The sequence below is a fragment of the Eretmochelys imbricata genome, chromosome 3, assembly GCF_965152235.1.
Source record: "Eretmochelys imbricata isolate rEreImb1 chromosome 3, rEreImb1.hap1, whole genome shotgun sequence".
In the NCBI taxonomy this organism is placed as follows: domain Eukaryota; kingdom Metazoa; phylum Chordata; order Testudines; family Cheloniidae; genus Eretmochelys; species Eretmochelys imbricata.
This window is the reverse complement of record NC_135574.1, coordinates 211,105,292-211,249,470: the sequence shown is the minus strand read 5'-3', so window position 1 is coordinate 211,249,470 and position 144,179 is coordinate 211,105,292. Positions and strand designations below refer to the sequence as shown.

The following is a 144,179-nucleotide window of genomic DNA, read 5'->3' as shown; positions in this document are numbered from 1 at the left end:
GGGCTGGACCCTGCATCTCCCGCCTCCCAAGTGGGTGCCCTGGGCTACGGAGTCAGTGTCACTCTCTTGCCGGCCCCAGGGACTGTTCACGTATTTACGCACCGTGGAACAGTCATTGGGGCAGGGAGAGAGAGGATGACTCTGAGTGCTGTAATCATTGGGTGAGTTATAAGGCAGGTGGCTGCAGGCCCGACTCCTCCTCGGCTTCTCTCTAAAAGGGGATAGGTGCCTGACCCCAAAGAGGGCTCCCAGCTGAAAGCCAATTAATTGGTTAGTCTCTAAGGTGCCACAAGTCCTCCTTTTCTTTTTGCGAATACAGACTAACACGGCTGCTACTCTGAAACCAATCAAAATCCTGGAAATCCTGGCTGGTTAACACCATTTCAGTTCCACCTGCTTTGCCACAGTCCTAAGGCAGTGGATGCTGCCTGGGGGCTGGTCTACACTACAAAGTTAGGTCGGCCTAACTACGGTGCTCAGGGCTGTGAAAATGTCACGCCCCGGGCAGTGTAGTGAAGCCGACCGAAGCCCCAGTGTGGACACTGCTAGGTCAGCGGAAGAATTCTTCCATCAACCTAGCTACCGCCCAGAGGTGACGTGGCGGGGGAGGCGTGCGTGGCCACATCCCCACCCCAGATTTGCTGCGTGGCTTGTACTGAGCATGCTCAGTAACGCTGCTGAAGCCGACTGCCTCACCCTGCCCCCCTCCCGCCCCGCGATTGGCCGGCACAGGTCGTCTCTGCTACTGGATCGACGACAGGGCGGAGGAGCCCTTCCGAGGCCGTAGTAGGTGTGCCCCCGCGGAGCTGCAGCTGTGCCTCGGTCATGTCTCTAGTGCAGACGCAGCCGAAGCTCTCCCTCGACTGCTGGCAGAGCTGGAGCCAGCATGGGATGAGCGTCAATGGTGCAGATGGCTTAGGAGAACGGTGCTTTAAATTTCAGCTTTGGATGATCCCTACGTGTACCTCCGAGGCCCCCAAGTTCTGCTTGCTTTCCTACCCAAACGAGGTGAACCCACCACCTTCCCAGTGGCTTCCCCCGGCAATAACAAATCTCCCGGTTAACTCCACCGCAGCCCAGGTTCACCCGGTGACTGTTCTGGGGAAGCTCTGGATTTTGTTTATGCCAGGTTCCCTTACAAACCTTTCCAGCAGCGTGCATGCCGTGGTTCGTTCCCACAAGATATAGAGGGTTATTTCTTTGCATGAGAATTCGCTTTGCTCCTTTATCCAATTGTCTGAGTGGATCTACTTCAGTCCTGCCATACTCGGCACAAAAAGTTACTCCTGGCCGAGCAGCTTATGTTAAACTACCGCATCTGCCTGTGTCGGTGCCCTGCGGGATGGGAGTGCGTGCACAGAAGCCTGGTCTTTTCATGGCCTTGGAGATGCAAGCCCCAGAGCTAGGGGCCTTGGCTCCCTCTATCGGAGAAAAGGGGAGAAGGAAAAGGTTCTTTGATCCAGACTGGTGTCAGCTGCCTAAGTGTTAATGCAGTCACATGAATGGTTTTTTAGCTGTATTTGGATTTGTTCTAGGTGTCATTTGTGGGAGGCATGTTAAACTGGACTGGTAGGGAAATACATGAAAGGGGGGAATACAGAGAGACACCCTGGGGCAAGCTGGACCCTGATCTAAATACACAGTGAGCTCAGATGCGGTATTCAAGCCCAAAGTGATCGTGGGGGTCAGGAGCTTGCAGTGTCTTGTTCTAGGCACCCAATGCAGAGAGCAGAGGGTCCTGGATAGAGTCTTGCACTACACCGGAGAAAGAGTTTGGAGCACCCAGTCAAGAGCTGACAAGCAGCCCTGAGCGGGAGGGAGCAGAGACAGAAGCCACCTGCCTGAGCATTGTGCAGCCGACAACACCAGATATTTCACAGCAAGCCTGGGGGGTCTGCTAGCTTCCTTGCTACTGCTGAACCAAGCTAAGGTTCAGGAGAGGTGGCTTGGCTCCATTCTGATTGTTTGTTGGGGTCAGGAAAGGAGGGTTGATCTAGCAGGAGTTCCTGTGCTCCAAGGGCCCCCTCAATCGAACACTGACAGCGAATGCAGATGAGAATGGTGTTCTGCATCCACAGTGACTGGCCAGGACTCCTGCATCTTCCACTTCATTTCCTGAGCTAGCCTGCTGCTTTGCTCTTTCTCTGTGCAGGGACACGTGTGTTACCAGCTCCTGGGCGCTGTCTGAGTGCGGCAGGGACACCCCCGCTCCCGACTCACAAACCTGCCAGTGTGCGACACATAGAATTCATGCTGTGTGACAAAGGACCTGGAAATCTTCTTCACAAACAAGTTGATACATTTTGGACAATACGCTGAAAATCTTTATTGTTAAAAGACAAAATATCAGCGCACTCGCCAATGAATGAAATACTGACTCGTCGCCCTGTTCTTGTACTGGCATCAGCAGATGGCAACATCCAAACAAAAGCCCTTGCCGTTTTCCAGAGCTGGATACTGATCTGGGTCCTGGCCCTGAACCGTGGGGTGGGAGGGTGGGTCTCCATGGATGTTAATGGCGTTCTGCACAGACCCACCTCCCATTGCAGAATCAGCGGCTTGGGAGCTGGGCTGACACCTGCCTGAGGCAGCTAGTGCAGCATTGCCAGGCAGCTGTTACATGAATTTCCTTGGATTCTGCAAACTGACTAATTGCACTGGAAGCATTTAGACACACCTTTGTGGAGCCGTTGGATCGTCTCATAGGCACCCAGACAGAGGGGCTGCAGGACACTGTAATGTGTTTCTGATCCATGCCACCCTGCAGTACACGCCCACAAGGACTTTGCTTGGGGGTGCCCGCTCACCCCACGAATTCTCTTGAGTCTGTGTCTTCCACTGCTGAACATGGCTCTGCCTGCACAAGGACGGGAGGAGAGCAATTAGGTAGTTAAGTAGTGGAAAAGAAAACCCATTATACTTCATTTGGAGCACAGCGGGTCAGCGTTAACCAGCAGGGCTGCATGCAAAATCAGACCCTGCTATTTTAGAACCAAAGAGTGTAAAAGCCAGACTGAGAATATAAAACCCCAGTGAGTGTGAGTGAGAGGTGCAAAGGTGCATCGTGTACTAGTCCAACTCTGGCAGGAAAGTGTGGGGAGGAGGAACCTCCCCCAACCCCCACGCTACATGAGAGTTTTGTGGGTAGCGAATGGATGGACCCTGTAACAGAAACTGAGATGAACACCCTGAGGGCAAGATGGGGCAGAGGCCAAGGAGAGCTCTGGGGAAGAAACACCTTTCCCTTGAGAAAGGAGGGAACCGTGCTGAGGGCTAGCAGTTGAGCCTGCACTTGGGTCGCTAGGACCTGTTTGGTTCCCCTGGAGAAGGCCTAATTGGAGGCGTACCTGATTGCCAGGCTAGGGCCAGTGAGCCCCGTAAGAGGGAAGGTGTACAAAAGAGCACAGGAAGGAGTGTTGCTGGGATGAGAGGGAGAGACACAGAAGGCTAGGAGAGCCTGGCAGAGGGGGTCCTCTGACTAGATACCTTACTCCCCTGACTGCCATTTGGAGAAGGGGCTAGAAAGTTGAGATACAGAGGAAAGGGCTGGTGACGCTGCCGTGCATTGGTAGAGGGGTTCAGACGCTGTCCATGAACTACACAGCGGTGTTTGAGCAGTCTGTCTTTGGGGGGAGGGGGGTTGTCAGAACGCCACCCCGTCACGCACACTTTACACAAACCAAGAGCCTGATCTTTGATTCTGATTACAGACTTAAACAAGCATAAAAGAAAAGGGAGTGAGGACTGAATCCTGCGTTCGGCACTCAGGCAAATCTCCCACTGAGGTCTGAGGGAAGTCCAAGGGAGTCAGGAGAGCAGGATCAGCCCTTTAACAGAAACTCCTAATGTGATCACTGCATGGTGCATTTAACTGTGATCTAGTGGAACGCTTAATCCCTATGGTATGCTGTTCTGCTTGTAGTTTAATTCTACTCAAGGGTGGCTCCAAAGCAAAGCTCTGCTGGGCCAGAGGACAGGACTTGTTGTATTCCATGATGAATTCCTACTGTGCTATGGAAGCAAAGTTTTTATGTAAGAGTCTTGTATCCTAACGAGAAGGATGAATTTTAAGTTTTGCAAAACTTCTTCCATCAGTGCTGAGTTACAGGAGCACCGTTTCCTCACACTGGTGCTCGTGCAAGTCCCTGTTCTCCCCCTTGACAATCGTTCAGACTACGTGGGCAGTGCGTCACTTCCTGTGCTCCAGACAGCTCTCCTCATCTACGCGTTATTTCACTGCATGACAACTTTCACCAGAATATGCTCAGTACTGAGTGTGCCAGCAGGCTGTGGAAAATTGATTGTGGAAGAGGTGTTTAGCTTATTCATGACCAGGGCCAGGCAGTGACACAATTACAGGCATGATCTGCTGCAGTATGCAGGAAGAAAAGCATGCAGTGGTGATCATTTACATTTTTATCAGCATTTTGCTGTAGGTCACATTGCACACCATTGCATGATAGTTAGATGATGTAGCTAATCTGCAGCAGAAGTGAACAGGAAAATCTCACAAACTGATTCATGTACTGTATTGTTCATGAATTATCTGTTCACACATTAGAAGTGGTTGGGAATTTTCCATCAAAATCTGTGTTTTTTGGGGATGGAAAATGTAGTTTCCTTAAATTTGAAATTTTTCTGCAGAAAACTTCATTGTTGCACAAAAATTTCAAAACTGAAATGATATTTTAGTTTGGGATGTGTCAGCATTAATCTCTGTCTGTCCTGGCGCAGTGCTTCATGGGAGCTGTAGTCCAGTCTCCCATCTGATTGAACCAGCACAGTGCACCCTTGAAGTCCCATGTTTGTGGTGCATTGTGGGAGATCCAGTCCAGCCAGTCCTGTGGGGAAAATAGCATGTGGTCAGGTAATTAAAGACCATCTCATAATGCACAAGGGGTAGGAGTGGAGGGCGAGTTAAGGTTGCACAATCAACCTTAATTCTGGCATTTCCTAATTTTTGAGCGCCTGGCTTTGCAACCTGAATATTATTTTAATGTACCTCTTCCGTAGATGTGATGGGGTGTGTAAACCCCACCCTGAAGCGGCCACATAGGGTTTAATGAACAGTTACTTCCCCAGCAATGACTGAGTAGTTGACTAGCAACAGCCAGGATAAAGGCTGCAGCTCCGGCAGAGCAGGGCAGCTGCTAGAGACTAGCCCAAGCAGGTTCCTTGGCGGTAACCTGGCAAGAAGCCATCGAAGGACAGAGCCAGAGGTCTGCCAAGGGCAAAGGGGATAAGACTACTGGTTAATAGACAGAGGGATGTTTCTTTCCCTACTACCTTATGAAGGTGGGAGAGGGGGCCAGGCTTCTGGAGGCCTGTGTTGTCAGGCCTCGGAGAGGCTATTATAGGGTGAAGGAGTATCTGGCAGAGACCAGGAAACTGGTCCCTGGAGGAATTCTGCCTAGAAAACTTATGCAAACTAAGGTCTCTGCAGCTGTACTTCCCCTGTTCACCAACAGATGGGAGAAGAAAGCTGCTCACCTAGAGCATCCGTCGACAGGGGTTACAGTTAGAAGGAATGAGAGAGGCTCCGGCCACTGGCTGGCCTGCCTCTCTGGGGAAAGAGAGAGGATTGCAGACAGTCTGAACTGGGGTCTGGGTGAAGAAGATGCACAGCAAAGAAAAAAAGGAGAGAATTCTGTTTCAGTGGATTTGTGACCTGTATTTACAATCCCCTGGTTCTGGGATATAAGTGGATGCCTTTGTTATGGAGAAACCCTGCATTCTTCCATCTGACTGCAGCATTTCCCATGTCAAGTCGGTTTCCTGGGCCCTGTATCTCTCAGTACGAAGCACTCGGCTCGGACTTAAGCACTCAGCTACTTAAACTGTTAGTCTCTAAGGTGCCACAAGTATTCCTTTTCTTTTTGCGAATGCAGACTAACGCGGCTGCTACTCTGAAACCTACTTAAACTTTGTCACTCTCAATTGCGCGTGTGTCTGTTTCTACTCAAAAGCAGACACAACTTCCATTATATTTAATCTGCCTTTAACCTGCAAGGCAGACGTACCATCACTCTGCATTAACCTAGTGCCTTGCACAGGCACAAGGGCCTGAATTCTAATGGCAAGTTGAAAGACATGGCTGCAGTAAGGAGGATGTCTGGATTACCGACTGAAGACAGGGGTGGCTTGCTGGTAGATTAGACAATCACGCAGGTGATCCCAAAACAGCAGTCACTTCACTCCTGCATGGATGTTTAAAACAAAAATTAAATAGTGGATCAGCTATCCATGTGCAGTAAAGAAGAACTCGGTCTAGGCATGGTGTGGATGATAAAGCTTACAGCCACCCTATGACCTCTGTTCTGTGGCACAAAATCGCCTAGTCTCCTATAGACTACAATACTCTGTGGTGTTGGGTTGGATGTGCAGACGCTGGGTGGTGTGGGTGGCTTGTGATATACAAGAGGTCAAACGAGATGATCTGATGGTTCCTTCTGACCTTAAACTCTAGGACTCTAGGCTGTAAAAGCACCGTAATAAAAACGGTGTTACTGCTAAGGTGTAATCAGAATGGAGCTCCGCTAGAATAAACGCTAATTCATTCATGTCTGTAAAGTTCTCTGGAGATTCCCTCAGGGCAGGGGTAGCTGCTGCTGCTGATTATTGCTATCATACAGCAGTGATGGGGCATCCCCCTCCGTCCCCCCCCGGCCACTCTAGCCCTGGAGGGGTTAATACGGGCAAGAGAGGCTAGTCAGCCATAGGCTGTCCCCGGAGGGGAGCGAGGAGGCTGAATGGGGGATGAAGCTCACCTGGGCAGGCACAGAGGGTGTGTCTGTAAAGCTGGGAGCTGGCAGCAGGGAAGGGGGCCCGCAGTGAGGAAGCTGCAACACTCCCTGGTACAAGCGGGGAGAGTGGGAGCCTGTCCCAGGAGTGTGGGGAGCAGTCCAGGGAAGGAGCAGTTAAGGGCCGGGAGAGGGTCCCTGGATTGGAGTCCGGTGTAGAGAGCAGGCCCACGTGTTTCCCCTACAAGCCACTGCAAGAGCAGGGCAGCCTGTCGGTGCGGGTGCCAGGGATGGTTTGGAAGGAGACTCTGATAATACCCTGGCGGGGGGGACTCGAGTGTGACTTGGGCAGAGGGCTAAGCCCCGAAGAGGAAAGCGCTGCAGCTCCGGGAGCACAGGAGCGGGCACAGGGTGAGCGAGTTGGACAACGGGCTGAGTAACTGCAGCAAGGGGCGTCAGACTGTGTGGGGAGCTAAGCCCCAGATGGGCCCTGTTACAACACCTTTATCGGGTTTGTATATGTATGGGGGGCTCCTCGGGGGAGGTGTCTGTCTGAATGAAAAGAGAGCAGGGTATGGGCTCGGAGAACAGATGATTACGCCCAAGAGATGACTTTCACACTGCAAATTTCATTTGGATTCAGTAGAACCTGGTGCAACAGATGATTTATAAAGGACAGACCTTGTGTTACAAGGTTGACCTGGATCCAGTCTCTCTGTCCTGAGCATTCAACTTCAGAAATGTCATTGCCTCTCTCCCATGGTGCCAACGTTGCATTGAGCGCCAGTGCGTATAACAAGCAAAGATCCAGCGAGACCCTCTCTCTGCAGCAATTTCCAGAGCAGGGCCAATGAGGGACTGGAGTAGCTGAACACACTGTCCTATGTCAGCCAACTCTCACAGTGACTGAAACAGGAACCCCCCCCCCCCCCCGCCCTCCCAGAACAAGCACCACAGCTCAGCGTATACGCCATTGGCCATGGCCATACGACGGTCTAAATAAAAACGTGATATGCTGAGCAGCAAAAGATAAGAGTTGATCTGTGAGTTCCTCAGGGTATGGGCCATTCCTTCCTGTGAGTCTGGAAGTGCCCAGCACGCTGGGTGGGGGCCTGCCATCAATACACAAATAACAATCATTGGAACATGGCCACCGGTGACCTGTCCAACGGGCCGCGTGCAGTGATTTCAATGGCAGTATCCTGATTTATGCCAGTGAAGGATCTTGTCCAGGGTGTCATCCTAAAGCTAAGCAATCACTGGACAATCAGCAGCCTCCATTTCCAAGATTTAAAAAACAGCTTGTAACATCAAAGGCTGATGCTTTGCCCAATCGGGTGATAAAGGCAGGACGACCACCCCATTTGAACCAGGATGTGAAGCAGCTAGTGATGGTCACCATCAGCACAGCAATAACTCATTCCACCATATAGCCCCGAGATAAGGTGGGTTCCTGTGGGATGCATGGACAGGTGAGCTGTATGCCAGAGGAGCTTCCATCCCGATCCTGGATTTTCCCAAGAGCTTGCGGTGGCCCCAAAGCCTGGATAGGTCCTCTAGTCCAGTCCCTTGCACTCAGGGCAGGACTAAGTAATAACTACACTGTTCCCCACAGGTGTTTGTCCAACCTGCTCTTAACAAGATCCAGTGATGGAGATTCCACATCTCCCTGGGCAATTGAAACACTAGAACAACCACCCTGACAGCAAGGGATGTTTTCCTAATGTCCAAACTAAACTGAAATTTTGCTGCAATTTAAGCCCATTGCTTCTTGTCCTAGCCTCAGAGGTTAAGGAGGAAAATTTTTCACCCTCCTCCTTGTAACAACCTTTTATGTACTTAAAAACGGTTATGTCCATACAAGGTTGCTACTTCCACTTCACCTTGCCAGGGAGGTGTAAAGGGACCTTAGTGTAAATGAGAACCAGCCCCTAGTTTCCAAGAGAGTCCGTAAATATTTGGAGGACTGTGTCCTGTGGGATATAACCACTAACTCGAGGAAGGGCTGGTTCTCAGTGGAAATTGGCAATGCCCCCTGACTCATGCCTTGGAACAGAGTGTGCATTCCCAGGTTCTCTTCCGTGGTGGATGGAAGAAGTCCAGATGGAGACAGGTCACCTGAATGTAAACACTGATAAAACAGCATAAAGGGAAAATATTTGACAACCGTAGAAGGGCGTCCATCCGTAGATGCACACTCTGTGCCTTCCTCAAGCAGCTCAGAGTGTGTGTTCTGAGTCACAGGCTAGGGCACAGCTGGGTATATTTCATTAACTGCAGCACTGACTGGGAGATTTACTTAACTGCTGTTGTGGCAAAGAGAGATGGATGTATCCTAGAGAACAGTTAAGGGTTGATTTAAAGATTTCCTTTTCCAAGCAATCACTCTCATGGTGTGGGACACAGCGCACCGCGATGGATAACACTGGGTGCTGAAATCTTTCACAGACAAAAGAGAAGAGCTTCAGGTGCGCTTGCTGGGATCAGACGTGCTCTTTGGTAGCCCAAGACGACCTTCAAAATCGCAGACAAGCCAATGGTTCAATGCAAACACAGGGTGATGTGTTAGCTAGAGTGAACAGTGAGCTTGAAAGATGAGCTAGGACAACAAGGAGTGAATGGAACTACGCAGATTTACACCAGCTGAGGATCTGTCCTTAAAGCTAATTATAAAGCCATGTTCCTGGTCATTATAAAGTACTTGACAGGCAGACTGGATTGTAAAGAGCACCACACGCTGTGTGCCTTTTGTGTAACAGAACAATCAGCTTTGCAGAAATGGCCATAGAAACATAGCAGAACACAAGGCTGCAAGGGACCTCTGGGGTCAGGGAGTCCACTCCCTACTTGTCAGGCTGCCTGACCGTGAGTGCCAATCTCAGGGCAGACTGTCAGAAAGAGGGCTGACACCCCAAACTGGTGGTGTGTCCTATAATTAGATTTCACCAAGCCAGTAACAAAGTGAACTCCTGGATCACAATAGCAGTGTTACCCTGGAGTCAGACAGTCTCCTTAGACTCTCCAGTCTGTCTTGCCACCCAGGCAAACTGGACTTAGTGATAAATGGTCACACCAAAAATCACACCACATTCAGATTGTTTTCAGTCCCAAGAGACCAGTCAGTCACTTACCCCAGATCAGTTGGTACTCTAGATCTTACACCAAAGACGAGCCTATAGCCAATCCTGTAATAAACTAGCCAAGGTTTATTAACTAGGAAGAAGGAAAAAGAGTTAGGCCTTGTCTACATTGGCACTTTACAGCGCTGCAACTTTCTCACTCAGGGGTGTGAAACCCCCCCCCCCCCAGCCAGCGTAGGCTCCAGCCCTGAGAGCTATTCCCCTCGTGGGGGTGGGGGTTGTTTTTTTACAGGCCTGGGAGACGACGCAGCCATTCTTCTTTACAGGTGAAAGCCAGCAAACGTACACGCCCCAATGCGTTCCCATCTCAATCCTGAGTGCCAGACCTGTGGTGATCTGTCCACGCAAAGTGTCTTTCAGGGCAGCCCCAGGAGGCAGCCCCTGGGGATCTCTGGCTTCACTTTAGAGTCTCTGGCCCTTCAGAGTTCAAACAGCCAACAAGACAAAAAAATCTTCACATCAATTATTTTTATTCTCCTCTTCCAGCATTCAGAGTGATGGAACGAGGCCTTCTGCACGCTCCCGGGGGTGCCAGAGGGCCGTTAACCAACCCTTTACGTTGCAATGATCCTTGATGGCCCATCTGCTGTCGATGATCCTTCTGGACAGGCAGGGGGAGCATCCCTATGCCTGGGCTCACAAGTTCAGCGCAAACGTTTCCGAGCTATAAAGCCAAATGTGCATTTTCCCTACCGCCGGGAACAGCGACATTACACGTGAGATTAGTGCCGGCAGGAACTTACCAGCATTTCAGAGTCTGAACACTAAATACAGTCTTCTACAGGTAGCATCCAGGGGACGCACTCTGGCCTCCACCTGCGAGGGTGTCAGTTCTCAGCTAATGCCTGCAGCCTGGGCTAGAGCTGGCATCTGGCATCTAGAGCTAGACATGGCTGCCTCCCCCACCATCTTCTGCAATCCGCTGGAACACCTTCCTTGTCCTGATACCGGGAGATCTTGCTACCAGCCTGGGCTAGAGCTGGCATCTGGCATCTAGAGCTAGATATGGCTGCCTCCCCCACCATCTTCTGCAATCCGCTGGAACACCTTCCTTGTCCTGATACCGGGAGACCTTGCTACCAGCCTGGGCTAGAGCTGGCATCTGGCATCTAGAGCTAGACATGGCTGCCTCCCCCACCGTCTTCTGCAATCCGCTGGAACACCTTCCTTGTCCTGATACCGGGAGACCTTGCTACCAGCCTGGGCTAGAGCTGGCTTCTGGCCTGCGAGTGTCATGCTACTATCACAAGCCGCCCCGGCCTATGGTCCCATTCATAAACTTAGCAAGCTCCATCTTAAAGCTAGTTATGCTGTTCCCCCCTCCTGTTGGGGACTGCTCCAGACCCTCACTCCTCTGATGGCTGGAACCCTCCTTTTAATTTCCAGCCTTAGTTTACCCAGGCCAGTTGGTACGCATTCGTTCTTGTGCCAACACCGTCTTTCCACTTCAATAGCCCTTCACCCTCCCTGGCGCTTCTCCCTGCCTCCCCCCATCTATTTACAGAGAGCGTCCGATCCCCTCTCTGCCTTCCAGTGCCTGCGCAATGGCATTAACGCTTCCCTCTCTCTGCTGGAAATGCCTCGCCTGACGCATCCCAGGCTTGCGTTCGCCTTTCTCACAGCCGCAGCCCGCTGGTGGCTCATAGCCCTCCTGTGACTGACTCATACACCCAGCCCCCTTGGCTGCGTCTTCGCTGCGTGCGGCCCTTGTTCTGGGCTGCGGCGGCGGGGATGGCTAGCGAGCCAGCCGCATGGCTCCCTACCCGCAGCCGTGTACCCAGGGCGCAAGGTCCCTGCCTGCGCTGCTCAGCCTCTGCCTCCTTGCAGTGAGCTAGGGGTCTGCTCCCGCTTGAATCTCCTCCAGGGTCCTGCTCTGTAAAGATGGGCTGCCCTCATTTTAACTCAGGCCACAAAGAGACGTCAAATCAGGGACAGGCTCCGCTTGTTCCGGGGGCAGAGAAAACAACCCAGCCGGCATTCTGGGGGCAGGGAGCTAGGAGCCTTGTGCCGATCTCGGGAATGGCCTGCCCCCGCTGTGCCGGCACCATGAGGCTGTTCTCAGGCGGGAGCCCAGCTGGTGCCAATCCAGACTCTGCTGGTGGCAGATGCAGTGAGAGCGGGCGCTCTGGTGGGGCGGTTTCTGTTCTGAGTGCGACACTTAGCGCCTCGCCCCGGCTCAGCACACGCAGGGCCAGGGCTGGGCCGGGAGGAGGGCTGTCCTGGACGATCAGCCTCCTGTGAAACCACACGCAGATCTGCCCTTGGGTCTTGGCAGGTCAGTAAAGTGGGAAATGGCTTTGAAGTAGCTTGGGTTTAGTATGTATTGATTTTGTACATTTCAGTGCCATGAATATCAGATCTTAACGACTTGGTTTCCTAAACAGTATCTTAAATGTGGATAAAGGATTTTAATAGTAAAGCCCGGATAGTTTACATTGCCGCGAATAGAGTCTGTCCTGTTGTTAATGGTGCAACTTAGCATTGCCTGGTTAGCGTGGAGTGGGCATTTCCAATAGCCGTAATACCCTTCCATTGCCGCCAGCTGGTTCTAGGGAGCAGGTCGCCCACGTCTTGTCAGCAGTGATGTCCTGCAGCCCGCTGCCACTTAGACTGATTGATTGCAATGAGAGATTATCTCAAGCACTGAGATCTTACCCTGAACATTTAACAAAACGCGTTTCTTGTCCTTTCCCTCTCTGGCTATGCGGGCAGATCAGCTAACTGTTTACAGGAAGAATAATTACCCCAGCATGGTCCTGACCTAATGTTATTCTAGCCTTGCCAAGTTTTCCACTTCCCTAGATCATGCCTTTTCCCTTGAAAAATGATCAGATATCACTAAAACCACCAGTAAAGAAAAAACCCATAAATAGCGCAGGTGCGTTCGGCATGAATGAATTACAGCCTTAACACCATCATGGCTGCCGTCCTCATCACCTGGTGCTCTATCGACTCTGCACTGTTGACTTGCTGGCAGTGAGCTGTGCTGCAATTCAGGGACCAGCCAGCTTTAACCTCAGCTTTATTTTGCTGTTTTTTATCTCTGGTCCTTCTGAAGCAGTTTCTCCTGGCCTTTAGCAGGATCCTGAGTCCTCCTGCCATTGTTATCAGTGGCATGTTCAAAACACCCTGGGTACAATGCAATGCAACGCAAAGATACATCTCCGAAACAAGTCCATTGAGCAAATATTCCCAAGCGCTGACTCGGGTTTCCGCTGTCCCTTTCTAACCCTAATTATGAACAGGGACCGGGGGGAGAATTTCAAAGGCACGTGGGGGAGCTGGGAGGCCAGTGCCTGTGGGAGCTGGCCTCCTGACTGCCCTTTCTGTCTTTGACACTCTTCCCCATTAGAGCCCTTCAGAGACCATTCAGTGAAACAAAGCAAACCTGCCAGGCCGCATCTACGCTACCGGCTTGGGGTGTGATTCCCCTGCTTGTGCACACCCCGGTGGAGAGCTAGCGCGAGTCACAGGGTGGCTGCAGGGCAGGGCTAGCCGCAGCGGGGGCAGAGCTGAGCCGGGCCCAGGATTTACTCGCCAGAAACCGGTGAGTGAGTGCGTGGCACGACTCGGCCGTGTCTCCGCAGCCGCCACTCGTGCTGCTGCAGCCAGACGGCTCCTCATCCTCAGGGTATCTCGCTGAGAGCCAGCACCAGCGTGTGTGCGTGAGCAGGGGAACCGCACCCTTTGCTGGCCTTGCCCCAGGCTCAGGGTCCACTGCTGATCTCACGCTGTTCCCTCCATCTGCCTTCTCTCGCTCCCTCCAACGCTCCACTGGGGCGAGAGCCTTCTGCACTTGGGAAGAGGCCGTTTAGAGTCAAGTTACAGTAGGTAGATTTACTGGTGACCTTCATTCTTCTGGTTCTCTGACAGGAGCTATAAGGCAGATGGCCAAATGTCTGCACTGAGCCAAAGGATATGATTATATATATATATAGCATGTCAGCTCTTTGGAGCAGGGAGCATGTGTTTGTACAGCGCCTAGCGCAGTGGAGTCCTGGGCCATGACGGGGACTCCTAGTCACTACCACAATAAACATAAAACACATTAAATACCCAACACAGTACGTGCCAGGTGTTATTGCTTTCCTAACTCAAAATAATTATAACCATTTCATAGGGAAAACACAGTTTTAAATTATCGAAACATATCTATTTTTAAGTTCTTATATTTTTTCCACTTTTTAAGGAATACGGAAAGTCCCACAGATTCTGAGGATCATTCCATGAGTCTTGTCCTTCGAGAGTCTCGGCCTGCAGCCCTAGCATGTATAAGTACTCCTTATTCATGCAAATAATCCCGTTGGGGTGAGTAAACGCTGCTAGTCACTTAAGTAAGGGGTTGCCATGTCAGGCGTATCCTCAGCTACTGACTGTCAGCTCCTGTTTCAAACAATGAACCAGGGAGAACAAATTACATGAAAGTTTTAAACCATCAGCACTTTAACATTGGTTATAGTTTTACTGACTCTGCATCCGTTTGCCCTGGAAAGCATAACTCGAGACAGTCATCAGCTGAGAGTCAGAAGCTGGTTATTAATTTAAGATGCTGCGTGCTTGTAGACATGAAAGTATCATTCTCCAAAAGGTCCCTAAGGTCTGGACTATAGAGAAAAAGAAGAAAATGTAGCCTGGAAAGCCCTGTTAAATCCTTTTGGTTGTTCCCTTTTCAAAGAGCTTAAAGGACAGAATCTTTTATTAAAGGTTCTTAAAGATGCCCCTTATGACTAAACCCGCTACCTCTCTTGGAGCCTTTCCTGTTGGGTGAATGAATTTAAAAGTGATTTTCAGGCATGCATTATTTATTTAAAAAATTAACATTTCATGTCACTGCATTAGATAGGATGGGCCGGCGTAACCAAGATACAGATGGGCATGGCTGAAAACTGTACACAAGTTTCAAGAATTCATATATTATTCATTTAAAGGGTTAGAAAATTAGCAGTAACCAGCATTGGGACTTTACTCTTAGTTTTATACACAACTACTCACGAAGAGCTAGAGCTAGTCAAAATGTTTCCAATGGAAAGGCTGATGTCAAAATCGAAATGTTCCATGGGAATGTGGCAATTCTGATAAAATTTTGTTTAAAAAAACCCCCAGAACGAAGCCCTTTGATACGGTTGATTAAAACCTTACCAGAGCAGAATGTTTCAATTTTTCATTTCAATCATATATTTTTACTTTTGTATTTTATATTAGTATTTTGTAAAGGATCCAAAATACAATTTTAAAATATCTAATACGGTAAATTTACAAATAAAACAATGTCAAAATCAAAACAAAACCAAAAGACTGATCCTGATTGCCTAACGGTCAGATGAGCTGCAATTTTCCTTTCTATTTGTCTGTACTGTAACCCTACAGCCTCAAGGGAGGAGAGGACTGACCCAAGAGAACTCAAATCCCTTTAACCATATGGAACACGGTCTGATGGATAGTTCACTTGTCTCGAGGGTTATGTATCACTCTGTGCAAACAGATACTGGGAGAAGTTCAAGCCATTATTTTTCAGGCCCTTCCTATTTACAGAGGGATCATGATGGCCACGGCTAAGGCAAGGTAGAAGCAGAGTGTATTGTTTTTGCAGGAAGTATGAGATTTGTTGACAGTGGACCTGCCTCATCAGCTTGAGAGGTTTCATACCAGATTAAAATCAAATGATTGTTTATTGGGTTTGAAGATGAATGTTAAAGTCATTTACTGTAATATGTACTAAAGCCCCAGGGTATAATGGCTGGCATGCTCCTCGATACATGACAATATGCTTTTCAGTGAGATGAATAACTAGGCTACAGTATTTATTACCCTCAGTGGCAGGGTCACCAAAGTACATTAATTAAATGAGCTTCCAGCTAAAACTTCTCTGCTTCAAAACCTGCCTCATTATCCACTAAGAGATTTTTCAAATTCCTCCTATCGGAAATGAATCTGCCAAAAATTCCACTGTGCAGGGATCAATATATTTGTAATGGAAATGACCTTGATATCCCTGCAGGATAACAGCAATCGCGTGCACACATTCACACACTTCCTTGCAGCGAAAAATCGCTTTTCAGTTGTCTCTGCAGCACACAACTAAAGGATTTAATTCAAACTGCCTGCAGGGCATGGCTGGAGGTGCTCTTACATAATTCAAAGCATACCAAATTAGGTCCCAATCCTGCCGACAGCTATGTGCCTGCCTATCTTCATGTGTGAATAGTCCCAGTGAAGTCAGTGCAAGCACGATTCAAGGTCAGGGAAACATGCCTTGCAATGAGAGACTAGAACAGCTCTGTGTATTTAGATTCGTGAAGAGAAGGTTAAAAGAAGAGGCAGCTTGATCAGAGTCTGTAATTACCTACGCCGGAAGAAAATTGCTGACAGTGCAGGGCTATTTATCTGGCACCCAAAGATATAACAGGATCCAGTACGTTCGTCATCCCTTGGCATGTTCATCGGCCTTCCCCACTGCAGCGGCATGGACCAAAGACATGTACGCTCGGACCACTTTCTGCATGCAGTGATATACCTCCACCTCCCACCCCCATCCTCACCCTCCCCTCCGCCTCTCTCAGGCCACCGCTCCCAGCCCCCACTGATCCCCCGCTGTGTTGCTCTGCTCTCTTGGGGGGGTACCCGGCCCACCTGCTCAATGCCTTCCCTGCCGCCAGACCCACGTTTGACAGGTAGATTAGCAAAGGGACTCACCCGCAAGTGGCCAGTGAGCAGGGCGCATCCAGGTGAGGGGGAGCCAGGAGCTGAGCAGCTATGTGAGACAAAAGCCTCTGGAGCTAAGGCGATTGAGTAGGCCGCAGAGCCCCCCAGTCTTGGGCCCAAAATGTCCTGCACCAGCAGCCGAACACGAGCACTGGGTAACAGCTGCCTTGTGGCCGGGCTGTATGAGGCGGGTGAATGGGGCTGTTTAAAACGTTGAGCTTGAGTCATTTCCAGCAAACAAGGGGGTTGTTCCATGACAGGTGCGTACGCTGAGGGTTTTCACGTTAGGTTGCCCCGTCTGTCCCATTCGCACGGCATTGTCTGGCCAAAGGGATTTCTTCAAAGCAGACAAGACACAAATCACTGTGGCAGATCAATCAGGCAGCATCATCTGTAGTGTCTGGGAACAGCAGGGCAGACAGAGAATGACACAGTATGTTTTCTTCACTGAAGAATGAGCAACAGGGATAGATAAACATGCAAGATCTATATGCACAGCTGTCTCTGTCCCTGTGGTTAGAGACCCATGGATGTCTCATGGAAAATGTTGAAAGACTCTTCACTTGTATTGCCTATTGACTGCAATTTGCTAACCCCTCCTTTTGTTACGATGATATTTGCACGAACACAGCTTCTTTATTTTGGAGAGTACATCGGATCCTTTTGCTTATAGGCCTCTGTGATGCCGACATCTCACATGGCAGAGGGCGACTTGCAGCTCAGGGTACACAGCAGGAGCAGGGGAACTCAAACAAGCATTGAGACTTCACGTTTCCCGCCTGCGCTGGTTGCAGAGTGGAATTTGGAGGGGACAGACGTCTCTGGGGGAGCTCAGGCCAGTAGCATTCCCTGAGGTACTGGGTGTGCTGGGGGGGCCTTGTCCCACAACCTCCCCTTGGAGCCATGCCCCTCTGGGATGGCGAAGGCAGCAGGGAAGTGCTGGGATCGCTGCTGATGGAGATTGTCCCTGCTTCCCGTAGATAGAGTGGGCATCAGCATCGCCCAAGGGAGCAGTTGTGTGGTGGTTGCTCAAGGTGGCAGCACGTGCGGCTGGGGGCCTGGCTAACTGTCACCCAGAATCCGCCCTCGGTTCCTGGCTCAGCCTGTACAGAGAGTGCTCACGGCAGAGTACCCAGAGGCCCAAGCTGGCCTGGGCCCGCCAGGCTGGCTCCAGTGCTGGGCATGGCACAGGGGTGCTAGGGGAGGATCTCTGGGTGACGGATGGAGGCCAGATCTCCCTGCTGATGCTGTCAGGCCCCTCAGCAGCGCTGGGCATGAGGCGCTGGTGAGTTGCCCACAGCTGGCGTGGGACGGGCTGCTCGTTGCTGGTGCTGCTTTGCCCCCGAGAGGGGAGGCAGTGGGCAGGTCGCTCCTCCTCCCTCGGGTGCTGGCATGCGGGGTTCTGTGGGACCCGGCCTCTCTCCCCTTCTGGACACCGGGTACCTAGGCAGCTCGGAGGCATGGGCTGCCAGGGAGCTGATGTCGCTCCGCTTTGCACCCCGTCGCCCATGCCCCAGCCAGCGGCGATGCAGGAATGCCTGGCCACAGCTGCAGTGTGCCTGGGGCATGGATTCGGGCGCGCGGGCTGATGCTCAGTCCGGGCGTGGCGGAGGTGATGCTGGCCAGAAGAGATGGGCATGCCGAGGTTTCTCTTTCCAGCCATTTGTCACTCACGTTGGTACGCGGGGGTTGTGCTGCATCTCCACGCTGCTGTTCAGCAATCACAGAGCAGCAGCATCACCCATCTGCACCAGACGAGGCAACTGGGACCATTTCCTTCGGTTCATGGCCATGCAAGATTTCTAGCAGCGAGACAGAGCTGGCCCTTGGCGCTGGCCCGGGGCCACTCAGAAGGACACTATAACGCCCTGAGGCCCTTCAATGCCTCTGCTCAGCCATGGGGGTGCTGTTGATGGTTGACCCACCTATTTGTTCTGGGGGCAGGGGAATATCATCTCTCCGGCCCACGGGACAAGCAGGAAGCCACTGGCCTGTGCATGCTCCATGGTAACCAGAACATTGCAAAAATACAGAATAAAGTACAGTGCAATGCGAGAAATGAGATCCTGGCAATGTACGCGGACACCTGACTCTGAAACACCAGGGCTTCTTTCTGGCCTGAGGGCAGGGGACGGGACCCACTGAACACCAAACCACATCCATATGTCGGCTGAGAGCATTCAGGGTCCCAGGGACTCTCGCCATGTGCCCTGCAAAGAGCCATGCCAACAGCAGCTGTGCGAAAGCAGCAGTCCAGCTGCGGGAAGGGGCTTTGGGAGACCCTGGAGGCCTTTGGCCGTGGCAGCTTTGTCCCCAGCTTCCAGGATTCAGCTGGGCGAGGGCTCCACCACTGGTAACCAGCAAAACAGCCCTGGCTGTCCTGGCAGCATAAGAGTGACATGGCTGGTCCTGCTTCAGTCATCTCCCTAGAGCATTCAGGGAAGATTGTCGCCACTGCAATCCTGCCGTGGCAGGGCAGTGGGTTGGGCTATACTTTTAAAGGTGCCTCAATCAGTGTTTCCATGTTTTCCCCTCTGTTTTGGGTGATCCATCCTCTACTTTCCCATCTGGAGGCTGTTTGCCAAAATCTGTCCCAGCTGCTCTCTTGCAACCTCTTGCATAGCTCTAGTCATGATGATGTTGAATACTAATAAAGGCCTCCAGGTAGCTTAAAACCCTGGGGGCTGCCAGGGCACCATGATCAATTATTATTATCGTTATCCTTGGACTCCGAAGAAACCCAGTTATTTGGCAGCTGAGACCCAGGAGAGGTTTTTAATCATTTTATAAAAAGATCAGCATATTTTCTGACTGTGGAGATTCAACAACGGCCGTGTGTTACCAATATAATCAGAAGCATATTCCACCTCGCTTACTGAGCATCTAATCTGTCTGACTGATACTCAGTCTGTCTGGTATCTTGTGACTCATTCAGAATAGCATGCAAATGCTCTGCATATAAAGTCTGAATGTATCGTTCTATTTTCTGCTCAATAAATGCACTTGATTTTTTCAAAGTTCCTTGTTGGAGCTCTGTGTAAATGTCGTTTTCTTTTTCATTTCTCAAGTGAACTTTACCAACACCAACAAACATAAAATCGTAGCAATGCAGGGCTGGAAGGGACCTCAAGAGGTCACCTACACTACACCATCCCCCTGTGCTGAGTGCGTTCTGTGTGCACACTGATCTCTGTGGCACACCACCTTCCTCTGTTGTACGTGGGGAAAACAGTTCCTCCGGCAGAATTATTTTTGAAAAGAACTAACATGCCCCATGTCTTCAGACACAGCTTTCTTACCCTCATCATGAAGAGAGCTTGAGTTGAATTGTTCAGCAGCGATGGACAAGCCTCCAAGACCTAGTGCATTTGTAAATTCATCAAACATTTTTGTAGCAAGGAAATTCTGCTTTATGGTCCTCTGGCCAAGCTGCTATAGCTCAATGTGGCTAAAAGCAATGAATGCTGATGTTGCAACCCAACATCTGACTTTACTGTCGGAATAATTCCTCTTCCCCCAGTAGTCCTGGCATCAGAATTATCACCTGCTCAAACCCTCCCCCCGCCCTTATTAGCTCCAGATAGTGATGAGAAAACTGGTTTAGCAATTCCCATCCAGGACAGGGGTGTTAGTGGCGCTCCTTGCTCGTCCCCTCCTCACCACCCCCCATACCTTTCCTATCACCCTCTCGCTGCATTCAGATTCCATGACTGGCCTCAAAGCAGAGCACAAGTCTCTTTTCAGAATCCGCCCACTGCCAAAATATCCCGGCTCTCCTTGTGTCACTTCTCTCACCCCAGGTTTCAGGGTAGCAGCCGTGTTAGTCTGTATCCATAAAAAGAAAAGGAGGACTTGTGGCACCTTAGAGACTAACCAATTTATTTGAGCATAAGCTTTCGTGAGCTACAGCTCACTTCATCGGATGCACCGATGAAGTGAGCTGTAGCTCCCGAAAGCTCATGCTCAAATAAATTGGTTAGTTTCTAAGGTGCCACAAGTCCTCCTTTTCTTTCTCTCACCCCAGAGGGACAAGGCGGGGGCGGGGAGGTGATATCCCTTGTTGGACCAACTTCTGCTGGTGAGAGAGACGAGCTTTTGAGCTTACGCAGAGCTCTTCCAGGAAAGGAGCTCGCAGCGTCACAGCTAAATGCCAGGTGGAAGGGATTGTGTAGCATGAGTAGTTAGTACATGTTCTACGGGACCATTCCAGGAGGAGTGGCCCATTAACACCACTGCAGTTATGGGACAAAAGGGGGGGTTAGTGGGTTACAGGTCATTGTAATACTCCATAAATCCGGGGTCTCTGTTCAGTCCATGATTTTTAGCATCTAGCAGAGTAATAAATTTAAGCTCCCAGGCTTGTCTTTTGAAAGTGCTGCGCGGATGAGCCTGTCGTATCCGGCGAGGTCCTGCAGGGGTCAGTCCTGGGTCGGGTACTAGTCAATATTTTCACTAATTACGTGGATGATTGGTTGGAGAGTATGCTTATAACATTTTGGGATGACACCAAGCTGGGAGAGGTTGCAAGCACTGTGGAGGACAGGATTAGAGGGTTGGTGGATTAGTCTGATGTCAACAAGATGGAATTCAACAGAGACAAGTACAAAGCACTGCTCGCAGGAGGGACACATCAAATGCACAAATACAAAATGGGGACGAAGTGGCTTGACAGTCGTACTCCTTAAAGGGTCTGGGTTCCTGGAGCACGCCAACGGGCTCCTGGGTCTTCCACCTCCCAAATGAGTGCCCCGGGCACCAGCCTGCAGAGTCCTTTGCACCCGGTCTCTGCCCAGTGACTCCTGAAGTGGTTCTGCTGTGAATCAATAGCTGGCAGGCCAGAGGGCGTCCCACATCAGAGTAGCCCCTAGGCCTCAGGCAGAGGCAGGTATTGAGGGTGGGTGTCCTACATCCCAGGCAAGTGCCCGAACCACTGGGCTAGAAATTATAAGGTGGTCCATCCCTCTCCCACCTCCTCCTCTGGCTGTTTTCTGTGGAGCGAGGCAGGCACCGAAGCCGCCTGGCCCCAGGAGAGAGCTCCCCGCCTCTTGGATCATGGGCAGAGATGGGCACCTCCTGGCAGCCTGGATTTGGAGCCCTGCTCCGTCAGAGGAGCAGGATTGAGGACACTGCCCTCTCGTCGGCATCTCCTATTGACTAGCATGAGCAGCTTCCCTCGAGCACGCTGACTTTTGTGGATCACACCTGTAGGCACCTATTTCCCCCAGTCACTGTACGGGAGCCCAGGCCCTGAGCCCAGGCTCTGTGGATCACAGCAGTGTTCCTGTGACTTTTTAGGCAGCTAACAGGCATTGAACCCCTATGTCCCTTTGTGGAGCTGGGCCACAGCCTCCAGTGAGATCAGTGGGAGCTGTGGGGCTATATCCCCTCGTAGGGTTGAGCACCTCTGCCTCCAAGGATTTTTAAGTCGACATGTAGGGCCGTGGACCCAGCATCTCAAAGGCATTTAGGCGCCTTACTCTGAGGAGCTGGGCCGTGCTGGAGTATTTAGGTCCCAGTGCACAGGCGTGGCAGGGAGCATGGCCCAGCAAACACTACCTAGGTCTGGGAGTCGGGACACCTGGGTTCTATCCCCCACTCTGTCCTGGTTTGCTGTGAGGTTGGGCTAAGCTGGGTCTCGGTTTCCTCACTTGTAGGTGGGTCTCTGTGTGCAGTGGGAGCTAGTTTGGCTTCTCTCGGTCGGGCGCAAGCAGAGCAGCTGGTGTACAGGGGTGCGATGCCATGGGCCGGTGGCAGCATCCTGCTGGGGCTCCGAGGAGAGCAGGAGAAACGGGAGCTTTGTCAGAGCATATGTTTGTGCTCTCCGGAAGACTGCCTGACTTGTTCGTAGGATGCCCACACCAGCCTCTGCAGTTCTGAATCCCTCCTGAGGTCTCTCTGCGCCTCCCAGGGGGACAGATCCTGCGCTAGGCCTGGCCCTCCAGGAGCCCCTCCACACCCTCCCCTGGGCCTGTGTGCTGGGGAGGCAGGCTGAGGTATTGCCCCTCGTTTCCACAGGGGGCGGGGGAGGACAAGGGCTTTATTCTCCATCAGGCTCCCTGCGTGGAGTTCCAGGCACCCTTGGGATCTGAGACTGCAGATGGGAATATAGACATTGCCCATGCATCTTCCTAGGAGCAGCTTTCTCTGCAGCTAGCAAAGCTGGGTTCGCAGTGCGCCCTGGAGGCTGCACACCAGTGATGAGAATAAATAGCTGAACAATTCACATTAATGAAACTGACTCTGGGAGCCTTAAAGAGAATGGCCACCGTGGTGTCCGTCAGAACGTTTTAGGAGCCAAAAGACCCATTTCCCCAGCAGCAATTGCCCTGAACTAGACCAGTGATATTATTAAAGTTTGCCCAGAGAATATTTTAGCAGCTCATTAAACATAGCTGTATATTGTATGCAGCATTAAAGCAATCCACTTAGTAATTAACCAAATGTGTGATAAGCCTTTTCGACTAACGTTGCTTATAGTGTGTCTGCCATTAATCATGCATCTCAATCTCACATTGTTACACACTCAGCGTAGAGATGGAGGGATTTCCCCAGCACCTGTTAGCCCACGGGGTAAATCTACTAGCCGTGATGAAAGTAGTTGTGATGTCACTCCCCACAGAGTCGGGGCCCTGACGTATGGAGGAGCTGCCCTCCTTAACTCCAGCACCCGCAAGCAGCTGCCGCACATGCAGCTGGCCGGACGCTGCGCTTGATCCCCTCCCTTCTTCTCCCCTCTTCTCCTCTCCCTCAAACACAAATCATGGGGCTTTCCGGCTTGTGTCTTCTCTCCCCCGCTGCCCACTTAGAACCTCCCCACTTCCTTCCCAGCGCTGTGTTCCGTTCCCTGCCTTCTCCCTCCCTCTCCTCCCACTTCCCCCTAAAGATCTGGCTCTCTCTGCCCCTCGCTCATTTTTAGTGCATCCTCCCCCTTGTGTACACACCAATGCTGGGCACCTGCCACTCGCAGGCACCCGCCAATTGCCCCGTGCACCCCTTGCTCTCACACCCAGACTCAGGTTCAGCCTGGCACGGCGCTCTCTGGGATTCTCCTGCACCCTCCACAGGGTCCCTGCTCCTCTTCCCCTCCCATGATGGTACCCTGGCTGCTCTGCTGCCAGATTCCCCCTTCCTGCCTCTGAAAGGGCCCCTGGCCCTTGGGCTGCTCTGCTCCCAGGTTGTTCCCTCCCCTTGCTACTGAACCTGTCTCAGACCCACGGGGTGGGACAGGCGTCCCCGGCTCTTCCACAGCTGCCCCATCACAGCCAGAGGCGTTGCTGGCACCCGGAGACGAGCAGACATGGCGTAAGCGCGACCCCAGCGACTGCTGCATGTGTCTGTCGAAGCCCAGAGACGGAGGGACTTGGCCCAGCTCCAGCCTCATCTGCAGGATAACAGCTCTTCTCCCGCTATCCCTGTCCCTCTTTTACTGTCCTGTTTTGTGTTTCTACCTCCTTGACACATGTTCTTTCAGTGCTTTTCCCCTTTGCCTCCCTCATTCCCCTTCTTTCTTTCCCTGCCTGTCTCAGCTGCTGTGGGAAGGTAGGAGAGGGAGACGAGGTTACACACCAGGAATCTTTGAGCAGTGACCAGGCAGACCCCTTGCGCAGGGAGATTTTTCAGGAGCACAGACAGCAGGTCAGGAGCAGAGCGGTTCAATGGCCCCTTTTCTAATTTCTCAGATAATCCTACTCATCTCCAACTGCTGGCATGGGCTTTAGTTTCTAAGCTATCTGTCCTAGCTAACATGGATTTATTGAACATTCATTAATGCACCGAGCTTTCCCTCCAAGCTCCAGGTCACCTCAGTAACTCTGACATCTGAGGTTTGTGGTTCATCCTCTTCAGGCTCTGTTTTCTTGGCTATATCAGTGATGAAGTTTTTGCATTGAATCACACCTGCCCCATTCTCAGACTGCAGCATCTCCGAGTGCTGAAGAGGAAAACTAGAGTCAGTACCAGAAGAGATTATCAATATCCAGGCCCAGAATGTGGCTGGAAGATGCTCTCTTTAGACATCTTGCTGTTTAATAGCCCAATGATGGAGACATTTCTAGGGTTTGTGGTCCCACATAGATGACTTTTAAAGGCATTCCTCAGTTTCTTCCCCGCATGGTGTCACTCACAGGTCAGAATTAAGGTGCCTTAACAGCGGCAATTGCCCGTACACTGTCTGTAGCCTGTAGATTCATAACCATTAGAAAAAAATTCACACTTAGCTGAACTAAGTTGAGTTCTTCAAATGTAGCCTAGGCATAAGATTTCAATCAATTTTAACTATATTGAAACTGTCTTAATTCATTACTGAGACCTGACACAGATGCTAATTTCTTAAAGGACCCATTTTTAAATTAATTTTCACTCAGAGGCTAATCAATGGATTTACTTGTAAACTCTTAGACAGTTCATTCCGTCCTCAGAGAGTCAGTGCTATACATTTGGGAGGGACCTGCTTTTATTGTTTGTACATTACAGAGAGATGAATCCTTGCACCTAGATATGGAGCCTCCATAATAAAGAGAAGTTCTTGCTCTTTAATGTCATTTTTATTGTTCATAAATTATCCTCCATTGGTTTAATTCATTCTAAACAGCTGTGTGATCCAGGGGTTACCATTTCAAAAATGGAATATTATATTGTACCACAATATCCACCTTTCCTGCAGTATTGCTGGTATTCCCTGTACTTACATTGGAAAACCCGCAAGGCACCGTGCTGAACATACCCATGTGGGTAGTAATACCCACCTGTGCTGGCTCCCATTGTGTGCTGTTCAATGTTAATAGCGGAGCGTAGCTGATACACAAGATTCTACGCTCTGGTTATTAGGGCTGAGCAGAGAAGTTTTTTTTCCACCCCTCAGGAAAATGTTCAAGATTTTGAAGAATGTTCCCAACCAGAATCAGGACAAAAAGTTGAAATCTCAAATATTTTCATGACCCAACAAACTGAAGGGAAAAACAATCAGTTTGGGCCACATTTCATTTTTGTAATTTCAAACTGTCGTGTTACAACGTGGACCTTTCTTTGTCTCTTTCTCTTTTTTTTTAAACTTAATTTATATTTTAAAAAAGTTAAAATTCAAAACAAAAAGTCACTTTTCAGTTAGGCAGTGTCAAAACACCCTGGTCTGACAGTCTGAAACCTATTTTCCAACATTTTTCCAGCTGGGAAATCTGTTGAAGTCAACCCCCCGGGTTTGGAAAACGTCGACATTCTTCAGCAAAAAGACATTTTGACAGACAATTCCTAGCCAGCTCTGAGGGCTGCACTACTGTGAATCCAAGGTAGCCCCACTGGATTTAATGCAGTTTTAGGGCCCCCTTTCACTCTTTCCCAGCACCTTGTACAATCATTTACACCACGGTAAAGTGTGTGGAAACAGTCCCAGAGCAGAATGGTAGCATTGTACACTCACTTTATGATGATGCAAATGCCTACACAAGGTGAAGGTGAAGGGCAAGGCTGACTCAAAGACCCGCAGATTGATGTCACTGTATCAGAGGTCAGAATCTGAACTGGTACTTCACAGTTTTGTTGCGCCTAAGTTCCCATAATATACTTGGTAGTTTAGCAATTATTGTTTTAGGCCGCTGGCATGTGTTTTTCCTGTAATGAAGACATTCTACAAAGTTCAGAATTTAGTAAATACAGTAACAGAGCAAGACTCAGAGCTCTTTATGACAAAAGTCTTAAGTGTTTAATACCATTTGGTTGCTAGCCTTTAGCTTTCTTCTGTTTGATTCATGGAAAGGCATTTTGCATGGTAATGATAAGTGGTACTATCCACTAAGAAGCACTTAGATGCGGATAAGTCATTACTTATATGGGTTAATGTTCTGTTGGGTATTAAGCTATGAAAATGGCGCCCTATTAACTTTCCAGGCGCTGACAGCACCATATTACCAGTGAACTGTTGTCGAGCCATTTTTTAAAGACTCTGAGTCAAGATCCAACATGCAAACATGAAGATTCTAGGAAGTGTCATTCTAAGAATCATCATTAGCAGCCCTCATTTACTAACCAGTTGATGAAATGTCACTATATTTGATTGTGAGTGGGCAAACTGGATTGTATGAATATTAATAACGATCATTTATTCCAGCTCATCCCAAGGTTTGATTTTTCTCTCTTGTTAAATGTACGAAATGTAATGTGTAACTATGGAAACCTTCAAACCACTGATTGCAAGTTCCTGGGGAAGAGAAAAGGATGGAATTATACCGGCCTGCAGATTCCTCACAGCTCACAAATGCTGGGACAACTTTCCAGGGAAGACCGTTTTACTGGTGACTTCTATTCATTTTTAAATTGACATGAAGTGTCTGCCCATGCCTGAACCCTGCTTCCGTTCAAAGCGTAGGCTGGTGACTACAAATGAATCATGACAGGTCAAACCCTGCCTCCTCTCCTGCGTAAGAACCTCCATTGGAGCACGCCACGTGCTCTTTTATGGAGACACTTCGTTTTACTCTGTGCACTTCACCAGCAACTTGTATATAGTCAGTTTCACTATCTTCTTCTTAGGAATTATTTGTATTACAGCAATGCCTAGAGGTCCTAACGGAGATCAAGGGCGCTTTGTGCTAGGTGCTGTACATACACGTAGTAACAGGCAACCCCTGCCCTATAGAGCTTAGGGCCGGATCCATAACGGGATGTCGGATGCTGAGCATTGTGCTGCCTGACTTTTAGGCACCTAGAAAGTCCCAGGAACAACACTGGGATCCACAAAGCCTGAGCTGGGCACCTGGGCTCCCTATACAATGAATGGGGAGAGAGAGGTGCCTGAGGCTGTAATTCACAAAGATGGGGAGCCACTGGGAGCTACTGATGAGAGGGGTGAGATGGAGATAGGGGGTTCCCTGCAGCCTGCCCTCAGGTGCCTATCTCTGGTAGCAATTCACAACCCGGGGGAAGATAGGAGCTCCTCCAGCCAGGGCATGGGCAGGGCCCAATCTGCTAGGTGAACTCAGAGGCTGCCTAGCTCCATATAAAACAGCCAGGAGAGAGGGGAAGGAAGGGCTCTCCCTTATAGCCCAATGGCAAGGTAGTCACCTGGGAGATCCCCATACCACTCCCCGCTCTGCCTGAGGGGAAGAAGGGATTTGAACAGGGATCTGCCACCTCTCAGGTGTGTGCCCCAGCCACTGGGCTGCACAGTCACTCTCCTGCTGTCTGGCCCAATTCATGTGCCATTCGTCAATTAAAATGAAACAAGTTCAGCAGGAGAGACTGAGGCAGCCCCAAACCAACCTGTTCCCATAGCCCTTGTGAAATCCCTTCTCCTCCTCAGGGAGCAGGGGATTTGAACTAGGGTCTTCCCTAGCCCAGGTGGTACCATAACCCCTGGGCTATAAGGGAGTGCGCCCACCCCTCATTTTGGCTGTTTTGTGTAGCGCTAGATGGCCTCGGCCATGCCAACTGCATCAGGGCCTCCCAGCCCCTGTCATCCCCTGGTTCTTGGATCACTCTTGGCCTTAGGCAGAAGATAGGACTCCAGGCTCCTAGAGGGAGGCAGCAGTGTGCACGCTCAGAGGGAGAAACGCAGACAGGGAGGAGACTTGTCCTGAAAACCCTTAGTTGCCGAGTGAGGTTAGGTGCCCACAGGGTGAGGTGGCAGCCGAATGGAAGTTTTGTGGATTACAGTGGTGCCTAAAAATGAGACATAGGCACCTAAAGCTAAGTAACGTTCTGGAGCCAGTCCCTACAGGCTAATGAGACAGCCAGAAAAAGGTGAATTAGGGAATGAATAGAAGTGATCTCGCAGAGTGGCTGGCCCTTTAAAGGAAGCAGGCCCAGTGACTTGGGCCAGGACAGGTGCTCACAGTTTGGCCAATGAAGAGGGCAGGGCTGGCAGCACCTGGTGCTATACAGGATCAGGGAGCCTGAGCAAGGAGGAGGCCCCTGGGGAAGGCAGAAGGTAAGTGAGGGGTTTGTGGGGTGACCTCCCTAAGCTGGAGGGCCAGGGTTGGGCTGAGTTGAAAGCAGCAGAGAGAGTTGCCTGCTGGCTTCCAAGCCAGAGAGGGCTAAATGCAGGAGTGACTTATTGCTGGCCTGTCCACACTGGAGAGCTGGAGTGGGCTGAGGGGTAGGGTCCGCTGGACTGAGCTGAGAGGCACAGCAGGAGTGAGGGGTGCTCCTTGTCTGAGGAAGAACTGCCAGCAGAGCAGCTGGGGGGTTCCTGCTGGGAAGGGCAGGGATGTGCTCCAGGTGGAGGGGCTGGGCTGGGTGTCCTGATAAAAGGCTAGGAGAGGATTGGAGAAGAGCTGGGGGGTTGAAGATGCTGGAGTGTGATATATGCCATGGCAGAGGCTCTCAAACTGTGGTCTGCGAGCTCCATTCAGGTGGTCTGTGGATAGTTCTCTCTAAGCTGCACATCTGGGTGGCCACACATGAGAGAATAAAGGGCCACCCACCTAATCAGTGGAGCCACGCAGGCATGGCTCTGTTAATTAGGTGCCTGGACCCTGGAGAAGATGGACATGTGAGGTGGGGTGGTGGCCTTGGGGAGAATCTGAGGTAGGTGGGAGGGGTCAGTGGAGTGAGAATAGGGGTTGGGGGGGAATTTGGGACGTGCAGGGCTGTGGCGGCCAGAGGAAAAAGGTGACTTTCCCCAACTCCAGGGCTGTGGCTGCTGGGGAGAGACACCCCCCCACCCCCTTTCCCAGCCCTAGCTCAGGGGCTGTTGCAGTGGGGGAGAGAGGGCACATCCATCACATTAGAAAGGCAGGACTACTGATATTAAAATATGAGTTGTGTGCTTTTATTTGTAGAATAAAAAAAGTTAATTAGTATTTAGGTTTTTTTTATATAGCGCTTTTATCCAAGGAGCTTTACAATAGTTAGCTAATGGTACAAACAACATTTGAAAAGATCACTAAGTGTTCCACTGAGACCCTCAGCAATTTTCAAGTGGTCCGTGGAAGAAAAGTTTGAGCACCATGGTGCTCTGGTGACAGACTGCACGCTGAAGGTTATATGCGCTGGGTGTGATAGATGGACAGGATGTTTTGAGGCTCTTGCTGTGGACTCTTTGCACTAGGTTTTGATACAAATTATCCCCAAGCAAGGGTTTTATTATGTCAACGGAACTTGTCATGGCGTCCTTAGGGGCCTGAGTGGGAAGTGGGGTGGTAATCCTGGTGTTAGGGTGCCTAGCTACAAGGGGTGCTTGGGAGGAATTGTTGACAAGCACAGAGATGGGTGATGTGCCAAGCAAGTCAGTTGCAGAAGCCAGAAGCTGAACCCAGGTCTCCTGACTCCCAGCTCAGTGTGCTATCTATGGGATCATGCTGTGTCTCTGCTGACAGCATATCAGACAGGAAATGCAATTGGCTGCCATGGTCACCTTGCGCTCTCACATGTCCTTGGTGGGGTGCTCTCATGCATGCTCTTTCCACCTGCAAGAGACTGCAGCATAAAGCTGAAGCTGAGCAAGCCATCACAAGGCTGTGGGACACTTTCCTGATGGAAAATGCAGCAGGTACTACGATGCTCAGTGTGGTAGGATTACCTGGATTGAAAATAGGACCTAGTGACTTCGTTCTTTTATAGTTTGGCTCCCTTTCTTTGAATCGGAAAAAGCACCTGTTACATAATCTTCTAAAGGAGCAGAGGAGTACCAGAGTTTTATTAACTGTTAAATACACTTCTCAATTGCTACACAAAGGAGGGTGGGCTTATGCTGCTTCCTCCTTAGTCTTCTTCCAGTGACACTGTACTGTCTCCTTAAGGATGTCTGCCTGATATTTGCTTTTTGGTGGTGTCTGGGTTTCCATGGAGATCATATTTTGCTTTCTCATGAGAAGCTCTTGCTGGGTGACAGTGGGAAGCCTGGCTAGGGTATCTGCAAAATCGCTCTGCATCTATTTTCCTTCTTTAATGGGTTTAAGTCTGGCTTGGATCCCTGCAGGGAGGGAGGTAATGCAGCTCTGCTAATGCACACCTGAAAGGGAAAGAGCCAGTGTGGTTCAAAGCTGCTTCTGGAGCTGAGAGAAATTTTCTTTCCTGTCTATGCTGCTTCCCCAGTGGCTGGGGAACTGCTTGGAATTGTTTATTTCCTTCACTCTGAAAAGTTTGTGTTTTCACTGTACCCTGAGTAACAGGAGATCCCATCTGTGCTATGCCAAAGAGCTGGAGTTAGTCTGACTTTCTGAGGGAGGGATCTCTGTAGCTTAGTTGCTTACACCCAAATCCTCTTCTTTGAAGGCAGGCTCGTACCCAGGCTATTCTCAGGACTTCCTCCTCCCTGAGCTGCAGGCCATACCTCCCGACTCCCCATCTGGAAGTTGGTGGGGAGCCCCCCCACTATGGCTGACTAGTGAGAATGTTAAAGAACAGACGGCACAGAAAGCGACTCTGCAATAAACTGCTCCAGGCTTAGAACCCTGCTATAGGGTGGGGGAATGTGAACCCCCGGAAAGCTGCAGCTCCCTTGTTCTGCAAGCTGCTCAGAGTAGCCTCAAAGCCCATCCCATGTGGTGCTGAGACCAACTCTGGCAGCCCTGGACCAGGAACTCAAGTAGTTCCTCAAGATCTGAAAAAGAACCTCCCCTGGGTTCCTTCCCCAGGAAGGGACGCTGTAGGGGGAAAGTGCAGGGGCCCTGGCACCAAGAGTCCTGCACTGTCAAATGGCTTTCCTTCGCGTGGTAAGTCCTAGGGATCTTCATTACTGGAGGGCTGGAGCCACCCTTGGAAACCAGAAAGCTGGAACAGAGACAACCCTGGTGGTTCCTCCTCCTCTGCCACAGCACTGAGCGCCTCGGCATGGAGAGAGACTCGGAGCGCCCTGTCCTCTTACCGCTGCGCTCCAGGGAAGGGCCGTGAGGAATCAAGGATTCTGCAAAGGCTGGGCCTGGCTGAGACCTAGCAAGTGCACTGATATTAACGCACAGGGTATTACACCTCCCCCCCGCCCCCCAACCACCTGCGGAGAAACAGAATATACAGACAGGGCTTCTTCCTTTTCTGGGGGAAACACAGGAAAGCAAATACAAACCCTTCCAGGGTGTTGGATACAAATCTCTGAGTTTCCCCCGTGTTTATGGCATGCAGTGCTGATTGCACGGCCGTCAGAATGACAAAACACTGACTTCTTCATCTACCCAAATGCTTCCCCATCTGTAAAAACCAAAATCCTGAAACCAACCCAAAAACAAAACAACCCCACCCAACAAGAGGTTCTACACTGAACGCACAGAAGCGCCAGAGCCTCCATGAAGTCCACTAGGGACTTCCCTGTTGCTTTCGAGTTTATATGGAAGGCACTCAGACGCTCTCAGGGCAGGCAGCAGTATAAATCTTAAGACAGAATGATGTCATGTGCATGACGGATGTCAATGTCTTTAAAAATTGTGACCTGAAAGACCTGTTTACTAATCACTTCTTAGCATTCCCTGAAGTGTATGTATCCGCAACAGATAGAAAACCTGTCTGAGCTGAAATCATTTTGTTGTCAGGGTGGGTACGGGGGGGACCTTTTGGTCGGGCTGGATCCAGGGCCACAAAGTAGGATGTTAATCAGCTCTGACCACCTTCTTATACTACTTTCATTGTAGGTGTCAGAATGACGTTGAGTGACACTTACACAGCCCTTCCGCCGACCCCCACCCCCCAAGCTCTCTGGCACTGTTGGCTCAGGCAGAGTCCCAGGGGAAGTAAGAGATAACAGTATAAAATTCAGATTTGGCACAGGCATGTGTCTGGCTTGGTGGACGCTTTTGTAGGACCGGGGCTTTACCGATTTACAGGGCTTGCCATCTAAACGTACAGGAGTCCATTCACCCACCAGTGAAGTGCATCCACCTCTGAGTGGGAAGGTGGCATCTATTTAGGGGGAGACAGCAACCCTACGCAGCCGTTCCAAACGGAATGTGAAAAATACCATATTTAACAGAATATGGGGGGAATGCTGTGTAGGTCAGTAGAACATAATCAGCCCTCTGGAATTTTTGCCAGAAAAAAACCCTGGTGTTTTTTTTTGTTTGTTTGTTTGCCTAAAAACCTTGAAATTCTAAATAGCTGCAAAGAATTACACAAGTTTCATGTCTCAGCATCACCAGCAATACAGTGCTCGTTAGTACCGTGGCTGTAACCAAGGTCCTGGTAACCCGTGGCCACTAAAATGCTGTTAGTTCTTGCAGGAAATCCACCGTTGGCTGCAGTATCTTGATACCAGTCCAGTTCAGTGGCCATACTGTGCCACTGCTTATTCCCCCCAACAGAACTCCCCACTGAGATCTATGTGGGATTTCTGCTTAAAAATTGATGGTGCCACATGGGTTGCCAGAGCTCCAGGACTGCCCTGGTCTCCAGAAATTAAAAATTAATCTTTAATTAAAGATTGTCATGTGATGAAACCTCCAGGAATACGTCCCACCAAAACTGGCAACCCTAGTGCCACATGGTCCCAGTAACTACATTATATCTACTAAAAATGTCCCTGTCACTTTGATTAGATTTTTTAGGAAAGTATTGAAGAACAATTTATCAGCAGTGCTGCTGGAGCAGAGGTAGCTGAGTTTCAGTCATTGGAGGGTCACCAGCTCACGCTGACAGATGGAACCTTCTTCCAAACCCACAACAATGCTCTAAACGGAATGCTCAGCATAGGTAAGCATGGAATCTGCCTCCTTCCCTTGCCTTTGCCTTGATGTTGAGAGCAATGCTTAGGTGTTACAAGACCCCTAAATTTCTTTCCTAGATGGTAACCCTAAGGTTTACCTATTGAGCCATTCTATAAGCCTTTATGGCAATGAAAGAGAGTCAAGAAAAACTGATGTGGAAACAAAAACCAACAAACTTTCAAAGCATTCCTGCTTGATCCGGCAACTTTCCCTAAGAAGAAAGAAATAGAACCTTCCCTCATCCCCATCTAAAGTCCTAAGCGCCTGATCCAAAGCCTGTTGGCTTCAATGGGAGTAGATGTTAGCCCAAGCCCTAGTTTAGAGATAACACATTCCTTCTTGCACATCTTAAATTGCTATTAAGGAAAAACAAAGGCAGCATAATGCATCTAGTTTGCAATACAATTATTATAACAGAAAAGTGTTCTTCAGGAAATAGCTTTAAAACAACATACAGATTTACAGACAATATACAATACAAATGAGCATTAATGTTAGCAGCTGTCAAAAAAGTTACCATATTGCCAGAACAAAGAGCAGAGAGAGAAACATTTGAGTTAAGAAATACAAAAACCTAATCCAAATTACACTGAATATTGTGTGTGCTGGCATTACAAATTCCACTCTTCATCCTTCAATGGAAAAGACAGGCTGTCTTTGAATGTTTTTCTAACTCCATTATCACACTCTGTTGTGAGGAATACAATTCACACATCAATCATTAATACTATTTTAAATTGGCATAGCACTTCGATTTTCATGCTAAAAAAAATTAGATCAAACTAAACTGCAAAAGTTATTTGCCCAGACAACAACCCTACTGTAACTGATTTAGTTTTTCATACTGTCGGGTCATCAACTGTAATTGAATTTCCATCTATCAGGCTACTGAAAATAAATAGCTGATAACATAATTGTGCTAACACTGTTTCAATATTCACCAGACAAAAAAATGGAGATAGGGTTGGTGCCAAACATCCCCAGCTTCTCTCTTTGTGCCTTACAGGTGTCTCTGCATATCAGAGAGCTCTGACTGCAAATCTGCCCTCTCCTTCCACAGCCCCACCTTTTGATGTTTGGAGGTGGCTCTCTCATCCAGTCAAACAGAAAGTTAATCAGCCCCATTAGACCAGTAAAAAGCTGACATTCTTGAAGCCAGGAGACAAGTATTTGGGGGGGGGACAATAATTGGGTGGTCATGGATGAGAGAGTGCAGGCATATTGAGCTTTTCTGACTTCCCCATAATAATCACAAGTTCCCCATGTTGGAGATTCTGTTCTTATAATGGGGATTGAATGCTTCTCAGGGCCCCCCCCACCGCCCTGCCCTGACAGCATCAGAGTGTTCAGCAGACCTCCCCAGGGATAGGAGCTATACTTCTACGCTTGTCCATTTATATGGACATGAAATGGAACCAATTGTACTGCTCCCCATCCCCCAGGTGTAGTTCTGCAGCATTAGCCAGATGAACCTAACCTTTCCCCTAGGCCAGTGGTTCCCAAACTTTAACAACCTGTGAACCCCTTTCACTGAAATGTCAAGTCTCGCAAACCCCCTCCTAAAAATGAATATTTCCAGGTATTTTCTCCTTTACCTGAGTATAAATTATAAAAGCAGTGATCTTGGAAATATAAAACTTGTTTTTATGACATGCTTATTACACACTATTTATTATTAATTATTACAGTATTTTTATTTATGAAAATGGCAACACACTTCCAAGATCTCACTTTCGTAGCTTGTATCACTTTGAATAAGCCTGTTATAAGACAAAGCTCCTAGGTTTCATCAAAGAGTATCAGATGTGAAACAGCATGAAGGTGTTTAAGAAGCCAACTCAAAGAGTTCCTCCTACATAAGCATTCAGGTCTTGAGCAGTCCAGGCAAACAACACACGTTACAAGGAAGCTTAAACTTGTTCTTAATAATTTTACAAACAATACTAGCTGCCTAGTTAATTTTAAAAACAGCAAAAAATATCCACCTCCATTTCTTATAAGGAGTCTTGAAGTTTAAATCTCCTCAGTGTGAGAGAGAGAGATGCTTGCTTTGATCTGCTTAGCTCTTGGAAGCCCGGGGCTCCATGCTGCTGGCCCCATGCTGCCTGGGGTCCCTAGGTTCAGCTCTGTCCGCCATTAGGGAATTTTTTCCCAGGAACCCCCTGTAACATTTTGCAAACCCCCAGGGGTTCATGAACCCCAGTTTGGGAACGACTGCCCTAGGCTAAAGCATGGCTTCATACACATTAGCCTGATGTCCTGAGGGGGCTTTTCAAGCATGCTAAGCTAACTCGATTCATAGAATATCAGGGTTGGAAGGGACCTCAGGAGGTCATCTAGTCCAACCCCCTGCTCAAAGCAGGACCAATCCCCAACTAAATCATCCCAGCCAGGGCTTTGTCAAGCCTGACCCTAAAAATTCCTAAGGAAGGAGATTCCACCACCTCCCTAGGTAATGCATTCCAGTGTTTCACCACCCTCCTAGTGAAAAAGTTTTTCCTAATATCCAACCTAAACCTCCCTCACTGCAACTTGAGACCATTACTCCTCGTTCTGTCGTCAGCTACCACTGAGAACAGTCTAGATCCGTCCTCTTTAGAACCCCCTCTCAGGTAGTTGAAAGCAGCTATCATATCCCCCCTCATTCTTCTCTTCCACAGACTAGACAATCCCAGTTCCCTCAGCCTCTCCTCGTAAGTCATGTGTTCCAGTCCCCTAATCACTTTTGTTGTCCTCCGCTGGCTGTACTCTTTCCAATTTTTCCACATCCTTTAGCTACTGCAATTGAAAACCATTCTGCCCTTCCATGCAGGGCCCTCGAGTCATGTTAAACCAGTCCAGCAGCGGGTGGGTGTACCTGCCTGCTGTGAGTTTTGTGAGAGCTTAAGAATCCACAAATGTGCTGCTACACTTTGCCTTGTCTCAGGCAAGGACCCAAACCTGTGGATAGCAATGGAGCTCACAAAAGCTTATGCTCAAATAAATTTGTTAGTCTCAAAGGAGCCACAAGTCCTCCTTTTCTTAATGAGAATTGTGCCACTGACTTCAGTAGGAACAGGACGGACATAGTGAGCATTAGTGATCACACAAAATGTTAAGTCCCCAGAATAATCTCCTTTATACAATTTTGATTAGATAAGACCCAAGAAAAACTGCTGCAACTGACTATTGCTGAGCTCATACAGCATTTCTCATGCTGGGTTTCTTTTCTGGATTTCTTGGTGTCTTTTGGTTTTCTTTGGTTTCTCTCCCAGATGTCTAGATTTCCTTGTGTGATTTCTAGATTACTAAATTTCTGTATTTTTATATTTGTGGGTATTTCTATATTTCTTAGCAACTGAGTTTTCTCTTCTGCATTTCACAACAACAAAAACGATCTTCTCTGAAGGTGCAAACCTCAAAGTACTCAGTTCAGCCCATAGTTTAAGATGCTCCTAGATTCCTTTGCTCACCCTAAAGTCCGCGTTTGTGACGAACACTTTCTGCTACCTCCCCTTGGCTCGGAGACTCTGTACAGTTCTGCCCAGGCCTTTGTCACCTCCTGTCTGAACTACGGCAATGCCCTACAGCGGGGCATGAAGCCAGCAGGGAGGCCCCGCCAGGGAGGAATGGAGCCTCTCAGGACTTCAGCTAGAGGGGCCACTGCACCCACTTCCCAGCGGTCCCCGCGCGCTGGGCCCCCCGCCCCTGGGCTCTGGAGTCCAGGTCCAGGTGCGAGACCCCGATCCTGAGAGTTACTGGGCCTCCGCCCTGCGGCTGCCGTCTAGGGCCGCAGAGCCGGGCCCCGAGTCCCGGGCCGCTCGGGGCCTGGGCCTGGCAGCCGCAGGGGAGCGGGTGAAGCTCGGGGAGGGGGGCAGCTTGGCGCCTCTGGCCCCGGGGCTGCTGCAGCACAAGGGGGGCAGGAACCAGGTGGCGGGGGCAGGAACCAGGTGGAGGGGGGTGGGGCAGGATCCCAGGGCCCCAGAGAGCCCCTCCCCCTCCCTGGGAGCCAGGGGCCCAGAGCGCAGCCCCGCCCTACAATCCCCGCCCCCAAGGAGAGCCCGGGGGCGGGGACTGAGCCTGCCCCGCCCCCTCGCCCAATGAGAGCCCGGGGGCGGGGCAGAGCGTGCCTCTGCCCGCGCCGTCTTCCTTCGGCAACCTGCGGGGGTCACGTGATTGAGCCGGCGGCTGCGAGAGTCACGTGCAAGCAGGTTAACCGTCCTCTGTGCGGGGCTGGTGGGGTCCTGATGCAAGGCCCCCAAGGAGGGCTGTCCGGCCCACTGCCTGTAACCCTCGTGCGGGCACTGTCAGGGGAGGAGGCGGGCCGTTGTTTAACCCGTTTGTCTTTCCCCGGTCGCCGGCACAGTTCGCTGCGACGCCCATCCGCTTCCCCCCCGCCGAGGTGCCTCTCCCGTCAGGCCCTGGGTGGGCCACTGCGTACGGCGGCCGAGCCGGGCGCGAGCCGGGCGGGAGATGGCGGCGAGCTGGCTGTGTGGCTCCGGGGGCCTGAGAGCTGTGTGGAGAGGTGAGGCCCCTCGGGCCGCGCCCTGGCGGGGGGGCAGCGGCTCCCGGCCTGGCGTCGCCCCCACAGGCCGCCCGAGCGCGGAGCCGGTGTCGGTGCGGGGCTCGGGGACCGGGCCCGCCTGGGCGCTGTCCCGGCGCGGCGCTGCCCCGCGGGGTGTGGGTGGCCCGGGCTGAGCGCGGCCGGCGGCGGCCTGTCCCCAGCGGCTGCGGGGCGGACTCTGCCCGGATCCTGCTCCCGCGCGGGGCCGCTTGGCGGGGGGTGCAACGGGCCCGCCGTGTGCGGGACCGCGGCTGGGTGCGCTGCGCTTCGCCCGCCCCGCCTGCCCTGTGCCCCCGCCCCGCCTGCCCGCCCACCTGCCATGCCCTCCCTCTGCCCCAGCTCTGCCCACCTTAGTGCCTGTGCCCTAGTGCCCCTGCCCTGTCCGCTCTAATGCCCCAGCCCTGCTCGCCCATTCCACGGCCCTGTGCCCCAGCCGTGCCTGCCTGCCCCCTAGCCCTGCCCGCCCTAGTGACCACCTGCCCTGTGCCCCAGCCGTGCCCGCCTGCCCTGCCTGCCTGCCCCTAGCCCTGCCCGCCCTAGTGCCCACCTGCCCTGTGCCCCAGCCGTGCCCGCCTGCCCTGCCTGCCTGCCCCCTAGCCCTGCCCGCCCTAGTGCCCACCTGCCCTGTGCCCCAGCCGTGCCCGCCTGCCCTGCCTGCCTGCCCCTAGCCCTGCCCGCCCTAGTGCCCACCTGCCCTGTGCCCCAGCCGTGCCCGCCTGCCCTGCCTGCCTGCCCCCTAGCCCTGCCCTCCCTAGTGCCCACCTGCTCTGTGCCCCAGCTGTGCCCGCCTGCCCTGCCTGCCCCCTAGCCCTGCCCGCCCTAGTGCCCACCTGCCCTGTGCCCCAGCCATGCTTTGCCTGCCCTGCCTGCCTGCCCCCTAGCCCTGCCCGCCCTAGTGCCCACCTGCCCTGTGCCCCAGCCATGCTTTGCCTGCCCTGCCTGCCTGCCCCCTAGCCCTGCCCGCCCTAGTGCCCACCTGCCCTGTGCCCCAGCCCTGCCTTGCCTGCAATGCCTGCCCGCCCTAGTGCCCTGCCCTCCTGCCCACCCTAGTGCCAGCCTGTTCCCCCGCCTGCCTGTTCCCCCGCCGTAGTGCCCCAGCCCTGCCCACCCTCGTGCCCCCTGCGCCCCAGCTCTGTTCTCCTTCCCATCTGCACCCCAGCCCTGCCTGCCTGTTCCGCAGCTCTGTTCTCCTGCCCGCCTGCCTCCCTAGTCCTGCCCGCCTGTGCCCCAGCCTTGTTCTTCTGCCTGTCTGCTCCAACCCTGCACCCCGCCAGCCTGCGCCCCAGCCCTGCCCGCCAGCACAGTGCCAGCCTGCTCCCCAACCCTGCCCGCCTGCGCCCCAGCGGTGCCGGCCTGTGCCTCAGTGCTGCACTCCAGCACAGTGCCCCCCTGTGCCACAGCAGTGTCCGCCTTTGCCCCAGCACTGCGCCCGCAGTGTGCCTGCACTGCCCACCTGCGGCCCAGTACTGTGCCCGCCTGTACTCCAGCTTAGGTTGGTGTGCACTCCAGAGTTTTCCAGACTTGCACTGTTTGGGTGACCAACATAGAGAAGTGCCCACCACTGTTTTAATTCGGTCCTGTGTTTTTACCTGCTTTCTCAGCCTTTCATTACTGGGGCTGAAATGCTTGAGTCCTGATGCTGGAAGTAATCCATACAGGTGGAGCGCCTTTGATTGCTATGGCACGCTGTACATGTGCACCCTGCCTTGAAGGATCAGCTCCTTAGGCTTCATCCGTGTTTCATTACGAGTGGCTGAGGAGACATCGTCTGTACTTGGGGGGAAAAAAAATTTTTTTTCCATGAATTTAATTCATGCATCTTAACCTTTGAAACTTCAAATTTAGTCATAAAGGAATCCTTTCAAAGAACAGTGATCCAGAACCTGCAGTGAATTCCATGTGGGCAAAAGGGTCCGCCTGCACTGATCTCAGTAGAGGATCAAGGCCTTGGCTAATCCTGAAAGGAAATTGGTGTGATATGCTAGTTACTATAGTCTAAGGCCTGGTGTACACTACAGCATTAGGTCAACGTAAGGCAGCTGCTTTAGTGTGGAGACAAAGACAAAAATGTCTTCACCCAGCACCCAGAGAAGACTGTGAGGAAGAGAAAGCAGAAACATAGGCATAGTTTGACTGCTATATTTGGGGGGGCAACGCGTGGGCACACATGCACGCACACGCACACACACCCACATGTGCACACTGAAGCCTGTTCCCTTGGCTCCCTCACTGCAACTTGAGACCATTAGTCCTTGTTCTGTCACTTGCTACCACTGAGAACAGCCTAGATCCATCCTCTTTGGAACCCCCTTTCAGGTAGCTGAAAGTAGCTATCAAATCCCCCCTCATTCTTCTCTTCTGCAGACTAAACAATCCCAGTTCCCTCAGCCTCTCCTCATAAGTCATAGGCTCCAACCCCCTAATCATTTTTGTTGCCCTCCACCAGACTCTTTCCAATTTTTCCACATCCTTCTTGTAGTGTGGGGCCCAAAACTGGACACAGTAAGATGGGGCTTCACCAACGCCGAATAGAGGAGAATGATCACATCCCACGATCTGCTGGCAATGCTCCTACTTACACAATCCAAAATGCTGTTAGCTTTCTTGGCAACAAGGGCACACTGTTGACTCATATCCAGCTTCTCTTCCACTGTAACCCTTAGGTCCTTTTCTGCAGAACTGCTGCCGAGCCATTTGGTCCCTAGTCTGTAGCAGTGCATGGGATTCTTCCGTCCTGAGTGCAGAACTCTGCACTTGTCCTTGTTGAACCTCCTCAGACTTCTTTTGTGCCAATCCTCTAATTTGTATCTACTTAGTATCTTAAAGGAATGCCTGTTAACATTCTTTATTTTGATTTTTATCTAGAGTTCTACTACATGAAAGTTAATACATATACATTTTGTGGGGAAAAGGTTGCACCCTTTTGCATAGTGATAAGTACTGCCAGACACTGAGACTAAGGCTATGCCTATGCTACCACTGATGTCGGGATAATTTACATCGCTCAGGGGTGTGAATAAGCCACCTCCCTGAGCAACATAAGTTACACCTACCTAAGCACCGGTGTGGACAGCGCTTTGTCAGCAGGAGAGCTTCTCCCACTGACAGCTGCTGCCGCTCATTGGGGGTGGATTAATTAAATTGATGGGAGAGCTCTCTCCCATCAGCTTAAAGTGGCTACACTAGAGATCTTACAGCAGCACAGCTGCATTGGTGCAGCTGCGCTGCTGAAAGCTCTCTAGAGTAGCCCTAGCCCCAGCTGAATCCTAAAAGCCAAATAAAGAGGGGGAAACACCCAAGAAAGCATTATCAAAGCTATTTTTAAACAGTGTTTCGATTTGTTGTTGTTCTTTGAAAGGGAGAGCCTTGAGGGGAGGCTCCAGCACACCTTTCTCTCTGGCGTCCCGCTTTGGACTCGGAAAGCTGGGCAACCAGTGGGTACTTTCCTGCCTTTCTGAGAGTGCTTCCTCCCCCTCTTCAAAGGCAAAGTAAAGTTTTCAACTAGTTTGGCTACAGCCATAGTTCTTTGGAAGCTTCCAACAAAATGAAACAAGGCTGTTAGTGAATTGCTGCTCTTTCTTCCTCAGAACTGTGTACAATAAAGTAATGCCAATCCTGTAGCGAAGCTGGAAATGATCTCAAATCCACCAGGGGACTTGCAATCAGGCCAATTGTGTTTCCTTCGTTGGGGCAAACCTTCCCCCTCATCTGGTCACACTGGGTTGCTCATCCATTTGAAGGAACAGACCTCTTCCTTAGAGGTGGTCTGGGAAGGCTGAATGGCTTCAGCTGCCTCCTAGATCTGCTGATTAACGCTTGCCTCCTCATTGTGGAGCTTAAGGGTTTTCTGACCTGACCATCCTACTGTCCCCTTGAGGCCCCACACAGGTGGTGTACCCTGTCACATGCTTGTGTTTCAAACTTGCATTTCCTAAGGAGAAGGCAAATTGCTCAAGTTTCCTCATAAAAGTTCACGTTCTTAATTAAAAGGAAGAGTTTGTACCAGTGGGCTTCAAAGCTTCACATTCATTGAGCACTTGTGACTTTCTGGGGGGTATGAGATGATGTAAAAAACTGCAAGTTATTGTGAAATAACTGCACAGTTGTGGATAACTGCACTGGGCGTTACTTTGGGACTTCGGTGCTTAGTGTATTCTTTGTGTTCAAAACACAGCAGTGTGCGTCTTGGTTTCTGTGCAGATGAAATATGGTAGATATTTTCAAAATAACTATGTTGGAATTTGATCAGTACATTAACTTCTTGAACACTGGAGTTATTTCAGACTGGAGTTTTCCATTCAGAACCCTGGAATAACACCTAGCCAATTTTAACTAAGCAATAAAAATCTTGATAGCTCTTTGAAAAATAAATCTTACCAATGGAGATCGTGCTGCTTAAACCAGCTTCATGCAGTCTTTCTTCTTACAAGGACAGACTTTGTTAAGAATGGTTTTCTGTATTTAATTTGTGTAGAAAATAATTACAGCAGCAGAGGGGATTATTAAACTGCTGCTGACTCTAAAAATTAATTAGTGCTCAGATTGTGCAGAACACCACATTCCATAGTGAAATAAATTTCCTGAATGTTGAGTACATTTGCTCTCAAGAATATATTGAGATTCTAGTTAGAATGGAAAGCGATTTACAGCCTGCAGACATTACATAATCCTTATGACCAAATTCCTGGATCCTAAGTATTAAACAGATATACTGTTAAAGTAAAGGTCGATATTACATAGCTCAGGGGTTCTCAAACTTTTTCTTTCTCAGGATCCCACAACATGCTATAAAAATTCCACAGCCCGCCTGTCGCACAGCAACTGTTCTTCTGCGTATCCAGTAGATTAAAAGCCAGGGCTAGCATTAAGAGGTAGCAAGCAGGGAAGTTGCCCACGGTCCCATACCATGGGCTGGGGCCTGCAAAACCACATTGCTTAGACTTTGGCTTTAGCCCCGGGTGGCAGGGCTTTGGCTTTGGCTTTCTGCCCTGGGCCCAAGCAAGCATAACTCTGGCCCTGCTCTCTGGTGTATTTGGCGGACCCCCTGAAATCTGCTTATGGCCCCCTGTGGGGGCCCTGGACCCCCTGGTTGAGAGCTGCTGCCGTAGCTTATAAGGAAGTGGGTGTGGAGGTACAACAGCCTTTCATCAGAAAGACAGCTTGTGTTACAAAGCGGATTCTTGTGGCTGTCACTTTGCATAAATAATAGTTATTTTCTGTATGTTTTCCCTTATCCAGATCAGAATATTTTTATTCATCTTTAATTTTACTCATGTTTGTACATATCTTGAGACTAGATTTTCAGCCACTGCTGTTACTTTTGGGGGAGAAAAATTGAGTAGCAGTGCTTTTATTAAGGTCATTTTTAGCCTGGAATGCTTTTTCTACTGAGGAATCATGGTGCATAAGGGCTTGTCTTCACTGCATTGTTAGCCTGACCCATACAAGATTTTCCTATAACCTGATTCCCGTCCACACATAAAAGTCTGTAGCTCAAGTTAAGTGATGATTTAAGCTCGAGTTAGCTGGCTCATAATGGGGTATGGGCTGAAGCGGAAGTGCTGCTGACACTGAAGTTTACAGTGCACTGCGGATGCAGCAACTTGAGTTACAATTCATCAGCTGCTAATACAAACGCTGTGGGTATGTCTACACAGCATAAGAATATAAGAATGGCCATACTGGGTCAGACTAGTGGTCCATCTAGCCCAATTATCTTGTCTTCCAACAGTGGCCAGTGCCAGATACTCTATAGGGAACGAACAGGACAGAGCAACTATGCATCTGATGAAGTGAGCTATAGCTCACGAAAGCTCATGCTCAAATAAATTGGTTAGTCTCTAAGGTGCCACAAGTACTCCTTTTCTTTTTGCGAATACAGACTAACACGGCTGTTACTCTGAAACCAGCAACTATCTAGTGATCCATCCTCTGTCATCCAGTCCCAGCATCTGGCAGTCAGAGGCTTAGGGATACCCAGAGCATGGGGTTACTTCCCTGACTATCTTGGCTAATAGCCGCTGATGCACCTGTCCTCCAGGAATGTATCTAATTCTTTTTTTGAATTCAGTTAGTTTTGGCCCTCACAACATCCCCTGACGAGTTACACTGGTTGACTCTGTGTTGTGTGAAGAAGTACTTCCTTTCATTTGTTTTAAACCTGCTGCCTATTAATTTCATTGGGTGACTCCTTGTTCTTGTGTTATGTGAAGGGACAAATAACACGTCCTTATTCATTTTCTCCATCCTTTTCATGATTGTACAGACCTCTGTCATATTTCCCCTTAGTCATCTCTTTTCCAGGCTGAACAGTCCCAGTCCTTTTAATCTCTCCTCATGCGGAAACTGTTCCATGCTCCTAATCAATCATTTTTGTTGCCCTTCTCTGTACCTTTTCCAATTCTACTATATCTTTTTTGAGTTGGGGTGACCAGAACTGCACACTATTTAAGATATGGGAGTAGTATGGGTTTATATAGTGGCATTTTGATATCTACTGTTTTATCTGTCCCTTTTTTACTGATTGCCAACGTTCTGTTGGCTTTTTTGACTACCACTGCACATTGAGTGGATGTTTTCAGAGAATTATCCACAATGACTCCAAGATCTTTCTTGAGTGGTAACGGCTAATGTAGACCCCATCATTTTGTGTGCATAGTTGGGATTATGTTTTCCAATGTGCATCACTTTGCATTTATAAACACTGAATTTCATCGGCCATTTTGTTGCCCAGTCACCCAGTTTTGTGAGATCCCTTTGTAACTCTTCACGGTCAGCTTTGGATTTAACTGTCTTGAGTAAATTTGTATCAGCTGCAAACATTGCCACCTCACTATTTACTCCCTTTTCCAGAACATTTATGAATATGTTGAATAGTACGGTCCCAGTACACATCCTTGGGGGACCTCGCTGTTTACCTTGCTCCATTGTGAAAACTGACCATTTATTCCTACCCTTTGTTTCCTAACTTTTAACAAGTTACTGATCCAGGAGAGGACCTTTCCTCTTATCCCATAACAGATTACTTTGCTTAATAGCCTTTGGTGTGAGGGACCTTGTCAAAGGCTTTCTGAAGGTCCAAGTACACTGATCCACTGGATCATCCTTGGCCACATGTTTGTTGACACTCACTCCTCCCCCCCCCCCAAAAGAATTTTAATAGATTGATGAGGCATGATTTCCCTTTACAAAAGTCACGTTGACTCTTCCCCAACATATTGTGTTCATCTGTGTCTGATAATTCTGTTATTTACTGTAGTTTCAAACTGTTGGCATGATACTGAAATTAGGTATACTGGCCTGTAATTGCCAGGATCCCCTCTGGAGCCTGTTTTAAAAATTGGCATCACATTAGCTGTCCTCCAGTCATCTGGTACAGAGGCTGATTTAAGTGATAGGTTATGTACTGCACTTTGTAGTTCTGCAATTTCATATTTGAGTTCCTTCATAGCTCTTGGGCGAATACCATGTGGTTCTGGTGACTTATTACTGTTTAATGTATCAATTTGTTCCAAAACCTCCACTGTTGACAACTCATTCTGGGACAGAGCCTCAGATTTGTCACCTAAAAAGAATGGCTCAGGTGTGGGAGTTTCCTTCACATCCTCTATATCAGTGAAGACCAATACCAAGAATTCATTTAGCTTCTCTGCAATGGCCTTGTCTTCCTTGAGTGCTCCTTTAGCATCTCTGTTTTCCAGAGGCTTCATTGATTGGTTGGCAGGCTTCCTGCTTCGGATGTACGTAAAAAACCTTTTTTTGTGAGTTTTTGTGTCTTTTGCTAGTTGCTCTTCAAATTCTCCTTTGGGCTGCTTTTTATGCTGTTACACTTGACTTGTCAGAGTTTATGCTCCTTTCTGTTTACCTCACTAGGATGTTACTTACAATTTGTAAAGGATATCTTTTTGACTCTGCCTCTTTTTATTCTGTTGTTCAGCCTTGGTGGTGTTTTTTGTTGGGTTTTTTGGGTTTTTTTGGTCCTCTCTCTACTTTTTTTTATTTTGGGTATACATTTAATTTGAGTCTCTGTTACGGTGTTTTTAAAGTTTCCATGCGGCTAGCAGGCATTTCACTTTTGTAACTGTTCCTTTCTGTTTCACTAGCTTCCTCATTTTTGTGTAGTTCCCCTTTTTTGAAGTTGAATGTGTTACGAATTACACCTGGTAGGACACGCACAGTTCGAATCTAGGCTGAGGCACATAAACAAAGTCCACAACTGCAGAGTTCCCAAAAGACATTAACTTTTATTACGCTCGAGCGTGGTCCCGTCCCCCCCCCCCCCGCTAGCCAGGAGGGGACCCTGAATACAGATTATACAAAGGTTATATACCTTTTAGCAAAGCATGTTGCCCTCATGCATCGGAAACCTTAGCCAATAAACAAACCCTTGTCTTATCTACCACCTATCCCTGCTTGGTGCATTCCTTGTGCTATACCAGTATGTTAATTACACAGCATGGTCCTAAAGCCATGCATCAGTAACCTTTATTATCAGCATGGGAGGCCTCACATCAAGGCCAAGAGACAGGGAGTTAGAGACTGACAAAAACCAGATACTGGGAGTCAAGGCAGGCTGGAGACAAGGAGGAGGATTTTCACAGGGATTCAGTATCTAAGGATCACTCCTCCTGGTGTATGATGTGCTGGCATTTCAACAATGGTGGGCCCCAAACCAAAATGGAGTCACATGTGCTAACGTTTCCTTAACAAATGCTACTGTGGTGGACTTCTTTGGTATCCCATCCCCAGGAATGTTAAATTTGATTACATTATGGTTTCTATTACTGAGCAGTTCAGCTATATTCACCTGTTGCACCAGATCCTGTGCTAAATCAAAAGTTACCTCTCCCCTTGTGGGGTCCAGGACTCACTGCTCCAAAAAGCCGTTATTAATGGTATCTAGAAATTTCATCTCTGCCTCCTGTCCTGAGGTGACATGTTCCCAGTCAACATGGGGATATTTTGATCCTGTATTGTTGTTGTTTTTTATTTTTGTAGCCTCTCTAATCTCTGTGAGCATTTGACAGTCACCATCCTGGTCAGGTGATCGGTAGTACATTCTTAGTGCTCTGCCCTTACTATTCAAGAATGGAATTGCTATCCATAGAGATTCTATGGTACCGTTTGATTCATTTAAGATATTTAGTATATTTGACTTTATGCTTTCTTTCCCGTAGTGCCACTCCCTCTCCAGCACAACTGCTCTGTCATTGCTATATATTTTGTACCCTGACATTACTATGTCCCGTTGATTATCATTGTTCCACCAAGGTTCTGTGAAACTTTTTAGACCAATATCTTCATTTGATAGGAGGCACTCAAATTCTCCCATCTTAGTATTTAGACTTCTAGCATTTGTATACAAGCACTTATAAAATGTGTCAATATTTAGTAAGTGCTTGTATACTAATACTAGAAATCTAAATACTACCGTGGGTGAATTTAAGTGCCTGGCAGGATGCTTCCCAGTGCCAGTAAACTTACATGCACTATTCTGCTTGAGGAAGTGGCCTAAAAACAGCAGAGTGGTCGCGGTACCTTGGGCTAGCCGCACGAGAACATGGCAAGGTGGGATCATGCACAGGTGGCTGGCCTGAGCCACTGCAGCCATATTTGCTGCGTTTAGCACCCTAGCACAAGTGGAGCTAGCATGTGTCTGCCTGCCCACACTGGGAACACGAAGCCTAGAATTGTTTCGTTGTGTGGTCACTTTCGCTCACTAGGCTAGTTCCAGTGGACTAACAAGAGCAGGGCTTTATTTTTTTGTCAAGTTCCACGTTTCCTAGTCAAGGTCCAGACTCCAGAGACACATTTTTCACACTGCAGTAACAGTAGTGATGATAAGTAAATAAAAAGATTTCACGGTCTGTTCAAAAGCATCTGGCAGTCTGGCTTTAGCCCCTGATCTAGCGAATACTAACTTGCACTAACTGTTGCTGTGAAGACAGGCCTTAAGATTAGTGCACAACGTTAGCTGCTGTATATTATGTTTACAATCTAGAAGTATGCAGTGACAGCATGTTTTTTGGCTTTTTTTATTATAGAGCAGAAAACCCATCAAGTATGCATTCCTTTCTGCTCTGACTTGTTCTCTGCTGGTTAAAAGCAAAGTGTTGCTTTCTTGACATGAGTCTCCTTTGTCTCAAGAGAGCCAGGGTCCCAATTAAATGCTGAATAGCTTATGACTATGTGTAGGAAATGCTTTAGTCTGAAAGAATTTTTAAAAAAAATAAATCCGGACATAGGTGCTGCCCTTTTGAAAAGTTACAGGGAGTAGTGTGTACGACATGGCAACTAATGTATATATCTGCATTTCAAAATGTTTTTATATAGAGATGTGACTTTCCAAACTGTTTCCCCTCCACAAATATTTTTCCTGTTTTGTCTCTGCTTTTTAAAATGTCTGTTCTCTCGGTGGGAGTATGTGCACAGCAGTGTGTGGGTATATTAAATACCAGCATTCAGAGATTCAGGACATGGGAATGATGCTTTTTTGCTGTATCCTCCTCTGTTCCACTGCAGTTCAGAGACCAAAATATTCTGAATATTGTCATCAAAGCCACTTTGGGTCCCTGGATACCTAATTTTGATTTTCAACTCAAGGCCAGAATTCTTTAGATGTAAGGGCTTGTCTACGTTTACAGTGCTGCATCGGCGCAGCTGTGCCGCTGTAGCACTTGATGCAGATACTACCTATGTTGACAGGAGAAGGCCAGCCGTCCACATAGTACTGTCTGCACCAGGGGTTAAGTCGGTATAACTACGTTGCTCAGGGGGGTGGATTTTCTGGAGCGACTTAGTTATACTGACATAAGTTCCTAGTGTGGACCAGGCTAAGTTATCATAAATTGCACCCTGGTAGCTAGCTTCCTCTGTACGAAGCATTCAGGGGTGAAATCATGTCCACATTCAAGACAATAAGAGTTTTGACATTGATTTCAGGGGAGCCAGAATTTCACCCAAGATGCTTAGAAAGTGCTGCTGGGGCTAGGGAGGGCCAGAAATAGTACCTTCTCTCCCCTGGCAGCTGGCTCCCGATCACCAGGCCTCCTGAGACCAATCAGACTTCTCCCATGTCCAGCTTCCTTTTATTGCTATGATGCCAGTGTTCATCTGGTTTCTTTTCTTCTCTCTTTTGAGGCTTGACTGACTTTCTACTCATCTGCATCCTCCTGCTCTCATCCTAGCTGAATTCAGTTTCCATATTGATCACCCATCTGGTTCCACTGCCTGCTCCTTTCCCTTGCTAATCTAGTTTTTGAGATTCGTTTTTGGGCTACTTCCCCTGTTCACTTTTAATTCTTCTTGAACTGTTGTTTGTTTGTTTGTTTTTAACCAAACACTGTTATTCCCTGATCTCATTGTCTTTGCATTCACTTTCTTTGACTACCATGAGCCCTTTAGCGTTAGCATGAAGCAGACTGTTATTTCGCGTGTGGAATTTTCTTTTTAATCGATTTTAAAATCTACAAAAGCAAAGAAACATAGCAGGGACATATTTGCTAATGAATGTGCTTCCTTTGCTCTTCTGTGATTTGTTTTCAAATGAATGCTTTTCATTTTTCTTGCTGTGCTCTACAGTGCAGTGTCATATTGTATAATCATGATCATTTTGATCCATGAAGGACACTTACAACCAAACTAATTAAGATGCAAATGACCAGTACCACACAACAGCTTATTCACTCTGATACGCAATCTAAGAACAAAATCTAGCCCCAAATGTCTGTGCTGCCCTAGGTCCCAAAGGCTGTTTTTTAATCTATTGATTGGACATCCCTCTGAGTGCGACTAAACATAAAATACTCTTGATTGTGTTCCCACAAACTGTCCAAATAAGGCAACTTTTTTGCAGAAGTGAAAAATCGGAGTTTACTTAAATGCTGATCATCATTTCTACTGAGGAATATTTTTTATCAGTAGAGAATGTGCTCAGGTATATGGAAAGCTCATTATTACTGAATTGGAAGAACTGTAAAGTTTGGAGAAGAATTAATTGTTCTATTGGTGAAGTAGTACTTGAGGTGTGACAAGATTCATAAACGAAGTAAGAGGGCAGGATGGTACTGCAAACCATTTTGAAATGATTTTATTGATAGCAGTTTACAGCTGTGGAAGATTTAGGAGTGTAATAAGGGAAATTAGAAATATTACAACATAATATGAAATGAAATTAGTTTGTAGATTAAATGACTAACTTTTTAAAAGTAATCTCTCTCATTTGCATGAGACTCAAAGATAAAATAAATCATTTATATAATTGCCATGAGCAGTTGTCCTAAGATGAATTGTTCATCTAATGTAGATTTACTGCTTGCCATTTTCAAAAAAAAAAGGGGGTGGAAAAGAAGCAGCAGCTTGAAAATTCAAAACTTTAGACCAGACGTAGGGGCTTTTGTTTAGTTCAGGTTCTAGTAAACAGATTATTTAATTGAATATTATCTTTACATACCCGACACACCTATTAATTGAGTAGGACTTTGGAATGTGTAAGGAATGCAGGATTTGAATGTTAGCCAATATATCTTAATGGGTTATTTTAATACGTTTGACTTACACTGGATTCCCTAATGACTTAAACAGGATTTTAAGAATAAACAGGTCACTTTTCTATTGCTATTATTTTTTTAGCATCTATTTGTGGGCAACTTTTTATTTTGCAGAAATTTACAGGAGCTCAGAATATTTTCATAAAGGACTTTTTAGCAATCAAACAAATTTTCCTCAGAAATAACTTATTTTTGTTTAAAGAAGACTTAAAGTAACATATTAATTTATATAAAATATTAAGGAATTTTTTAAAAAATCTGCTGCTGATACAGGGCCTAGTTAAATTAATAAATTGTCAGTTGTCTAGGTGAATTAATTACCCTAACTTTGAGAAATGGACCACTAGATCAGTAGTATTGGAAGATAATAGTATATGGCAATGATCAATGCTTATTTTGTACTTTTAAAATCTAGTAGGAAAGATTGAATTTAAGAATCCAATTTCTTTATGAGAAAGTAGTTTGTTTTGGATTTAGTTCATTAATGAATAGCTACATTTGAATGGTCTCTTTCAAGGTCAGTACACTGTGTCCCCATTTTTATTTTAGTTTCTTCAGAATGCATACTGTTTTGGTGTATGTGGTTTATTTTAGAAAGAAAGAATAGCAAATTCAAATGACCCAGGTCAGCTCAAATTTAAAGAAACATAACCCCATGCTAGTGTGTAAATAAAAATATGCTCAACTTCCATTACTTTGGGCAAAAGTCTGAGAAAACAAAACTTATCCTGTATCCTGAAGGGTCAGCAGACTTAGGAAGTGAATTCAAGTCATATAGCTTCCTTTGAAAAAGCTCTGCCCCCTAGACCAGACATTCACATCTAGGGGCTCTGGGTGAAGGCAAGTCTGTTTGGCGGATGCTATATAGGCATATCCCTGTAGTGTCGATGCAGCACACAGCAACAGAAAGGGTTTTTCCTGTCCATGTAGGAGCACCACCTCCCCAGACAACGTTAGTTACGGCAACGGAAGCACTTTTCCATTGACATGGCTGCATCTCTACTGGGGGTTATGTCAGTCAGAAATATGGGGGTTTTCACTCCCCTGACGGATGTAGCTATCGATGTATCTGTGGACTAAGCCAGAGAGGTAGAGTAGATCAGATGCTGTCAGTTGCTGTATGGCACAGTCTCTTGTACCTAGGACCCAAACAATGTTGGGCTTTAAAAATCAGTACCAGCACCTTGACTTGCAGCTAAAACCGAAAAAGGAGGCCAGAGCACTCCCTGGATACTGATTTAATATTCTCCCTGTAGCTAGCACAATTAATAAAACAGCTGCTGTATTCTGCATCAGCTGCACCTCCTGAGCAATCTTCAAGATATGACCCCTTGTGCAGTACATTGCATTAATCCAGTCTGCAGGTGACAAGGATGTGAATAATTGGCTAGGTCTGCATGAGAAAGAAATGGTCACCTTTGTACCAAATGTAGGGGGGAGGCATTTTTGGCCACTTGAGCTACGGGTGGATCTGGAAGCACAACCAAAATTGACAAAAGGTGGGAAGGGCCTTTCAGTTATGGGGAGACATTCTCCTGCCAGATTTTCTAAATGTTCCCTCTCAACCTGTGTTGTGACATGTAACCTATAGGATTCCTTACTAAACTGTGATATGATCCTCATTAACGCTTTAGGAGGGCATTAGAATAGCATTTTTCAATGGGCTGACTTTGTCTTCGGATTTTCTTTAGAGGGTGCCTATATCTTGGAATGTGTTTGTTATTTACCATTGTCATATACCTGATGGATTGAGAATATCACTCCTTTTCTAGAGGCTGTTTGTAATCTCTGCCAGTGATATGGAAGAAGTCCTCTGCTGATTATTTTTAAACATATCGATGTGTGTTGTGTGGTACCTATCTTTACTCTCCCTTCTCCCCAAGTACCTCACCTCATGCAGTCCAGGGACAGAAGGTGGAAGCCTGCTGAGATAGTTGTGGGTTTCTTAAAGAAATCAACCTTTTAAAGTCTTTATGGCTGATACTTTCCACCTGAAAATAAAAATATCTTCACAATTTTGCATCTTCCTCCACAGGCTGTCTCTTGTTACCAGTGAATAGGAGTGGCTGTCGCTATACAAACCTGGCATGGGCTCTACAGACACGTTGTTACATTTCCGCTCCATGTAGCGTGACAATTCAACAATGCAGGCAAAGCAGCTTTTTCAACAAATGTAAGTCTTGAAAAAAGACCACATTTTTATAACACGAGCAGTTTGTCTAATGCTCTTCTGTTTTTTATACTGACTCTGTCAACATGAAAATCCCATTTTGTATTAACATTTTGCATCTACAATAGTTACAAACATCAACTAAGATTACTACAGCTGAAAAGCTAATGGGAGACAGGGAAAAAAAATTTCTTTTTTTTCTTCTTCTCCATTTACTTTGTACATTGGACAGTGCCTTATTCATAGGGTCAGTTTAATAGCTTTCCTAGTGTAGTCAGAGTCCAGTCCAACTCCCAGTGAAGTCTTTGGATTTTTTTAATCAATTAGAAAAAAAAAGGGTGACAATATCCATCTAACCATCTGCCCAGCTACAATATTAGACCCCAACCCTGCAAAGACGTGCAAATGTGCTTAACTGAATAGTTCCACTGGAGCCAACAGAGCTGCTTGCAGGGCATTAAGTTTATCTTGCACATGTGTTTGCAGGATCAGGTTTTAAGTAACTGATTGGCTTATCTCCATTCTTCTAATTTATACACACTTCTGCTAGTAAAATGATGTATTTATTTTAAACTGTTTAAAGTGAATTAATATGATAAAGATGTAGCATAACAAGCTATTACAGTGTGATTATTTTGTGAATTAGATATGTTCTTAGTTTCCTACATATTGATTCCATACAAATCCAAGATTAGATGTTTTCTAGGATAGAATGTTTTTCACTAGCAGCTATTTCAGTCTTCAGGTGACTGGATTAAAAAAAAAAAAACACTGCTTTTATGACAGCTTATTGTTTGACTCTGTACGTTCTGAGACAAAATGAACTTTGACTGTTTTTAAAAAACAATTAAACTAATTAATATCTAGTAAGAGAGAATCTCCTCCTGAATTTAAGCATATAACTCCCTCAGGCATCAGATGAAACGGAAGCTGTTGGGTGCATCTGATAGCCAGCAGCCAAAGTTGCAGTCATTCCTACAGCCCAGCTGGCTGCATAAAATATGGGGGGTAGCTACATGTGTTGGTGTTGCATGAGGTGCCGGAAGTCTGGTGGTTCAGTAAAAAATGGTGAATTGAGTTTTTAAGTTGGCCCTGTCAGTTTGTAAGACCCTTAATGGTGTAGGCCCTGGGTATATTGCAGACTGTCTCCTTTTGCCTCTTCCAGAGGCTTGCCTGCATATTAGGGATGCTTTTGCTGCTACTTATTATCATCGGGCTTTCAGTAGCATGCCTTGCTGTGATGAACTTTAGGGTTTGAAACTTCCTCTCCTTTCATATTCATCCTAACCTATCTCTCCTCTCTTTTAAAATGTCCCTAAAATCTTTTTTCTGAAAAAGAAAGTAGATGGCTGCTGATCCTGTAGTTCTCTCCCTCAAAATCTTTTTGCCGCTTCCACTTTAGAAGACTTCCTTGATTAGCTTAATCAAAAGATCTTCAACATTCAAATTGATTGATTGTGCTTTGTACATTTAACATTGTACAGTGCCCAAGTCCTTTGGCAGTTCAGGTGTATTAGAAATAATATTTAAAATGTAAATATGAACACTTTTTATATAATTAAACACAATTTTCAAGTGAAATGTCAACCAAAATGACTGTCAGTGCTGTTCTGTCTCATCATTAAAGGGTTACTTCTCTCACCACATATTTTTAAAAACATGAACATCCTAGTGGGAAGATCATCTGTACCTCCAGACTGACCTTTAAAAATTGTAATTCCATTTAAGAAAGAGGAATTGCAATTATCTTAGCTTGAAGTCCAAACCCAGACAGCTGGCTACCCCTCTGATCGTACAGCATTTAGGGTTTTTCTTCCTGTCCACTGGCACATCTCAGTGAGTTTATGATAAGGTAATTTTAAAAGCTGTGTTGTGTTGTCCCAAGTTTTGCCTTTCTCCCTTGGAAAGCAGTTAGGTCTAATTTTCAAATGTGCCTAGTGATTGTGCTTGCCCAGCTTGAGACATTCTGGAAGTGTCTGATTTTCAGAAAGTGCTGAACCTCTGCCCTGTGGAAAGCAGGGCCCTTTACAGTATCTTATGTTTGGCACCCAAAATTTGAGCCACTCTAGATCAGTTTTCAGAGTAGCAGCCGTGTTAGTCTGCATTCGCAAAAAGAAAAGGAGTACTTGTGGCACCTTAGAGACTAACAAATTTATTTGAGCATAAGCTTTGGTGAGCTACAGCATGAAGTGAGCTGTAGCTCATGAAAGCTTATGCTCAAATAAATTTGTTAGTCTCTAAGGTGCCACAAGTACTCCTTTTCTTTTTACTCTAGATCAGCAGTCCCTATATATAGTACATCATGGCTACTGGGATGTAGGTCAGTGCAAGGCACTCAACAGTCTCTGGTTTCCTCCTGTACTGTGGGTTGGCTATGTGGATTCTGAGCTTAGGTTACCACTATCCTGTCCGTCAATGAATAGAATCTCTTTAGGGGGATGTTTGTAATCCTTTGCAACAATTTATTTTCATACCCTTAGACATCAGTATGAATCAGAGTCAAAAGTTGCCTGTAGCTGTCACGCTCATTACTAAAATATAGACTTGTAGGTACAAAACTGAGTCTCTTTATTCAAAATAGAAAGAGAATTGTCTCAACAAAATTTTAATAAATATTCCTTATGGGCCAAAATCTGTGGGCTTTATATGTCAGAGTTCAAAGATAGTAACCCTTTCAAAGCCTTTGTTGTTGGTGCCATCTGGATACCCAATGGAAATTATTAGAATCATAGAATATCAGGGTTGGAAGGGACCCCTGAAGGTCATCTAGTCCAACCCCCTGCTCGAAGCAGGACCAATTCCCAGTTAAATTAATTGAACACAATTTGCTTTTATAATAATTATAAGGCATAGTCTAGCCATTCTTGGAGCACAGTTCTGGCAACAATGAGGAGAAAGCCTGGCCCAGTGATTAGAAACCAAGACAAGGTATCAGGAGTACAAACTGCTGTCTGACCTTAAACAAGCCACTTACCTTCTCTCTGCCTCAGTTTTCCCATCTGTAAAAGGAAGGGAAATAATTTTCACCTACTACACGGGGGTATTTTGTGATGCTCAGTTAATTGTAAAGTGCTTTCAGATCTTTAGGTGAAAAGAGCTACAGAAATTCAAAACATGATAGTAATTTAAGTATGAAAGCTGAAGTTGATTATATGCGAGGAAGAAGTTCAAAATTTTGTCAGGCTGCACAGAAAGCAGATCTTTCAGAAATAAGGTTGCTTGGTAGGGTCCCAATTCTGTACGTTATTACAATGCGCGGGCAGACCCTCTTGCACCCACATGGACCTCTGCTGATCTCAACCGAGCTTCTGCTACAGAGAACATGATCCAGTTGGTCACCACACATACACATTCTGGAACAGCCCAGAGACCCCAAACACTCTGAATGCATACACAAGCTTACAGAAAAATCTTTGACATACATCAATAAAAGCTCAGCCTGGTAAATTCCGGGGGACACTTCCCCCTGTCAGCTCTTCATAACAGAAAAGAGTGATATTTAACAGCTGCAAGCAAATGCATTCCTATATTATAGTCCATGAAGAAAATTCTACAACTGAATTGCGATCTCATACCTTGTATGTTCTTTAACAAGTCACAATTCTAATATGACTGAGAATTGGTTCAAAGACCATAGGGCTTGAGCTGATGCAGCTATAGGCAGCAAAGACAAGTAACTGCAGCCTGAACACTAAAACTACTTGGCAATACGCCCAGAGAGAATATCTCTCTGTTATCCAGAATTATACCTGTGCAGAGTGACTTCAACCCCAATCAGCCATACCCCTTCAGTTGCTTCAGCAAACACATCTTCCACAACATCTCCTTGTGTATCAAAGTATAATGCTGCAGTGAGCACTCATGTATAACTGGGCTACATAAAGAATAGACTTTTCTGTTTGTATATAAAATTACTGTTCTGTCATCCTTAGGGGGGGATATGGGAAAGGGGAAAACTTTTCATTACTAAAGTATACCACTCTCCTAGGCTCTATAATACATGAGAAAGATGGCCACCTCCCTGGTTTCTAAATCAAGTGGGAATAAATCAGCCCAATCGCTGGTTCAGGAGGCTGTGCTAACTAAAAGGAATTTTATTTGGCATTTGGGTTCTTTCTAGAAACATCAGTTCACGTATCTACATTTTTATTAGATTATACTCTAAATATCTCCTTTTCATCCAGATGAGCTTTCTTTGGGCTAATTATTTCATTTGTGTCTGACCCAACTTAATAAGGAACAGAATCTGGGAAAATAGTAATCATTCCTTTCCATATTAAAAGTGGAAAGTTGTTTTGAGAACAGAGCATGTGTACTCCCGATGGACTTAAATTGTTCCAGTGAGGAGAGAGACAGTTCCCGACTACTTTTATCAGTAATAATAATAATATAAACAACTACATTTGTTCAACACTGAAGATCTCTTAAAATCAGGAAAAGCCAGAGTTAAATTTCAGCAGTGATGTTGCACAATCTGCTGGCTTTATGTATATTGATTTAAATGCTATATGTTTAGTCAGAAAAACAGGAATGCGGGGAAAGCCCATATTTATAACTGAGTTAATTATGCTGTTGGAACCTTGAACTTCCTGACTGATTTTTGCCTATGCAAGCTAACTTTGTGTTAATAGTTCAGTGCATTTCACATTCTTCTAAAAAGGAAAAGGACCCTATTTGCAGACCTAACTAATGCTACAGTCCCCAAATCCCCTTGTTGGTGTCAGGGAGGTCACTTCCTTATCACCCTTTATTTATTTAAATAAATAAATAAATCTTAACACTGGAAAGTTTTAACAATCTTTTTTGTAATGGGGTCAACCAGAGTGACCTTCAGAGTATTGTACCATGAGTACAGCATCCATTAGTGAAGTTCAGGATCCCATTTTCTATTTTAAGCTGCTATTCAGAAGTAATAATATTTTTCAACTGTTTGACAAAGTAAAGTATTCATAGCAGTTTTCATTTGTTATTAAAGTGACAAGAGCTAGGATATAGCTAGATAGGCTCGTAGTTGGATTTGATCAGGGTTTGGATTATGGTTTCAGTCTTTACATTTTTAGATTAAGAATTCAATCTCTAAATAGCATTCCCTTTGGGCAAATCACTGAACCTTTAATGTTTATAATGAGCTTTGATATCCTCAGATGGAACTGCTATTGAAGTGCAAAGTATTGTTCATCTACAGTGGGGCAAGATTATTCACTGTGCTGCATGCAGGAGCAGGAAAGCATCTTTTAGGATAGTTTTTTCCAACTCTAAAATCTTCTCCGTGATAAGTAGGAAGTAGCTCCTGGGCATCAGGAAATTGCCCACAACTTGGTGAGAATTGTTTCCCGTAGGTAATGTAGGAACAATAATCAGCTAGATTTATACAGAATGCATCTGTTTTAGACACATTTAGCAATCATACCTAAACTATAGTTATTCAGTAAATCAATAATGAAATCCAGTTATTTTTTTTAAAAGTGACATCATTAAAGTTTTATAATCAGGCAGGTTTATAAACTGTCTCCATGACACCTCATCAGGATGCAGAGAAGGCAGCTCAGGTTTGTCTGTATGTGAGAAGCCAGTGTTAATCAGGGTAGACATTATTACCAACGTATCTTCTGTGTCTGCAAGGTGGAGAGTACAGGCATTCTCACCCCACAGAACCTCCTGCCAGGGAGTTAGTATAGCAGTGAATGAAAACAGACAAAAAAGCAGGTGCTCAGCATGTGACACTGAGGAATAGCAGCTAGTGTCCCGATCCTGCAAAGAATTGTGTGCATGCAGACCTTGCGCTGAGCAGTGCCCCATTGACTTCAGTGTGGGGGAGAGGGTCCTCCTGGGCATTTGGGCTGAATGGAAGTTAAAGTATGCTGTTTAAATAGAGTTCAAGCACTTTCATAGTTCTTCTGGTGTCTGGGATTTGATGTGGGTCTTCACCCCCCATCCTGCCCGCAAACAAAACAGCAACAAAAACTGTTTGACACAAGGAGTTATTTTCTATTCAGTTTTAGAATTGTCATGGCAATCCAAATAGTATTGGATGAACGCCTCATGTTTAGGGAAAGAAGTCTGCCATTAACTTTTAGGCTGCAATAGGCAAACCTCAACACATGGAGGTTTCATTCAATATCTGGGATTAATGCTTCTTATGTTTCAACCCCATCAATCTCTAGAAGGCTCTTGTTCTTTCCTTCTTACAACCCTGCAGTAATCCTCTGCTTCCTCAAACTTTCTGAATGTCGAGAAGCTCTGCCAGCCCCTGGGGTATGCCCGAGGTGTCCCTCTGTGCAATTTTTTAGTGATTTGGCAGCATGCTGTCTAGAATGTAATGTACATTCCAAAGTCTCTTGGATGGACAATAGGGGAGATGGCCAAAGATGAGCTCTTCAGAGATCTCCAAAGCTATGCAATGAAATCTTCAGAGGTTGAGAGTGGAGTCACCAGAAAAAAAATGGAACAAGGCCATTTTGAGTGTGTTTTGTGTCTATTTTTTTTTTAACTTTGCATTTTATAGCAATTTCCATCTGAGGAACTCTCTAAGTCAGTGGTTCCCAAACTTTTTGAGGCCCCAATCAACTGCGTTTTGTCTCTCTTCGTGACTCACAATTACACATTTGCCCGGTGCCCTGACACCAGACCCCTAATCCTGGCCTGATATGGAGGGAAGCCTCCCAGGGGTAGAGGGTGTTTGGAGGGGAACATAAGAACAACCATACTGGGTCAGACCAAAGGTCCATCTAGCCCAGTATCCTGTCTTCTGTCAGTGGCCAATGCCAGGTGCCCCAGAGTGAATGAACAGAACTGGGCAATTACTGAGTGATCCATCCCTTGTCATCCAGTCCCAGCTTCTGGCAAACAGAGCCTAGGGACACCATCCCTGACCATCTTGGCTAATAGCCATTGATGGACCTATCCTATGCATTTTCCACTGAATGCATCCGATGAAGTGAGCTGTAGCTCACGAAAGCTTATGCTCAAATAAATTGGTTAGTTTCTAAGGTGCCACTAGTACTCCTTTTCTATCCTCCAGTAATTTATCTAGTTTTTTTTTTTTAACCCTGTTATAGTCTTGGCCTTCACAACATCCTCTGGCAGGGAGTTCCACGTGTTGACTGTGCATTGTGTGGAAAAAATACTTCCTTTTCTTTGTTTTAAACCTGCTGTCTATTAATTTGGTGACCCCCCCCCCCCCAGTTCTTGTGTTACGAGAAGGAGTAAAGAGCACTTCCTTATTTACTTTCTTCATGCCAGTCATGATTTTATAGACCTCTGTCATATCCTCTTAGTCGTCTTTTTTCCAAGCTGAAAAGTCCCAGTTTTATTGATCTCTCTTCATACGGCAGCTGTTCCATATCCCTAATCATTTTTGTTGCCCTTTTCTGAACCTTTTCCAAGTCCAGTATATCTTTTTTGAGATGGGGCGACTACATCTGCACGCAGTATTCATGATGTGGGCATACCATGGATTTATATAGAGGCAATATGATATTTTCTGTCTTACTATCTCTCCCTTTCTTAATGATTCCCGGGATTCTGTTCACTTTTTTGACTGCTACTGCACATTGAGTGGATGTTTTCAGAGAACTATCCACAATGACTCCAAGATCTCGTTCTTGAGTGGGAACAGCTGTTAGCCCCTATCATTTTATATGTATAGTTGGGATTATGTTTTCCCATGTGCATTACTTTACATTTATCAGCACTGAATTTCACCTGCCATTTTGTTGCCCAGTCACCCAGTTTTGAGAGAGCCTTTTGTAGCTCTTCGCAGTCTGCCTGCGACTTAACTGTCTTCAGTAGTTTTGTAACTAGGAACTAGTGCTGCAGGTGAGTGCCCTGTGTGCTTGCTCTCCAACTCACATGCCTCCAGGGTCTCTTCTCAACCCACTAAAGTATTTTAAAGATTCCCACAAGCATCTTTAAATAGTCTTTGAGAGAGCTTCACAATTAGACTGCTACTTTTTAAGAATCTAGTTTTAGAGATTTCTGCTTAATGCTTCTTTTGGGACTAGAACAATCAAGAAGAGTTAATGTTAGCTGGCTAAGTTTTTTAAAATCCTCTAAAGGGTAAATCTGTGCTTATCCTTCCTCAAACCTCCACGGGGAATTCTGCAAACAATTTTGGGTTATTACCCCAGAATTATGGAGGGAAATAGAATCAATCCACATCTTTGTCTGTTTTCAGTGGTAGGCTTCCGTTCTTGGATCAGACATTTAGTGTAATGATAAAGCTAAGTATTGTGCTTGCAAATAAGCATTTCGTGTGCAATTTAAAAATGACACTTAAATCATTTGCTTCAGAATTATTCTTGTCTATTCAGTTCAGAGATGTAGGATTTGGTTCTGTGCCAGATGATCTGTATTATGCTTTGAGTTTACTTAGCACCTTTTATCCAAAGATGTTAAAATGCTTTACAGATGTGAATATAAAGGGCTTCTCAAGAGTGGGAATGGGGAACCTGAAGCACAGAAGCAAAGGCCCAGATTATAAAGGCATTATACATATGCTCAACATTCCAAACCTTAAGTGATTTAGGTGGTCAACTTCCATTTTCAGAAGTGACTTCAGTGATTTAGGCTTAAGTTCTTGAGAGCCTGTGTCAGTCTTGAAAATGGTACTTAGCCATCTAACTCGCTTAGGCTTTGCATTGCTGAGTGGAACAGTGATTCAGATTTTAGAAATTTGGGTTTGAGTGATTGGCTGACAGTCACACATGAAGCTAATGTCAGATTAAAGAATAGAAAACAGAACTCTTGATTCCCAGTCCCCTTTTCTAATCATGCAGATCTGTCATATGCTATACTAGTAGTGAGAATCAATCAAACACTACTCTCTCCTGTACTGACTCTTCCCCGCTGTAGGACTTAAATAGAACCAAAAGTCAATTAGTTTTTTTTTCTGGCCAGCTTTGTTACTAGTGTGTGGTGAATGTACCCAGAATTCAGGTGATCTAAACAACTTCAGTGGCTTTGAGGTCACCTTACTTGGACTGCCAGCAGTTTCAGGCCCCATCAGCACTAATTTCCACCATCTTAGAAAACTATAATTAAAAATAGCTGCAGTTAACATAGATGGGTTGGTTACACCACATTATGCCAGTCCACGTAAACTGGGCTCCCAAGTGTCAATCATTTGGCAGCCCTGTCACACCAGAGCTTCAGTAATGTCTTCTGGTTGCTAGAAGCCACAGTAGCACCTACCAAGTGGGCTGGTAGGCTCTCTCTCATGCTTCTCTCCCTGCTGGATCCAAGTTCTGGGAGAAGTGAAGGGTTGTCAGCAGCAGCACACGGTGACAGGTCTGTCCAGTATTGGCACCCAACTCCCTTGCCTTGCCTGTTGCCTCCTGAGCCAGTTGCATCTGGCTTTCCCCAAGAAACACCCCCCAATCCCAGTCCCTAGGAGGAGTCCCAGTACCACCCCAGCAGCTACCCATACCCTAACAGCCAGACACTCCACTCTACCATACCATCCCACCCACACAGCTGCCTCACCTTCCCCCGGCCACGCTACTTGCCGCTGCCAAGTTTGGACCGCTCCATGCTGAAGTCACTGCTTGGAGCAGGGTGTGTTGACCATAACCTCAGTCCTCTTATAGGCAAACTTCTAAATATGCAAATTAGCTCACTAAGTAATTTGTATAAAATGTTACACAGGGAGCTGTGCAAAACTTGGCAGCTACGTAGTGATCATCTAGAATGAAAATCAGTCTAGAGATGTCGTCTCTTGTGTGGTGTATACTGCTATCAAATCTGTGTTGGCTGAAACGGTATTTAAAAGCTGTTCCAATGAGGAGAGGGAAAGTGTCAATCGGACTTTGAGATGATCGTGTCTTTCATGATGATTTCCTTTCAGTCTTTTTTTTTAAAGTATGCACGGTAATGGAACGTTTCCACAATTTACGTGTGTTTAATGCTGTTAAATTCAAACTAAACATTCTAAAGTCAAATGTTTTTCATCTGTGCCTTTCCTGGAGTCATTCAATGAGGTTTATAGTATGGTGTTCTCTACATTAATCTGATAAACAGCTTTATTGCTGCTTGTTGGAATACAGCCTCTAACTACAGCCTTAGCTTTTGCTAAGAATGGAAAACGCTGCATTTCTTGCTCTGATTTTCCTGTGGTGGGGCAGGCTCTGGTTTACTGAAAAATCAAACTAGAAATCTGACATGTTACTGGGGTGGCCCTAGTTAGCTCTGTTTTGATTTCCATTTCAAGCTTTGCTTTTGCTTTTTATTGCCTTTTCTTGCAAATACAATAATCATTTCAGTACTGTTGTTGGCTTGTTTGGTTTTTTTGGTAGTGTGATTTTACTGTATTTGCTGCCACCTGTGGGCTGGCCTGACAGAGAGCTTTTAATTTCTGATTTAAATATTAGAAATTTTGCTCTGATTGCCATATCTGTTGTAACCTCTATTCTATATATTTATCTTTCTAGATCTAGGTTTAGAATTTTATTGGCACATTGTCAGCAGCATTCTGGGAGGAAAGGGAAGAGGCATTTCACTAACTTTGCTTTTCTAACCAGGAGTGGTCAGGAGATCTTTTGTTCTTTACAGCTCTCTTCAGGGATTTCAGTAGGCAGGACTCCAGAGTTCCTCTCTTGTGAGGGGAGGATAAACTTTGGACATTCTGGACTAAACTAATTGTAGGTATAAATCAACAGGCTTTCCCAGCTTCACATCTGAGATTGATTTGGATCACTAGCATCTTAGTATGTCTATTATGAGACACTTCAGAATTTGTTTTCTGACTTGTTTGCAGTGTTGAGGACTGCCAGATTGTCTCCTGGTATTGAATGGTATGTGAAGGATAATACAGAGGCAGAAATAAGGTTGTGTTTTTTTTTTACTTTAACTGTTCATTTCCATACTTGCCAGTATTATACTTTATCTCTGGGCATCAAGACTATATAAACTATAAATGTTGACACTTTTTAGATTATAGTGATTTTTTTTTTCGTTTTGCTTGGGTAGATTCCATTTTTTTTTCCTCTAATAGGATTATATTGTACACTCAATCAATGCCTTATCTTAGCTTCTGCTTTTTGGTTTATGCTTCTCTTTCGATGTTGCTTTGTTTCCTAACTGCAACATCTTATATACCAAATCTTTTGGGGTTCTTAGCTATTTATATTGCAAATCTGATACTTAGGTCCATTTTATGTTGGTTGTATAACAATAAGAAACTAATTACAAATGGAAAAATAAATCACAGCACATATACACTTAGGTCTCCATGGAAAAATTCAGGACCTTCTGCTGTTTTTGTAGCTAGCTAGGAGATCTAATTCTCAGATATTAGGTAAGAGAATCAATATTCTTAAAAGCACTCTGTACTGTCACAGTAGGAAGTGCTTTGTCAGACCTGGAGCAGCAGTTCCTATTGTGACAGTGTACTGTTAGAGGGAACTGATTCTCTGATAGGCTTGTTACTGTAGAATAAAGAGGAAATCGACTGTTTTTAGTGATTCATGTATGAGATGGCAGGTGGTGTGACAAGTGGATCTGTGGATACAGCATGCAGGGGTGTTAAGAGGAAGTAGCTGTGTTGATAAGGGAAGGAAATAAGTTCACAGCTGCTGAAAGGCAAAATGAGGCAGTAGTTCTGGGGAGTTGAGAACGTGTGTGAGAAGCTGGAGAAGCCAACCGAGAGCTGCTGGGGGCAGTAGAAAGGGAGAAGAGCAGAGATTTGAGAGATGCACATAAAAAGAATTATTGTTCACAGCATTAAGGAGCATTAGGAGGGGGCTATATGGAATACTTGTGCACAAAAGATGTTTACTCCTTTAGAAAAGACTAGGGCAATTTAAACAATAAGTACCCCTCTTCCATATTATTGCCCCAAGGTTTATTCTCTCTGTCAAGCGTGTTTTTATTGCAGTGCATGGGACTTCAATTATGTGCTCTGTATTTTTGAGTGTTCTTAAATGGTGCCTTTTAGAAGCATTTCTTATGTACAGTGCTGCTTGGACCATTGAAATACTGTGCTGTACAATAAAACCCTACTGCACTGCTGCAGAAAGCTTACCAGAGATATGTAAATTCAAAATGGTCACAGCTTCAGACTCTTGAAAATAGAGCCTTGCAGAACAGCATAGATGTGTTGTGCTTACAATAGTCTTAAATAGAATGGTGATGGATACAGAAAAATCACTTGTTAGAGTGGAGGGTATTGCAATATATTCTGTAGTTCATCCTGCCGGCCGATTTTGTCCTTGAAGTAGAATATACACCCCGCTACTTTAAAATCATTGATTTTTGAACAACTCTTGATTATGGAGAGGCCATTTTGAATTTTTGAGCATTTACTGTGGAACTTATTTATTTGGGTGATATACCAAGAGTGTTATGACATAATATTTTTAGGCATCAAATTTGGTGCATACATAAACCTTATGGGACCTTTTGTAGATAGGACACCATTTTTAAATTGTACCTGTAAACTTTAGTGCTAGTTTACATCCATGTATATTAGAACCATTAACACTGAGACACAGTAATTAATTTTGTCAGACCATAAACATTACGCCATTTCTGTGAAATATAGCACTTTACATTTTCCAACACTGTAATACCCCACTCTGTCTCTGAATATTAGCTTGCTAACATAAAGTGTCAGAGCTAGGATGGATTATGTGCTTACAGAAAAAGGGCCCATCATTGATCACCTCTTAGCAGAAGCTGGAAATGTGTGGTAAGATTTATGTGCAATCTTGCAGTTACTGTTGTTTCTACTGTATCTGTTTTGCAACTCTTGGGGTATGTCTTCACTAGAGCTGGAAGGTGTAAAGTCCAGCTCAAGAAGGCATACCTAGAAGTGACTATTTATCCTAAAAGTCCTTTCTTTATCTCTTGGTCTCTGGAGAATTCAGTTTGAAGCAGTATATGCAACCTTTTCAGGAGATGGTACCTCTTGGGAAGTGTTACAACCTGAGTGAATTCGCTTAATCACCTTCCACTGACCTAAGGGTATGTCTACACTACGGAATAAGGTCGAATTTATAGAAATCGGTTGTATATATTCAAGTGTGTGTGTCCCCTCAGAAAATGCTCTAAGTGCATTCACTCGGCGGAGTGCTTCCACAGTACCGAGGCAAGCGTCGACTTCCGGAGCGTTGCACTGTGGGTGGCTGTCCCACAGTTCCCGCAGTCTCCGCTGCCCATTGGAATTCTGGGTTGAGATCCCAATGCCTGATAGGGCTAAAACATTGTCACGGGTGTTTCTGGGTACATATCATCAGGCCCCCGTTCCCTCCCTCCCTCCGTGAAAGCAAGGGCAGACAATCATTTTGTGCCTTTTTTCCTGAGTTACCTGTGCAGACGCCATACCACGGCAAGCATGGAGCCCGCTCAGGTAACCATCACCCTATGTCTCCTGGGTGCTGGCAGAAGCAGTACTGCATTGCTACACAGTAGCAGCAACCCATTGCCTTCTGGCAGCAAACGGTGCAATATGACTGGTAGCCGTCATCGTCATGTCCGAGGTGCTCCTGGCCACGTCGGCCAGGAGCGCCTGGGCAGACATGGGTGCAGGGACTAAATTTGCAGTGACTTGACCAGGTCATTCTCTTTAGTCCTGCAGTCAGTCCTATTGAACCATCTTATGGTGAGCAGGCAGGCGATAAGGATTGCTAGCAGTCCTATTGCATCATCTTCTGCCAGGCAGCCATGAGATGTGGATGGCATGCAGTCCTTCTGCACCGTCTGCTGCCAGCCAAAGATGTAAAAGATAGATGGAGCGGATCAAAACAAGAAATAGACCAGATTTGTTTTGTACTCATTTGCTTCTCCCCTCATCCCCCATCTAGGGGACTCGTTCCTCTAGGTCACACTGCAGTCTCTCACAGAGAAGGTGCAGCAAGGTAAATCTAGCCATGTATCAATCAGAGGCCAGACTAACCTCCTTGTTCCAATAAGAACAATAACTTAGGTGCACCATTTCTTATTGGAACCCTCCGTGAAGTCCTGCCTGAAATACTCCTTGATGTAAAGCCACCCCCTTTGTTGATTTTAGCTCCCTGAAGCCAACCCTGTAAGCCATGTCGTCAGTCGCCTCTCCCTCCGTCAGATCAACGGCAGACAATCATTCCGCGCCTTTTTTCTGTGCGGACGCCATACCAAGGCAAGCATGGAGGCCGCTCAGCTCACTTTGGCAATTAGGAGTACATTAAACACCACACGCATTATCCAGCAGTATATGCAGCACCAGAACCTGGCAGAGCGATACCGGGCGAGGAGGCGACATCAGCGCGGTCACGTGAGTGATCAGGACATGGACACAGATTTCTCTGAAAGCATGGGCCCTGCCAATGCATGCATCATGATGCTAATGGGGCAGGTTCATGCTGTGGAACGCCGATTCTGGGCTCGGTAAACAAGCACAGACTGGTGGGACCGCATAGTGTTGCAGGTCTGGGATGATTCCCAGTGACTGCGAAACTTTCGCATGCGTAAGGGCACTTTCATGGAACTTTGACTTGCTTTCCCCTGCCCTGAAGTGCATGAATACCAAGATGAGAGCAGCCCTCACAGTTGAAAAGTGAGTGGCGATAGCCCTGTGGAACCTTGCAACACCAGACAGCTACCGGTCAGTTGGGAATCAATTTGGAGAGGGCAAATCTACTGTTGGGGCTGCTGTGATGCAAGTAGCCCACACAATCAAAGATCTGCTGATATCAAGGGTAGTGACCCTGGGAAATGTGCAGGTCATAGTGGATGGCTTTGCTGCAGTGGGATTCCCTAACTGTGGTGGGGCCATAGACAGAACCCATATCCCTATCTTGGCACCAGAGCACCAAGCCGGCAAGTACATAAACCGCAAGGGGTACTTTTCAATAGTGCTGCAAGCCCTGGCGGATCACAAGGGACGTTTCACCAACATCAACGTGGGATGGCCGGGAAAGGTACATGACGCTCGCATCTTCAGGAACTCTGGTCTGTTTCAAAAGCTGCAAGAAGGGACTTTATTCCCAGACCAGAAAATAACTGTTGGGGACGTTGAAATGCCTATATGTATCCTTGGGGACCCAGCCTACCCCTTAATGCCATGGCTCATGAAGCCGTACACAGGCAGCCTGGACAGTAGTCAGGAGCTGTTCAACTACAGGCTGAGCAAGTGCAGAATAGTGGTAGAATGTGCATTTGGATGTTTAAAGGCGCGCTGGCGCAGTTTACTGACTCGCTTAGACCTCAGCGAAACCAATATTCCCACTGTTATTACTGCTTGCTGTGTGCTCCACAATATCTGTGAGAGTAAGGGGGAGACATTTATGGCGGGGTGGGAGGTTGAGGCAAATCGCCTGGCTGCTGGTTACGCGCAGCCAGACACCAGGGCGGTTAGAAGAGCACAGGAGGTCGCGGTACGCATCAGAGAAGCTTTGAAAACCAGTTTCATGACTGGCCAGGCTACGGTGTGAAAGTTCTGTTTGTTTCTCCTTGATGAAACCCCCTGCCCCTTGGTTCACTCTACTTCTCTGCAAGCTAACCACCCTCTCCTCCTCCCTTTAATCATTGCTTGCAGAGGCAATAAAGTCATTGTTGCTTCACGTTCATGCATTCTTTATTCATTCATCACACAAATAGGGGGATGACTACCAAGGTAGCCCAGGAGGGGTGGTGGAGGAGGGAAGGAAAATGCCACACAGCACTTCAAAAGTTTACAACTTTAAAATTTATTGAATGCCAGCCTTCTTTTTTTTTTTTGGGCAATCCTCTTTGGTGGAGTGGCTGGTTGGCGGATAGCCCCCCCACCGCGTTCTTGGGCGTCTGGGTGTGGAGGCTATGGAACTTGGGGAGGAGGGCGGTTGGTTACACAGGGGCTGTAGTGGCAGTCTGTGCTCCAGCTGCCTTTGCTGCAGCTCAACCATACACTGGAGCATACTGGTTTGGTCCTCCAGCAGCCTCAGCATTGAATCCTGCCTCCTCTCATCACGCTGCCGCCACTTTTGAGCTTCAGCCCTGTCTTCAGCCCGCCACTTACTCTCTTCAGCCCGCCACCTCTCCTCCCGGTCATTTTGTGCTTTCCTGCACTCTGACATTATTTGCCTCCACGCATTTGTCTGTGCTCTGTCAGTGTGGGAGGACAGCATGAGCTCAGAGAACATTTCATCACGAGTGCATTTTTTTTTCTTTCTAATCTTCACTAGCCTCTGGGAAGGAGAACATCCTGTGATCATTGAAACACATGCAGCTGGTGGAGGAAAAAAAAGGGACAGCGGTATTTAAAAAGACACATTTTATAAAACAGTGGCTACGCTCTTTCAGGGTAAACCTTGCTGTTAACATTACATACATAGCACATGTGCTTTCGTTACAAGGTCGCATTTTGCCTCCCTCACCGCGTGGCTACCCCCTCAACCCTCCCCGGGGCTAAGAGCGGGGAACGTTTCTGTTCAGCCGCAGGCAAATAGCTCAGCAGGAACGGGCTCCTCTGAATGTCCCCTGAAGAAAAGCACCCTATTTCAACCAGGAGACCATGAATGATATCTCACTCTCCTGAGGATAACACAAAGAGATAAAGAACGGATGTTGTTTGAACGCCAGCAAACATACACTGCAATGCTTTGTTGTACAATGATTCCCGAGTACGTGTTACTGGCCTGGAGTGGTAAAGTGTCTTACCATGAAGGACGCAATAAGGCTGCCCTCCTCAGAAACCTTTTGCAAAGGCTTTGGGAGTACATCCAGGAGAGCCGCGAATGCCAGGGCAAATTAATCCTTTCACATGCTTGCTTTTAAACCATGTATAGTATTTTAAAAGGTACGTTCACTGGAGGTCCCTTTTCCGCCTGCCGGGTCCAGGAGGCAGCCTTGGGTGGGTTCGGAGGGTACTGGCTCCAGGTCCAGGGTGAGAAACAGTTCCTGGCTGTCGGGAAAACCGGTTTCTCCGCTTGCTTGCTGTGAGCTATCTACAACCTCCTCATCATCATCATCTTCGTCCCCAAAACCTGCTTCCATGTTGGCTCCATCTCCATTGAAGGAGTCAAACAACTTGGCTGGGGTAGTGGTGGCTGAACCCCCTAAAATGCATGCAGCTCATCATAGAAGCGGCATGTTTGGGGCTCTGACCCAGAGCGGCCGTTCGCCCCTCTGGTTTTCTGGTAGGCTTGCCTCAGCTCCTTAAGTTTCACGCGGCACTGCTTCGGATCCCTGTTATGGCCTCTGTCCTTCATGCCCTGGGAGATTTTGACAAAGGTTTTGGCATTTCGAAAACTGGAACGGAGTTCTGATAGCACGGATTCCTCTCCCCATACAGCGATCAGATCCTGTACCTCCCATTCAGCCCATGCTTGAGCTCTTTTGCGATTCTGGGACTCCATCATGGTCACCTCTGCTGATGAGCTCTGCATGGTCACCTGCAGCTTGCCACGCTGGCCAAACAGGAAATGAGATTCAAAAGTTCGTGGGCTTTTTCCTGTCTACCTGGCCAGTGCATCTGAGTTGAGAGCGCTGTCCAGAGCGGTCACAATGGAGCACTCTGGGATAGCTCCTGGAGGCCAATACCATCGAATTATGTCCACAGTACCCCAAATTCGACCCAGCAAGGCCGATTTAAGCACTAATCCACTTGTCAGGGGTGGAGTACGGAAATCGATTTTAAGACCCCTTTAAGTCGAACTAAAGGGCTTCATCGTGTGGACAGGTGCAGGTTTACATCGATTTAACACTGCTAAATTCGACCTAAAGTCCTAGTGTAGACCAGGGCTTAGTTCCTGGAGGAGCTGTGGTCCTCCTCCCCCCATGGAATTACATATAGTCCCTGGCCCACAATGGTACATACACTTAATACAGTAACATCTCCCAAAGATATTGCAGGAAATTGCCATTCATGTCACAGTTATGGAAAATACTATAAATGCAAATTGAAGAAGTGATCATGCAAACTGGGTGTGTTTTGCATTAAGAACAAATGAATAGGGGTTTTCAAGGCTCCTGGTGAAAGGAATTGCTAATATTTAGAACCACCACAAATTGTTTTGACTGTTTAGCTTTGGTGGGACAAAGTTACCATCTTTTGAGGGTAGTTTTTTCTGACATTGAGATTGTAACAGTTCTCTCTGATTGGAATAGTCTCACGCTATCTGTGCACCAGTGATAGGACTATTCAACACCTTCCTTGAATGCAGATTATTGATTTGAGGGCAATTAAATTGTGTCAGAGAGAATGCGTATATTAAAAATTAAATGCAGTGTAATGGTCTCGTTAATTGCACATATGCTTAGTAAGTAGCAGGTATGTAATGTAATTGGTAGAAAGGTTAAGTATACTAGCTAACATTTAAATCTCAGCAAATTGTTTTAGAAAGATTTGTGAATTTTTAAGTGTTCCTGTTAGGTGCCATGACCACTTTGGAAGCTGAAATCCTCTTGTCATTACAGCATAAATACAGTCCTTTCCCCACTCTTTCCAATTTGTAACCTCAGCTCTGATCTAGAGGGCCACCTCTGTAGATGAGTAACTTACTCATCTCATATTCTGGCAGTACATGATCTTTTCTGAATCTGTCAGCAAGGCTGCCAGCTGTGGTGATGGTCTGTGAAAACGAATTCTACTAGGAAGCAGAATGAGTCCATCACCTTGTTTCACTGTGATCCCTGAACAATGTCTGGTAATTCTGTTCTGTATATGCTCTTATACCATGCTCAGCACTGTAGTATCCAAGCCCTTTTCACTAGTGCATTAAATAACATGACTAACATCTATCGTGTTCTCTCCTCCTCTCCCTAGGTCGAAGAAGTCGCACAGTGGGGGGTGGGGGGGTTACACACAATACTATGTGTTTAAAGAATGCAAGGTCAAACAAATGCACCTTGCACTTAGAGGGAAAGATCGAGCACTTAGAGGGGAAGGTCTTTCATTCCTGTGGGAGTTCATTCCACAGTCTTGGGCCAGCCCTTGAAAAAGCTCTGTTTTGTCTTTGTTATTATATATCTGGACCCAGAGTAAACCAGTATCAGTTACCTAAAGATTCTACATCCCATTACAAAACATCCAAGCAACCTATTGCCTCTAAAGACACAATGTCATATTTCAGCTAATGACTTGTACATTTTAATTTTTTTGAATCCCCTTTTATTTGCTTGGGGGGATGGGGGTGGAGTATTTGAAATGAAAAAATGTAAGGGAGTTTTGTGTGTGTGATGACGTACAAATATTTTAGCTGTTTGTAAACTTAGAGTAAATTTGTCCATAAAAATGTATTCTTAGCTAAAATTGATAAGGTTGGCCTAGAAATAAACCATTTGTTATAGAACTCCTATAAAGGTGAGTTTATAAAGATAATATAGATTTCTAACTATAATGGCACTAGCAAGCATTACTACTGTAGAATAAAGCACATTTATCATGGCATGTTCACTAACCTTTTTAAAAATGTATCAACAATATTAGTTTCTTTAAATCCCGGCTGTTAAAATCTGCTACGTGACTGATTTGGCATCAGACAGTATTCAGCAAAAGTTGTTTTCAGGTGGAAAAAATTCAACCTATTAAACAATGTTTAATCGTTCTATGAAATTAACTACTTTGCTCCCAAATATTAATATTGATACATATGTGGTTCCCTCCACATCCTCAACTAATCTTTCTTTTTTGTTTATGCTCTGGGGGAGCTGAGATTCTTCCTTTTCAAATGAGCTGAGAAATATGCCTTTAATCTTGGTAGACTGAGAGATTGGACTGTAAAATTGTGATGATGTTTGCAGAAAAACTATCCTAGATAATGTTTGGGTGTTACCAATTTGTGTTCTGCTTTTCCTCTCCCTCCAAAGTAAGTACAGCTGGGCTTGTGGTCCAGGGACAGTCTGGTGTCAAAAGATGGGATATTAAAAAAATTGACCTGGGTAAAACCGCAAATGAATAATGCACCCTTTAGCAGCCCATGGCAATAAACCCTTTATCGCATACCATATCTATGTATTGCATCCTGTTAACATCTTTGTGAAAACGTGTGGCTTTGCAACTGGAGCTGTTTTAGCAGAAGGAGAGTGAAGCCGGCACATACGAGTCTTATGTTACTGAATTTAAATAAATGCAAAATAAAGATAAGGCCACAAATCGTTAGGAAGATGCATGTGTATCCTCAGGAATTACAAATACATAGTATGAGTAAAGGCAATGGCAGGTTATGGATGCTCCGTGCTGGCTGCACCCTTGCTTTCTGCATTGCATAACTTCACTGGTGCCATTGTCTGGGGATCCGTGGGCCCAGATTGAGACTAGGGCAGGGTATCTCTTTCAGTAATTTGGGATCTTCCACAGTTATTTTGTGTTGCTTTTTAGATACGTCGCTTCAGTCCAACTCAACTATTTTTCCCCTCTGATTGCTGGTATTCAGACTGCTGCTTTAGAGAGAGAGACCCAGAATGTGGTCAAGCCGGAGACAGGAGATGTCATTTACAGCAGCGATGTCTCTTGCGAGTTGAGGCGTTTGAGAGATGTTTCAGGTCACTGTTGTTGATCAGGCTCATTCATTCTCAGGAGCTGAAGCAATTGTCTGACTGTATTCCTGATTATCTTCTTTACTGGATTTTGGCCTAGCTGGGAGGAAAAACTGGCTTTATACCATGTCGTGAATATCTTCATCACATCATTTGAGTTTTAATTTAAAAAACAAACAAACAAAAAAACCAACGCTGCCATTTTGAAAAGCCCTGTGTTTCAGCTTTATGTCGTGGTGGTGTAGTAACGTCAGTTAGTAAATATGCATGCAAGCCATGTATCAGGTCTTGGTCTGAACGTGAAGATGGTTACTTCCCATGCCTTATGGCACAGCAGATGTGCCCAGACAAGATATACAGCTGGCTGTGAAATTAATTTGGTTTTCTGAATGTATCTTGTTCAGTTCTGTGATGCTCTGTAAAGCATCACACCTCAATGAGGGGTGGAAGGAAGGATGTAAAGGGTGGGAGAACACAGTATTTCATCAGTGTATGAAAGCATTAACTGATGTAATGAAAGGAGCATAAACTCGGGAAGGCAAGCATAAAAGTGTAATTAGGCGGGCCAAAAAAATTGAATAACTAGTAAAGACAAACAATCTAACAGCAAAAAAAATGTTAAATACATTGGAAGCAGGAAGCCTGCTAAACAGTCATTGGGGCCACTGGATAATCACGGTGCTAAAGAAATACTCAAGGAAGACAAGGCCATTGTGGAGAAGCTAAATGAATTCTTTGCATCAGTCTTCGCTGCAGAGCACGTGAGGGAGATTCCCACACCTGAGCCATTCTTTTTAGTTGACAAATTTTAGGAATGCCCCAGATTTTAGGGGTCAATAGAGGAGATTTAGGAACAAATTGATAAACTAAACAGTGTTAAGTTACCTTCACCAGGTGGTGGTCACCCAAGAGTTGTGAAGGAACTCAAATATAAAATTGCAGAACTACTAACTGTGGTGTGTAGCCTATCACTTAAATCACCGTCAGTACTAGATGACTGGAGGATAATTAATGTGACACCAACTTGTAAAAAAGGCTGCAGAGATGATCCAGGTAATGACTGTAACAGGCAAATTGGTTGAAACTATAGTAAAGAATAGAATGATCAGACACCTAGATGAACATATGTTGGGGAAGAGTCAACATGGTTTTTGTAAAGGGAAATCATGCCTCACCGTGCACAGCTCCTTAAATATCATCTGTATGTATATCTCACAATGATTGATAGGATCAGTATGCCAGAAGCTTTTTTGAGAGCTGCCACATGACATCGCTTATGAATAAATACCATGGAAGTGGTGTGCTAGGTGTAGTGATTTGGTAAGGCCTGTTAAGAGTTGCTTTTACAAAACAGCGACCTCCTTGCCAGCTGGCACCAATGGGTCTCGGTGTCACAGAGAGCAGTTGCTGCTATTGCCCATGTCAGTTACGAGTGAATGATCTTGTTTTGCTCCTGTCTTGTGCTACCAAGGCCATTAAAACATTACACTGTCTAAGAATGGTGTTGATTTAAAAACAAAATTCAGAATAGATTTTAAACCCTGTGCTCGCCTGGGTACCTTCCTTACCGCGGTACTTATATAGTTTCACCTCCTTTGCAGTGGCAATGCAAACCATGTTGGAAACCATTGTTGTTTTGAACAGTGTTTAAACAGAGTTCCATTAATTTGCTTTGAGACCCAATGCACACAGGGCCCAAAAGAGATGGGGGCAGAGAAAGTAGTGGAGAGAGAGAAGGATCCAGGCAGAAGAGTACATGTTTGCTTAAATGGGCATTAATGGGGGGGGTGTTATGAATTCCCAGAACAGATCAACTAAGGGTTAGCGTCTTGAATATTTTGTTCAGTAGTGTTACCAATATTAATTATTCTGGTACCATACTTACGAAAGCAATTTCATTACAGTGACAGCTAATGAGCTGTGGAAAGGGGTTTTGGCAGAGACTGGTGCTGGAGCAAGGAAGGGAAGAGGAAAGCGAACCAAGAAAAAGTTCAAGAGGGATCTCAATAGAGGCCAGATCATTGGTGAAGGTAAATGCATCAATAACCATAGGACTGGTAAATGCGTTGGTCTTACCATTCATAGTGTGTTTGGTTTGTAATTAGGATTGCCAACTTTCTAATTGCACAAAACCAAATCCCCTTTCCCTGCCCATTCTCCCAGGCCACACCCCTGCTCATTCAATCCCCCCTCCATCCGTTGCTCGTTCTCCCCCATCCTCACTCACTTTCACCAGGCTGGGGCAGGGGTTTGGGATGCAGGAGGGGGTGAGGACTCTGAGATGGGTCTGGGGTGAGAGGTTTGGGGTACAGGAGGGGGCGTGGGCTCCGGGAGGGAGTCTGAGTGCAGGAGGGGGCTCAGGGCTGGGGCAGGGTGTTGGGGTGCAGGAGGGGGTTCAGTGTGCGAGCTCCAGCCCACCGGCACTTACCTCAGGCAGCTCCTAGAAGTGGCCGGCATGTCTGGCTCCTAAGCGGAGGGGGGGCAGGGGGTTCTGCGCACTGCCTGCCCCCACAGGCACCACGCCCGCAGCACCCATTGTCCATGGTTCCCAGCCAATGGGAGCTGCGGAGCCAGCTCTTGGGGTAGGGGCAGCATGCAGAGCCCTGTGGCTGCCCCTGCGCCTAGGAGCCAGACATGCTGGCCACTTCCAGGAGCTGTGCGGAGCCAGGGCAGAGCATTCCAGTCAAAACCCAGATGCCTGACAACCCTATTTGTAATACTTGTTATAAACAGTGCAGTTAGCACATTGGCATTAATTTCTGTGGAGTCATGACAACACTGAATGAATGCTCTCTCTCTCTTTTCTTTTTTCATAGGTGATTTTGATAATGATACTCCATTTCACATAGTTCCAGCTTTTAATACAAATTCTGTCATGTGGAAAGCAGTTGAAATATAAATGAACATTAAAACTTCCGTTTTATTAGATTCATCTTGTGTACTGTTGAGTTTTAATCTTTAATTTTTCATTAAATGTGAGGGAAATCTTTTCACGTTTTGCTTTTCTTAAGGACGTTCTGGTTTCCTTTGGCCTGGTCTCAATACTCCTGTGCTGAAAAGTGGGGCACTCCAGACAATTGGTCAGCGAGACAAAGAGGAGCAGGAGAAGGTGCAGTCTGAAATTATCCGGCAGAGGGATGAGTGGGAGAAGAGAAGAAAAACAAAGGTGAAGCGAGAGAGAGGCTGGACTGGAAGTTCCTGGGGAGGCATCAGTCTGGGACCCCCTGAGCCAGGTCCTAATGGAGGTAAGAAGAGGGAATGTAATTACCTTCTTAGAGAGAGGTATGGGAAGAAGAATCCATACTTTCCCAGCATTTTACATTTCTTTATAATTATTCTCCTCTATACTAGGAACTATAAGAATTTCTATACACAAACCCAGGAGTTAAACTAAAGAGTTCATAATCTTAACTGGACTGACAGTTGTTACATTAATGCTCAGAGCTAATTGACTGCTTCTCAGTTAAGCTTTTGTGAGTCTTAAAATGTGAAAACACTTTTTGTGTGTCTTACATCAGCAGCCCTGAGTACAAGATGTAGCCATATGTTCCCATTAGCTTAGTAACAGAAATAAATATTTCATGTTAGCATAAACAAGGAAAGAATGGCTAATAAAATGTCATATTAGAAATACAAATTATAGGAGATAAGTATAAGGCTATCACCTCGCATATTTAAACCTCTTACGCAAACTCAAGGCCCCATACAGTTAGTGGCAAGGTGAGGCTAAATTCTGTGTCATGTGCTAGATCAGTGGTGGGCAACCTGCAGGCCGCATGTGGCCCATCAGGGTAAGCTGATTGGGGGCTGCGAAACATTTTGCAGACATTAACCATCTGCAGGTATGGCCCCCCGCAGCAGCCAGAGGCCACGATTTGCTGTTCCCAGCCAATGGGAGCTGCGGGATTCAGCGGGCCACAGGGGCGTGCTGGCCACTGCTTCCCGCAGCTCCGATTGGCCGGGAACAGCGAACCGCGGCCACTGGGAGCTGCGGGGGTCCATGCCTGCAAATGGTCAACATCCGCAAAATGTCTCGCAGCTCACCAGTGGATTACTCTGATGGGTCGTATGTGGGCCGCAGGTTGCCCACCACTGTCCTAGCTTCTCTGCAACAGTCTTTTGTGGTAACTAGAAATTCTGCGACAGCTTCTTTTAGAACAAAAAAGTTTTTAACAAATTAAATATGAAAACAAGTAACTCAGCCGAGTAATGTCTGTGAAACAGTTAACGTTGACGTTTATATTGTCATGTTTAGGTTTTTCTGGTAATATTCCATTGAGATTTACCAGACAGTTCACATTTCTCTGCAGGATTGTTTCAAGCTGTCTGCAGGCTCAGATGTAATTGCACCAATTAAACTTGATTGATGTTTTCAAAGTTTTCTTCATACCCATAAGAGCCAGTAGCATAATTTCTTTTCCTAAACTAAAGTCTAGCTTCTGGAGCATATTTCTGCAGCAAGGGATAGATTCTGTGGCAAATGTAATGGCTGCAGAATACATGGAGCCCTTCCCAAATTATGCATATTGAGGTTTTCTAATCTTCTCTCAGGTCACTTCTTTCAGCCCCGCCAATCAGTTTGTGGGTTTTTATTTTGTATAAACTCCCTCCAGTTTGCCAGTATTTTTCAGTAGTATGCTTCATGGAATGCCATATAATGTTCCAAGGGTGCATTTGCATGAAAGCCATGGAAACGAACCATTACTTCCCTGTTCTGTGAGGTTATGTCTCAGTCTGTTCAGACTTTATCTACAGGTTGCCCACCACTGCCTTAGAGGTCATGGTGGATCTTCCGTTACTCAGAGACTTTAAGTCAAGATTAGACTTCTTTCTAAAATACACATTCTAGCTCAATCAGAAGGCTTGATGGAGGGCTCCTTGGGTGACCTTCTCTGATCTGGGATGTTCGGATCATCCTAGATTATCAGAATGGTCGCTTCTAGCCTAATCCCAACTTCACAGCTAATCGCTGGGGCAGCATCTGTTTTGGCCATGTATACGTTCTCATACTGCCATGTAAGGTAGTGAAATGACTCAACTGGAAAAATAATTCAGTCAGCAAGGCCTTTTCTTGAGGGAAGGTTAGGAGGATGGGTTATTTATACCTTTTATGTAGAAGACAGGGACGGAGGGCCATGTGTTCGCCGTCACTGCCAAGTGCTGATCAGACAGGTTCTGCAGCCAGGTATGTGCAGTGTGGCACTGTGCAGGCAATGCATTAAGGACAAGAATTGCTGCTGGTAAGCAGCAACGTTCTTCTTCCCTGTGTGTCTTGCTCCCTGCTGTCTGATGCAGCCGTCTGTCGAAGCTTTGCTCCGCAAATGCTTGTTTAAGAGCGGTATGTTTTTCAGGTTGTTGGTATATGAAAGTTCTCTCACCTGCCATATGAGAGGCCTGGTTTTGATTCCTGAGTCAATGCAGGAATTAGTCTACTAATTCCTTTTCCTTTAGAATGTAAGCTCTTCATGGCAGGAACTGTGCCTCTTTCATGGCTAGGAAGCATACAGCTTGTTGTGGGCATGACCAGAAACAAATTATTATTAATGTTTACGGTAGTCAGATAAGGGAGTTAATTAGGGTTCAGTAAATTCTGAAACAGAAACCTTGGCAAAGGTGTGTCAGTCCTGTGGGTCCATCACCAAGAGAATTGTTAGATTTTATAAAGTGAATCTTGGCATTTGCCAAAGGCTGTGCCAGAAAGACTTGCTCATTGTTCCTTTCTGCAAAGTGAGTGTTAGAGCACAGGCCAGTCAAAAGGATCTGTCTTCATTTCTGCTTTGTTTGTATCCTTTCTGCCCTAGCTTTCATGTGCCAAATGAGCACTAACAGGGGATAGTGGTACAGAATACTCAAAATTCTGCCATGCTCGTGTATTTGCTTTTTCTCCCTTCTGAGACATTTCTGAAATGGAATTCCGTTCAAAAATAACGTGCAGAGGGGAAGCTTACATTTATTACTATAATGTATATGGAGAAAAGGAGGGGTATGCACTTGGGTGCCCCAAGTGTAGCATACACCTGACCAGTGTTTTCTTATCACCATTCTGAAAAGACTAAATCATGAATGTTATGTGAAATGTTTAGTTTTGTAAAGATTGCTTCCTGACTCCTACAGGGCAAAAAAATGATGCTGTAGCTGCATTTGACTGATTACAAAGAAATTTTTCAGGCCACTCTTTAAATTGAATGCCCTTTAAAGTATTGCACTAACATATTATGGTTGATTTGAAGTGGCAAGATTTTTTTCCCTGTAGTTGTATAGAAATCTTTATCAAATACGTCTCATGGTTGTTTGCTTGAATCATCATAGATTGTCTAATATTATATCATTCAAAATATTCTAAAATAATACTAGATAATAGTGTAGACATGGTGGAAGTGAGCCATTTATAGAATTGTTACATCCTCTAGCAATATGACAGTCTCCAATCAATGCATATATGTTCAGTTCACTTAGGGTAGTCATCTGAGTAACGGTTATGCAAGTAGGCAGCTCATGCATGCAAATGATGAAATACACGAATGGATCATCACTGGAACATACTGTGCACAACTGTTCATTCCCCCCAGCACTTCTTCAGCAGTGAAGAGCTAGGAAGAATAGAGTACGTAACTTTGGTCCTGGAATAAATACAGAGTTATGACCTCTCAAGAATTGAGTAATGGTGCCCCAAGAGTTTCAGATTTAATTGAGAGAGGAAGGCTGGCCTTGTCATCAAGGCACTGTACTGAGTTTCAGGATACCTGGGTTCTGGCTCCAGCTCTGTCCCAGACTGAGTGCCTTTGGGCAAGTCACTTAACCGCTCTGTGCCTCACTTCTTTTTCCAGGGATTGCAAATGTTGGTGCCATGGCAGGTGTGTATGCACCCCGGGCACAGACATCAGAGATTTATTTTCCTCAGCAGTATCTGTTGAGGTGGCTCAAGCACCCTCTGTTGCCATACACCGCTGCAGTCTTCTATCAGAGCGGAGCAGCCCACCTCAGTTCCTCCTTAATGCCAGTGAGGGTTGTCAGAGTGAATTCAGGCTTGAGTGATTCACGTACTTCCCTCACTCTGCTTTCTACATAGCTGTACGTTAGTAGCTTGTTGGGTATAGTTAGTTTTAGTCAATTTTGATAGTTTAGGGCTAGGTGTTTTGGTTTTGGTCTCTCTTGACCCTTTTTTCTTGGTACTGGGACCAGTACCAGAATGATGCCTTGCTCTTCGGGGTTTAAGTTATGCAGGATCTGCACAAAGCCTGTACCAGTCAGTGACCAGCATCCATCCTGCCTTAAATGTTTGGGAGAATCCCACATTAGTGACAAACGTCACATCTGGAAAAGCTTCAAGCCCTCCCAAAAAGCGAGAGAGCAGTGAGGCTTAAGGGCTTGTTCATGGAGCCAGCACTTCGACCCCCGTCAGAGTCGTCACAGAGGGAAAGCGCCCTACCTACATCAGCTTTGGTACAGAACACCCCACCAGACATGTCTGCAGTTCCTCGGTCCCATTCTTCGGTACCGAAGGAAAAACTCGGACCTTCCTCTTGCTCTTCTGTGTCAGTACCAAAGCAAGACAGAGGCAGACATACCACAAAGCATTTGGGAGAAAGGCTATCCCTGGAACGCTCATCACCTCCCCGGGGGGATCTCCACCTTCGGGGCCTGTGTCAGGTCTGTTGAGGTCTCCCCTAAAGGACGTTAACAGAGCCAGCAGGCAGTGCCGCACCCAGCCACCCCAGACACATATGCAGCTGCAAGAAACATGTTTAGTTACTCAGTACTGGTATCATTGGCAGCAGAAGGTCTGCAACCCAAGCAGATGCCTGCAGCTCATAGCTCGCTGCACTGAGATCCTGCAGCATTGTTACCCAAGCTTCCCCTGAAGCCTGTCTTGTCAAGAGGAAAGCTTCCTCTGTTTCCCCGCTACTGCCATCCCCGGGCTCAGGCTGTCTCTCTCTAGTCCCTTCTGCATCAGCCCCTCCTCTGTCAGAGGCATCTGACTCCTCAGGCTCAGAGGTGAGGTCCTTTCTGTCCCATCCAGGACATAGCGTGATTCCCCCCATCAGAGTCATTGGCACCACGGTGCCATGTGGCAAAACCAACGTTGGGCCCCAGCTAAAGGTAAATGCCCTGGATAAGGAGGGATCCCAAGCCCATACCCATGGCCATTCTGGTCACTGTGGGGCATTCCCCCTCCAGCCAGCCAGGTCCTGCCCTTAATCCTCCTGGCACACTGGAGACAAGGGCACCAAAAGCACTCTTCTCCCCCCCCCCCCCCCCCCCCCACTGAATCTGGTGCAGAGACTGGTTCTGGGCACCAAGAGCACTATTCTTCGATACCTGCTACTGAGACCGGTACCAAGCAGCTGGTATTCATGCGGGCAGCCCCCCGCTGCAAGCTCCGGACCAGCAACCATGTCAGAGGCCTGCTGTCTCCTCCTTCATCGTCCACTGAGGCTACTGAACCCTCAGGTTACTCACCACCTCAGAGGACCACAGAGCCCCTCAAGAGCCTTTAAAAAGTGGCTTCTGTACTTGGCGTTCAGGCAGAAGAAGTGTCCGAAAGGTCTCAACAGTTGATGGACATCCTGATATCAATGACCCCGGCTAGGGTGGCTCTACCAGGTAATGAAACCATCCTGGAGTCAGTCATGGCTCTTTGGCAGGCACCCTCCTCCCTGTCCCCCACAGCAAAATGAGCCCAGAGGAGGTGCTTTGTCCCCACTAAGGGCTATGAACATTTCTACTCTCACCACCCACTCCCCAGGCTCTCATGTGGTGGCAGCCACCATGAGCGGGAAAGGCAGGGACATCAAGCTTCCACGCCAAAAAGCAAAGGCTCAAAGAGGCTGGATCTGTTTGGTTGCAAGCTTTATTCTTCAGGAAGCCTGCAACTCAGGATTGCAAACCAGCAAGCACCCCGAGTCACTATGACTTCATCTTCTGGGAAAATGTTAAAAAGTTCAAAGACAAGTTACCAGAGGAGCGTAGACAAGAGTTTTTGCAGTGATGAGTGAGGAGGGTAAACTGGTTGCCAGAACTGCCCTCCAAAACATTGCTGGATAATAGTTTGGATATGAGAGAGGTGTTCATGGTTGCAGTCAACTGGGTTTCCCCTAGAGGTCCAACACATGATCCAAGACCTCCCTTTTGAAACCCCCCGTCTGTTTTCAGAGAAAATGAACGACAGGATTCATAGCCTCAGAGATTCCAGGGTGACTGACACTGAAATCCCTTGGGATCTATACTCCAGTGACGGGGGAAGCAATTTCTTCCACAGCAGCCATTCTGACACCAGAGTTTTGCTTCCCAATCCCAAAATCCACCAAAAAAAAATAGAAAGGGATTATAGGAGGTGTCCCCCATTGCCCTCTTCAGCATCAGTGGGCTCATACCATCCACCCGCCACCTTCCAAACAGGCATTTTGAAGGGATACTCAAGGACAGTGTACCAGCCACCTTAGTTCCATCTGTTCCCCATCTTTTATTTACCAATCGCTTATCTCGTTTCCTAAGTGGTGGGGCCACATAACATCAGATTGGTAGGTCTCAAACATGGTGGAATAGGGGCATGCCATCCAGTTCATTTCTATCCCTCCCCATCCTTTTTCAGGGATCACCGTCACAAGATTGCCTTTCAACGGGGGTCCAGTCTCTTCTTCAGGCAGGGACCATAGAGGAAGTTCCATTTTCCCGCAGGGGAAAAGGCTTCTATTTCCACTACTTCCTGATCCCCAAAGCAAAAGGGGGTCTCAGGCCTAGTTTAGATCTGAGATCTGAACAAATTCCTGAAGAAAATAAAATTCTTTGAGTGCTGGTCCCTTTGTGGATTCCATACATGGGATATGCGTGCACCTAAATCCAGAGATTTTAGCAAGCCGTGTCCACTGGCCCAACACCTGTGCATGGGGTGCACGCACACCTGCAGTGAAATGGACATATATCCAAAATGTCTACAAGAACAACAGTTATGGGAAGGTAGGTAACCAGTTTTCCCCATCTCTACAATGGAGATAATTCTACTTCCTTCTTCCACTCTGTCTTGGCTATTTTGATTTATAAGATCTTTGTGACAGGGACGTCTCTTAATTACACAGTGGATCCTGGTTTTGGTCAGAGTCTCAAGGCATTAGTGTAAAACAAATTATTGTTTCGGAGAGATCTGTTATTAATTATAGAAGTTAAAGTTACAATAACTTAGAAGTTTGCCATTTGATCTGGCATTTTCCACGCTTAGTCTCAGCCCAGATGTTTCTGGGGAATGGGGGGGAAGGAAAAGGTAAGAAGTTTGAACCAAATCTGTTTAACTGTTGAGTTGTTACAAGTATGGAGGGGTGGGGAAAATGTTTGTTCCATTTAAGTAAATGTCATGATTTTTTTTTTTTAAACTTTCACAACTCTGTAATTTTAAATTTTCAAGATAATTTAGGACTAAAACTTTCCATGTTTTTACAGAAAACTTAATGCTGACATTTGAAATGGAAATACATCACAGTATTGTAGTTAGTTATAACCATAGTTCCAATGCACCACCGACTTCAGTGCAGAAACTAATTCGGTACTGATGTCTTTGTGCAACTATAGAGCTCCCATGCTCTGCAGACGGACGCTGCTCTCCTCAATGTAGAAATGTATGCTGAGTGCCCCAAATAATTGGAATGAGATAAACAGTTAGTACATTTATAACACCTCTGTTCCATTTATACTGTAACTCAATGACTCGCCATGCATCCCCACCTTCTGCTCCATAAGATACCCCAGTATGTGTGCTTTGCTTCTGACATCATACTACAGAACCTTGCTGACAAGGCAAGTTCCATGTTGTTCTTAATCATAGTGAATGGCTCCAAAACTTTATATTTTATCATACCCAATGGGATATAAAATAAGATTATTAAGAAATTTACGGAATTATGCTGTATTATAAGCAAACAGGGCAAAACCTCCCAGGATTGATCTTGTCTTGATAGGCTTGTTTCAGTGAGGTTGCACGGCAAATTGGGTTATCAGCATGATGCGTGCTGGGGTTTCCCAAAGGGCAGAGACCAGTAATCCACAACCAACCTGAACTTTGTGTATCCTGAAATGGAAAACTAAAGGTGCACGTTACTCTATAAATGTGCTGAATACCTATCTTACTTTGAATTTAGGGAGCATGCATTTCTAAATGAATTTGATCATTTAAAAATATCTTCACACAGCACTGTAAAGAAGACAAGCAATGGACTTTAGTGTACATAAATTGCAAGCAATGCTCACAGAGTCTACCTTAGGGTGACCAGATGTCCCGATTTTATAGGGACAGTCCTGATTTTAGGGTCTTTTTCTTATATAGGCTCCTATTACCTCCCCAGCCCTGTCCCGATTTTTCACATTTCCTGTCTGGTCACCCTAGTCTACATGCTGCAGGGATTTTAAATTAGATTTGTATAAGAAGCTTTGTCCCTTTATAATATTATATCAACTGTCATCACAGATCACCCTAGTGCTGTATTGATAATTAGGAGCAAATAAATGAAGTACGTATTTGTTTCTTTTCTCCCAACAGAAACTTACGAAGACTTTGACTCCAGGGTAATTGAGGTAAGTGTTGCAAAAATCTTCAAGGACTTATATTTTTAAATATAAAATAATGATGATTAAATCCTACACTTTAATTATTGGCCTCTAATAAAGCAGCTTTATTGTGATGGGAGCTAGACGGACTGAGGGAAGTATGAAACAATGTTTTATTTCAGATGCACAATAAAATCTGCCATTCTTTTAACCGATGTTTGATCTTCTGTGCTATACAGATAGTACCGAATTCAGAGGCAGCTTTGTATGACATTGAAAAGACAAATGTTTGAAGATAACGCTCATGCATAGTTCTTCCTTAAGCTAAAGCAAGTTGGCTGAAGAGAGTACTTCTTCATGTCCCCTATTATCTCCTACTACAAAACAAAGTTCTATATAGCAAATACCAGCAGTTCTCAAACTGTGGCGCAGGACCCCAAAGTGGGTCACGACCCCATTTTATTGGGTCACCAAGGCCTGCATTAGACTTTCTGGGACTCAGGACTGAAGCTGAAGCCCGATCTCCATCCCCACCTTGGGCATCAGAGCTCGGGCTCCCTCCTCTCTCCCTCACCCCCCACCCCCCGGTCATGTAGTAACTGTTGTCAGAAGGGGGTTACGATGTAGTGAAGTTTGAGAACCCCTGGCAAATACAATAGCTCCATTTATGAAGAAACAGAAGCAAATAGGCAAGTCAATTACAAGAGGTGTGCATGGTCGGTCCCCTCCCTCTTTTTAAAACCAGAAAAGCCCAGGAAGTTTTGTTGTTTGTTTTTTAATTTCCCAAATGCTTTACCTGATGTGCCTCAGACCTCCTAGGGAAAACGCTAACCTGGCATAAACTCAAGCATGTGAAATTTCAGGTTGATTAAGGTGGTGTTGGTAACCACAATCCTAAGGCTGATAATGGAAGGTTAGCCTTAGAATCATAGAATATCAGGGTTGGAAGGGACCTCAGGAGGTCATCTAGTCCAACCCCCTGCTCAAAGCAGGACCAATCCCCAACTAACTCATCCCAGCCAGGGCTTTCTCAAGCCTGACCTTAAAAACCTCAAAGGAAGGAGATTCAACCACCTCCCTAGGTAACCCATTCCACTGCTTCACCACCCTCCTGTTGAAAAAGATTTTCCTAATATCCAACCTAAACCTCTCCCACTGCAACTTGAGACCATTACTCCTTGTTCTGTCATCTGCTACCATTGAGAACAGTCTAGATCCATCCTCTTTGGAACCCCCTTTCAGGTAGTTGAAAGCAGCTATCAAATCCCCCCTCATTCTTCTCTTCTGCAGACTAAACAATTCCAGTTCCCTCAGCCTTTCCTAATAAGTCATGTGTTCCAGTCCCCTAATCATTTTTGTTGCCCTCTGCTTTCCAATTTTTCCACATCTGTCTTATAGTGTGGGGCCCAAAACTGGACGTAGTACTCCAGATGAGGCCTCACCAATGTCGAATAGAGGGGAACGATCACGTCCCTCGATCTGCTGGCAATGCCCCTACTTATACAGCCCAAAATGCCATTAGCCTTCTTGGCAACAAGGGCACCCTGTTGACTCATATCCAGCCTCTCGTCCACTGTAACCCCTAGGTCCTTTTCTGCAGAACTGCTGCAGAGCCATTCAGTCCCTAGTCTGTAGCAGTGCATGGGATTCTTCCTTCCTAAGTGTAGGACTCTGCGCTTGTCCTTGTTGAACCTCATCAGATTTCTTTTGGCCCAATCCTCTAATTTGTCCAGGGCCCTCTGTATCCTATCCCTACCCTCCAGTGTATCTACCACTCCTCCCACTTTAGTGTCCTCTGCAAACTTGCTGAGGGTGCAGTCCACGCCATCCTCCAGATCATTAACGAAGACATTGAACAAAACCAGCCCCAGGACCAATCCGTGGGGCACTTCGCTTGATACCGGCTGCCAACTAGACATGGAGCAATACCCTTTGAGCCTGACGATCTAGCCAGCTTTCTATCCACCTTATAGTCCATTCATCCAGCCCATACTACTTTAACTTGCTGGCAAGAATACCGTGGGAGACCGTGTCAAAAGCTTTGCTAAAGTCAAGGAATAACACGTCCATTGCTTTCCCCTCATCCACAAAGCCAGTTATCTCATCAGAGAAGGCAATTAGATTAGTCAGGCATGACTTGCCCTTGGTGAATCCATGCTGACTGTTCCTGATCACTTTCCTCTAAGTGCTTCAGAATTAATTCCTTGAGAACCGGCTCCAGGATTTTTCCAGGGACTGAGGTGAGGCTGACTGCCTTGTAGTTTCCCGGATCCTCCTCTTTCCATTTTTTAAAGATGGGCTCTACATTAGCCTTTTTCCAGTCATCCGGGACTTCCCCCGATTGACATGAGTTTTCAAAGATAATGGCTAATGGCTCTGCAATCACATCCGCCAACTCCTTTAGCACCCTCGGATGCAGCGCATCCGGCCCCATGGACTTGTGCACGTCCAGCTTTTCTAAATAGTCCCGAACCACTTCTTTCTCCACAGAGGGCTGGCCACCTCCTCTCCATTCTGTGCTGCCCAGTGCAGTAGTCTGGGAGCTGACCTTGTTCGTGAAGAGAGGCAAAAAAAACATTTGAGTACATCCTCTGTCACTAGGTTGCCTCCCTCATTCAGTAAGAGGTCCACGCTTTCCTTGGCTTTCTTCTTGTTGCTAACATACCTGAAGAAGCCCTTCTTGTTACTCTTAATATCTCTTGCTAGCTGCAACTCTAGGTGTGATTTGGTCTTCCTGATTTCACTCCTGCATGCTTGAGCAGTATTTTTATACTCATCCCTGGTCATTTGTCCAATCTTCCACTTCTTGCAAGCTTCTTTTTTGTGTTTAGCCTTCAACCTTAATAATAAAGGTGCTCTTGTGTCAGCATATATTCGCTAATTGGATAAGATTTTAGTACCTTTTAAACTGTTGAGGAAAAGATGTTAATGCCTAGCTATATTTACTTCCACTGGTCTTTTTATCTCCTCTTGATAAGCAAGCTACAGCACTGGCTGTAGTTCCCACTATCTAGTTCAGCCTTGACACTGTAGATTCCCTCAGACCTACCTCTCAGTCTTTAGTCATGGTGAAATATTTTGGAATTGTTCTGAATCTTCAACTTCATGATTGGTTGCTTTTTTTTCAACATCTTTGGAATTTTTTTTAACAGCAGTTACAGGATGCATTTTAATGTATGTCGTAAGTACTTTCTGAAGTCCGTGAACCACCTTAACAAATGTTAGAAACGTTTCCCGAGTTGCCTTGGCAGGTTTTGGTAATGGTGAATGTTAGTGTGGCAGCTGAGTTAAGATTACTTTATAAAAATAAAGTGATCCAAAAGCATGTGTGAGCAAAAACTCATGTATAATCCTTATTGAGTTCACACCGCAGCATTTTAACACTTCTGAGGAAGATAGAAACAAGAAAAGTGATACAGTGTAATGTTGGGGATCAGGGAACTACAGAAAGTGTAAAACTCTTATTGAGCCGTCTGCACTACATCATATTCTATAGAGCGATGATTCTCGCCTCTGAAATGTGGTGTGGGGATGGAGAATGTTATAGCCAAGGAAAATTACATGTGCTATCTGCAATTACGACCTATTTCCTAGAATACAAGTTGAAGGGCCTTACAAGCTATTTTCAGTATGGTTCTCAAAAATAAGTTGCGTGAAATATGTACATTTGTTAGATTGTTTGTTTTCTGCATTTTTTTGTGTGTATTTCTATGGAAAATATTGTTGGTTGTTGTAAGGCTTAATGAGTTAATATTTGCAAAATTCTGTGTGATCCTTGTGTGCAAAGTGAGGAGGTAGTGAGAAGTGATATTGGTTACTAAACCCATATTGCTATCAAAATGTTCCGTAACTGATGGCAAAACTTTAGGCTAAGGGTTATCCATCCAAGTTCCTCATCAGCCATGGTTTTAGGGAACTGGTAGGAGAAAATGATTTTAAAAGATTTAAAACTTAATTTCAATTTGAAAACAAAATATTACAAAAATGGAGACTTTGTGGAGGGGAGGTATAAAGTTTTTATTGCACAGGTCTGGAATGACCTCATTATTTATCAATGGTGAAGTTATTAATGAATTATGCAATTCATCCAAAAACAGTGGACGTTAACGCTTAGCACCACACAACACCATGCCATCACATATCATGTTTATGCCCCCCCATTTGTCTTATATTAGTCTCTCTCCGTTCCATTTGAAATGCTTTAGTTGCTATGGAAACAATGACATTGCATAGGCAATATTTAGTGATATCCTTAGATACAGAACAAAGTCGATGTCTGTGACTCATTTGCCACCAGTTCACATGCAGGTATTGTGTCCTTCAGAATGGATATCAACTGTTCGAATGCCAAAAATGTTTTGCCTTCTGTTAGCATGCTCCCCCTTTCTCCCCTGACTGCAGTGAGGCTGGGGCAGTGACAGCAGCCTCACCACTCGGACCTCCATCAGAGCTCAGTAGTTCTTGGACAGCTATGCCCTTAGTGTTTCAGACCCCTTGAGTGGGCCTGAGCCACCTGCCTCTGAAATTCATCCTCTTTAAGGTGTCTCAAGTTGGGCACCCAAAAACTCAGCTCACAAAATCACTAGTCGCTTGTGAAAATCACGGCCTATTTTTATTCCTTTAAAATAGTTCTGCTTCTCCTTCATGGGTAAGTAAGGAGGGAAAGTCAATTATGTGCTAATTGTGGCAGCTTACTGTAGGCCAGTGAACCAGCCATTGGGGCCACGTGAAATGGCAGGTTCTAGCAGCTTTTCAAAGCGGTGAACTGTGCCAGTGATCCTTTTATGGGGCTGCACATTGGGACCTGACAGCTCTGAAGAGAATTTTTCAGAGGGAGTTTCCAGCAGGAAATTGGGAGAGGAAAAGGTACTGCAAAGGCATAAACCATCACAATGGCCTCTGAAATCTTGTATTTTAAAATGCTGCATAATTACAAAAGCATAATCTTTTTACTGCCACTTTAAAACAAACTTTCATATGTTATTTTAAAAACAGGTAAGAGTGGTTATTAACAAAGTTGTTTCAATTCCAAGCTAACTTTATGTTTATACATCAATTATTAACACCTCAGAAGAGAGATAAATAATGGAAATTGACAGACTCTGAAGTACAGTGGAGCTGACTGACCTGTAGTAGGATCTGTGCACATGAATAAATCTTTGATTTTTAATTGCAAATAAGTTCTCTTCACCTCCATTGGAATTCTATATGTGATTACAAATTTCACAGCATGTGTTTTTTCAGAAGAATTTAAGCTAATGACCTGATCCAAAATATATTGTGACAAAGTTCCTCCTCTGCCTTGGTCGGTCCTGCTCTTATTGGCAGATTTGCTGTCCTCAGAGATTCACGGCAGCCCTCAGTTTGGCCACTTTTGCTAGTGGCTCAAACCTGCCGTTCACTCAGCTAACCTCATCACTGGCTAGAATGGGGAAAAGGAAGGAGAACAATCCCCGCAGTCTATGCTGATCCACCTAGTGGGTCAGGGGACAGGCCAGGGACCTTCCCCTCTGGTGGGACCCGCAGTCCAGGTCAACTCCTCTTATATCCAATAGGGGGATGGGGGAACCTGGGCCCGCCCTTGACACCGGGTTCCAGCCCAGGGCCCTGTGGATCACAGCTGTTTACAGTATTCTTGTAACACCTGTGGGACAGCTACAACTCCATGGGCTACTTCGCCATGGCCTCCTCCCAACACCTTCTGTATCCTCACCACAAGACCTTCCTCCTGTTGCCAGATAGCGTTTATACTCCTCAGTCCTCCAGCAGCACACCCTCTCACTCTCAGCTCCTTGCACACCCCTCACTGACTGAAGTCCTTTTTAAATCAGGTGCCCTGATTAGCCTGCCTGTATTAATTGATTCTAGCAGCTTCTTAATTGGCTCCAGGTGTCCTAATTAGTCTGCCTGCCTTAATTGGTTCAAGCAAGTTCCTGATTGTTCTGGAACCTCCCCTGTTACCTTACCCAGGGAAAAGGGACCTGCGTAATCTGGGGCTAATATATCTGCCTTCTGTCACTCTTCTATTTTACTTGGTTTCCAGGTCCTGTGGATCCCCCTCTTAGGCTGGGGGGGGGATCCTTTAGCAGTGGGCGAGCTTCCGCCCATCCACTTCCTGGATCCCAATAGGATCACTCTTCTGTGGCCATCTGGCCCGACCCTGTCACAGTATATATATGAAGCTTTTAAAGACACACCACCATTGGGCAGCTGCAGACTCTGGCACCATGGAACGCCCTATAGAAAGCCTTCTTTCTGTCCTGCAGCTGGGAGTGGGACACATACTTAGAGGAAAAAGAACCCATAGAACAAATTCCTTGCCTGCCAGAAGGCCTGTACTCCAGTTCCCCAATGCGCCCAGCTCCTGGAGCACCTGCAGTAAGTATAGTTGAGATCCCCTATGGGAAGACAAATCAGATCAATGTAATTGACAAATTTACCTGGGAAGGAAGAGCAGAGTCTTTGGTACCATCCCCTCTCCATAAAATAGTAATCTGCAGCTGCTGACAGGTTCCCTATAACTGAGTGCTTCCTTCCCCACGTGAATAGCTTTCCCCCGTTTGGACCAGGGCTGGAGGGACACTCTCATTCCCATGACTGAGTGTGATTTCCATATATGGTGAAGGGGTCTCAGCAGAGTCTCTGCTGCTGCTGTTCAAAAGCAGGTGGCCTCAGGCAGCTGCAGAAAGCTGTGCAGAGCTAGCAGCCAGGGAGGTCCTGTGGTGCTGGATGGGCCCTGCGGAATGTGACTAGCATAGCTTTGGCATGTAAATAATATAATAAGTACCAAGAATGGATCTAGTATTTTATGATAGCATGTCATTCTCGAAAGCTAGCTACAGGCTGCAGCTAAGGGTTCTCTTGATGCATCTTCCTGCAATAGTCCTGAACAACTGCGGCGGGATGGTGCTTGTCAGTGACTTCTGGCCAGTTAACTACATATGAATTTCTGCAGCTGAGATATTTTCTAACTAGAGAGTTGTGCATCGGCCTCTTAGACATAGGCCCAATGAAAAGCCTGTGTCTCTCCCAGATCTATCATAGTTTTCGATACGAGAACATTCCTACTCGATTAGTATCCAACAGTTTCGTTATTAAATTTAGTAGATTTCTAACTCCATTTCTAATCATGATCTGAGGTCTGGGGAATAAGCTTAGGACATTATACACGCCTTAATCCACAGCAGGTCTCTTTGAAGACTTTGGAAGATTTGCACAAAGATCAAGTATAGAATATGGCTCTTACACATGGGTTCTAGTCCAGGCTGTGCCACTGGCTTGCTTTGGCAAGTCACGTATCTGCTCTGTGCCTCAGTTTTCCCATCTGTAAAGTGGAGATGATGATTCTGACCTTCTTTGTATAGCATTTTGAGATCTATAAGACCTGTGAAGTAGTAGTATTCTGATAATACAGTAACTAAACTTGCATCCGATGAAGCGAGCTCTAGCTCACGAAAGCTTATGCTCAGATAAATTTGTTAGTCTCTGAGGTGCCACAAGTACTCCTTTTTCTTTTTGTGAATACAGACTAACACGGCTGCTACTCTGAAACCTGGAGTTTACACCAATGCAGTGTTGTCATCAGACTCAGCAAACAGCCTGGAGCAACAAACTGTGTGAGGCACTCCGTTACCCCATTCATCTCCCTGGGATATTAATTGTAAAGCCTAATGAAGACTCCCTGGGATATTAAATGTAAAGCCTACTGTGGACATTTCCTAACTATTTCACTGCTGATCATATTAGCATATAGAATGAGGGAAGAGTGCAGGAGGGAAGCTTATAGGAAGGAAGTGGGAGTTGCTGCTTGGGGGAAAGTGTTGAGAGGAGAAGAAGACACACCGGGAGGAGGAAAGGAAGAGAAACAAAGGGCAGAAACACAATGATGGTCCTAAAGGCAAGCCTTGTTTACCACTGAATGTGACAAGACACTTATTTAAGTGACGGGTTTCAGAGTAGCAGCCGTGTTAGTCTGTATTCGCAAAAAGAAAATGGGAAAGTGACTGGCTATCTGTATTATTGCCATCAACTACCCCGGCTATTAGACTGTTTTGTCTGTTCTCATGTGAGGTCTTCTGGGGGACCTGGGACCTGCATTTTCAGACATGCTTAGAATCCACAGCTCTCTTTGACTTCAGTTGGAGTTATAAATTTTCTGCCCATCTGAAAAGCCAGCCCAAGTTGTCTCAAGTTGGACATCCAAAATCAGAGCCCACTTTTGAAAATGTGGGTGACTGTTCTGTAGTCACACAGGAAGTATGTGGCAGAGATGGGAATAGAACCTAAGAATCCCGACTTGATATTATCTGCTTGTTTACTTGTATTCCCTATTCTGTCCATCTGTCTCTCTTCTAGTTAGATTGTAAGCTTTTTTGGGGGCAGGGACTGTCCTTTTGTTCTGTTTGTGCAGCACCTAGCATGGTGTGGTCCTGGGCCGTGACCAGAGCTCGTAGGCACTATAGTAATAAGCCACTAGACCATGCTTCTTCCTTCTCTGTTTCAAGGGAGAAAATTTAAAAATCGATAACTCCAGAGTTGGAAACATTTTAGAATTGATTTGCACCTGAAGTGAGCTTCAGTAGCTGTGTTCCCAACTCTAAACTGGGAGCTCTATCATAGATGCGTTGACAAACTCTTTACTACTGGGTGGTGAAATAACACACTAGAATCATTCCATTCTTTTTCTTCACTAAGAAAATAAGCCTATGTATGTATAAAAGTTTGCAAATGTTTAGTCTGAACAGATTGCCAGATAGCCTATATGACTTATATGAAATATCTTGATTGATTAAAGTGTTGTGATGTTTTGTCAGGTTACACAAAATAGTTTTTTGCTTTATTTAGATAGATGATGTGTGTCCAAAAAGAGTTGCTTCACTGAGTTTTAATTCACGTAGCCCTTGTGAAGTTTTGCTGAACTGCTGTTTTCTGAAGATATTTCATCTTTGCTGTTGTGAGTAAACTAACTGAGGATTCATCATAGACTGTGGTATAATCAATAAATCATATGCCAGATGTCATCATTCTGCGCGTTAAGTCATATTTTATACCACTCGGTGCAGATTGTAGACTTGTTTTTCTGGGTTATAATTGCTAGACAGTTAAGTTCCATCTGTTTTCCCCCAAAGGAAGGGGGATGAGCAGAAGTTCCCTTTGACTTAACACTTTTGTGTCTTCTATTCCCTTCTGAAGGCAATTCTTGCTCCTACATGGTTCCCTGAAATAAACAGTCTTTGTTCCTGAGAATAAATGTGCATGACACATTGGTCATAGCAGTTGATCAGTTTAGGATTTCCCCCGAGAGCATTAATGCTTTGAGAGAAAATAATATGAATGTGTGGCCTAAAAGGCTTTAGCTAGTAAATGAAGATCAGTCCCAATGCTAGCAGTACCTCACTTTCTGTGACTCTGTTCACCTGTGTGTGATCGCACAACCCTCGTGTAAGAGGAGCTCAGGCTCTAGGGGTCCCCACAATGGTGACATGCTGTCTCGCTCCTCTGCTTTGCTTGCACGTAGCCCCACTCTTTTATACTTTAGCAGAAAGTAATGAAACAGTGAACAACATGTCCTCACTCTGCTGAGCCCTAATTTCACTGCACGTAAACCGGGATCCCTTAGACAGGTCAAAACCCCACTAAGAGGAGCCACCCTGACAGGCTGAATTGAGGTTTTAAAAACAAAACAAAACAATACCTAGTAGGAAATGTCCTTTCTGTCCTCAGAGTTGGGCAGTTACCCAAGCAGCCAAAATGAAGAGGGCACAAGGAAACATCCTCCCCTTTGTGCTCGCACAGCTGAACCCTTTACTGACTTCTCTGTGCTCTCTGCACAGTTCTGTATGGAGTGAAAGCACCTGCTACCAAGTCAGGAACACTTTTCCCAGCATTGCCAGGGGAGGGAGAGAGGCATCATCTCACTTTCCTCGCTGGTCTGCCACCACCCAGGTGGAGCTCCTCTGTAGCAACGAAATAGACCACGCCTTCTCATATGGCTCTTCAGGTCATGACTATCCTGGGGATCAGCAAAGCACAAAATTCTTAAAAACCATGAGATACATTTTTCTTACAAGTGTGGGTGGCCGTTTGTGGATTTCAAAGTTTATTTTCTAACAAGTGTGTCAAAATAGAATTTATTTTAATTTAGTCACACCTCTGTTGCAGTAGTTAAACTAAAATATTCTAACAGTACCTGAGAGTTCTTTGCTTTTGTTTAGCTTCATGGCATACTGTTGCAAGTGGCTTTTGCTCTTACAGTTCCATGCCCCAGATGATTGCCGGTTTGGACGCGACAGAGAAGGTGTTAGGTAATGTTGGGGCCTTCCGTGTGTGTTAGATGGGTTTTTTTTACACTCAAGGTATAACTATTAGATTAAATTATAAAACTAGCCTTGGCACCACACAGTACTGTTGCAGTTAGTCTGTTTATGTCTGCTTCATTTGAACAGGAAAAAATGTTTTTAAGAGCAGCAGGAGGCTGTGTGGTTTTAATAGAGTATTATGAATTTTAGCTGATAATGGTAAGAATGGTGGGTCATTTAAAAGAACTGTCCGCAGCAGCAAAGATTGTTGGTATCCAAGGCCAGCTATAAACTGAAGTAGATAATTGAGTCCCATCTTTTATATGGTAAGGAGCCTGGGTTTTGAAGTAAACAAGTCTTGTTAGTATTCATACTTTAAATAGATGGCATATCTAGTGCTTCATTTGTATGCATTTCCCATTTTTGTCATTCAGTATTATTCTCTGCTGCTGCTGTCAGGGTGAAAGGACAGGGTGAAAGCTAACCCGGAAGGCTGTTTAATGTTATCCTGCTTTTGTCAGCAGTTCTCTGGAAGTTAAATATACTGCTTTGAGAGAACCTTTTTATGACCAAAGATGCAGCCTTACCAATATTTTGTGAACAACAAAATGTTACCCTACTGTGAACACTGGCTCTTTAGCTATTGAAAGAGAGTAGTACTATTTGGAGGTAGTGCCATTTAGAAAAAGAAAAAGCTGGCTTAACTTTTCCCTAAATGTGAATTAAGATACAAACGTGCTGAGGTTTCCAGTAAGCCAGCTCCGAGATCATCACAAAGAAATACTGGCGTACTCTGAGTATTAACACATAGGACTGGGTGTTGTTACAAGATGTGATTTCTAATCCTGGCCCTCCTGTGTGATTTTGAGCTAATGACTTAAATTCCCTCCCTGTACCTCACTTTCCCCATCTGCCATTAATACTTCCAGTTTCACAGAGATGTTGTCAGGCTCACTTCGTTGTTTACTGAATGCTTTGAGATCCTAGACTGGAAGGTTCAAAAAAAGCCCAAAATGGCAGTGGTGCTTATTACTTAAATTTTGAGCTAATGAGGATTAATAGCTACAGTTATGCTTGACAGAGAGTACATGTGCTATTATTAACGCCTGTAAATGCAAGAGTTCTTTTCTTTTGTCATCTATAATAAAATTAACTTCTTTTCTTTCCTCAGAACATGGGGCCTTCAGTGAACCATGTGGCCACTTAGTAAATGCAGTGCCTAACAGTGTTCTGCAGTCCTGCAGTGTCTTGTAGTTTAGCTTAGTCAGAATTAGAAAACAAGACCTAGTATGCATGAAATAAATCAGGGTGGCATGAAAGCTTGTAAGGTGAGGTCAGAGTTCTTTTGACTCTTGCACACAGGCAAGGGGAAGCTTTAGAAGGAACCAGAGTGTAATAATAAACAAATGCCCTCTATCAAGGGCAGACCGGTGGTTTTCCTTGGCACTGAAGCTGCCTCTGCCATTTGTAGAAACACTCCGCCTTTTGGTCATTTGCTCTTGTTTTCAGATTTTTCGATGCTTCTCTTCGATCATTGTCAGTTCATTTGAGGAATTTTGTATAGGTCTGGCCATCTTTTAGCTGGGTTCTAGGTCAATAATGCAACCCCTCCGAAATGTTGAATTCTTTCTACACATGTAATAATCCTTTTCAGTGAGATTCAAATCTGAAGGTTTCAGCAAAGCATAGTGGTGTTTCCTTTCTAACCACTGGCTTATGTTTCAGAGGGATAGTTACAGGGAGGTATGCATTTGAATAGGCAGTTTGGTACACAGAATATACCTAATATTATACAGGAAAATAAAGTACACAGGAAGCAACACAAGGATATTAACAATAACACACTCAAAGCAAGAAGCCAACCCTGTATATGGTAGAAAGCAAACATGCAAATGTTGCAGTCTGTATATGGAGTTTGGTATGACATAAGTTAGGGCTTGTCTACATTAGTTTGCACTAGAATGGGTGTAATTTCTAGTACATGCTAGCGTGTTGCACACAAACTGGCCAGTGTGGACCTTGTTGGCACACACTAAAAGTGCCTAATTTCCCACCCTTTCACTTTCAACAGTTCAGTTCCACTGGTGGAAGCAACAGTGGCCAAACACCCAGTATTTTAACCAGCATGTCCCCTGCTCAGAGCAGGTTCAAGATGACTCCATCGCTAAAATGCCAGCAGCCACTGGCGGCACGTCAGCCCCAGTGGAGCTGCACTGGTGGTAGTACGGCAGTGGGAAATTTGAAGAAAACTGCCACATAAGACCCTTATGCATAATTCCTGTAGTTTTTTGGGCTACCTTGAAATACAAAGCTGAGTAGTCTGTGGATGCAACATGAAAATACAGTGTCAGCATGCCTTAGTTCAGTATTTCTCAACCTTTTTGATACTAGGGACTGGCTTGCTGCCTTCCTAAACTGTGTCAGGGAGGCCTCCGGGACTGGTTGCTCATTGAGCAACGCTGCTCTAATCTGCATAACATTGTTAACAAAACCTGGATCCTGCATTGTTCTAATCATTCATGTCTGCATCTTCTAATTAGAAATACATTTTTGATATGCTATAAAAGATTGTTACTGTAATGTAAGTTAGTGTTTAAAGGTCATTGTTTCAATTAACCTTGAGCCACCTAGCAATAATTAGCATGTGTTTATTTAAAAACCTAAAACATGCATTTTAATCTATCTGGTAGATTAGGTGGGGTTTTTAACCAATTTTATTACTGCTTCTCCCACAACAGGATTTTTTTTCTGGCAAAAATGAAACTTCTTATTAACTATTTCATTATTAATGCATAGAATCACAGATTTTAACTTTTTTGTAAGTCACTGAAAGTTAAGGTTTTCCAGACAATGCTTTTACAAATGGCATGATGAAAGAAAAATATTGCAGAAGTGAAATGTGGCATGAAATTGCAGCGTCTGCGATGTTTGACATTTTTGACTGAAAAATTATAAGGTACACATGAAATTTCTTGAGTAATAATTCACTCCAAGTGAGATGTTGGCTCAAACGTGCTTTTCAAATATGATAGCTTTGGGATTGGCTTTAGAATAAATGGAAATTTTGTCTTTTCTCTGGATAATATTGACCATGTCCGTCAGAGACAGTGAAAAGCATTTCCTATCGGGTTTTTTTAAGCCACCTTTAAGAAAAGCACCCAAAATGTTATCAATAAGAGAACAAGAGGTCTCAGCCATAAACTAAGCTTTTTCAGATAGTTTGGGGGTTAGAATTTGGTCTCTCTGTAAAGTAGGGTTTTTCTGATGCCAATTGCAATTTGTATTTTTATAAACAAATCTTCCTACTTTCATCATTCAGCCTCCCAGCCTATAAATCATTGGCTTGGGATGTTTGATATATTGTGAGTGGAATATTAAACTATCAAGTAATTTGCAGTTTGGTAGCCTGGAATGTGGTTCTGACTCATAGATCCTCCTATGAAAATAAACCATAACAATTTCTGATATTCCTTCTATGGGTATTCCATCAGTGCCGCATTAACCCGATGGTCAACACTTGGGTTATCCCAGCTCAGGTGTGAGCCGGCCACACTCGAGTTACTGGGTCCACCCTGGTGCTGCACTTACTCATGTGTGTCTCTAGGACTTATGTGGGCACATTACATAGTTAGTGCTGCAGCGAGCTGAGACACTCTTGATTCTTTCCCAGCAAATTGTGGGAGAATTTGTCTGTCCTGGGCACGCAGGGGGAATTGTAGGAAGGCATTGGAGAACTGTCAGCATTCGAGTACCTTAGCCTGCATCCTCACTGCAAAGTGCATGAGTTACCAGCCCTGAGCGAAAGCAGCACTTGGGCTTTAGCCTATATTACCAGTCAGGCCAGCTAGCCTGAGTTGAAAACACCATCACACTTGAGTCAGAAGTTTATTCTGTTGATGGGGCTAGAGGCAAGACCCAAATAAGAGCATGAGTTACTTCTGCAGCTTCTCTTTAGGCTATGGCATCCCGATTTGTACTGCCGTTATTCCTCCTTTGAAACTGTTGCTATTCCTTCCTTTTTATAAATAAATATTTTATGTGGTTTGGTTTGGGTTTTCAAAGAGGTGCTCTGTTTTTTTCATTTCTCCAGAGAAAGCTGAATTTAAATTTGTTAGCACTGAATAATGAATGAAGTGAGGCGAATCAATTCAAGATACATACACTGTGACTAAGGCTGAACATATATCAGAGTACAGATTTTAAAGGTTAGCATTAAAACTGGCTTGAATCAAGGTCTAATAATTGGGTAACTGACTTGATTTCAGTTGCTTTTTTTGAGCTGTGTTTATAAAAGTGACAAGCTGTTAATTCTGTATTAATTAATTCCGTTGTCTTATAATGATGTGCTTTCAGCTGCATAGTCTAACTCCTAAGTAGGAAGGGGAATACTGCAGACTGTGTTGCAGAAAAGGGATGCGTTTTTTGATTTAATAAGGTAAAGGGAGAAAGATAGAATCTAAGGACACTGATGTTCTAACAGTCATGGCTGTCTGTTCAAATTATCAAGCTTGAAAGGCCTTTACAGAGTTTGAAGAGAGATGGGTGAACTCTGATGCTGACGGGTGACTGAACACATTTTCCTTCAGAGCTGCTCAGAAACAGCTGACAAGTACAGTTTTCGAAATTCTTCTTCTTAAGGAGCCCATTCCATGTGTTGTGATTGCCACCTCCTGGATAAGGGAGAAAAACAAGGTCTTCATAGATCCTTGTAATCCCAGAATTCCATCTTTTTGAGACTATGCATATCCACCTTTGTATGTGCACGCATGTGTTAAGAATGTGGTGTAAGCATACACACAATTGAATGCAGAGCAAACATGTATATTTTAGATACAGCTTGAAGAGCAGCTTTCGTAGTCAGAATCATAGCGTTTCAGGCCAGAAGGGACCACCAGATCATCTGGTATGACCTCCTGTAGATCACGAGTCACCAACACTATCCAGCACCCACTCACTAAACGCAACAACCAAAATTAGACAGAAGTATATTATTGCCCACAGGAGAGTAGGCTATTATGTGACACAGAGAGAGAGTATGAGGGGCTGAGGTGCACCTTTCATTCTACTTCAGCTCGTTTTCTGTCGTTCCATACTGATACAGGGTTTCTTTCCTATGTGAAACTCTGTGCATGGTGTCTGTCTTTCTGTCTTTCTGTGCCCAGGACAGACAAATTCTGTCAAGGGTCTTTGCTGATCAGGCCATTCCTGCTAAATATAAGTCAAAGGGAAAACGACTAACTTGTAACAAGCTGTTAGTAAAGCTTAGGGTATGTAAAGATGATGCATCTCTAGAATGTGTGCATTTTGAATTTAACCTAAGTACTGTAATGAAAAGCAAGGGGTTTTCAGAAGTTCTCACTCTGGGACTATTCCCACTGAAGCTAGTGGGAGTTTTCCTTTGTATGTCGGGGGGACAGAATGAGGCCGACACGGAGTGCTTTTTGAAAATCCTCACCCAAATGTTGCTGCCACGAGGCTGACTCCTTGAGACACTGGTACAATTACTAAAAGGGTTGGTGCTTCGTGGACTATGCTTATATTAACTGTAATTCAGCTGTCAGTGCGATACTGTAAAGGAATCACATTGGTGTTTCCAGAAGGTGTACCCTCATACAGGGTATCTCTTTTCCCCCTCCCCTTTTTCAACAGGACAAGGAAAGCCTATCCTGGGAAATGAACTGCAAAAAAAAAAAAACTCTCCATGCTATATGGTAATAGTGAGATACTAAATCAGGAAATACCAGTAGGTGATTTAAAAAAAAAAAAATAAAACCTCAAGTAGCAAAGGATGAGAGAAGGGAAATATTACTCCATTTTACAGGTGGGAACTTGGGCACAGACATTAAGTAATTTCAAGAGGGAGTCTGGCAGAGCCAGGAAGTGAATGCAGCTCTCCTGGGTTCCACTGCAGTACTTAAGCACAAGGCTGTTTTTCCCCTGCAGATTTTTGTGTCCAACTATTCCAAAATAAGTGGTATTTTCACTGTATATGGAAGTATGTGTAGAGTTTGTATTATATCTTTACCCCTGGAAATCAGATTAGCTGCCACTGCCTCCCTCAGTAAGTAATTTGGGATTCTAGTCTTCAAATGGTATAAAGTAATAACCTGCCTTGAGCAGTTTATATGAGAGAGCTTCTAACATGTGTCAGTTTGAGGTGGGAAGCAAGATGTTAATGTCTCTTTACATTTTCATTAATTTTTTTTTCTTTGCTGTGATATTTCTTAAGCAGAGTGCTTGAAATTAAGTGTGAAGCTGATCATAATACAGGATGTTCATTTATTATGTAACTAAACAGTACAAAGGAGATCACAGAAAATGTTCCTTTTGCTTTAGTGAAGCCACACTGTAATGCTTATTTTATGTTGTTGTGCACTAGTTAATACAGTAACAGAATTTTTAGCAGATTTAAATCTTCAAAGTCAGTTCCCATTACATATAATATTCATTCACGAAAATGTAGTATGTGTCTGAGGTCTTCTCTTACAAATCTAGCTTTTTAGTAAAAGTGACTTTTTTTTTTTTTAAGACAAAGTGCCTCATAGCAAACTGCTTTGGTTTTTTCCATCAGGTGAAAAATGTATTTAATATGACAGCAAAGGAAGGAAGAAGAAGATCAGTTAGTGCCCTAGTGGTTGCTGGAAATGGAAATGGGGCTGCAGGTAAGTGTAATTATAATGTACTTGAAAGGTGCCAAGTGAATGATGCTTGGGGTAGGGCTGTGGGAAGCATGTTGTTCAAAGGAATGTTGTTAATCTGATTGTTTTTAATTAACAAATTAATTTGGGGGATGGGGGAATATTAACATACATATCAATATACCAAGAGAAAGAACAGTAGAATCAGGGTTTACAATGGGAATGTACAATCGGTGATGATTATGAAAAAAATGCCAATCAAGGACACTTCTCTTCCATTTTCTTTTACACAAAACAAAGTAATATACTAATAAGATTAGAGTACAATCGTCAGTTATAACAACCACTCTTATTTAATTCCTGAGTGACAAAGGCGATATCACTGGCAGATCAAAATGGAGTATGTGATTTCCTTTTCATGCTGTTCCTTTTTGCTTTGGGACATCACATTATTTATGATTAAAAGAACCTCCAAAGCTTTATGATGCTGAGTGGTTTGATGTGGTCATTAGAACAATTAAGCCATTAAGAAAGGGGGACCAAACTGATCTCAATTTCCATGTTTTGAAAATAGGTTTTACCTTCTCTAGTACATGCCACACTTGCTGTAACCATTGTATGACAGGGTGGTAGTACTGATTTCTATACCCTTACATGTTTTTTCCCAGTTAGGTGACTGGATAGAAGGTTATTTCTTTTTGTTTTTCTCACTCTGTACCTCTGTACCTGTATTATTTTTTCCAGCTGAAATTTAATGCCTGATTTACTTTATTATAGGATAAGTCTGTAACGTGTGAGCAAGAAGGTAGCTTAGAACAGTAACGTTTGTTACTTTATAGAAATTTACTCTTTAAAAAAAAAATCCAGTTTCTGATGGAGTTCCCTTTAAATAGTACATCCAGGAATGTTATTGAAAAATAAAATACTTTGATGAAACCATGGCCCTATTGTAATCAATGGCAAGACTTCCGTTGACATCAGCAGCTCAGGGTTTTACCATTTTTGTTTTTCTTCTCCCCTGCAGATACTTATATCGGTTTCTTCAACATGGAAGAAAATTACTATGTATTAGGGCATCAGCGAAACTAACCGTAGATAAAGTGCTGTCAGTTGCACAAAGCAAACTGAAAAAAATAGAAACCTCAGATTGTGAGGGGTCTAATAACTATTGGCTGTGGGCAGGTACATTTGAAGACAAGTTTTTACAAGCTTCTCAATACAAGAAGGGAAGACTAGAGACTGGCTAGAGGGGCGTGGTTGGCTTAATTTTCCTCAGAGTGGGTCTCAGCTTTCAAACGTTTGGGAAATGCTGCATTAAAGTCACAGTGAGGATTCCTTCTTCAAAGGAGGCATTAGCAATCTAGGTCAGACAGGGCCCCAGTCACACATACGTTGTCTTTGCAAACAAAAGGGGAAGAGATCTAGCATATTAAGTCTCCCTATGTGCCCATATGGAGATGAGAGAATTTTAGGGAAAATATCCCACCAGTTCAGCTGAACCAGTGTTAGCACTGATGGGAGCCCTAATGTAGACAAAGCTCCAATGGTTTTTGATGCCTTCAACACTGCATTGAACTTACTGAGGAGAAGGGCTAATTAATAAAGGTAAAAAACGCTGAAATCCACCAGAGACTTGTCTACCCTTGAGCTCCTGCTACTTCACTGGACTGGAGAGCAAACCTCTTCCTAAAATTATATAGGGTAGGCAAAGGCAATGTGCCCAACACTTCATGTAGTGTGAGTGGGTGTCTCGGGAATCCGGCACCATGCATCAAGAAAAACTCTCTTAACCTTTTTTCAATCATTAAAAATAGCTAAAGAAATATTCCCATTTCAACCCCCTTTGTGCTGCTGATGTTACTGCCTAGTGAATGGAAGTGACCTCCGATGCCTGGTCAACACAGATTTTGTACTGCTATCACGGTCATGCAGGAGGGTGATTTTTTTACTGATATGGTCAACCCAATCCAACCCGTCGCGTGGATTCAGTTACACTGGTATAGACGTGCCGTATGCGGGCTTATTCCCCTTCCCGTAGGGGAAAAGCTATACTGATATAAAAGGTGCACAGAGGCGCTTTATGTGCGCAGGAAAGTACTATACTACTTTAACTGTGCCACTATTCAAGCCTTCCTCGCCTGTTTGCTTTGCCCCATCGAAAGAATTATTTAGAAGAGAACAATAATCCGAGTACTGTTTACAGCACACTTTTTATGTAAAACAAAGGGGAAACATTCTATACGGCTGTTAGGTCTATAAACACTTGTATTTTTCACTTTGTATTTTCAAACTTAGATGTCAGCAGACAGTAAACGTGCACTGGAAATATAAGGTTGAGCCAGAAAACTACACATCCTCTCTAAGTAAATGCAAGTTTCATCTGTAAAGGTTCTGTTTCATCTGGTCAGTTACAAAAATGTTACCCATCCTTCCTTTAGCAGTGCCTGCTCACTTCAGTAGCCAGGGTTTGTGTGAGACATTTGGTGAAGCATTTGACTAAATTGTGAGGACAAAGTAATACTAGACAGACTTAGCGTTTTGTCATAATGAGATCTCCAAACGGAAAACCGCTGCCCTTTGTTACACTGAGATTATTTATTCTTTGCCAGTTCTGCTTCATGGGAATTAGCTGTTCAGGTTGACTCTTCAAATGATATAATAAAAGAGTTAGCCTTTTGCGTGCAGGACAAGCTTTATTTAACGGCATTATATTTTCAAGAATGCTTATCAATTGTTTTCTTCTTAAAAAAAAAAAAAATTCTTTTGTTTCCTCCCCATCTTGTGGGCGGTTACCCATGTACATTGGGCTGTAACTGGAATGCCAAAGGGACTTGGAGAGAATAGAAATGGGCGGAATTAAACTGAGATGCAGCCTGGAAAATGCAAGCTCATGGTTTTGGTAAATAACCCAAAATACTCATACCTAGCAGGACGTAGGAACCTGAGGTGCACTGTAAGGGTGGCAGCGGACAGGGCATTACATGTGAGTGCATTGTTACCTGGCTGCAATAAAAGCAGTTCGGTTTTGGAGACGTACGCAAAGCGTTCACGTCACAGAAGTAAGTATTCTCATTTTATTGTGGGCAGAGCAGGTAGCACCGCCTATTATTAAGGTTGCCTGGTAGGTCCCAGTATAAATCCCTATCTTCAATTGCTTATAACTTGGCTAGACTCTAGCCATTTAGGATAAGATATTCCTTGCTGGGTGTCTATCGCAGGCTGAATATTTTTTTGAAAATTACAGCCAAAGTGCTTCAGCCGTTTCCCAGATCAAGGTTAAAGGAAAATACTTAGTTTTGCCCATATTTAAATATGCTGCTGGCCCTTCCATGCTGCTGGCCCTTCCATGATCAACCTAGTACGTGATCATTCAATTAAAGATGGTTCCATGATGCATACGCACCACAGCGCCATTGGTTCTGGCATTCCCTAACTTTTGAATCCTTGACTTTGCAAAGTTCATGTGTGTATGTCTAATATACATACACAAAACTACATTACACAAACATTAAGGTAGCAAAGTCCAGCACTCAGAAGTTAGGAAATGCCAGAATTAAGGTACATCCATGGCATCTGCACAGAATTAAGGCCATCTGGAATCAGATTGTGATAGTACGATTTTCTGTGTCAGAGGCCAACTTTGACCATCTGATTATTCACTTCTCCCATACGTATCTCTACACTTTCTTCCGTGCTACCCCCTCCCAACTGAGTTCACAGTGCTACAGCCTGCTTCAGATCCTCTCTCAAGACCCACCTTTGCTGTGATACATGCAAGAAGTCAGTCAACTAATGATGAGTGGTGGGCCTGATCACGCTGACTTCAGTGGGCTTTGGGCCAGGTCCTAGAGCAGGGTTACAACCCCCCATCGCCTGCCAAAACAACAACAGCAAAACCCAAAATGTCCCAAATCCATTACTTTGGAACCACCCCTTGTGCACATTGTCAGCCTGTGTAATTGTAATACAGCCTGTAACCCTCATCCTCTCTTCCGTCGTCTGTCATGCTCAGTTGTCTTCTCTTAAGCTGACTCTATGCTCTTTGGGACAAGTATTGTCTATTGAGTGCTACCACAATACTAATAAAAGTATGACTAGATCCCAGAATTCAGTGAAGTTCTTGTACTAACTTTTTTCTGTGTTAGCTATAGTAACAGCATGTGCTAGAATGTAAGATGAAGGTTCGGTGTTCCTTATCTTAACTTGTTTATGTGCTTTGCTGCTGCTTCTCTCTGTCGGTAAAACTTGATTTTCATATTCCCCATGTTTGGCTCTGTACAATCACCCTGCTATTTAGCCACACTTACCTCTTGTTTTTGGTTCCACTCTTTTTTTACTATTGCAGCTATTATGCCTGTTTTTGTTTTCTGTTCCCCTGCCTCCAAAAAGTTGGCAGGTGTCTTGAAGCCCTTTAAACAGAGGTGTCTCCCTTGGACACAACAGTAAGGTTTGAGGGATTGGTTGGAACAAATGGATGCGGGAAATTTCCTTCCTTGCCTAACTTGACTTGACTTTGACTGATACAACAGTACTGCATCCAATTGTTAGATACTGGTAAATGTTACATTTTTGGGGGTCTTTTTCTGGTCCATTCCTCTCATAGGTCTAATTCAGTGGAGTGGAAATAACAGGTGCTGAGGGTAAGGTGGTGGAAATGACATGTTTAATCACATAGCTCTCGCTGAATCCCTGTAAGAGGAGTAAGTATGTACTGTTTACATGTTATGTTTGTTTTTAATAACACATCTACCTGTGTCTCTCAGGTTTTGCTGTGGGGAAAGCAAGTGACAGGATGACAGCTTTAAGAAAAGTATGTAATTTTAAAAGTAAATGTAAATATTTCATACCTATTATAGTAATCAAATATAGAAATGTTTTTAAGTATCCGTGTTTAGTACACACTACTAATAGAGTTTTGCCTGTATGCAAAATAAATAGTTTTGTTCATTTTAGTAATACAACAGCTGATAGTATGTTGTATTGTACACTCTAACTCACTTATACGTGGCTGTCCCAAATTGGATACTATTGATACACACTTCGTCTCTTGCAATTGACATGTTGTATTTTGAAAAACTACGTGAGCAAGGATGGCTCTGGTAACTTTATGTACATTGTTCCCAGTTACTGCAACTCTGAAATGAAAGTATCTTTGTATTAAAAAATCTAATTTTAAATTTAACTTTCTTCCTACTGCTTTTTTGTATGTGTTTTTATTTTGGTTAGGTGGTTTTTGTTGTTTGTTCAGTTTTTTAGGTCAAATGCTCTTGTCTGTGGAGTCCCAGGTTACAGTATAAGACTTCTAATGCTCAGGCACCCCAGTCGGCCGAGGTTTTTGTTTTTCTCTGGAGCATAGAGGCTTTCTCAAGTCTTCCCGAGGTTTTAGAATGACGCGTGGTTTCCAGGAATCCTGCTCATGTGTTCTAACGCCCAGCGGTCATCAAACTAGTAATGATAAAGTAACCAAACTTGGATACCCCTGTTACTGAGTGAAGATGCACCTGCGTGGGACTGCATCCAGTTAGTTGAAAACATTTTATTTGATTAGAATTGTTGAAATTCAAAATGGCATCGAGGTGGACGAAAAGAGGCTATCATTTTCCTGAGGCTAGTTTTGTTTGGCTGAACAGCTGCAGATTGGAGTTACTCCAGTCAATGTAACTTTAACAATTATTGTAAGAAGAAATATTTTGCTTGTTTGTTTTCTAGGCAAAGAACAGAGCAATTCACTATTTACACTATGTAGAGCGATATCAAAACCACACAAGTAAGTATTAAGGTTTTTTTTAGACTTCTTCTTTAAAAGTTTCAAACTGGTGTTAAAAAAGCCAACCTGCAGCCAGCTGTTGCAAAAGGAAACCTATTAACTAAACTTTTTCTTGCCTGAATGTATTACATTGTAATTCTGCTTGTGTTATTTCGTTCCTTCAGTATGCTCTCTTAAATCTTAGCCCCAGACTATTCTGGCTAGACGTATTGATAGTGTCAGATAGTTCCATGCAACTGCTGTGCAGAAATAGTCACCATTATCTGGGATGAATATCTAGTTTACCCTTTATTTTCATTCAGTCTCAAATCAACAACTATAGGAAGATCAACAAAGAGAAGTCGTGGCTTGGACTCATAATATGGGCTGCTCTTCCCCATGTACTAAACTGGGAGATATTTTTTCCCCAAATTTAAAATTTGAATCTCGAATGCCTAAAAGACACCTAGACTTTCAGACTCTTTAAAACTCTTATAGCGTTTACAGCTCATGTAGATCTCTGCAAGCACAGTTTGACCTCTGCTGGGCCGGTACCTTGTAGAATCATAGAATATCAGGGTTGGAAGGGACCTCAGGAGGTCATCTAGTCCAACCCTCTGCTCAAAGCAGGACCAATCCCCAATTAAATCATCCCAGCCAGGGCTTTGTCAAGCCTGACCTTAAAAACTTCTAAGGAAGGAGATTCTACCACTTCCCTAGGTAACGCATTCCAGTGTTTCACCACCCTCCTAGTGAAAAAGTTTTTCCTAATATCCAACCTAAACCCCACTGCAACTTGAGACCATTACTCCTTGTCCTGTCCTCTTCTACCACTGAGAATAGTCTAGAACCATCCTCTCTGGAACCACCTCTCAGGTAGTTGAAAGCAGCTATCAAATCCCCCCTCATTCTTCTCTTCTGCAGACTAAACAATCCCAGTTCCCTCAGCCTCTCCTCATAAGTCATGTGTTCCAGACCCCTAATCACTTTTGTTGCCCTTCGCTGGACTCTCTCCAATTTCTCCACATCCTTCTTGTAGTGTGGGGCCCAAAACTGGACACAGTACTCCAGATGAGGCCTCACCAATGTCGAATAGAGGGGAACGATCACGTCCCTCGATCTGCTCGCTGTGCCCCTACTTATACAGCCCAAAATGCCATTGGTCTTCTTGGCAACAAGGGTACACTGCTAACTCATATCCAGCTTCTCGTCCACTGTCACCCCTAGGTCCTTTTCCGCAGAACTGCTGCCTAGCCATTCGGTCCCTACTCTGTAGCTGTGCATTGGATTCTTCCGTCCTAAGTGCAGGACCCTGCACTTATCCTTATTGAACCTCATCAGATTTCTTTTGGCCCAATCCTCCAATTTGTCTAGGTCCCTCTGTATCCTATCCCTGCCCTCCAGCATATCTACCACTCCTCCCAGTTCAGTATCATCTGCAAATTTGCTAAGAGTGCAATCCACACCATCCTCCAGATCATTTATGAAGATATTGAACAAAATCGGCCCCAGGACCGACCCCTGGGGCACTCCACTTGACACCAGCTGCCAACTAGACATGGAGCCATTGATCACTACCCATTGAGCCCGACAATCTAGCCAACTTTCTACCCACCTTATAGTGCATTCATCCAACCCATACTTCTTTAACTTGCTGACAAGAATACTGTGGGAGACCGTGTCAAAAGCTTTGCTAAAGTCAAGAAACAATACATCCACTGCTTTCCCTTCATCCACAGAACCAGTAATCTCATCATAGAAGGCGATTAGATTAGTCAGGCATGACCTTCCCTTGGTGAATCCATGCTGACTGTTCCTGATCACTTTCCTCTCCTCTAAGTGCTTCAGGATTGATTCCTTGAGGACCTGCTCCATGATTTTTCCAGGGACTGAGGTGAGGCTGACTGGCCTGTAGTTCCCAGGATCCTCCTTCTTCCCTTTTTTAAAGATTGGCACTACATTAGCCTTTTTCCAGTCATCCGGGACTTCCCCCGTTCGCCACGAGTTTTCAAAGATAATGGCCAATGGCTCTGCAATCACAGCCGCCAATTCCTTTAGCACTCTCGGATGCAACTCATCCGGCCCCATGGACTTGTGCACGTCCAGCTTTTCTAAATCGTCCCTAACCACCTCTTCCTCCACAGAGGGCTGGCCATCTACTCCCCGTGTTGTGATGCCCAGCGCAGCAGTCTGGGAGCTGTCCTTGTTAGTGAAGACAGAGGCAAAAAAAGCATTGAGCACATTAGCTTTTTCCACATCCTCTGTCACTAGGTTGCCTCCCTCATTCAGTAAGGGGCCCACACTTTTTTGGCTTTCTTCTTGTTGCCAACATACCTGAAGAAACCCTTCTTGTTACTCTTGACATCTCTTGCTCGCTGCAGCTCCAGGTGCGATTTGGCCCTCCTGACTTCATTCCTACATGCCCGAGCAATATTTTTATACTCTTCCCTGGTCATATGTCCAACCTTCCACTTCTTGTAAGCTTCTTTTTTATGTTTAAGATCCGCTAGGATTTCACCGTTAAGCCAAGCTGGTCGCCTGCCATATTTACTATTCTTTCGACTCATCGGGATGGTTTGTCCCTGTAACCTCAACAGGGATTCCTTGAAATACAGCCAGCCCTCCTGGACTCCTTTCCCCTTCATGTTAGTCCCCCAGGGGATCCTACCCATCCGTTCCCTGAGGGAGTCGAAGTCTACTTTCCTGAAGTCCAGGGTCCGTATCCTGCTGCTTACCTTTTTTCCCTGTGTCAGGATCCTGAACTCAACCAACTCATGGTCACTGCCTCCCAGATTCCCATCCACTTTTGCTTCCCCCACTAATTCTTCCCGGTTTGTGAGCAACAGATCAAGAAAAGCTCCCCCCTAGTTGGCTCCTCTAGCACTTGCACCAGGAAATTGTCCCCTACGCTTTCCAAAAACTTCCTGGATTGTTTATGCACCGCTGTATTGCTCTCCCAGCAGATATCAGGAAAATTAAAGTCACCCATGAGAACCATGTACAAGCCGCCTACTTCCTATAGCAGACTTGCTGGCCCCATGCCCTTCCCAAACCACTTCACTTTTCCTAAGCACCCAGCAAATCACGGTCTCTTCCCGCAGGCCTCTGGAAAAATGGGAATGTTGGCAGCTGGGGCATTAGGGCAGGAGAAGCTCAGCGTCTGACACTCTTTGGCAGCTCCAGCGTAACTCAGGTTCTCAGGAGATGAGCTCCACTGCAGGTAGAGTGTCGTCCTATATATGTGTCCCATGCTAGCACTGTGGGCCTGATCCTGATTGGGGCTCTGGGTATTACTGTGAAGAGAAACAATCTTCCTGCACACCTCCTGCCACTTTAGGGGAGAGACTCCACCCAGCAGAGCTCCTGAGTGTGCAGGAAGGAATCCTGGTGCTGTCCAGGCAAACCGTTGTGGATTATAGCATTCAAATGAACTATGGCCATCGCTTTGCAATAAGCAGGTTTCAGAGTCTTCTAGTGTGAAGCGACATATGATTCTTCCTCATGTTCCATTTTCTCTTTGAAAGACCCAAGGAATTCTAGACAGAAAACAACATTAAGAGAACATGAACGCTGCATGGTCGAACGTTCAAATATAAAAAAAACAAAGCCAAAGCTCAGGTTGCCCACAAAACAGGCTTCACTGTTGTTGTTTCTCAAATAATACAATTTAATGTTGTATAAAATATTTTCTAACCTTGAATACGTGTGTAGTCTCGTCTAGTACTGTGTACTGCTCTCTTTATGCCAGACAGTCAGTGAAAAACATTAGTATACAGCTCTGTAGAATAAAACATTATTACACAATGTATTATACATAAGGCTACGATTTTGTCCTGTGGGTCATGGAAGTCATGGAATCCGTGACTTCCGCCCTGGGGGCTGGGAGCTGCAGGGTCCTGATGCCTCCCGCAGTAGCAGGGAGCTGTAAGGTACCCCCGCTGCCTGAGGCAGTGGTCCCCCAAGCTCCCAACCACCATGGGCGGGGGAGGGTACCCCACAGCTCCATGCCAGCCTCGGCTGTCAGGAGGATCCCCGCAACTCCCCACCAGCTGTGGTGGTTGGGGCACCCCGGCAGCTTCCCCCCACTGCTGGGGAGGGGGTGGGGGAACCCTGGAGTTCTGAGTCCCCATGGGTGGTGGGGGCCCCAGCCACCTGCAGCTGCCCAGTCCCTTCCCATTTTATGAATATTTTTAATAAAAGTCAGGGACAGGTCACGGCTTCCATGAACTTTTCTTTATTGCCCATGACCTGTCCCTGACTTTTACTAAAAATATCCATGACAAAATCTTAGCCTTAATTATACAGACCAAGGATGATGATAAAATATTCATAATAGTGAAAAATGGATACTGGTCTGTATAGGCTGCCTACCCTAACGTGCAGGTAATTGTCTTGTCCTTGAATTACATCTGGTGAAGGCTGTACATAGGTAGGGTGACCAGATGTTCCATTTTTAAAGGGACAGTCCCGTTTTGGGGGACTTTTTCTTATATAGGCCCCTACTACCCCTCACTCCCTGTTCCGTTTTTTCACAGTTGCTATCTGGTCGCCCTATACATAGTACACGGGTGCTGACAAAATTATGACCATACGTACCATCTTAGAGATAATAGGCTTTGTAATTGGAAAAATAATACTGGACCATGTTGACAATGACAGTAGTGTAAGTATATGAGAGTGACAAAAGTAGTGTGCAAAGATGCTATGCTTGTGTCTAAGGCTATCCAAAAGGCTGACATCGTATTTATGAAGTCATGTGTGTTTTCAGCAACAGTCCTAATGTACGTGTATAAAGGGCAGGGTGAAGATTGCTCAGGCCACCTTCACTTTTGCACTTTCTGATTTTTTGAGTGTTTCACTGTGCAGCCATAACTTTCTCACTGTAGGTGTTTCGTGTAAAGTAGATACTAGGTTAGTGACCTCAGTTATTGCTCTTCTCAGATTTTTTTGTTCCTGGTTTGGGACAAGCTTTGCCTTTTTACAGATGTGTGCAGCTCCCTTTAATGTCAGAGAGTGTTGCATTTGTGAAACCAGCCTTTGACTTCTGTAAATCCAAGGACAGAGAGACTCTGCCCCTCTGCAGACCTCACTAAGGATCTTGCTATATCAGGGGCAAAGATCAGCAGTGGCATCACACCCAGAGTTTAAGGACACAGGAGCTACTCACTAGTCTGGCACCTGACCTCAGTGGTGTTAGTTCCTTAAACCTAGTTGTGCACCATCCTGTCACAAACGGAGATGGGTAGCAGGGTTTTGGAGGGTAAATTAGATGCTCCAGTTAATAAGAATGGGAGGAGCGTCAGGCACATAAGCATTCAGCTGAAACTCCTTTCCCCTTCTCCTCTTGCCACTCTTTTTATGGTTTTCCAATCACGTTGACTTTTAAGAAATATTTTTCTCTGAAGTATGTTGTGTGAAAGGCCCTTGGGAGCAGGAGTAATGGACTGTACATCAAGCACTGCAGAATGCTCAAAAGAAACAACATGAAAACATGGAAGAATCTCTCTCTTCCAGTTGTCGTAATCTTGGGTGGTGTTTGTATCCGGTATCATTTAAAAAAAGTCAGAAGTGATTTTGTTAAGTTTACCATGTCCCTTTAAGTCAATAAAATAAAGCTATGGGGGTCCCCTTGAAGCTTATTCCATGGCCATTCATAATTCCACAGCAGTAGTCTGGGGCCGTGTTACCAGCTGGCAGTTCTAGACCCTGCAGAGCAGCACAGGGCTCTTCTGTTGAGCCATCTTAGCTCAAGTGCTAGAACCCTCCCTAGAGATGCTGAGTGGCTCTGGGTACGTCAACACTGCATTTTAAAACCATGGCAGTGAGTCTGGAGCCCATGTCTACCAACTCAGGCATGCAGTACAGCACTAAAAACAGCAGTGTAGACATTGCAGCTCAGGCTCTGAAACCCACCCTTCCTTGCCAGACTTCATGACCCTAGCGCCAGTCCTCCAGCCCAAGCCAGCTGTCTTCACAGCTGTGTTTAGTGCCATAGCATGAGCCCAGCGAGCCCAAGTCTGTAGACCCAGGCTCAGTGCTACAGATTTTAAAAGGCAGTGTAGACCTATCCTCTGAGGTTAGGTCCTATGTGTCCAGCTAGCTCCAGGAAAGCACAAGGGGATTTGGATTGTGTCTCAGGAATAAAGCCACCTAAGGACTTGGGACAGTGGATAACCTGCAGGGAAACCCTAGGAACAGCCAAGCTTGGGGAGAAATCTTAGGCTGAGTGTTTTTCAAGGGTTTTTTTGTTTTGTTTATGGTTTGTTGCGGGGTTTTTTTGGTGTGGGGTAGGAGGTTTGTTTGTTTCCACTAAACCTAAATCCCAGGAAGGAGGTAAGTTTGTGCCATATATAAACACTGTGCAAGGGAGGGTGGGATCATAACCTGCTTATTAACTCTCTTTATTTTGCCAGTGACGGTCGATTCTGTCTATGTAATATTGCAGTAATATTGGCTGTTGTAAAGAGTTAATTTTGTTTTAGAATTTTATCTAGATGTGTTCTTCTGCTAAAATTCCTAAAAGAGAGTAAGCTGTGATCTCCTCATCAGAGTTCTGGACTCTGTATCTGTTGATACCCTGTAATTTAGTTGAACTGAATAATTCTTAGAGAATTATACCGTAACCATATTATTTTTATTTTCAGTTTACCATGATATTACAACAACTTTTAAAAAAACAACCATACGGATGAAGAAGCAAAACAAAGGTAACTAAAAACGGGCTTGGAGCTTCTAAGCATTATTTACCAGCTCATTCATGTTCCTGTGACAAAGGAAAAAAGTACATACTGAAGTTAATTATTCTTTGATGTAATGCCGTCCTAGAGATACAGCCATCCTATTTTAGCTGCTGTTTGTTGCCAGTGCCGTACAGTAGGATTACCAGCCATTGCCATGTCACTATGGTATATTTAAATCATTGATCTCCTCTCTTCCTGGTCCTGTTTCCCTCCCACCATTCCTGCCTCTTCCTCCTCTCAGCACCCAATTTGTCTCCCCCAGCTACCTCAGTTTGTTCTCCCTCCACCTTCCTCAGGGTCTGCTCTAGGCTACCTGGGTGTGGGAGCTGCTCTGGTGCTGGCTGGAGGTTAGAACTATTTTCTGCCAGGAAACTATTAGCGACAAAGACCATTAGAGCCAGTGTAGGGGCCACCCAATGAAATGAATAGACAGCAGGTTTAAAACAAATAAAAGGAAGTTCTTCTTCATTCAGCGCACAGTCAACCTGTGGAACTCCTTGCCTGAGGAGGTTGTGAAGGCTAGGACTATAACAGGGTTTAAAAGAGAACTGGATAAATTCATGGAGGTTAAGTCCATGAATGGCTGTTAGTCAGGATGGGTAAGGAATGGTGTCCCTAGCCTCTGTTTGTCAGAGGGTGGAGATGGATGGCTGGAGAGAGATCACTAGATCGTTACCTGTTAGGTTCACTTTCTCTGGGGCACCTGGCATTGGCCACTGTCAATAGACAGGATACTGGGCTGGATGGACCTTTGGTCTGACCCAGTATGGCCATTCTGATGTTCTTATATACTCTCACCACCTTACCCACTTGGTTTGTGCTCTGGTAGCATGTCATCCCAGCTGTTTGCTCCCCTGTCCCCTCCCTTAGTGGGTGCTCTCCTAAGCCACCTCCTGAACTGTATTAAGCTGGCATATTGGTGCTCTTCTTTGAGATTTGGATGTGCCTCATGCATGAGAGATTGGAGTCTTTTGAATAGGACTGTCCATCAGGGCCACGCATGCTCCTTGCTCCTCATGTTTCCATGCAAGGACATAAAGGGTAGGGTGGCTCCAATCCTTCCTCGGGTCCCTCTTACTGCCTGTGGCTGTGAGAGAGAACCTGGTGAGTGTGCAACCTGCTACTCTCTTCTGAGCTTCAGAACTTGTTCTTTTTGTCACTAATTTGGTCAAGAAACTTTGTCTTCACCCCTCTTCTTCCGCATATTGGATGTTTCCAAAACAAAGAAGCAGAAACTCTGCAGTACCCCCGTATAATGGGTTTGGGGCCTCATGCTGGCTGCCACATCTCATGGCTGTCTAAGCCATCAGGGTTCCTCCCCATCTTCAGATGAACTCCTCCCCGTCGATGATAGGCACAGCCAGTGCTTCTCCTGCCAGGGAAGGACCATATACCTTTTTTTGTCCTCAGGGACCCACACGTCCAGGGGCACTCAGATCAAGTTACACATGCTAGAACAATCCATGTGAGTCACTTTGGACCCAGAGGAAACAGCAACCACAAAAGCAGAGCTTAGAATGAGCATCCACTTGCATTCCCAGGAACACACACCGTATCCTGGGATCAGGGAGGAAAAAACAGGAAAAAACAGTTGTTTGTCATCAACAAAGCCCCAGCAGTAGGTGCAGCACCTATGCCCATGATGCAAAGGCAGATGCCGAGAGGCCAAGCCAGACAACGTAAAGACCATGCAGAATCATCTAGTAAGAAGGGTACAAAACACTGCTTCTCCAAAGACAAAACATCTGAGACCCTCCATCAGCACTGGAATGGTTCTGGAAAAAGAGAGCCAAAGCCAACCCAGTGCCAAGGAGCTGTCAGTGGAGGAAATGGTCTCTGGAGGGGACATCCTCTGCACCAAAGTGAGGACGAGCACTGAGCCTGTTACTCTCTGACACCAGCATTTGCAGAGACATGCTCCTCTTCACCCTGCTGACCTGCTCCTCTTCACCCTGCCGACCTACTCCTCCTCACTGGCATCAAGTGGGAGTCCCTCTCCCCTACCCTTAGAGGGTGACCCCAAGGAAAGTGATGAAGAGCCCTCATTTAAAGCCTGGAGCAGATTGCCTTTTGCACATCCTGGTCGAGGAGGAGATCTTATTCTCCAGGGGCATCGTTAGCCTGGCCACCCATGCAGGAGCCAGCCATTGCTCCACACTCGCAGGAGATGGTGGAGAGACAGCTGCAACCCCCATCTCCACCTGAGGACGCAGCCTCATTGCCTGACAAGGTAGTGACACCAGCCCCTACACGGAGAGCTGATGAGCTCAAAGCATTCCAAAATCTCTTGTCCCGTATTTCAGAGATCCTAGACTCTAAATGAGTGGAAGAGAGATACCAGGTGTCGTGAAGGGCTTTGAACATTTCTAGGCCCACTCAAACCCAGGATCCCCAGTAGTATCATCCGTGCAGGAGAAGTCAAAGTCTGCTAAGGGTAAAGACCTCTTTGGGCATAAAGCATTCCCCTCTGCCTCACTGCCGCGCCGGGCTGCAAACTACCAGACCTTGTTTGCAAAACAACTTCCTCACTTGCATGTGGGTCACTCCCTTCCTGTCTCAGATCCCACAGGAGAACAGAGAGAAGCTAAAAGAACTCATGAATGGCCCAAATGGTCAGTAAATCGTGGCCACCATCCGACACAGCTGCGAGGTCAGTGCCCATATCTGTGATGATGAGGCAAGATCATGGATTCTAACGTCCAGTATATCAACAGCAGTTCAAGCCCCCAGAGGGATGGGGAGGTCTTTAGCAGCAGAACAGACAAAGTGCTGAAAGACTCAAGGGCTGTGCCAGTCTTAGGTGTTTAGGAATACCAGCTTCCTCGTCAGAAATCACATAAACCAAGCAGAGCCAGAGGATATCACCTTACTGTTGGGGCTGACAGCCCAAATTCCGACCCAGGAGAAGACCCCGGCATGCCAAAGGCCACCTGTTACTCTCCTCCACTGTACACCCTGTGCCCTCACAGGGGCAGTGGGGTTGATGGCAGGGCTGGCTAAGGCTGCCACTGCCTTTGGGAGCAGCCTTGCCCCTTTCTTTTAACTGATTGATTCAGATGGAACTCTGAGACCCTTTGGAGAGCCACGCTCACACATGCTGGAAGAAAAACACGTTGCTTACCCTACGAGTTCTGCAAGATGTGGTCATCAGTGTAGGTTCCACAACCTGCCCTCCATTCCTGCTTTGAGTCCTCAGCTAACCTGGGCTTCAGTCTGTGAGGGCGCTTAAGGAGAGTCCTGTCCTCCACCAGGAGGCACGGGCCACGTGCAGCCATGACACACGCCGCTATTCAAAAGACTCTGATGTTGCGTTCATGAGGCTCGTGCACACCTGCCGCGGTATCCACGCTGCCTGCAGCACTTTGAAGAACCACAGTTTTATTGTAGGGTGGGCAACCGTTCTTTCTCATGACTTACCTAATTCCTGGGCCTAGTGTACTTATACCAGCCCCTGTCCATGTCTGCATGCACTCCAGCGGTGTGTTCTGTCGTCTTGCTAACGTAGCCTGTAACACAGATATCTTTAGGAGGGGCTTGTTTAAACTCTTAGCATTTTAACATACAGCCATTCAGCTTGTTGTTTATTTTCAACATATTTAGTTTTATATTCTAAGTACCTTCTGTTTTAAAAACAAACAAACATACGTTATGTCATAAGTTGGCATTAAAGGCCAAATTTATAGTTTCCGGCATAGACATGACTTCATCTGGAAGGACTTCATTTATGAGTTGTTTATGACTGCTTTCAGAGGTGAATAAATACAGTCAGCAAATGAAATCACGTTCACACAGGACAGGTTTAGACTGCTGCTGAGTGACTAATCGGTGCTCTAACTTTAATATGCAGTAGGGATATCAATACAGCTATATGGTCCCTTTTTTTGTTTATAACCCCAATTTCACGGTAGCAATAAGACTCCAACTACCAATGTGTTCTCAAGGGTTGTTATGTTTCCGGAGTAGTAGAAATCACTCGGGGATTGGTTCATAGTGAGCCAGAGGCCTGCAGTAGTCCAGAAATACTACCCATTGTGTTCAATTGCTTAATTATTTCAATATTCGCAGATTAACAATATTTTTAGTAGGCTGGTACACTGAAGCTTTGCAAGTACCATTTGATTTTGTTGCTTACATGCTGTTCTATTACAACAGTTGCTAATATACAAAGTTTATTAGCATAACATGCACTCTGTTAGCATCTAAAAATTAGTGTGAACCCTATACTACTTTTCTAGGGCGAAAAACTTCTATTTTTTCAGTAAGACTTCTGTTAGTGTGACTGTAAAATCTTAATGTGGGTTAGAATATTATATATAAAGCAGCAGATACAGAGTCAAATTGTCCCCGCATTTAGATTCCTACATCTCCATTGAATTTAATGAGGTTATAAGTTTATAAATAAGTAAAAATTTCCCTGTAGTGTTCCAGGCTAGTCGGTACAAAGAAATCTCAATATAACTTGCAATATTTTAAAGCAAAAATATCCAAAGACCAGCAGTAATGCTACTGAACTAAACACTTGAGCAAACTGTTATGAACAGATGCTGTTATTAATGTAAAATATCAATGTAAAGCTCTCATTTGGAACAATTAGATTCTCCCAGTGAGAAACAAAACAAGGCATTCCTTCCTTATCTCTGTCATGCTGTCTGGAGTGGCTCACAACCATGAGTGCCTATCTCAGGGCAGACTGTCAGAAACAGGACTAACACCCCAAACTGGTGGCGTGTTCTACCATTTGATTTCACCAAGAGAGTAACACATGTGAACTCCTGGATCACTCTAACAGTCTTACCCTGGAGTCAGACAGTCTCCTTAGACTCTCCAGTCTGTCTTGCCACCCAGACAAGCTGGACTTAATGATAAATGGTCACTTACTTAAAAAATCACACCACATTCAGGGTACTCCCAGTCCCAAGAGACCAATCACTTACCCCGGATCAGTTGGTACTCTAGATCTTACACCAAATACAGCGCTTATAGACAGTTCTATAACAAACTAGCTAAAGGTTTATTAACTAGGAAAAAGAAGTGTGTATTTACAAAGAGCAAACACATACACACAAATGAGTTGTGATTCAAATCCTAAGAGTGACAGATTTGTAATGACAGGTTTCAGAGTAACAGCCGTGTTAGTCTGTATTCGCAAAAAGAAAAGGAGTACTTGTGGCACCTTAGAGACTAACCAATTTATTTTAGCATGAGCTTTCGTGAGCTACAGCTCACTTCATCAGATACATACCGTGGAAACTGCAGCAGACTTTATATATACACAGAGAATATGAAACAATACCTCCTCCCACCCCACTGTCCTGCTGGTAATAGCTTATCTAAAGTAATCGTCAGGTTAGGCCATTTCCAGCACAAATCCAGGTTTTCTCACCCTCCACCCCCCCACACAAATTCACTCTCCTGCTGGTGATAGCCCATCCAAAGTGACAACTCTTTACACAATGTGCATGATAATCAAGTTAGGCCATTTCCTGCACAAATCCAGGTTCTCTCACTCCCTCACCCCCCTCCAAAAACCCACCCCCATACACACACAGACTCACTCTCCTGCTGGTAATAGCTCGTCCAAACTGACCACTCTCCAAGTTTAAATCCAAGTTAAACCAGAACATCTGGGGGGGGGGGGGGAAACAAGAGGAAATAGGCTACCTTGCATAATGACTTAGCCACTCCCAGTCTCTATTTAAGCCTAAATTAATAGTATCCAATTTGCAAATGAATTCCAATTCAGCAGTTTCTCGCTGGAGTCTGGATTTGAAGTTTTTTTGTTTTAAGATAGCGACCTTCATGTCTGTGATTGCGTGACCAGAGAGATTGAAGTGTTCTCCGACTGGTTTATTTGTAATGATCTGTCGATTTGAAATGTCTTTCAGGGAAAACCTAGGGATAAATCTCGGTGACCTCTTGGTTCAGTTTAGTGTCTCTGGCCCTGTAAGAGTTCAAACAGCAGAGCTGTAAATTTCTTGTGACGCTGTTTTATCTTTTACAGTCAGGCTTGGTGTACATGACAGAGTTAGGTCAACATAAGGCAGCTTACATTGTGAGTGTCTACATACAATGCTGCTTCCGCCAAAGTAGGTGGCCTTCTACAGCAACATCATTACTCCACTTCCATGAGAGGCGTAGCACTTATGTCACTGTAGCTTGGGTGATGCAGTGTCTGTGTAGACACAGCCTTGTTTGCACTGGCTGTTGGCTGTCAGCCCCAAGCGGGACTCTCAGCTGCCTCCCCGCCCACCCCAGCACTGACAGCCGAAGCTAACAGCCAGGCGCAGGCTCACAGCTGGAGCCCCCTCACCCATTTGCTGACAGCCTGAGTCTTCCAGTCTGAGAGGAGCTCCCTTGCATGTAGCATTTCCAAGGTGCGATAGGGCCATTCACCAAACCATTGTGTCACAATGTTCCTTAGTGGCCTGTTTAGTCGACAGCCTCCTGAATGCGGGCTGGGGGGGAAATTCCTATGCTTGGGTTCATAAGTTCAGAGCAAACATTTTCAAAGTTATAAAGCAAAACGTACATATTTCCTTATAGCCTGGAATAGCGACATTACACGTGAGATTAGTGCAGGCAGGAACTTACAGCATTTCATAGAGAGTCTAGATGCTAAATATATTCTTAGAAAACGAAAACCTATTTTAATCAAAACTGACATCTAGATGGGCTGGATTGGTTTCCAGCTATTAGCATGTTGGTTCTTAGCGAACGCCTATGGCCCTGACCAGAACTGGTGCCACAATCGCCATTCCAGGATGGTCCACAGTACCACATTTATGTAACATATCCAGAAGCAAGAACAGCGGGGGGCCCCCAGTAAACTGGCATTTATTCTCAGATGTCCTCCTGCATTATTATTAGTAGATTGCAAAACAAAGCCTAGTCTTTTCACCATCTAATGTTTCTTCCAGAAATAGTCCTCCAGTAGTCTGATTGACACCCTGCCCCGTAGTCTATCCCCATTCCTCATATATGTGATAACCCCTGACTGATCATGCTTATAGCAGGAAATGTAGATGTTTGGGTTTTGTTCTGTGTACATAGGTGTGTAAGGGGGAGATGGGTGCCATACTCCCATTTGTGTCCTTAAAAACCTCCCCCTAAATGTATACATTTGCCTGTGTCCCACATTAAACAGTATGGCCTGTTCTTTCCCAATAGGAAGAGATCATGAGTCCATAATAATGCTTTGTACCTTTGGATCATTTGGCCTTCCTCCTGACCCCAGAATGGTACCTACCAGTCCTTCCATAACACTTCTCTAGAAGAATTCTAGATCTGGTTATAAAAAGCAAAGCCCTATTCTGTTTATATTAAGCAAAAATATCATTTACAGTGGAGTCGCATCACCCGCACATTTAACTTACGCAAATTCAACTGTACGTGCTCGGCAAAAAAAAGAAAAATAACAATAACTCGCGGCGGTGGAGTACTGTACAGGAGTCGACGGGAGAGCGCTCGGGGGGGGTCAATTTATCGCGTTTAGACTAGACACGATAAATCGACCCCCGCTGGATTGATCGCTGCCTGCCGATCCGGTGAACATCTCGCCGCGCTACATGTGATTTCTAGTGTTTAAAGATACGTATTTTTCGTACAACATGGCCCCTAGACGCAAGCCAACTACTTCATCTGGTGCTCAACCAAAGAAACAGCGATCTGTTTCAACGCTGGAGGAGAAACTGGCTGTGTTGGACTTACTGAGAGACGGTATGACAGTGTCCAACGTGGCGTGTAAATATGGCCACAACGAGTCTAGCATCCCTGCCATCAAGATTCGAGAGAGAGAAATTCATCAAGCCGTGGCATCAAGTGCTCCAATAACTACTAAGGTGACGACCCAGGTGCGTGATAAGACTTTAGTGAAGACTGAAAAGGCATTAAACTTATGGCTGGAAGACATGAACCGTAAACGTATACCTATCGATGGCAACACGTTGCGAGAAAAGGCTCTTAGCCTCTACGCGCTGTTCAAACCTCCCGCCGAAGAGGGACAGCCTTCTGATGAGAAGGAATTCAAAGCCAGCCATGGTTGGCTTAACAGTTTTAGGAACCGCTTCAACCTCAAAAACGTGCAGACTAGTGGTGAAGCTGCATCTGCCAATGAAGAGGCAGCAAAAGCCTACCCCGAACAACTAAAGAAAATCGTAGAAGAAAAGGGCTATCCTCCGGAACAAGTTTTTAAAGCTGACGAGACTGGGCTCTTCTGGAAAAAATGCGCAACCGCACTTACACTTCGAAATCAGAAGGACAAGCCCCTGGCTTCAAAGCATCTAAAGACCGCGTGACTGTGTTGTTTTGTGGCAATGCAGCTGGGCATTTAATAAAGCCGAGCTTGCTCTACAGGGCTGCAAATCCCCGTGCCCTAAAAAGCAAGAACAAAAATCTCCTGCGCGTGTTCTGGCAATCAAATAACAAGGCTTGGGTGACGGCAGCATTATTTCTGGGTTGGTTCCACACATGTTTCATTCCGGAGGTCAAGCGGTACCGCGAAGAGAAAGGACTTGACTTTAAAGCGTTGCTGCTCATAGACAGTGCTCCTGGCCACCCTGCGGCACTCCGGTTTGCACATAACGACGCTGAAGTCGTCTTTCTCCCTTTTTTATTCTTTCATTCTTCCATCTCTCTTTTTTGACTCTACACGATTTTCGCTTTACGCGCTGACTTTAGAACCTAACCCCTGTGTAAGATGCGACTCCACTGTATTAGCAATTTACAGAGTAGAAAACATACCAGAAATAAAACTTGATTAAGAAATATGTTTTAGAACCCAGCTTATGAAAACTAGCTCTGATTTTATGTCTCTAGGGCAGTAGACGAAAGACAAAGATTACAGAATGTTTCTCTTATATTTGGCCTGTCCATGTGACATTTCATCCTGGAAGGAATGTGAACGTGCACAGCTAGACAACTTGTATAGTGTTCCCTCAGCTCTCAGACAGTGTCGCTCGTTGCAATACACAAGTGTTTGACTTCAGTATTGCTCTAGCAATACAGTATCCATTCTTTGCTCTGAAGCATTACCCAAAAGGACAGTTGCTGCTCTTTGGTTAGTTTTAGAATACACAAGATTTCATTTTCTTTCTCATCCAGTTAAAGCATTTGTTGATTTTTTTGCTATACGATATGCTTAGTGTTATATCTTTTTGTATTGTGTCAGCAGTTCTAATTGCACAAAACATTCATACATATTGAAGTATCCTTTGCTAGAGAAAACAATCTCCTCTTCCTGTTTAACTGATTGGTCTAGGTCACACAGTTCTTGAAGCATTTTCAACACTGCATGAAATATTCATACTAGTGACTACTATGTTCTGGACAAACCCTATTTGGGATTAAATTAGAAGTATAATTCTAATTTAACATTTAAAATACTATATCAAATGTATAGATATAGTTAAATTGTCAGAATGTTGTTGTAAATCACGTGTCTATGCTGGTTCCTTGGTCATATTAGCTAATGGGATCTTTGGGGTTCTATAGATGTTTAAAGTCCTACTATTCATATCCTACCTCAGCCCATGCTTAGCATTACAGAAGCTAAATCCAAAGCTATAGCAGAGTAAGCTTTCTTCTCCCATTAAAACAGTCATAATTGTAACCTACAAGAATAGTCACAGTGAAATAGGTGCATGACTTGTAAGCTAATTTCTAAGATTAACTGAACAGGCAACGTGACAAATAATTTGTAAAATGCAGCAATAAGGTCATGAAGCACCATAGCAATATCATATGGCTATCTTTAGTATAGAGGAAAAGTTACAACATTTCAAAATCTCCAATGCAGTAACAATGCCATGAGGCAAGGCATATGCAGATTCATCTTCCATTGAGGTATCTTTTCTCCCTACGTGGTAACAGCACTCTAGCTCCTATTTCTCTGTCCTGAAGCCTCGTCTTATGCAGTATTAAAGTTGGTGAGGTACTTTATAAACTCCTTCCCCACTAATTTACAGCATTTCTCTCAATAAATGGTCACAAAAGACAAAGATTTTGAGATTTTTAGTACAAAATTTGTAAAACTAAGCTCAGTATTGTTTTGAGTATATTAGTTTTTTCTCTTCTTAACTTCTTACTTTCCTTAGCTAAGCTACTTCCAGAACTGTAATTTGTTATAATATATATGTAATATATAATTCTCATAGTCTAATAGTAAATATTAAACAATCAAAAGTCTGTTGTTAAAGAGAAGTTTTTATTATGGAGACAGTTAAAACCTAAATGCAAACTTTGCTTTAAAAATTTCATTTAAGTTATGTTTGAGGGTGCCACTATTTTCTTATCTGTTGATCTGTATTTGGTTAGTTACCCAGAGAATGTAACAGTTTATTCCATTAACATGTTGTACTTGAGTTTTATTACTTAGAGCCCTGAAAGTTTATTTAATTAGCAGAAGTTAACGTCAACTGGCTTCCTTTTGTGCCTAGCTTATATCTTTGTTTGGCATGTGAAAAATGTTCAGTAGTAGGTAGGCTCCTTTAAAAGCTACGCTTTTAAGTGGCTCTGCTGGTTCAACTACAATAGCATCAGGTGGAGTTCTCCAGAGCCCATCCCCTCCCTCACACTTACAATGGCATCATGTGGAGCTCTCCAGAGCCCATCCCCTCCCTCACACTTACAGAGCTGCAGCTTTGCGGATGGAATACTTGTGCTCAATTTATGCTGGGAACAAATCTTGACCAGTAGTTGATTGTCTAAATTGCAAGACTGTGATTTTCATCCATTAAAAACCTGCAGAAAGCTGTGTTTTGACTAAGGTGGGAGAAAGACAAGAAGCAGAGCCATGGAAATGGGAAATTGTGGACCATTAACAAATGAAAAGGATTTATAACCTTTCAAAGACCACTCAGATGTAATCGTATCGAAAACTTGATTCTGTCTTTGAGCATAAAATCAACACTTTCTCAAACAGCGGAAGAATAGCTTCAGATGGTTGTCATTTGTTTTCCGATTATAGGTTAGAAGAAGAAGAAAATGTTAATATAGTAAAGCCTGCAGTACTGGAATAGATTTTTTTCACCCCATTTACTCAGCAACAAGACTGTCCTGCAGAGTGGAGTAATCTATAAAAGCTGTCTTCGCAGGTTTTAAATACAATTATTTAAATCTATGGCACATAGGCTTTTAAAGATTTATAGACCTAGGTCACATGGAACAGATCTTACTGGAGAACTAGCGCAAAATTAAAAAAAAGAAAAAACCTTTCAGTAAAATATGTCAAGTTTTAGTAAAACATTTGCAATTAGTTCCAATGCACTGTAATTATGCAATAGAATCAATACAAAGTTTACATCCATCCACCCAACTACTCAGCTTGTTTTTCTTTAAATGCCTCGCCAATCTACTAGAATTCTTTGAAGGGGTCAACAAGCATGACCCAGTGGATATTGTGTACTTGGACTTTCAAAAACCCTCTGGCAAGGTCCCCAAAAGCTCTTAAGCAAAGTAAGCAGCCATGGGATATGGGGGAAGGTTCTCTCCTGGATGAGTAACTGATTAAAAGATAGGAAGAAAAGGGTAGGAATAAACGGTCAGCTTTCACAGTGAAGAGAGGTAAATAGCAGTGCCCCCCAGGGACTGTACTGGGACTAGTGCTGTTCTACATATTCATAAATGATCTGGAAAAGAGGTAAACAGTGAGGTGGCAAAATTTGCAGATACAAAACTACACAAGATAGTTAAAACCCAGGCAGACTGCAAAGAGCTACAAAAGGATCTCACAACACTGGGTGACTGGGCAACAAAATGGCAGATGAAATTCAGTGTTGATAAATGCAAAGTAATGCACATTGCAAAACATAATCCCAACTATACATATAAAATGATAGGGTCTAAATTACCTGTTCCCACTCAAGAAAGAGATCTTGGAGTCATTGTGGATAGTTCTCGGAAGACATCCACTCAACGTGCAGCAGCAGTCAAAAAAGCGAACAGAATGTTGGCAATTATTAAAAAAGGGATAGATAATAAGACAGAAAATATCATATTGCCTCTATAAATCCTTGGTATGCCCACATCTTGCATACTGCGTGCAGATGTGGTCGCCCCATCTCAAAAAAGATATATTGGAATTGGAAAAGGTTCAGAAAAGGGCAACAAAAATGATTAAGGACATGGAACAGCTTCCAAATGAGGAGTGATTAATAAGATTGGGACTTTTCAGCTTAGAAAAGAGACAACTGGGGGGATATGATAGAGGTCTATAAAATCATGACTGGTGTGGAGAAAGTAAATAAGTGTTATTTATGCCTTCTCATTACACAAGAACTAGGGGGTCACCAAATGAAATTAATAGGCAGCAGGTTTAAAACAAACAAAAGGAAATATTTCTTCACACAACGCACAGTCAACCTGTGGAACTTCTTGCCAGAGGATGTTGTGAAGGACAAAACTATAACAGGGTTCAAAGAAGAACTAGATAAATTAATGGAGGATAGGTCCATCAATGGCTATTAGCCAGGATAGGGAGGGATGGCGTCACTAGCCTTTGCCAGAAGCTGGGAATTGGCGACAGGGGATGGATCACTTGATGATTCCCTGCTTTGTTTATTCCCTGTGGGGCACCTGGCACTGGCCACTGTCGGAAGACAGGATACTGGACTAGATGGATCTTTGGTCTGACCCAGTATGGCCGTTTTTTTGTTCTTATTTACATCAACGTGACTGTGAAGAATATAGAGGATAATAAATCTGCAATATTTTATCCTCAAAAGAAGATTCTGGATGCTTTCGCTCTTCACAATCTAATTCCATGCCATTTTTAGGCTACCACTGGCTGGTTTGTGGTATCCAAGTTTTTTTATTCAAGTTGTAATGATTTTACTAGCTTTCACATAATGTCATTCACATCTGATTTTTTTCCAGGGCATGGTCTTCATTGCCATCGAGCCATCATTACCATCTGCAAGCTAATTGGGATTACAGACATGTATGCCAAGCTTTCTGGATCCAATAATCTGCTTAACCTCACCAGAGCTCTCTTTAAGGGTTTAGCAAAACAGGTAAATTTTAGTTTGTACTTGCAGTCATATTTGCAATGGTCAGAAGGTGAAATATAATCAGTGCTTTGTGGTATAGTACAGAGTAAATTCTAGGTTCAAAAAGTAACAAAGTTCAAATGAATTCTACAATTCCAGGAGAAAACAGAATTTGAATTTCAGTCTCCTCTTTCCACTCACTCAGCAGTCATTAGTCACTTACAGGTGTCCATCAGTAACTCTTATGCATTCAAGTATAAAGTGCCTCAAGGGGAAATCTGAATTTGTGGGATTAATTTGCTTTTGTCAGTGACATTTAAAAAGCGCAAGGAGATAAGGCCTTAATCCTGCTTTTATTGCTGTTATTTCTTCAGTCACATTTTGGGTTGTCTCTGTTGGTGTACTGAACACAATCATTGCCGCTCCTGAGCAACAGTGCCTGAGAACTAGTGGGTAGGAGTCTGTAGTCCTGACTGCTGTGGGCCAGTCCATAGTCAGCTGACATTTTAAATGTAATCTGCAAAAAAAAAAAAAAAAAAAAATCTCACATTTTCTACTTTAATCTGTTGCGAGTCTAGTTAAAGAATTGCAGGTGCTTTCAGCTTTTTTTAAACAACACTGTTGTAGATTATCCATCTGTTGTAAGAAGCTCAAGTGATTTAGGAGCGTTAGCCCTATTGACTGAACCACTTTTGGAAATATGTTCCTTAGCTAGCAGGAGTGAAAAGTAGCAATATGTTTGTGTGAAAGGAAAGAGAGGCCCGTTTGGTGCATCAGTGCTTTAAGAGATGTGTGTTAAATGAGTTCTTCTTCACGTCCATTCCACAGTAGGTGTGCGGTGCCGCATTCACAAGCGTCGGAAACTTTTTCCCCTAGCGGCTCCGGGTGGTCCGCTGGGGCCCCCCGAGTGGTGCCGCTGCGCCATACATATATAACCCCACCGGCCCGACCTTCTCCACTTCCTTCTTACCGTCCATGAAGGCGTTGGAACAACCTCTCTCGTAGAAGAGCAGTCCCTTAGCCTTTAGAGTGGCTGTTATCAGTTTATTAACATACCTGTTGTGAACACTTACGTCGTTAGGTGCTTGGAGGCCTCCAGCACCCGCCCCGGGCCACAGGGCATGCCACAGGCCCACGGCTTCAAGGCTTGTGCCACGTGCTGCAAACCTATGCCAGTTAGTGACCCCCATGAGTCGTGTCTACGTTGCCTGGGGGATGGACATCAAACTGAACAGTGTAGAATTTGCAAGGCATTTAAGCCAAGGACAAGGAAAGAAAGAGACTTTTGTCTAAAGCAACTGTTAATGGAGGTCACATTGCAGCCGCCAGGCCCGGAGCACCCCACCCCACTCAGGCTTCCTCGGTGCGTAGTGCCCCAGAGCCGTCAAGAGACCCGGCACCGGCTAAGGACCATAAACTGTCGGCCCCAGTGCGCCAGGCTAGGCCCTGGCACCGCTCGTCCTCCCCCGTGCGGCCCCTGGTGCAGCCGAAACGAAGGCGCAGTTGTTCCCCGCACAGGAGGCCGGTGCCTCCCCAGGCCCTGAGCGCCAATAAGAGCGGGAAGGCCTCGGTATGGCACTGACAGCAGTGGTCCCGGCAGCACAAGCCCCACCGAGTGCAGACCTAAGTGAGCTCAGTGCGGACGATGGGCTCGAGGGCATAACGGATCACCCCTCTAAGCCTGGCACCTTTGAGGCTGCAAAGGACCTCATCGAGCTGTTGGCGGCGAGCCCCCTCCCGTGTGGGGAGAACCCTCCGGCACCCATGTTTTGGGTGCCATCGAGGGGTAAGCCGGCAATGGTGTGCCGCTCGAGGACACTGTCCCGGCATCGCTCCTGGAGTTGGTCCCAGTCAAGCTCCGACTCCACGGACTCACTCTTGCCAGCGGCCCGGAAAGAGGTTGCAGCACCAGCAGCGGGTCAACGCGAAGAAGCACCGGAAAGGGCACGCCGCTCTCCGGCACCACCCAGAGACCGGTACCAGGAGGAGTTGAGATGGTCCCTGCCCGGGACTGTCTGCGGGAGTCCTCTGTCCAGGGAACGCTGGCCCTGGTCCAGATCCCGGTTCCAGTCCCAGGGATACCGGTACTGCTCCCGCTCAGCCAGGAGCCGCTCGTTCTCCTGCCGGTGCAGATCATTGGCATCGCCATGGCCTTCGCAATTGGCGTCACCGCAGTCCGACGCTGACTCCGGCCGCTATAGGTACCCGCACCGGGACCCTGACAACAGGGACCCTCAGGGGAGCTGGCAGCCCCAGTGGGGGTTGCCAGGCCATTGGCCCTTCTGGACCCCCTGGGCCTATCAGGAGCGCCAAGGGGCCCCGTCCAGGGCAAATTACTCGGTGCAGACAGTGCTGGAGGCTACAGTATCTAGGCCTCCAGCATCTCCCCAGCATAAACCCGAGAGACCAGCACCGAGCCTGGTGCCATCCCATGGACTCCCATTCCAGCCTGAGCCGGAGGCCCCTCCCACGGGAAAAGGGGAGCAGGAGGACCAACCGGAGGGGGTCAAGCAGCAGCTGACCTCCTCTTCTTCCCCCAAAGAGGTGGTGGCAGGTACAGAGGTGTCCAGCCGTCCACCGATAGACCATAGAGTTGCCCCACGGATCGCTGCGCAGAGTCGCCCAAAACTTGGGGTTGCAGGCCGAGGAGACAGTTGAGCAGGAGGACCCCATGGTGGACATTTTGAGCCCCGAAGGGCCATCCACAATAGCGCTCCCACTCATTAAGACCATTCAGTCTAACTATAAGAGTATATGGCAGACCCCGGCCTCCAGCGCTCCAACGGCTAAAGGAGTGGAGCGTAAATACTTTTCCCCATCTAAGGGCTATGAGTTCCTGTTCTGCCACCCAAGTCCATGCTTCCTAGTGGTCTCGGCGGTGAAAAAAAGGGAGCACCATGGACAGCAGGCCCTGGCCCCTAAGGCCAAGGAGGCAAAACACCTGGACCTTTTTGGCAGAAAGGTGTACTCGTTGGGGGGCCTTCAGCTGAGGATTGCGAACCAGCAGGCCATCCTCAACCGGCACAATTTCAGCTCCTTGGCGGCGGTGGGGAAGTTTAAGGACAACCTCCCACAAGGTTCCCAACAGGAGTTCATGGCCCTGGTGACGAGGGCAAGGCAGTAGCCAAGACCTCTCTCCAGGCCTCCCTGGATTTGGCAGATGCAGCGGCTAGAACAGTTGCGTCAGAGGTGGTCATGAGGCGCTTGGCGTGGCTCCAGGAGTCAGGCCTGCCCCCCCGAGGTCCAGAATACGCTCCAGGACCTCCCTTTCAAAGGGTCTGGGCTCTTCTGGGACCAGACAGACACGAGGTTGCATAGCCTCAAGGACTCGTGGGCTACGCTTAAGTTGCTGGGTATGCACACCCCGGCGACCCAGAGGAAGTCCTTTAAGCTGCAGCCTCCCCCTCAACGCCGTGCCATAGGCATGAGCCTTACCGTAGGCGAGGCAGGGATAACAGGCAACGGCGCAGCAACAATAACCATAATGCACCAAGGCCAGCACAAACCCCCGCCGGGCACTAAGCCAGACTTTTGAAGATGCCTCGTGGTCTAGTACACGGACCTCTCACTGGATTCGTCCCTTTGTTTCCTGAACCGCCTGTCCTGTTTCTCCCGTGCGTGGTCCACCATTACGTCAGACCGTTGGGTCTTATGCATGGTGCAGAACAGGAACTCACTGCAGTTCACCTCCCTCCCACCCCTCTTTTCCGTCCCTCTTCAGGGACCCCTCTCACAAGCATCTCCTAGAGCAGGAAGTCTGCTCGCTGCTAGAGGCGAGATCTGCAGAGCAGCTTCCTGGTCCTCGGTGCACACCTTCACAACCCACTACGTGGTCAACCAGCAGGCCAGAGAGGACGCGGCGGTTGGCAGAGCAGTCCTCCGAGCAGTTGTCCCGTGACTCCTCCCCTCCTCCAGAGGTAAGCTTGTGATTCACCTAATGTGGAATGGACGTAAATAAGCACTCAAAGAAGAAAAAACGGTTACTTACTTTCTCGTAACTCTTGTTCTTCAAGATGTGTTGTTCACGTCCATTCCACCACCCACCCTCCTACTGCTCTGCCGGAGTCGCCGGCAAGAAGGAACTGGAGGGGTCGGGCCAGCGGGGGTATGTATGCACGGCACAGCAGCGCCACTCGGGGGGGCCCGCCAGGAGCCGCTAAGGGAAAAAGTTTCCGATGCTCGTGCACGCGGCGCACACACACCTAATGTGGAATGGACGTGAACAACACGTCTCGAAGAACAACAGTTATGAGAAAGTAAGTAACTGTTTTTTCTTCTTGGTACGCTGAATGGGCAGCAGAGGTGTTTGCTGCTATAAGTGAATACCTATTCTGAAGAATGAGGCTTTAATGAATCATTTTTCTTGGTGGTGGGGGAAAGATTGAAAATCAAGTGAACAGAATTTCCTTGAATAACAGAAATTACTACCTTGAAAATTGTGTGCTGTGGACATCACAGGTACTTTGTTATTATTGAAGCAACAAGATTCTATTAAACTGCCTTGTGTCTTCAGGCTAATGGCAAGTGTACTTTGGCCATGGGAAGCTTACCATACGACATCTAACAGGATAGCTCAGTGGTTTGAGCATTGGCCTGCTAAACCCAGGGTTGTGAGTTCAATCCTTGAGGGGGCCATTTAGGGATCTGGGGCAAAAATTGGGGATTGGTCCTGCTTTGAGCAGGGGTTGGACTAGATGACCTCCTGAGGTCCCTTCCAACCTTGATATTCTATGATTCTATGATCCAGTTACCTGCCCATCCGTGAGATCTACTTCCTGGGGATATTCATGTAATTTAACTAATCTTCAGTCAGTTCTTGGCAGGGTAGGATTATTCAGCCCTGTCACATGTATAATAAACAGAGCTTTTGGTATGTTGCCACATTTTGTTACTCTTTGTTGTTACTATCCCACTGCATGCCTTCATCTTAGGCCAGTAGCCTTTCCAGAAAGCGGTACTGCTGGGAATGACCTTACAGTGCTAGCAAACCAGCAGTCCTGGGACTTCAGCATTGCAGCCAGAAGCACACAGCAGAATTCCCAGTGTTCGCACCAGTCACTGGATGTTCTACATACGCTTACGTGTTCTTTAGTTTACATACAACAGCTGAAAAACAGACACTTTTTGTTGCTACTTACGCTATTTAAGCAGGCAAACGATGTTCAGTATTGGTATGGAGGTAAATACAGAATGGAAATTATTTAGATAGATCAATAGGCTGAACTTGTCCTGGTTCAATTCTTTCTTGTGACATTAATAGAATTTTTTTTTAACCTCTCAAACAGGAAACCCATCAAGAACTAGCAGATAAGAAAAGCCTCTACGTGGTAGAATTCCGTGAGGAGTGTGGCCCCCTGCCCATCGTAGTTGCTTCACCTAATGGAGGTGTCAGGAAGGAACCAGAACCTATGGATGAGGTTCCCAATACCAAGCTGGAATGGAGTGAAGTGAGAGTAGCTCAAGGAATGAAACGTTCTTCCTGGGCAAATGTCAAAAGGACAGTGTGGTGAAGAGCTGGGATCTGTCCATGCCAATATTCAAAGAGGTACAGCAGCACAAACCCAGAGAAAGTCCAGCTCAAACCAGTGATTTGGCTAGATGTGCACTTCAGCACCATGTTGGGTTGCTGCTGCTCTGCCTTGGGTGCTCAGCAGCCTAGCTGGCTTTTCTGCAAACGTCTCTTGCCATCCACATTCAGCTAATGAACAATCTGCATATGAATGGCTGACGTGCGTCCACGCCAATCTCATACGCACCAGTGCTCTGCTGCTGTCCTTGGACCTGCTCTGTAATCAAGAAACCCTGTTTTTTCTTTACAGATATTTGGGAAACTATTAAAAACGTTACTAAAATAAAACCAAATCATTCTCATAATTTAATGTGCTGCATTTTCCCTCAAAGCTGCTTACATTTCTGTATGTGCTTTCAGAGCTCAACATTTTGTGCGAGGATAGATGTTAGTACATTGACTCTCCACACCTCTGTACCATGTAATCTAGTCCAGAGTGAGAGGGGAGGGATCGCTGTGAAATTAGAAGGGCAGAAGTGTTGACAGGGAGGAGTGTAGGACGAAGGGAAGCCAAGGGCTGGGGCAGAGTTGCTGGAGGTGAGACGGAAGATTTACTTGGGGGAGGGGAATGGGGAAGGAAAACAGGAGGAAGCAGAAATGGTTTGAGCCGTGCAAAAGAAAGGCGGGGGGGATGGGGAGATGGTGATGGGGGAGGGCTGCAGAGTGAGGTGCGATGAATCAGTGGTAGGAGCTACCCGTGTCTAGGCCAGTGTTTATTGAGCTTGTCGACTCCTCAGTCGAAGTAAATCATCATCATTCACAACCCCCTGATGTTTACCGTAAAAGAGCGATAGAGAGTTATCAGTGCTAACCCAGTATCATTAATTTATGTGCTTGGTTTGGGAGGTTGACAAAGAATACCTGGACCTTGAAGGGGAAGGTTGCATGGGAAGGTGGGGAATTCAGATTTTCTTTATTTAGATTGTAATAAAATTTTTAATGATTCCTGACACGTGCCTTTCGTGAGCCACCAGTGAGAAACACCGCTCTAGACCAGAGCAATGAGGCAGGCTAGCTGGGGCACTAAGATGAGCTGCAGGAGAAGTCATTTGGCAGTCAGCAAAGCAACCAGGGAGCAAGTCAGTCAGTCCTGGAACCATCTGGGGTAACTGTGTTAACACAGATGAGGATGTTTCACCACATGGTGAATAGTACAAATGTCTGAGGGTGATCCTTCCTCCCAAAACACCCTGCACTCCCCTCTGCTGCTTGATAGAGCATCCTGCTTGGCTGGCTTTAGCAATGCAGCTTGAATTGGTACAGCCCACCCCACTGTCCACTCCCAGCCTAGCCCAAGCCTTCCTGGTTGCAGTGAGAATGGCCGCAGAGGAGCTCTGAGGTCGTCAACAGGGGCTAAGTTTGTAGGTCTTCAGGTGCTGGTCCCGATCTGTATTCCACATATAGCTATGCACATGCGCCCAAGTATGGAAATTCCTGTAAGCAGTGTCTGTTGGGCCCCCCCATTCACAGCCGGTCTCCTGTTCTCAACAGAGAGTATAAGAGGCAGTGCAGGCCGACGCATCTCCAGTTCCTCGTTACCATCATGTGGCCTGAATCAGAATCCTGTGTCCTCCCTTCCTTCAGCTCCTTTGTAGACTCTGTAAATACAATTACCAGTAGTTTTATCCTTCTGAGCCTGTTAGCTAGTAGTTTATAGTATAATTAGCATAGTATATTTTTCCCCGTTCCTGGAGATTCCCTGCCTGGGTCTGGGACTATGCTGAGAGTCCCAGGCTTCAAGAATTGTCTCTCTTGCCCTCACTCCTTCCCTATCAGCAGCGAACATCAGTGCTGCCTCTGCTGTCTGGATGAGACGCATATCTCTGCAAAGTGCAGTATTTGTTGCTTGTTCCTACCCAGAACTCAAGAATCTCCTGAGCTTCACCTGAGGAACTACCTGATGGAGAAGGCTGTGAGACCCTTCTTCAGTCCGAGCCGGGGAGACACACTCCCCCGCCCGCCTCCCCAGTGCATCAGCCTGAACTTACAATCAGCACCCCTCTAAGTATGTGCTTAGGAGTGGAGCCTCCAGAGCTTAAGTCCAAAGACTCTTCTTCTAGGGCTTCCCATGAGAATAGAGGGCACTCTAAGCCCAGATCCCCGTTGAGGACTGTCCAGAAGAGACATGTTCCTTCCCATTGAGGTCAGGTGAGCCTTTGTGCACAGACCTAAAGAACTGGCTCTGCTGAAAACACCTGGACTGGACGGTGAAGTGCACAGAAAGAAAGATCCTCCTATTCTATCAGTCATGCCAGCACCAGAGCGGAAGGACCAACATCTACTGGTTCTGTCTACAAGTGCAGATCCAGACTCATCATTGGTGCCATCTGGTTTGTTCAAGGACCACTCTGCCTCGAAGGGTGCAGCAGTTCCCTCAGACTTGACTGCCAGAACCTCCCGGACATGAGGACGTACAGAGACTTACACAACACCAGAAGATATGTTCCTCCCTTATCAGCAGTCTCCCCTCCTCTCCAGCTCAGCCCTAATGAGGGATGTTACTACGCAGGAGAAAGGATACTACTTCAGTGTCCCAGGAGCCATCTTACCCCCAGCTCTCTGGCAGGAGTGCTCCAGGGCTGATGGCCCCTCCCCTACTGGAGGAGCAGTTTGCAGACTCGGTTGAGTCTGGTCACTCTTGTATCTCCACGGAGGAAGTTGAGCCCTGATGGACATTTTGAGGAGTGACACTCTATCCCTCCAGATCAGGCTTCCTCAGGGACCACTGATACTGAATCTTTTGGGGTTCTCCTCAACCAGCTGCCCCTCTTTGTGGCCGTATTGCTCTAGAGGGCCCATGGGCTGCAGCTCCTGGAGCAGTTCTTTCCTGTTGTCCTTGGCAAATGACGCCTTTCCTCCTATTCCACTGCTGCCACATGTCGTAAGAAAGGTACTTTACGACGGGGCCAGCGTCATTCTCCTAGCGCCAAACTGAGCCGGGCAGTTTTGGTTCATGGAGCTCCTGACAATGTCTGCCTGTCTTCCCACCCCCACCCCAAATCAGATCCACACCTTCCTGAGCCTCCCAACTCAGGATAGGGGCAGAATCAAGCACCCCAATCCAGACTCACTCCACCTCATGGCCTGGTGTTGTGATGGGTGTCCGAAATAGAATGTTCCTGCTTGTCTCCTGTGTAGGCTATCCTTCCCCGAAGTAGGAAAGATTCAACTAGGATCTTCTGCTGGACAAATGGAGGTGTTTCTCTGCCTGGGCACAGATCAGTCCATACTCTCCAGCCACTGTAAGCATTCTGATTGTTTTAGATTATCTCCCGCCCCAAGAGACCTCAGGTCTCTCCATTAGTTTGATGCAAGTCCCCCTCTCGGCAATTAGTGCCTTCCTCCCTCTGATAGATGGACACTGCTTTCACTCACCCAATTACAGTACGTTTTATGAAGGGCCTAACCAGGACCTTCCCACCACTGATCAAACCTACACCTCAGTGGGACCTGAATCTCTCCTGACAACACTCACCAGACTTCCGTTTGAACCCTTAGTGACATACTCTATGTCCCACTCGTCCAGGAAGGTTGCGTTTCTGGTGACTATTGCTTTGGCCAGAAGGGTCAGCGAGCCGGGAGCCATCCTCGCAGACCCTCCTTCTACTGTTTTTCAGAAGGACAAATCTTGCATACTAAATTTCTCCCCCAGGTTGTGTTTGAATTCCACATTTGCCAAAGTCTCCACTTACCTGTCTTCTTTCCAAAGTTCCATACTTCTACCAAGGAGAAAAGACTTCACTCCCTCAGCGTCCGGCATGTCCTGGCGCTCTACCTGCAAAGGACCAAACCAGTCAGAAAGTCACCAAAACTTTTTGTCACCATAGCAGAAAGATTGTGTGGGCAAGCTATATCCTCTCAAAGAATTTCGAAGTGGGTTTCGGGATGCATTCGAGCGTGCTGCAGGTTAGCCTACATCTTTCTCCTGAAGGTGTCCGCTCACTCCACGAGAGCACAGGCTGCCTTTACAGCATCCCTGCAGCAGGTTGTGGTACAAGGCTCCAGCCACACCTTCACGACACACTGTGCCTTAGGTCACACCTCAGCTGCGGACGCAGCCGTGGGATCTGCAGTGCTGCAAACATCTTTGCCATTGGCTTCCTCGTACCCACCTCCAGTCTGAGCACTGCTTGTCAGTCACCTGCAAGTGGAACACACATAGGGACCAGCCCTTCAAGAAGAAACAGAGGTTATTTACTGTAACTGGACGTCTTTAGGTGTGTATGGTCCTTATCTGCATTCCACTAGCCGCCCACCATCCCCTCTGCTTCAGATCCTCTTGGATTTGCAGTAAGATGAGGAGCTGGAGAGGTGGTGGCCCACACTGGCTCGAATACCCTCAGTCAGGAGCATGAGGTGACCTATTGTCCTGTCTTAAGGCAGCATCCTGGACTCCTTTCTACTTCTAGGTGCTTCAGCCATTGCTGACGAGACAGGATCCCCCATGGACACTATGCACAATGGAACTAAATGTGCTGCATCATGACAGGGCCTATGTGGCTCAGATTCATCACCGTATCTTCAGCGGAACATTTGCAGGACCTCCTTTGGGGCCCTAGGTGACCAGTTTGGGGCAATCAGAAAAAGTGCGGGGCATATTTTCCAAAAGACTAGGGACCCCATCTTGGGAAGTGTTCTATCTGGCCATCCAAACTGTTTGGTCCTCGGGCTCACCCCTGAAATATTCAGAGCTACATGGCTCCATAGTGCTCTCCCAGACAGCCCGTGCTGAGCCTCCGTGTTTCCAGTCCTCATGCTCTTTCAGGGAGGTACCTCTTTTCTGTTCTGTGTTTTGTACAGCACCTCACACAGCAGAGGCCTGGTTCATGGCTAAGGCTCCTAGGTGCTACGTCAGTAAAAATAACGGGGTGCCTGAGGCCTATTGGAGAAAGTACAATACTCACACCAGCCTTTGAATGAAGCATATTGGCACCCTTACAACCACAGTTTGCAACCAGAGGTGCATTGGGAGCAGTTTCTGGGGGCGGTTGTGTGTTGTCCATGGTGAGCCGGCTGCTCATCTGGTGCTGTCTCCTGGTTTTCCAACTGCCCAATCACACTGGAAGCTAAAAATACAGGAAACACATTTGTAATGTGGCCTTTCCATGTAAGCAGTTACTGCTGCTGCTGCCGTGAGGCCCTTATGGGGTCGCGAATGGAAGGGGAGGCGTCCATGACCTGCTGTAAGCCATTCTGTGAAAAAAGGTGAGAACTGACTTACTCGCTATCTGTTCCGTTCAGAACAATCACCATGGCTGAAACACAGCAGCCATTGTATACGCTCCATGTGTGCGTACTGGGGGCCTCACTGCACCCCCAGAGCGTTTTTAGTGCACCTTGTCTTTACGGCCACAACCCCAGTGTTGTTTGACACACCTTTCAAGAGTATCCTGCAAATTTGTATTTGTGGTTCTGATGCTGAAGGCATTGAAGTGAGTATGATACAACTGCTGCGGGCTCCCAAAGACTGCAGTGAGATGTGTACATTTGGACTTGGTTTACTTAGTCTAGGCTTCTCCAGCTCTGGTTAGCTGAACAGTGAACACTCATCAGAATTCTAATCTATGGGATGAGCACCGTGCCGGATAGACTCTGAGCTTTGCTAGCTAAAAGAAGATATTGCAATCAGAATCTTTCCCGCGCCATCAAACGTTGCTTAGCTGTATAGGTGAAAATTGCACCAATTGTATTTACTACAGATTTTCCCTGTGGTTTTAAGTACAACTGCTGGGGAAAGGCAATAAGAAGCAAGGGCAATGGCTATTAGTTTCACCACCGAGAACATTTGTCAGTTTTTCACCTTAGATTAGACCAAGCAGTGTAGCTAAAATTGCTTGGATGCACTTTAATTTGCCTCCGTCTTCCGCAATAACTGCTCACTCAGTCACTGCACAAATAACTTTATTTGAACCTGCTGACTTCAGCTATTTCCACTGCACCAGAACAACTGCATCATCCTTCCACTGTCCGATCCCCTTCAGGTAATGGAGACCGTGTAAAACACTCATGTAACAAGTGGCATGGATTCTTGTGACTTCATTTCCTCTTCAGCAGCAAATAGGAAGTAAAGAGCAGACTCAGGATCCAGACGTCTTCACTGAGTGATTGCCCATGTCCATTCCACGTCAGGAGTGTGAGCGCACCGTGCCCTGCGGGAGATTTTCCCCTCAGCAGTACTTGTTGAGGCAGCACATGCACCCATTCTTGCTCTTGCTGTTGTGCCAGATTATACAGGGCGGAGCCACCTTGACCCACCTCTGTTCCTTCTCGCAGCCCAGGATGGTTGGTGGACCCTGTTCTCTTGCTTTTGTAAGTTTTTCCTCCCGTTTGTCCATCTTTGCACGTTGTTGGTGCCCGTTTAATCTTAGTTTGAGTGTCTGATGGTTTCAGTGTTGTTTCCTGGTAGAGAGTTCATACGCTTCAGTTCCTTCTGTGGGTTCTGGTTCCGGGACATGCTTCAGTCAGGGGGCTTCAAACCTGTCTTGTCTGTAAAAAGCCGTTGCCAATGCATGACCCGCCCACCAGGTGCCTGAAGTGTCGAGGGGAATCGTGTCACAGGTTTGTAGAGACTTTAAGTTGCGGACCAAGAGAGACAGGGAGACCAGGCTGACGCTTCTGCTGATGGAGGCAGTGGTGCACCTTCCTGTCCCGAATGTGCACCAAGCACTTCGACTTCAGTGAGACACGCCCCTTGGCTGAGTTCCAGCGCCGTTGCCTGCCCCAGGACCAAGGAAGACACGTTGGGCCTCCAAGAAAACATCCAGGAGACCGGGGGGACGGACGGACTGGGGGTTTTGTTTTCAGTTTTGGGGGCATTTCAAATGGGAAGCTTTTCAATAAAAGTCCTTGTGGGTACAAAATGTGCATACCTGTGTGGAGTAGTGAGTATAACATTACAATAAAAAGCTATTTTCTAATTTTCTGGGAATGATCATCATGAACTTAATGGTTTCTGTAGTTGCAGCCTGTCAGCTGGCGTGTTAAGGCGGCGAGATCGGATATCAAAACAATTTGTTGCTTTAAAGTGTAATGGCGCCACCTTTTGCACTACAGAAAACAATTTAATTCAGCCAAGTAAAAGAGAAAAGCAAAGCGGAAAAGTAAGTCACTTTCATAGAAGCATAGAATATCAGGGTTGGAAGGGACCTCAGGAGGTCATTTAGTCCAACCCCCTGCTCAAAGCAGGACCAATCCCCAACTAAATCATCCCAGCCAGGGCTTTGTCAAGCCTGACCTTAAAAATCTCCAAGGAAGGAGACTCCACCACCTCCCTAGGTAACGCATTCCAGTGTTTCACTACCCTCCTAGTGAAAAAGTTTTTCCTAATATCCAACCTAAACCTCCCCCACTGCAACTTGAGACCATTACTCCTCGTTCTGTCATCTGCTACCACTGAGAACAGTCTAGATCCATCCTCTTTGGAACCCCCTTTCAGGTAGTTGAAAGCAGCTATCAAATCCCCCCTCATTCTTCTCTTCCGCAGACTAATCAATCCCAGTTCCCTCAGCCTCTCCTCATAAATCATGTTCCAGTCCCCTAATCACTTTTGTTGCCCTCCGTTGGACTCTTTCCAATTTTTCCACATCCTTCTTCTAGTGTGGGGCCCAAAACTGGACACAATACTCCAGATGAGGCCTCACCAATGTCAAATAGAGAGGAACGATCACGTCCCTCGATCTGCTGGCAGTGCCCCTACATATACATCCCAAAATGCCATTGGACTTCTTGGCAACAAGGGCACACTGCTGACTCATATCCAGCTTCTCATCCACTGTCACCCCTAAGTCCTTCTCTGCAGAACTGCTGCCGAGCCAGTCGGTCCCTAGTCTGTAGCGGTGCATGGGATTCTTCCATCCTAAGTGCAGGACTCTGCACTTGTCCTTGTTGAACCTCATCAGATTTCTCTTGGCCCAATCCTCTAATCTGTCTAGGTCCCTCTGTATCCTATCCCTGCCCTCCAGCGTATCTACCTCTCCTCCCAGTTTAGTGTCATCTGCAAACTTGCTGAGGGTGCAATCCACACCATTCTCCAGATCATTTATGAAGATATTGAACAAAACTGGCCCCAGGACCGACCCTTGGGGCACTTCGCTTGATACCGGCTGCCAACTAGACATGGAGCCATTGATCACTACCCGTTGAGCCCAACAATCTAGCCAACTTTCTATCCACCTTATAGTCCATTCATCCAGCCCATACTTCTTTAACTTGCTGGCAAGAATACTGTGGGAGACGGTGTCAAAAGCTTTGCTAAAGTCAAGGAACAACACATCCACTGCTTTCCCCTCATCCACAGAGCCAGTTATCTTGTCATAGAAGGCAATTAGATTAGTCAGGCATGACTTGCCCTTGGTGAATCCATGCTGACTGTTCCTGATCACTTTCCTCTCCTCTAAGTGCTTCAGAATTGATTCCTTGAGGACCTGCTCCATGATTTTTCCAGGGACTGAGGTGAGGCTGACTAGCCTGTAGTTCCCAGGATCCTCCTCCTTCCCTTTTTTAAAGATGGGCACTACATTAGCCTTTTTCCAGTCGTCCAGGACTTCCCCGGTCGCCATGAGTTTTCAAAGATAATGGCCAATGGCTCTGCAATCACATCCGCCAACTCCTTTAGCACTCTCGGATGCAGCACATCCGGCCCCATGGACTTGTGCACGTCCAGCTTTTCTAAATAGTCCCGAACCACTTCTTTCTCCACAGAGGGCTGGTCACCTCCTCCCCATGCTGTGCTGCCCAGTGCAGCAGTCTGGGAGCTGACCTTGTTCGTGAAGACAGAGGCAAAAAAAGCATTGAGTACATTAGCTTTTTCCACATCCTCTGTCACGAGATTGCCTCCCTCATTCAGTAAGGGGCCCATACTTTTTCCTTGAGTTTGTTCTTGTTGCTAACATACCTGAAGAAACCCTTCTTGTTACTCTTAACATCTCTTGCTCTTTCACATGAGACGGCTGAAATTGACAGCTGCAGGAATGGTACATTTATTCCAACCTGCAGAGGAGACTGTTCCATAACTATCAAAACCAATCCATCAAATACTTCTAGCAGTGCAGCTCCAGGGAGCGCTACGCTGAGAGTAAGGACTTCAAACCCTAAAAGCAAGGAAACTCCAGTAGCATCCCTGGCAATCAGGAATTCTTGGAGCCCAAAGTCATGATATGTACAAACACAGGTCAGACTGGCAAAGAGTTGGCAAAAACACCCAGCTAACCTACGTCTCCATGTCAGCGTGAAGGCAGCAACGGTCAGAGTGGTCACTAATTATCTCCAGAACAGCATCAGACGGCAGACGTCGCCCAGGAGGAATTAATTCTGTCATGTCCTGGCAACCCACATTACTATCCAATGAAATGGAAATAATTAACATCAGAGGCAGATGGGCTTTGTGTTAAATTTCACAAGTTCACACCTATTAAAGAGGTCCCCTGGGACTGGAATCCATGTTCCATAGTCACACTGAAGAACACGCAGAGACAGCAAGAGGAGAGAGCAGATGAGCTGCTTGTTCTGGCCCTGAACTCGGACCCAGGAGATCTGGGTTCAGATTGTGGCTCTGCCACAGAGTCCCTGAGAGACAGTGGGCATCTCACATCACCTCTCTGGGCCTCAGTTTCCCCGTCTGTAAAACAAGGATAACAACACACCATCATACAGCGCTCGGAGTCCTCCTGCTGCAGAGCACTGGGTGGTGTTTGTTTCCTCTGTGCCTCAGCCCCACATTTCCACAGTGGGCCTAACGAATATTGCAGGCGTCTGCCTGTCCATTTGAGCCTATGAGCTCTGCAGGGCAGTGACTGTGTCTTCCTCTAAGCACCCACCACAAGGAAGCCCTAGCCTCCAGCGAGGTCCATCCAGCCCAGTCTCTCCCACGGCCAGCACCAGCTGCTTCAGAGGAAGGTGCGTGTGTCAAACCCCGCAGTTGTCGACGTGGGACGTCTCCGTTGAAGCCCTGAGGCATGAGGTTTAATATCCCTTCTAGGAGGGGTGCACATGAGCAATTCTAGCGCTTGCTGTATATGGATCTAGTATAACTCCGGGTGCAGCGGGAACAGTAAATCTCCCTCGGCAGGGTAGCTCCCCACCACCGCCTTTCCTAGCTCACAGCACCCCCGGCCTCTGCACACATTCTGACCCCTCATTTATTTTGGGGGTGTCGGCACCAAGGCGCAGACTGCACGGCATGCAACTGGAAATCCAGGCGGTTGTTTAGGTTTCCTCGAGGACACACTCCAGCTAATGCACCCAGTAAATCAACCTGCCAAGTAACCAAATCAGAAGCACAGTCCCTTAAAGCAAACACTAGGAGCATGAGCTGGCAGAGTGCTGAGTGCCTCCTGATGGAATTGGGCCTCCTCTCTCCCAGTGAGCGCAGCAGGAGTTGAGAGCCCTCCGCACCTTGCAGCACAGGGCTCGGGATCAGGCCCTGTACCTGCCCAGTTGAACTTCCCATTTCCTGCTTGCAGCTTAATCGTACAATCCATGATGCACCTGTCTGCAGGCTGGCTGCCACAGACACCCCACACATGCACACGCCCCCTCTCCCTACCGACCTAGGTAGTATAACTAATCTGATTTCCATGACAGGCTGAAACCTCTCCCACTCGTCACAAGAGAGAAATGCTTGCAAGCAGCGTGGAAACTATTTTAAGGGTAGTTACGCTCTGGAATAGGCTTCCAAGGGAAGTTGTGGAATCCCGCATCATTGAAGGTTTTTTAGAACAGGTAACACCTGTCAGGGCTGGTCTAGGTTTACTTGGTCCTGCCTCAGCACAGGGGGCTGGACTCGATGACTTTTTGAGGTAGAGGGTTTGGTATACAGCAATTTAATCCCCTGATAAAAAGCACCTAAAATCATTCTTCTCACACTGAGGATGTGCCTGTCCTGCAAAATAGGGTTGCCCTAACTTTTTATAATATTCAGAAATACTTTGTCCTTCCTGTTTAACATTATAAGCAATTTGTTGGGCCATTAAAGATCCAGTCCTCTCCGCAAAGCAAGCGGTGTCCGTGTAAAACTCTGCTGACACGGCTGATAGAGATGTCAGCCAGCGTATAACCTCCTCAGCAGATGTTTGCTTTAATGTATTTTATCCAAGCCTGTGAGAGCTAATCTTCTCTCGCTTCCATCGCTCCGGTGGCTTCCCACAGCAGGTAAGTGCGACTAAACGTGAGCATCTGCGTTAGCTGGGTCAGACAGTCTCATCAGTTGGTTCAAACACTGCAGCTCCCTACGAAGCACCACAAAGCTGCCTGTGTTGTCGTGGCTGGAGTGCTTGTGCTCTCTGCTGTTTCGTTCAGGGCTCCTTTCTCACACGGGTTCAGTCAGCCGCAAAGACGACACAGATTCAAATTCTCGATGGTCTTCAACAAAGTTACCTTGTTCCTGTCACGCCATGCTTCTTAAACTGTCTCATTCCCCTCCAGTTTCTCAGATCTCCTTTCAACATCACAGAAGCATTCAAAGAATCCTGCAGGTTCTTCCTCGTACCAATCAATTCGTCTCTGGCCTCCACTCGTTCCATTATTGCATCCTTCTCTTTTCTGAGTGAATCACTCTGAGCAACTCTCATGTGCACTTCTGACTGCAGGCGCACGAAGGGTCTGTCTCTGCGTACAGCGCTGCCGCGCGTCTGGGGAAGACGCTCTGTGCCAATGGGAGAAAAGTCTCCCGTCAGCATAAAAACCCACCTCTGCAAGCGGCAGAAGCTGTGTCAGCGGGAGCAGCGTTCCCCTCGACCCAGAGCTGTGCGCACGAGGGTTTATGCCAATGTAACA

At 45.9% G+C, this 144,179-nt stretch overlaps 1 protein-coding gene across 2 annotated transcripts; it reads left to right on the top strand.

The window, feature by feature from the left end:
• Positions 1-37,452: 37,452 nt before the first annotated feature.
• Positions 37,453-132,718, top strand: MRPS5 (mitochondrial ribosomal protein S5). 2 transcript variants are annotated; one of them, XM_077814276.1, is made up of 12 exons: positions 37,453-37,711; positions 52,334-52,471; positions 74,803-74,928; positions 75,910-76,143; positions 84,426-84,460; positions 101,303-101,393; positions 106,133-106,179; positions 107,079-107,136; positions 113,760-113,822; positions 126,726-126,862; positions 130,560-130,755; positions 132,124-132,247. In XM_077814276.1, exons 1-11 carry the CDS (start codon positions 37,660-37,662, stop codon positions 130,734-130,736), a joined length of 1,158 nt encoding a protein of 385 aa, XP_077670402.1. In that variant the 5' UTR covers positions 37,453-37,659; the 3' UTR covers positions 130,737-130,755; positions 132,124-132,247. The 2 variants fall into 2 exon arrangements, with proteins under 2 accessions (XP_077670402.1, XP_077670401.1); XM_077814275.1 differs by lacking the exon at positions 130,560-130,755 and having other exon boundaries at positions 37,463-37,711; positions 132,124-132,718.
• Positions 132,719-144,179: the final 11,461 nt, after the last annotated feature.

Coding starts and splice junctions, on each gene's coding strand:
- MRPS5 (XM_077814275.1), top strand. CDS start 37,660: ATGGCGGCGAGCTGGCTGTGTGGCTCCGGGGGCCTGAGAGCTGTGTGG. Junction 107,137..113,759: donor GCGATATCAAAACCACACAA/GTAAGTATTAAG, acceptor TTTTATTTTCAG/TTTACCATGATATTACAACA. Junction 126,863..132,123: donor TTAAGGGTTTAGCAAAACAG/GTAAATTTTAGT, acceptor CCTCTCAAACAG/GAAACCCATCAAGAACTAGC.